Source organism: Hypanus sabinus, chromosome 29, assembly GCF_030144855.1.
Source record: "Hypanus sabinus isolate sHypSab1 chromosome 29, sHypSab1.hap1, whole genome shotgun sequence".
Classification (NCBI taxonomy): Eukaryota; Metazoa; Chordata; class Chondrichthyes; order Myliobatiformes; family Dasyatidae; genus Hypanus; species Hypanus sabinus.
This window is the reverse complement of record NC_082734.1, coordinates 39,141,854-39,286,032: the sequence shown is the minus strand read 5'-3', so window position 1 is coordinate 39,286,032 and position 144,179 is coordinate 39,141,854. Positions and strand designations below refer to the sequence as shown.

Sequence of the window (144,179 nt, the reverse complement as noted above, 5' to 3'; positions counted from 1 at the left end):
ACAGGCATGAATGTCAGAGAGGGGTAGGGAGGGGGAGAAGTTGAGGTGTGGACTTTCAGAGATTAGTGCTTGGTGGTTAAGATCATGGCACCAGCACAATGTACACAAGAGACTGGGGCTAGAAAATTGAAGAATTTATTAAAGTCCCTCTGATATTCCTACTTTTTAAGATTCTAAAACTTGGCTTTCTCTCAAAGTACTTTATGAAGCTAAACTGGCTGAACCCTCTATCAGAATGTCCTTCAAAGGCAAAAAAAAATCTTGGAAATCTAGAAGAAAACAAGATATTCTTAAGTACTCAGCGGATCAGGCAACATCGGTGGAGGGTGAAACAACATTAATTTATCTGATAAGACATAGGAGCAGAATTAGGCCATTCAGCCCCTTGTGCCTGCTCCACCATTCCATCCTTGCTGATCTCCTGCTTCTTCCACAACCTTTGGCACTCTTACTAACTGAGAACCTATCAAACTGTGCTTTAGATATACCCAATGACTTGGCCTTCACAGCCATCTATGGCAATGAATTCCACAGATCTACCACACTCTGGCTAAAGAAATTTCTCTCCATTTCTATTCAAATGGAACATTCTTCTGTTCTGAGGCTGTGTTCTCTGGTCTTTGACTCTCTCACTACTGGAAACAGTCTCTCCATGTTCACTCTATATAGGCCTTTCAATATTCAGTAGGTGCCCTATGACTTTTTGACCTTACTCCAGAAATCTGAGGGAGCTCAGTCCTTGTGCAAATCAATAAGATTTAGGCTATTGAAGAATTTGGAAATGGTTGTGTGTGAGGGAGCGTGTTGGGTCAGACCTCCCCAAATGGCAGAGTGGGCTGAGGGTTTAAATCCTCTGCCTCAAGATCCTGTTTGCCATGTCTTCATGACAAGCACCCAGAGCATGAGCACAACTAAACATTGCAGTCAAACTCTGAGAGGATAATAATTGTACATTTTTAAGGTTAACGCATCAGAATGTAGTACTTCTGGAGAGTGCATTCTGTGTTTGGAACTAATGGTTTCTCCCCTCTCAAGATATCCCTTGGCTCTATGTCACAGAGAAATTCAAAGATATTCTTCCAAAGAGTGAACCATCAATGATCAATACACTGGTTTTACAATTGCTACTTGTGGGAGTGTGCTGCGCACACGTTCACAGTCTTGCTTCCCCTGTACTAGGGAAGATGTGGTTAAACTGGAAAGAATGTAGAGAAGATTGCAAAGATGTTGCCAGAACTAGAAAGTCTGAGTTACTGGGATAGTTTGTCCAAGCGAGGTCTTGATTCCTTGGAACGTAGGAGAATGTGAGCAGTTTTAAAGAAATGTTTAAAATTATGAGGCAAAGATAAGGTGGATGATAAGAGTCTTCCCCCCAGGACACACATGTCTAAAACTAAAAGACATAGATCCAGGGTAACATAGAAAACCTACAGAACAACACAGGCCCTTCGTCCCACAAAGCAGTGCCGAACACGTCCTTACCTTAGAACAACCGAGGCTTACCCAGAGCCCTCTATTTTTCTGAGCTCCATGTACCTATCCTTAAAAGACCCTATCGTTTACACCTCCACCACCGCCACTGGCAGCCCATTCCACGCACTCACCACTCTCTGCCTAAAAACTTATCCCTGACATTTCTTCTGTACTAACTTCCAAGCACTTTAAAACTGTACCCTTCATACTAGCCATTTCAGCCCTGGGAAAAAGCCTCTGACTATCCACATGATCAATGCCTTTTACACCTCTATCAGGTCACTGCTCATCAACCTCCACCAACGTTACCGGCAGCCCATTCCATGCACTCACCACTCTTAAAAAACTTACCTCTGACATCTCCTTTGTACCTACTCCCCAGCACCTTAAACCTGTGTCCTCTTGTGGCAACCTTTCAGCCATGGGAAAAAGCCTCTGACTATCCACACTATTAATGCCTCTCATCATCTTATACACTTCTATCAAGTCGCCTCTCATCCTCCTTTGCTCCAAGGAAAAATGGCTGAGTTCACTCAACATATTCTCATAAGGCATACTCCCCACACCAGGCAACATCCTTGTAAATCTCCTCTGCACCTTTTCTATGGTTTCCACATCCTTCCTGTAGTGAGGCGACCAGAACTGAGCACAGTACTCCAAGTGGGGTCTGACCAGGGTCCTATATAGCAGCAACATTACCTCTCGGCTCCTAAATTCAAATCTACGATTGATGAAGGCCAATACACCATATGCATTCTTAACCAGAGAGTCAGTCTTCACAGCAGCTTTGAGCATCCTATGGACTCGGACCCCAGTGATCCTCCACACTGCCAAGAGTCTTATCATTGATACTATATTCTGCCATCATATTTGACTTACCAAAATGAACCACTTCATACTTATTCCAGTTGAACTCCATCGGCCACTTCTCAGCCTAGTTTTGCATCCTATCAATGTCCCTCTGTAACCTCTGACAGCTCTCCACACGATCCACAAAACCTCTAACCTGTGTGTCATCAGCAAACTTACTAACCCATCCCTCCACTTCCTCATCCAACTCATTTATAAAAATGACGAAGAGTCGGGGTCCCAGAACAGATCCCTGAGGCACACCACTGGTGACCGACCTCCATACAGATTATGACCCGTCTGCAAATACTCTTTGCCTTCTGTGGGCAAGCCCGTTCTGGATCTACAAAGCAAGGTCCCCTTGGATTCCATGCCTCTTTACTTTCTCAGTAAGCCTTGGGGTACCTTATCAAATGCCTTGCTGAAATCCATATTTTCAAAAGGCTTTTGACAAGGCCCCACGCAGGAGATTAGTATGCAAAATTAAAGCACACGGTATTGGGGGTATGGTATTGATGTGGATTGGTTGGCAGGAAGCAAAGAGTGGGAGTAAACGGGACCTTTTCAGAATGGCAGGCAGTGACTAGTGGGGTACTGCAAGGCTCAGTGCTGGGACCCCAGTTGTTTACAATATATATTAATGATTTAGATGAGGGAATTAAATGCAGCATCTCCAAGTTTGCAGATGACATGAAGCTAGGCAGCTGTGTTACCTGTGAGGAGGATGCTAAGAGGATGCAGGGTGACTTGGATAGGTTAGGTGAGTGGGCAAATTCATGGCAGATGCAATTTAATGTGGATAAATGTGAGGTTATCCACTTTGGTTGCAAGAACAGGAAAACAGATTATTATCTGAATGGTGGCCGATTAGGAAAAGGGCAGGTGCGACAAGACCTGGGTGTCATTGTACACCAGTCATTGAAGGTGGGCATGCAGGTACAGCAGGTGGTGAAAAAGGCAAATGGTATGTTGGCATTCATAGCAAAAGGATTTGAGTACAGGAGCAGGGAGGTTCTACTGCAGTTGTACAAGGCCTTGGTGAGACTACACCTAGAGTATTGTGTGCAGTTTTGGTCCCGTAATCTGAGGAAAGACTTTCTTGCCATAGAGGGAATACAGAGAAGGTTCACCAGATTGATTCCTGGGATGGCAGGACTTTCATATGAAGAAAGACTGGATCGACTAGGCTTATACTCACTGGAATTTAAAAGATTGAGGGGGGATCTTATTGAAATGTATAAAATTCTAAAGGGATTGGACAGGCTAGATGCAGGAAGATTGTTTCCAATGTTGGGGAAGTCCAGAACGAGGGGTCACAATTTAAGGATAAAGGGGAAGCCTTTTAGGACCGAGATGAGGAAAAACTTCTTCACACAGAGAGTGGTGAATCTGTGGAATTCTCTGCAACAGGAAACAGTTGAGACCGGTTCATTGGCTATATTTAAGAGGAAGTTAGATATGGCCCTTGTGACTAAATAGATTGGGGGAATGGAGAGAAAGCAGGTACAGGGTTTTGAGTTGGATGATCAGCCATGATCATACTGACTGGCGGTGCAGGCTCAAAGGGCCGAATGGCCTACTCCTGCACCTATTTTCTATGTTTCTATATACACTACATCTACTGCTTTTCCTTCATCAATGTGTTTAGTACCTCCTCAAAAAATTCAATCAGGCTTGTAAGGCACGATCTGCTCTTTACAAGGCTATGCTGACTATTCCAAATCATATTATACCTCTCCAAATGTTCATAAATCCTGCCTCTCAGGATCTTCTCCATCAACTTATCAAACACTGAGGTAAGACTCACTGGTCTATAATTTCCTGGGCTATCTCTACTCTCTTTCTTGAATAAAGGAACAACATCCACAACCCTCCAATCCTCCAGAACCTCTCCCGTCCACATTGAGGATGCAAAGATCATGACCAGAGGCTCAGCAATCTCCTCCCTTGCCTCCCACAGTAGCCTGGGGTACATTTCGTCTGGTCCTGGTGACTTATCCAACTTGGTGCTTTCCAAAAGCTCCAGCACATCCTCTTTCTTAATATCTACATGCTCAAGCTTTTCAGTCTGCGGCAAGTCATCACTACAATCATTAAGATCCTTTTCCACAGTGAATACTGAAGTAAAGTATTCATTAAGTACCTCACACAAAATGCTGGTGGAACGCAGCAGACCAGGCAGCATCTATAGGGAGAAGCAATGTCGACATTTCGGGCTGAGACCCTTCGTCAGGACTAACTGAAAGGGAAGATAGTAAGAGATTTGAAAGTAGGAGGGGGAGGGGAAAACGCAAAATGATAGGAGAAGACCAGAGGGGGTGGGATGAAGCTGAGAGCCAGAAAGCTGATTGGCAAAAGGGAAACTGAGCTAGAGAAGGGAAAGGGTCATGGGATGGGAGGCCTAGTGAGAAAGAAAGGGGGAGGGGAGCACCAGAGGGAGATGGAGTACAGGCAGAGTGATGGGCAGAGAAGAAAAAATGGGAGGGGGGATAAAAACAAAAAAAAACTAAGAAGGGGAGAATGAGCATTAATGGAAGTTAGAGAAGTCAATGTTCATGCCATCTGGTTGGAAGCTACCCAGCTGGTATATAGGATATTGTTCCTCCATCCTGAGTGTGGCTTCATCTTGACAGTAGAGGAGGCCATGGATAGACATATCAGAATGGGAATGGGATGTGGAATTAAAATGTGTGGCCACTGGGAGATCCTGCTTTCTCTGGCGGACAGAGCGTAGGTGTTCAGCAAACTGGTCCCCTAGTCTGCGTCAGGTCTCACCAGTATATAAAAGGCCACACCGGGAGCACCGGACGCAGTATACCACACCAGCCGACTCACAGGTGAAGTGTTGCCTCACCTGGAAGGACTGTCTGGGGCCCTGAATGGTGGTGAGGGAGGAAGTGTAAGGGCAGGTGTAGCACTTGTTCCATTTACAAAGATAAGTGCCAGGAGGGAGATTGGTAGGATGAATGGACAAGGGAGCAATCCCTGCAGAAAGCAGACAGTGGGGGGGGGGGGGGGGGGGGAGGGAAAGATGTGCTTGGTAGTGGGATCCCGTAAGAGGTGGCAGAAGTTACAGAGAATTATACGTTGAATCCGGAGGCTGGGGGGGGTGGTAGGTGAGGACAAGGGGGACCCTATCCTTAAGTACCTCTGCTATTTGCTTTGATTCCATACACACTTAGACTCTTCCCCACTGTCACACTTGATAGGTCCGATTCTTTCACTTCTTATCCTTTCGCTCTTCACATACTTGTAGAATGCCTTGGGGATTTCTTTATTTCTGCCCACTAAGGCTTTCTCATGGCCCCTTCTGGCTCTCCTAACTTCCTTCTTAAGCTCCTTCCTATTAGCCTTATAATCTTCTAGATCTAAGTAGTACTATGAGATACGATCTACAAGTATTTGGTTAGACAGGAACTTGTTAGGGAGAGTCATCATGGCATTGTGCGTGGTAGGTCATGTTTAACCAATCTATTAGAGTTTTTCAAGGATATTACCAGGAAAGTGGATGAAGGGAAGGCAGTGGATGTTGTCTACATGGACTTCAGTACGACCTTTGACAAGGTCCCACATGGGAGGTTAGTTAGGAAGATTCAGTCGCTAGGTATACATGAAGAGGTAGTAAATTGGATTAGACATTGGCTCAATGGAAGAAGCCAGAGAGTGGTAGTGGAGGATTGCTTCTCTGAGTGGAGGCCTGTGACTAGTGGGGTGCCACAGGGATCAGTGCTGGGTCTATTGTTATTTGTCATCTATATCAATCATCTGGATGATAATGTGGTAAATTGGATCAACAAATTTGCTAATGATACAAAGATTGGAGATGTAGTGGACAGTGAGGAAGGTTTTCAAAGCTTGTGGAGAGATTTGGACCAGCTGGAAAGATGGGCTGAAAAATTGCAGATGGAGTTTAATACAGACAAGTGTGAGGTATTGCACTTTGGAAGGACAAACCAAGGCAGAATGTACAAGATAAATGGTAGGGCGCTGAGGAGTGCAGTAGAACAGAGGGATCTGGGAATACAGATACAAAATTCCCTAAAAGTGGCGTCACAGGTAGATAGGGTCGTAAAGAGAGCTTTTGGTACATTGGTCTTTATAAATCAATGTATTGAATATAAAGGTTGGAATGTTATGGTGAGGTTGTATGAGGCATTGGTGAGGCTGAATTTGGAGTATTGTGTGCAGTTTTGGTCACTGAATTACAGGAAGGATATTAATAAGGTTGAAAGAGTGCAGAGAAGGTTTACAAGGATGTTGCCGGGACTTGAGAAACTGAGTTACAGAGAAAGGTTGAATAGGTTAGGGCATTATTCCCTGGAGTGTATAAGAATGAGGGGAGATTTGATAGAGGTGTATAAAATTATGATGGGTATAGATAGAGTGAATGCAAGCAGGCTTTTTACACAGAGGTTAGGGGAGGAAAAAACCAGAGGACATAGGTTGAAGGGGGAAAAGTTTAAAGGGATCATTGGGGGGGGCTTCTTCACACAGAGAGTCATGGGAGTATGGAATGAGCTGCCAGATGAAGTGGTAAATGCGGGCTCACTTTTGACATTTAAGAAAAACTTGGACAGGTACATGGATGAGAGGTGTATGGAGGGATATGGTCCAGGTGCAGGTCAGTGGGTCTAGGCAGAAAAATGGTTTGGCACAGCCAAGAGGGGCCAAAAGGCCTCTTTCTGTGCTGTAATGTTCGATGGTTCTATGGTTCCATCTCTAACACTACCTAGCTCTCTGAACCTTTTGTAAACTTTTCTTTTCTTCGTGACTAGATTTATTGTGGAGTGGAGGGTTATGGGCTGAGTGCGGGTAGGTGGGACTAGGTGAGATTAAGAGTTCGGCACGGACTAGGAGGGCGAGATGGCCTGTTTCCGTGCTGTGATTGTTATATGGTTATATGTTATATGGTTATTACAGCCTTTGTACACCACGGTTCCTGTACCCAACCATAACTTCCTTGTCTCATTGGAACATACCTGTACAAACTCTACACAAATATCCCCTGAATATTTTTCACATTTCCTCCATACTTTTCCCTGCGAATATCTGTTTCCAATTTAAGCCTCTGATTTCCTGCCCAATAGCCTCATAACTCTCTTTTCTCCAATTTAACCATATAACAATTACAGCATGGAAACAGGGCATCTCGGCCCTTCTAGTCCATGCTGAACGCTTACTCTCACCTAGTCCCACTGACCCGCACTCAGCCCATAATCCTCCATTCCTTTCCTGTCCATATACCTATCCAACTTTACTTTAAATGACAATACCGAACCTACCTCTACCACTTCTACTGGAAGCTCAATCCACACAGCTACCACTCTCTGAGGAAAGAAATTCCCCCTCGTGTTACCCTTAAACTTTTGCTCCCTAACTCTCAACACATGTCCTCTTGTTTGACTCTCCCCTACTCTCAATGGAAAAAGCCTATCCACGTCAACTCTATCTATCCCTCTCATAATTTTAAATACCTCTATCAAGTCCCCCCTCAACCTTCTACGCTCCAAAGAATAAAGACCTAACTTGTTCAACCTTTCCCTGTAACTTGGGAGCTGAAATCCAGGTAACATTCTAGTAAATCTTCTCTGTACTCTATTTTGTTGACATCTTTCCTATAATTTGGTGACCAGAACTGTACACAATACTCCAAATTCGGCCTTACCAATGCCTTGTACAATTTTAACATTACATCCGAACTCCTATACTCAATGCTCTGATTTATAAAGGGCAACATACTAAAAGCTTTCTTCACCACCCTATCCACATGAGATTCCACCTTCAGGGAACTATACACCATTATTCCTAGATCACTCTGTTCTACTACATTCTTCAATGCCCTACCATTTACCATGTATGTCCTTTTTGGATTATTCCTACCAAAATGTAGCACCGCATTAAATTCCATCTGCCATCGTTCAGCCCACTCTTCTAACTGGCCTAAATCTCTCTGCAAACTTTGAAAACCTACTTCATTATCCACAATGCCACCTACCTTAGTATCATCTGCATACTTACTAATCCAATTTACCACCCCATCATCCAGATCATTAATGTATATGACAAACAGCATTGGACCCAGTACAGATCCCTGAGGCACACCACTAGTCACTGACCTCCCACCTGACAAACAGTTATCCACCACTACTCTCTGGCATCTCCCATCCAGTCACTGTTGAATCTATTTTACTACTTCAATATTAACACCTAAAGATTGAACCTTCCTAACTAACCTTCTGTGCAGAACTTTGTCAAAGGCCTTAACGCTTTTCTAACTTGTCTGTTCCTATCTCTCTCCAATGTTATTGTAAAGGAGATAGAATTGTGATCACTATCTCCAAAATGCTCTCCCACTGAGAGATCTGACACCTGACCAGGTTAATTTCCCAATATGAAATCAAGTACAGCCTCTCCTCTTGTAGGCTTATCTACATACTGTGTCAAGAAACCTTTCTGAACACACCTTACAAACTCTACCCTATCTAAACCCCTTGATCTCGGGAGATGCCAATAGATATTTGGGAAATTAAAACCTTCCATCACAATAACCCTGTTATTATTACACCTTTCCAGGATCTGTTTCCCTATCTGCCCCTCAATATCCCTGTTACTATTGGGCGGCCTATAAAAAACACACAGTAAAGTTATTGACCCCTTCCTGTTCCTAACCTCCATCCCCAGAGACTCTGTAGACAATCCCTCCATGGCATCCACTTTTTCTGCAGCTGTGACACTATCTCTGATCAACAGTGCCACTCCCCCACCTCTTTTGCCTCCCTCCTGTCCTTTCTGAAATATCTAAAACCTGGCACTTGAAGTAACCATTCCTGCCCCTGAGCCATCCAAGTCTCTGTAATGGCCACCACATCATACTTCCACATATTGATCCATGCTCTAAGCTCATCTGCTTTATTCACAACACTCCTTGCGTTAAAATAGACGCATCTCAAGCCTTTGGTCTGAGCGTATCCCTTCTCTATCACCTGCCTATCCTCCCTCTCGCACTGTCTACAAGCTTTCTCTATTTGTGAGCAAACCACCTCTTCCCCAGTCTCTTCAGTTCGGTTCCCACCCCCCAACAATTCTACTTTAAATTCTCCCCAGTAGCCTTAGCAAACCTCCCCACCAGGATATTGGTCCCCCTGGGATTCAAGTGCATCCTGTCCTTTTTGTACAGGTCACCCCTGCCCCAAAATAGGTCTGAATGATCCAGAAATCTGAATCCCTGCCCCCTGCTCCAATCCCTCAGCCACACATTTATCCTCCACCTCATCCTATTCCTATTCTCACTGTCCAAGATCACTACCTTTGTGGTCTCAACTTCCTTCCTAACTCCCTGTAGTCTTTTTTCAGGACCTCCTCCCTTTTCCTACCTATGTCATTGATGCCAATATGTACCACGACCGCTGGCTATTCTCCCTCCAACTGCAGGATATCTTGGATTTGATCTGAAACGTACTGGACCCTGGCACCTGGGAGGCAAACCGAGCTTCTTTCCTGCGTCCACAGAATTGCCTGTCTGATCCCCTAACTATAGAGTCCCCTATCACTGCTGCCTTCCTCTTCCTTTCCCTACCCTTCTGAGCCACAGGGCCAGACTCTGTGCCAGAGGCACAGTCACTGTTGCTTCCCCCAGGTAGGCTGCCCCCCCCCAACAGTACTCAAACAGGAGTACTTATTGTCAAGGGGTACAGTCACAGGGGTACTCTCTAGTACTTGACTCTTCCCCATCCCCCTCCTGAACGTGACCCACTCGTCTGTCTCCCGTGGTCCTGGTGTGACCAACTTCTCTCTGTCACCTTCTCACTCTCCCTGATTAGGCGAAGATCATCGAGCTGCAACTCCATTTCCCTAACTCGGTCCCTCAGGAGCTGAAGCTCAACACACCTGGTGCAGATATGGTTAGCAGGGAGGCTGGGAGACCCCAGGACCCCCCACATCTGACACCGAGCACAGAAAACTGGCCTCACACACATACTACTTCCTGTCCACAGTTAACACAGGTAAACCTACCTCACCTCATCTCATTACCACATAAGCCCATTGATCATCCACACTGTCAAGAGTCTTGTCATTAATGCTATATTCTGCCATCATACTTGACCTACCAAAATGAACCACCTCACACTTATCTGGGTTGAACTCCATCTGCCACTTCTCAGCCCAGATTTGCATCCTATCAATGTCCCGCTGTAACCTCTGACACTATCCACAACACCTCCAACCTTAGTGTCATCAGCAAATTTACTAACCCATCCCTCCACTTCCTCATCCAGGTCATTTATAAAAATCACAAAGATCCCTGAGGCACACCACTGGTCACTGGCCTCCATTCAGAATATGACCCATCTACAACCACACTTTGCCTTCTGTGGGCAAACCAGTTCTGGATCCACAAAGCAATGTCCCCTTGGATCCCATACCTCCTTACTTCCTCAGTAAGCCTTGCATGGGGTATCTTATCAAATGCCTTGTTGAAATACATATACACTACATATATGGCTCTACCTTCATCAATGTCTTTAGTCACATCCTCAAAAAATTCAATCAGGCTCGTAAGGCATGACCTGCTTTTCACAAAGCCAAGCTGACTATTCCTAATCATATTACGCCTCTCCAAATGTTCATAAATCCTGCCTCACAGGATCTTCTCTATCACCTTACCAACTACTGAAGTAAGACTCACTGGTCTGTAATTTCCTGAGCCATCTGTACTCCCTTTCTTGAATAAGGGAACAACACCCACAACCCTCCAATCCTCTGTAACCTCTCCCATCCTCATTGATGATGCAAAGATCAAGTCCCGGGGTTCAGGTGTTTTAAAAGGAATAGGATGGGAGGGTAGAAAAGAGTGGCATTGCTGGTCAGGGATAGTATCACGGCTATAGAAAGGGAGGACGCTGCAGAAGGAGTGTCCACGGAGTCAGTCTGGGTGGAAGTCAGAAATAGGAAGGGATCAATCACAGTGCTGGGAGTAGTCTATAGGCTCCCAAATAGCCCTCAGGACACCGAGGAGCAGATAAGCAGGCAGATTTTAGAATGGTGCAGGAAATACAGGGTAGTAGTTATGGGTGATTTCAACTACCTTCATATTGACTGACGCCTCCTGAGTGCAAGGGGGATAGATGGGGCTGAATTTGTCAGGTGTGTTCAGAAAGGATTCCTGACACAGTATGTGGACCGGCCGACAAGAGGAGAGGCTATACTGGATCTAGTTCAGGGTAGTGAACCTGGTCAGGTGACAGACCTCTTGGTGGGGGAGCATTTTGGTGAGAGTGACCACAACTCCCTTAGCTTCAGCATAGCTATGGAAAGGGATAAAATCAGACAAAATGGTAAAGTGCTTAACTGGGGAAGGGTGAACTTTGAAGGGATGAGGCAAGAGCTAGCAAGAGTAAATTGGAAACAGATGTTCAAAGGGGAAAGCACAGAAGTAATGTGAGAGAAGTTTAGGGACCACTTGAGCTGGGTTCAGGATAGGTTTGTCCCATTGACACAAGGAAAAAATGGTAGGAAAAGGGAACCGTGGCTGATGAAACATGTGAGGCAACTCGTCAAGAGGAAAAGGGAAGCATATGTTAGATATAAGAAGAAGGAAGTAGGAGGGGCTTATGAGAAATATAGGGTAGCCAGGAAGGAGCTAAAGAAAGGACGTAGGAGAGCTCGAAGGGGGCATGAGAAGGCCTTGGCCTGCAGAATTAAGGAGAACCTCAAGGCATTCTATGCATATGTGAAGAATAGGAGGATGACGAGAACGAAGGTGGGACCGCTAAAGGATAAAGAGGGCAACATGTGCCTGGAGGCGGAGGCAGTTGGGGAGGTCCTAAATTAATACTTTGTTTCAGTATTCACAAGTGAAAAGGATCTTGATCAGGATGAGGTCGAAGTAGAGCGGGCCTGTGTGCTGGACAATGTGGAGATTAAGGAAGAAGTAGTGTTGGATCTTCTTAAAAACATTAAGATTGATAAATCCCCAGGGCCAGATATAATATACCCCAGGTTGTTGTGGGAATTGAGAGAAGAGATCGCAGGAGCATTAGCTATGATCTTTGAATCCTCTTTGGCTGCAGGGGAAGTGCTGGAGGACTGGAGAATGGCAAATGTAGTTCCCTTGTTTAAAAAAGGTAATAGGAAGAAACTTGGGAACTATAGACCGGTGAGTCCTACGTCAGTGGTCTGCAAACTACTGGAAAGGATTCTTAAGGGTAGGATCTATGAGCATTTGGAGAAGTACAGTCTACTCATGGATAGTCAACATGGCTTTGTGAAGGGAAGATCATGCCTCACAAGCCTGATTGGGTTTTTTGAAGAGTTAACAAAAGAAATTGATGAGGGTAGGGCAGTGGATGCAGTCTACATGGACTTTAGCAAAGCATTTGACAAGGTCCCTCATGAGAGACTCATCCAGAAAGTCATGAGGCATGGAATAAGTGGAACCTTGGCTGTTTGGATAAAAAATTGGCTTACAGGAAGAAAGCAGAGGGTAGTTGTGGAAGGAAAGTATTCTGCCTGGAGGTCAGTGACTAGTGGAGTGCCGTAGGGATCTGTCCTGGGACCCCAGCTCTTTGTGATATTTATAAAGAGGTACCTAGATGAAGAGGCGGTAGGATAGGTGAGTATGTTTGCGGATGACATGAAGATTGGAGGAGTTGTGGATGGAGCTGTAGGTGGTCGAAGGTTACAAGAAGATATAGACAGGCTGCAGAGTTGGGCAGAAAAATGGCAGATGGAGTTCAATCTGGACAAGTGTGAGGTGATGCATTTTGGAAGGACAGACCAGAAGACTGAGTACAGGATTAATGGTCAGTTACTTAAGAGTGTGGATGAACAAAGGGACCTTGGGGTTCAAATCCATACATCCCTCAATGTCGCTGCACAGGTTGATAGGGTAGTTAAGAAGGCCTATGGGATGCTAGGCTTCATTAACAGGGGGATTGAGTTCAAGAGTAGAGAGGTCACGTTGCAACTCTACAAATTTCTGGTGAGACTGCACTTAGAGTATTGTGTTCAGTTCTGGTCACCTCATTATAGGAAGGATGTGGAAGCAATGGAGAGGGTCCAGAGGAGATTTACCAGGATGTTGCCTGGTTTGGAGAACAAGTCATATGAAGCAAGGTTAACAGAGCTGGGACTTTTCTCTTTGGAGCGTAGAAAAATGAGAGGGGACTTGATAGAGATCTACAAGATTATGAGAGGCATAGATAGGGTGGATAGTCAGTACCTGTTTCCCAGGGCACCAATAGCAAACACCAGAGGGCATATGTACAAAATTAAGCGAGGGAAGTTTAGGGGAGACATCGGGGGTAAGTTTTTTTACACAGAGGGTTGTGAGTGCCTGGAATGACTTGCCAGGGATGGTGGTGGAGGCTAAAACATTAGGGGTAGTTAAGAGCCTCTTGGACAGGCAAATGGATTTTTTGAAGATGTAGCTAGTAGAGTGGATAGGGGAGAGCCAGTGGATGTGGTATATTTAGATTTTCAAAAGGCTTTTGACAAGGTACCACACAGGAGATTAGTGTGCAAACTTAAAGCACACGGTATTGATGTGGATAGAGAATTGGTTGGCAGACAGGAAGCAAAGAGTGAGAGTAAACGGGACCTTTTCAGAATGGCAGGCAGTGACTAATGGGGTACCGCAAGGCTCAGTGCTGGGACCCCAGTTGTTTACAATATATATTAATGATTTAGATGAGGGAATTAAATGCAGCATCTCCAAGTTTGCAGATGACACGAAGCTAGGCAGCTGTGTTAGCTGTGAGGAGGATGCTAAGAGGATGCAGGGTGACTTGGATAGGTTAGGTGAGTGGGCAAATTCATGGCAGATGCAATTTAATATGGATAAATATGAGGTTATCCACTTTGGTTGCAAGAACAGGAAAACAGATTATTATCTGAACGGTGGCCGATTAGGAAAAGGGGAGGTGGAATGAGACCTGGGTGTCATTGTACACCAGTCATTGAAGGTGGGCATGCAGGTACAGCAGGCGGTGAAAAAGGCAAATGGTATGTTGGCATTCATAGCAAAAGGACTTGAGTACAGGAGCAGGGAGGTTCTACTGCAGTTGTACAAGGTCTTAGTGAGACCGCACCTAGAGTATTGTGTGCAGTTTTGGTCCCCTAATCTGAAGAAAGATATTCTTGTCATAGAGGGAGTACAAAGAAGGTTCACCAGATTGATTCCTGGGATGGCAGGACTTTCATATGAAGAAAGACTGGATCGACTAGGCTTATACTCACTGGAATTTAGAAGATTGAGGGGGGATCTTATTGAAATGTATAAAATTCTAAAGGAACAGACTAGATGCAGGAAGATTGTTTCCGATGTTGGGGAAGTCCAAAACAAGGGGTCACAGTTTAAGGATAAAGGGGAAGCCTTTTAGGACCGAGATGAGGAAAAACTTCTTCAAACAGGGAGTGGTGAATCTGTGGAATTCTTTGCCACAGGAAACAGTTGAGACCGGTTCATTGGCTATATTTAAGAGGATGTTAGATATGGCCCTTGTGGCTAAAGGGATCAGGGGGTATGGAGAGAAAGCAGGTACAGGGTTCTGAATTGGATGATCAGCCATGATCATACTGAATGGCAGTGCAGTCTCGAAGGGCCAAATGGCCTACTCCTGAACCTATTTCTATGTTTCTATGGATGGAAGAAAAATGGAGGGTTATGGGTTAGTGTGGGTTTAGTACCTTTTTTAAGGATTATATGGGTCAGCACAACATGGAGGGCTGAAGGGCCTGTACTGTGCTGTAGTGTTCTATGGTTCTATCATGACCAGAGGCTCCACAACCTCCTCCCTTCCTTTGCACAGTAGCCTGGGGTACATCCCCTCCGGTCCCAGTGACTTACCCAACTTGACGCTTTCCAAAAGTGGCAGCACAATAGGTAAGAAGGAAAGGTTTGAAAAGGTCCTGAGGGTGAACTTTTTCATGTAGATGGTGGCGAGTACTACAGAGGAAATAGTTAGAGCAGGGACAATAGTATCATTTAAGAAGCATGAAGGGATGTGGCATGGAGATTCTGAACCAAATGGAGGAAATTGGGATTGACTAGGGTGGACTGGTTGGGCCAAAGGTATTATGTCTGTGCTGTATTGTTCTATGACCCTATGAACCTACACTCAATGACCCGGATAACAGGTACACCTGTACACCTGCTCATCAACAAACAAAAGCATGCAGACATGGTGAAGAGATTCAGTTGTTGTTCCGACAAAACATCAGAATGAGGAAGAAGTGCGATCTAAGTGACTTTGAGCGTGGAAGAGGAAGGCTTTAAATTGAGGCCGCGAAGTTTGAATAAACCTCTTGTGCAACTGCAGCTCACCGACTACGTGTCATTATTTCAGCGCTACGTGTAGCACACCACTACAATTGGTGACCTCGACGGCCCAAACGATATTTGGACCGGAGATGAACGACGCCGCATCTGTTCATGCAGTTTCGTTAAAACTGCCAAGCTTCTGGACACTGCGACCTCACCTATGGTTCCAGCAAGCAGAAGCCCAATTCCACATTCGGCAGATAACCTTGGATGCCACACGTTACTACTACGTGGTGAGCTCCCTCGACCAGGAGACAGCCGCCCAGGCTGAGGAGTTCATACAGTCACCCCCAGAGGACGGCAAATACACGGAATTCAAAGCCTTGCTCATAAGGACTTTCGGACTCTCACGGCGCGAGCGAGCTGCCCGCTTACTGCACCTGGATGGTTTGGGAGACAAGCCGCCATCAGCTTTGATGAACGAGATGCTGTCCCTGGCCAGAGGTCACAAGCCCTGCCTCATGTTTGAGCAGGCGTTCCTGGAGCAGCTGCCCGAGGACATACGCCTGCTGCTGTCCGACGCGGATTTCAGCGACCCCCAGAAGGTGGCAGCCCGGGTGGATGTGCTGTGGAACGCCAAAAAGGAGAGTGGGGCGTCCATTGCACAGATCACCAGGCCACGCTCCCAGCAGCAAACCTGACCAGGCCCGGCCGCAGAGCCTGCTGACCCCAGAGGCAGGGGTGAGGAGACCAATGAACAGTGGTGCTTCTACCACCAGCGGTGGGCGCAAAAGCCCGCCGCTGTAGCCCGCCCTGCAAGTTCCCGGGAAACGTCAGGGCCAGCCGCCGCTGATGGCTACAGCAGCTGGCCATTGGGATAGCCTCCTGTATGTGTGGGACAGAAGGTCAGGACGCCGCTTTTTGGTCGACACTGGAGCCAAGATCAGCATCTTACCTCAGACAAGTTACGACACCTGCAACAGAGAACCGGGTCCCACGCTGAGGGCTGCGAACGGCAGCACAGTAAGGACCTATGGCACCTGTATGGTGCAGCTACAGTTCGGCTCCAGCCGGTTCACGTGGGACTTCACACTGGCCGCTGTAGCCCAACCGCTCCTGGGAGTGGATTTTTTGCGAGCTCACAGCCTACTGGTCGACCTGCCCAGGAAGAGACTGGTACACGCCGAGACCTTTCAGACGTTCTCCCTGGGTACAGCCCAGTTGCTGGCCCCACACCTAGACTCCATCACGCTGTCCGACAACGACTTCACCAGGGTCCTGGCGGATTTCCCATCGGTTCTGGCACCGCAGTTCACAGCGGCCATGCCCAGGCACGGCGTACAGCACCACATCCCGACACAGGGACCACCCCTCCACGCCCGTGCTCGAAGGCTTCCCCTGGACAAGCTCCAACTGGCGAAGGAGGAGTTCAAGAGGATGGAGGAATTGGGGATCATACAGCAGTCCGACAGCCCATGGGCCTCCCCCCTGCACATGGTGCCCAAAGCAACAGGGGGCTGGAGACCGTGCGGCGACTACCGCAGGCTGAATGAGGCTACAACACCGGACTGCTACCCTGTGCCGCACATTCAGGACTTTGCAGCAAACCTGCACGGCGCACGGATCTTCTCCAAGGTAGATCTCGTCCGGGGATACCATCAAATCCCGATGCATCCTGAGGACGTCCCCAAAACGGCTCTCATCACCCCATTCGGCCTTTTCGAGTTCCTCCGCATGCCGTTCGGCCTGAAGAATGCCGCACAGACGTTTCAGCGGTTAATGGACGCGGTGGGACGGGACCTGGACTTCGCTCTCATCTATTTGGACGACATCCTCATAGCCAGCAGCAGTCATCAGGAGCATCTGTCCCACCTTCGTCAACTCTGCGCATGACTGAGTGAGTACGGTCTAACGATCAACCCGGCCAAATGCCAGTTCCGGCTCGATGCCATCGACTTCCTGGGCCACAGGATTACTAAAGACGGGGCAACCCCTTTGCCCGCTGAGGTAGATGCAGTTCGCCATTTCCCCCGACCCACCACAATCAAAGGCCTTCAGGAATTCGTGGGTATGGTGAATTTCTACCTCTGCTTCCTCCCTTCAGCTGCCCAAATCATGCGTCCCCCGTTCGCCCTGATATTGGGTAAGGGAAAGTACATTACCTGGGACGAGGAGTCTGCCGCCGCTTTCATTAAAACCAAGAAAGCCTTGGCAAATGCCGCAATGCTAGTGCACCCCAGAACGGATGTCCCTACCGCCCTCACAGTGGACACATCTAACACGGCAGTCGGTGGGGTACTGGAGCAACTCATCGCAGGTCGCTGGCAACCCCTGGTGTTTTTCAGCAAACACCTATGACCACCCAAGCTCAAGTACAGTGCTTTCGACCGGGAACTGTTGGCGCTCTACCTGGCAATCCGGCATTTCAGGTACTTCCTAGAAGGTCGGCCCTTCACCGCGTTCACGGACCACAAACCTCTTACCTTTGCGTTCACGAAAGCATCCGACCCCTGGTCGTCCCGCCAGCAGCGACATCTGTCCTACATCTCCAAATACACAACAGATGTCCGGCATGTCTTGGGAAAGGACAATGTCATGGCGGACGCCCTCTCCCCCCCCCAACATCCAAGCCCTGTCCCGGGGGTAGACTAAGAAGCACTGGCAGGGGCGCAGCAGGCAGACGAGAGATCCCGAGTAACAGAACCGCAGTCTCCGGTTTGCAACTCCAGGACTTCCCCGTAGGCCCAGGTGAGAGGACCCTACTCTGTGACGTCACCACCAGACAACCCCGCCCCATCGTCCCATTTTCAACTCCATTCACAACTTAGCGCACCCCTCCATCAGGACAACCGTCCGGATGGTAACCAACAGGTTCGTTTGGCACGGGCTCCGCAAGCAGGTCAGTGAATGGGCCAAAACGTGCATGCACTGCCAAACAGCCAAGGTGCAACGGCACACCAAAGCCCTGCCGCAGCAGTTCCATCCCGCCCACCGGCGTTTCGACCACATTCATGTGGATATCGTGAGCCCCCTGCCAGTGTCGCGCGGAGCGCGGCACCTCCTGACTATCGTGGACCGGTTCACAAGATGGCCAGAGGCGGTCCCGCTCACCGACACCACCTCCAAATCCTGCGCCCGGGCATTGATTGCAACCTGGGTATCTCGCTTTGGTGTACCGGCCCATGTTACCTCCGACAGAGGCGCCCAGTCTCCAGCCTGTATGGTCAGCTATGGCCAGCCTTTTGGGGACACAGCTGCACCACACAACTGTCTACCACCCATAGTCGAACAGACTAGTGGAGCGTTTCCACCGTCACCTGAAGTCGGCCCTCATGGCTCACCTCAAAGGGCCTAACTGGGTGGACGAGCTTCCCTGGGTCCTGCCCGGAATCCGCACGGCACCCAAAGAGGATCTGCACACTTCGTCGGCCGAGTTGGTGTATGGCGCACCCCTGGTCGTCCCCGGGGAGTTCCTACCAGCCCCAAGGGGGCAAGAGGAAGAACCCGCAGCAGTCCTGGACAGTCTACGCAAGAGGCTCGGTGACCTGGCCCCCATACCCACTTCACAGCATGGGCAGAACCCGACCTGCAAAACTGTAAGTTCGGTTTTGTACGACGGGGTGGACATCGGCACCGCTACACCGGCCCTACGAGGCCCGTTTATGGTGATCAGAAACAACAGGTCCACATTCGTGCTGGACATTGGGGGGAAAGAGGAGGTTTTCACAGTGGACTGACTCAAACCGGCCCATGTGGACTTGGCGCAGCCGGTCGAAATTCAGGCACTGCGGCGCAGAGGCAGACCTCCCAAACAGAGTCCGACACCAGACTGAGGACATTGGGGGGGTGTATCGCCGGTTCTGGGGGGCGGGTTATGTGGAGACCCACTTCCCAGCGCACTCGAACCAGCTCACAAAATGGCACGTGCCGGCATTGAGGCCGGTCCCAAAGAGGGCGCCAAGCCTGCTTCACCAGCAAGGGGAAAAGCCCGCGCGCGGGACGGGACTGTGAATAGGTACCCCCTACAGCATTCCCGCCCGGGGAGGGCAGGAACAGGAAGGCTTTAAAGCAAGGCCGCGAAGTTTGAATAAAATTCCTGTGCAATTGCAGCTCACTGACTACGTGTCATTATTTCAGCGCTGCGTGTAGCACACCGCTACAGTACCTAATAAAGTGGCTACTGAGTGTATTTCCATGAGCTGCTTTTGATTTGCTTTCCACCAGTTGGGAAAGGGTTTAATATTTGGCAGCCAATGTGTGGTGCAGTTTAATTATTCTGGGAATTGTAAGCTGAAGCCACATGGACACATTCTGGGTCTTGGGAAAGTGAACACAAATTAATGTTAGCTTCCAAAGCAACAATTTGTTAGAAACCAGTTCTGAAGAACAAAGTGACCAGAATAACTCAGGACTCACACATGAGTACCCAGGGCATTTCAGCTCTGATACCTGATTGAGGAAATCAAGTGGGAATAAATTTGGAAAGCAGGGAGCTTTGAAATAATTCAAAACATAGAACAGTACAGCATTGGAATAAGCTCTTCAGCCCATAGTGTTGTGCCTAATTAAACCAATAATTAAATGCCTACATAACTAGTCCCTTCTGTCTCCACAATGTCCATATTCCTCTATTTCCTGCACATTCAAAGTTCAAAGTAAATTTATTATCAAAGTATGTATATGTCACCAAATACTACTCTGAGATTCATTTTCATGCGGGCATTCACAGTAGAACAAAGATATACCATAGAATCAACGAAAAACTACACACAAAGTCTGACAAAGAATGTGTGAAAAAGAATGACAAACTTGCAAATACAAAATAAAATCATCCATGAATATGTAAGTTAATAATACCAAGTGACACAAGCAATTTTCTCTGCAAAATACATGACCCTCTGCACAGCCCCCCTCTCTTTGAACATATGCCGTCTAATTTTAGATATTTCAAAACTGGGAAGAAAGACACTTAGTCCATAGCCATGAAACCTGTCACTGCTGATCCAGGAGCTCATTAGCTGCAGGCCACAGCCTCAGTTCAGCACAGAGATGAGTAAGTCCTGTGGAGCAGTGAACTGAACGTCCAGCCCTGAAAACCTTGACCTTTTCAATCTGACCCAGTGTTTAAATCAGCCAAACAGCAGGTCATTCCTCGTTTCAGACCCGGGCCCTGCAGCTTTGATACTCTCTTGGGCCTGGGACCTGCCACCTTGCACCACTCTTCACTCTTTGCAGCTTCAGGACATCTTCAAGAGATATTCTGAAGGAAGAGAACATCTTCAAAAGGTGATTCATCAAAAAGGCGACACCCATCATTAAGAATCCTACCATCCATGGCATGCCTTTCTCTCATTAGCTATATCTGGGAATAGATACAGGAGCCTGAAAACACACACCCAACATTTTAGGAACAGCTTCTTCCCCTCTGTCATCAAATATCTAAATGGACAATGAACTCATGAACACTGCCTCACTATTTATTTTATTTTTTGTACAGTCTATATATTTTTAAATAATTTATAGCATATTTTATCTATTGCTCCACAAAACAACACATTTCATGACATTTGTCAGTGATATTAGAATCAGGCTTCTAATTCAGCCTCTTATGTTCGAGAACATTTGAATTGCTGTACCAGACCACGATGCCACACATGCTCACAGGGTACCACACTCCAGAACATAGAACAAGACAAGCCAAGTTACTCCAAATCTGGATGAGTGTGTTTTGGAGGGGAGCCTCCATCTCCTGATGCGTCTGCTGTCCTCATCCTTGTAGAGGTCACTGGATTGGGATGTCATAGAACCATAGAACATTACAACACAGAAACAGGCCTTTTGGCCCTTCTTGGCTGTGCAGAACCATTTTTCTGCCTAGTCCCACTGACCTGCACCTGGCCCATATCCCTCCAAACCCCTCTCATCCATATACCTGTCCAAGTTTTTCTTAAATGTCAAAAGTGAGCCCGCATACACCATTTCATCTGGCAGCTCATTCCACACTCCCACCACTCTCTGTGTGAAGAAGCCCCCCCCCCCAATGTTCCCTTTAAACTTTTCCCCCCTTCACCCTTAACCCATGACCTCTGTTTTTTTTCTCCCCTAGTCTCAGTGGAAAAAGTCTGCTTGCATTCACTCTATCTATACCCATCATAATTTTATACACCTCTATCAAATCACCCCTCATTCTCCTATGCTCCAGAGAATAAAGTCCTAACCTATTCAACCTTTCTCTGTAACTGAGTTTCTCAAGTCCCGGCAACAGCCTTGTAAACCTTCTCTGCACTCTTTCAACCTTATTAATATCCTTCCTGTAATTAGGTGACCAAAACTGCACACAATACTCCAAATTCAGTCTCACCAATGTCTTATACAACCTCACTATTACATTCCAACTCTTATACTCAATACTTTGATTTATAAAGGCCAATGTACCAAAAGCTCTCTTTACAACCCTATCTACCTGTGATGCCACTTTTAGGGAATTTTGTATCTGTATTCCCAGATCCCTCTGTTCTACTGCACTCCTCAGTGCCCTACCATTTATCTTGTACGTTCTGCCTTGGTTTGTCCTTCCAAAGTGCAATACCTCACATTTGTCCACATTAAACTCCAACGGCCATTTTTCAGCCCATTCCTCCAGCTGGTCCAAATCCCGCTGCAGGCTTTGAAAACCTTCCTCACTGTCCACTACACCTCCAATCTTTGTATCATCAGCAAATTTGCTAATCCAATTTGCCACATTTCAGAATCAGAATCATTGACATTTGGTGGGAAATGTATTATTTTGTGAGATCAGTACTGTGCAATACATAAAAAAACAAGATTTTGTTAAAAGATTATCTTTATTTATCACACAGCAAAACATATCACATAAAACATATCAAAACATACAGTGAAATGTGTCCTTTGGCTTCCTGACCAACACAGTCCAAGGATGGGCTTGGGAGGCAGCCTGCATTTCCAGTGCCAACATAGCATGGCCACAACGTACTAATCCTAACCTATCCTGTTTGGAAAATAGGAGGAAACGCAGAGCACTTGGAACATAATATACAGGGAAAATGTACCAACTGCTTACAGACAGCAGCAAGAATTGAATCTCAATTGGTGATCGCTGGTACCATAAAGCAATCAAATTTACCATGCTCTCCTATGGTAATACTATAAATTATAATAAGAATATATATTTGAAAAATAAAAAAACTAGTCCAAAAAGAGAACAAAATAGCATTCATGAATTCATGGACCTTTCAGAAATCTGATGCCAGAGGGGGAAAAGCTGCTCCTAAAACAAGGGTCTTTAGGTTTCTGCGGCCCCTCATTAGTGGTAGTAAAGGGCATGTGCTGGATAGTGAAGGTCCTTAATGCTGGATGTTGCCTTTTAAAGAACCTTGATGGTGGGGTGGCTACTGCCCATGATGGAGCTGGCTGAGTCAAAAACCTTCTGCCACTCTTCCCAACCCTGTGAACTGGAGCCGCCCCTCCAGATGGTGATGCAACCAGTAAGAATGCTATTCATGGTGATCAATTGTACTACAGTAAGGGAGCTGGATTCTCTTAGATTTGGACATGGAGTAGAAATATAAATGGTAGCAGCTAAATTGAAGAGTTCAGATAGCTGTAATCCAAGAACAAGACCCGGACTGTGTTGGGCGTTTGCCAGTTCCCCATCAGTGGATCCAATGTTGAGTGTAATCACAACAAACTGAACCTTCTAAGGGAGCTCAGGTAGGAAAACACTGCCTGGGGACTGGTGAATAGAGAGATGGGTTTATCACACTGGATGGAAATTCAGCACTGAGCCCAGAGGAGATCTACAAGCTAAATGCAGGAACAATCTGTACAACCAAAGCAATACAGGTACACAAAATGGTGTTGGAACTCAGCAGGTCGTGCAGTGTCTATGGAGGGTCTCTGTTTTAGCTTGAGAACTTCATCAGGACACATCAGGTTTCTTGATGAAGGGTCTTGGCCTGAAACACTGGCAGTTCATTTGGAACTTAAAAAGACTCAGAGCCCAGGCCCTTTGGCCCACGATGCTGTGCTGATGGTTTCACAATTAATCTGACTCTTTCTTCCCACATAACCCTCTATTGTCCATGTGCCTGTCTAAGAATATCTTAAATGTTCCTCAAGTGTCAACCTCTACCACCACCCGAGAGCACGTTCCACACACCCACCACTCGTGTAAAAAATTACCTCCGACATTGCCCCTAATGTTTTCCTCCAATCACCCTAAAATTATTGATTGATGCATCTATTTACAGATGCAGGCCCATCGAGCCTAACCACCCCAGCAGTCCCTGTCAAACACGATTAATCACAGGACAATTAACCTGCCCGGGACCTGGAGAAAACCCAGCATTTCATGAGGAAGAGGAGCAGAACGGTGCTGGAATTGAACTCCAACCTCCAGAATGACCGGAGCTAACAGCTACACTGCTGCGGTGCCCACTCATTTGTCATTAAATCCCCTCTCATTCCACTCCTCGCATCAACCTTTCCACCCTGGCTATCTACTTGATCTATGCCTCTTATCATCTTATCCACCTCTATCAAGTCACCTCTCATCCTCCTTCACTTCAAAGAGAAAAGCCTTAGCTTGCTCAAACTATCCTCATAAACTGTGCTCATTAATCTAGGCAGCATCCTGGTAAATCTCCTCTGCACCCTCTCTAAAGCTTCCACATCTTTCCTACGAGATTCAGTGAAGATTGTCCATGTGCTTGTGAACAAACATGAATTAAGACCATAAAAGGAACAGAATCAGGTCAGTCAGCCCACCAGGAAATGTCTGATTTAATTTCATGCTCAACCCCATTCTCCTGCATTACCTTGTTTAGCAAGAACCTATCAACTTGCTTTATGACTTGGCCTCCACAGCTGCCTGGGGCAGTGAATTCCACAGATGCCTCACCCTCTGAATTAGACTCCCACAGTGTAGGAGACAGCCTTTCAATATTCTGTAGTTTTCAATGAGAAATCCACTCATTCTTCTAAAATCCAGTGAGTGGCCCAAAGCCACCAAACACTCATCATATTATTTGTTCATTCTTGTGACCCTCCTCTGAACCTCTCCTAAGCTGGCACATTCTTTCTTCGATAAGAGGCCCCAAACTGCTCACAATACTCCAAGAGTGGTCCAGTCAATGCTTGGCAAAGCTTCTTTTATATTCTAGCCCTTTCAAAGTGTATGCTAGCAACTCAAGTTTGTATCTTAAACAGCAAAATGTTATCAACAGGAGGGTGAATTAATAAACAGATTATTTTAATTTCTGGTATTTACCTTTCCCAGTTAACACGGTGGGTTTCGAGTAGCTTCAGCCTTCCAGATACAGCCCACAATACTGCGATAACCTCGGACAGCAAGAGCAAGTCGTGCCCTTCTACGTTTCAGGGAATGACCTTGGTAATAGATGGAACTGGGTCATGAGATAAGGTGAGTCTTGAGCAACACACACAGAATGCTGGAGGAACTCAGCAGGTTTGGCAGCATCGATAGAAAGGAATAAAAAGAAGGTGTTTTGGGCTGAGACCCTTCATCGGGATTGGAAAGGAAAGGAACAGAAGCCAGAATGAGTAGGTGGGAGAGAGGGAAAGGAGTACAGCTGGAAGGTGATAGGTGAAGCCAGGTGAGGGCTAGTTAGGTAGGTGGGGGGAGGATGGGATGAAGTGAGAATGTGAGAGTTGGTAGGTAGAAAATGTAAAGGGCTGAAGAAGAAGGAATCTAATTGGAGACTAGAAGAAAAGGTAGGTGGAAGGTGTCCAGAGAGAGGTGATAGGCAGGTGTGGAGAAGATAAGGGGGTAAGAGGACACTCTGAATGGGAATGGAAAAAGACAGGAGGGAGGAGGTGAAATTCAAGCCATCAGATTGGAGACTGCCCAGGAGGAGCACGAGATGCTGCTGCTCCAACCTGAGAGTGGCCTCATTGTGGCAGCAGAGGAGACCATGAGCTGACAGGTCAGAATATGTGTAATCCTGGAGAATCATTCCAATTACATTGTCTCATTGTTCCATCATTTTCAATTAGTATCAAATTATTCCACAATCACAGTTCTCATAAAAAGAACCCTGCCAGATATCCCTCACATTTACATTTTCCTACTCCAGGTGAAGGTACTCTCACAGGCTTCTTCATTAGGCACACCTTTACACCTGCCCTTTAAGGCAAATCAGCCAATCACGTGGCAGCAGCACAATGCATAAAAGCATGCAAGTATGGTCAAGAAGTTCAGCTGGAGTTCAGACAAAACATCAGAATTGAGAAGAAATGTGATCTAACTGACACAAAACAGTCTCTAGAGTTTAGAGAGAATGAAACAACCAAAACAAAAAAAAGTCCAGTGATTGGCAGTTCTGTGGGATCACCTTGATAATGAGAGGGGTCGGAGGAGAATGGCCAGACTGGTTCAAGCTGACAGGAAGGTGACAGTAACTCAATAACACAGCAGGTTCCACTCAATAAAAATAAAGTGGCCACTGAGTGCAAGTTGCTGCCTCTTTATTACCTCAAGATTCTCTATGTAGTGTGGATACTAAAACTTGTCTGCAATTTAATTAAACTCACTGTTATCCTTTCACTTTTAAGCTTTGTTTTCCTTGAGCTGTATAGTTCTTGGCAAAAGTCTTAGGAACATGTAAAAAAATTGTGTAAAGCGAAGAAGCTTTCAAAAATAATGAAATTAAAAGTTTCTAAATATCATAAAATTAATATAAAGAGCAGTAAACAGTAAAAACCTAAATTAGATCAATATTTGGTGCGAGCATCACTTCCCTTTAAAACTGCATCAGTTCCCTTCGGTACACTGTCATGATGCTGTTTTATAAGAAAATCAGTTGGTGGGTTGTTCCAAGTATCTTGGAAATCTTGCCACAGTTCTTCTGCAGACGTTGGCTGTTTCACTTGTTTCCGTCTCCCCAGATAATCCTCGACGATATTGAGATTAGGGCTGTGTGGAGAGCGTGCCAGCTGAAGCCATATAAAAAGCCCAGGTTGCCTAAGGCTTTTGCATGGCACTGTAAATATAAGCATAACCTGATTGGTTGCTTTAATATGCCTTCAACTGAAGAGAAAATGGGTGGGAGTGTAAACAAAGCATTAATTCAGCAGTGTTTCCGGCACACTGCGATCTGGTCAAATATCTAGCCGAAGTCCCACTCCCATTTTTAATAGCTTCATCCACAACAGAGGAATCATTATCCATATTTCCTGTCCAGGGAGGAAAGGTCTTGTTTTGTTGCTGCTGTTGCCTATGTTGTTCTGCTGAGCATCATGGGTATGCTATGTGTGGCGACACTTGAGGGCTGCCACCCGCCAATCCTTAGGTGGTGTTGGTTGATAATGCAAACGATGCATTTCACTTCAATGTACATTTGATAAATCAATGAACCTGAACCTGAACGTACAGAGAACTTGGACTGATTCTCATACTCTGAAGTTTAGACGAATATGGGGGATCTCATTGAAACCTATTGAAAATTGAAAGGCCTAGATGGAGAGGATGTTTCCTATAGTGGGGGAGTCTCAGAAGGCACAACCTTAAAGTAGAGGGGCATCCCTTTAGAGCAATGATGAGGAGGAACTTGTTTAGCCAGAAGGAGGTGAATCTGCGGAAGCCGTGGCTGTGGAAGTGCAGTCACTAGATAAGTTTAAAGTGGAGGGCGATAAATTCTTCATTAGTTAGGGTGTGAAAGTTACGCAGAGAAAGCAGGAGAATGGGGTTGAGAGGCAGAGCGGGCTCGATGGGCAAAATGGCCTAATTCTGTTCCTATAGTTTATGGATTTATGGGAGTGTTAAGAATTAATGATGAAATAAACAGTCGAAACTCTTTTCCTGAGATAGAAATGTCAAGAACTAGAGGACTTGTGTTTAAGGCGAGAAAGTTTAAAAGAGACATGCAAGAGAGGTTTTTTACAGAGAATGGTGGGAGCCTGGAATGTTCTACGTGGCAGTGGTGGAAGCAGATACAATAGTGGTGCTTATGAGATTGTTAGACAGACACATAAACATTCAGTGAATGGAGGGATAGGCGCCATGTGTAGGCAGAGGAGAATTCGTTTAATTTGCCATCCAGTTTGGCACAGACATTGTGGGCTGAATGGCCTTTGCCTGTGCTGTACAATGCTCCACGCTCAATCCACTGAGGGCGAATTTCACCTTGCACTGTTTTGGCATGTTCCAACATTATTAATGCTGGCCTTCTCTGGTCTTTTCTATTCTTTACTCTGGGATCCATGCCCAGCTGCACCAACCACAGGATGGCACAACATCCTCCATTTACGGAATTCACTTACCACTGCTCAATATTGCCCGTGTGGAGTTTGCACGCTCTTCCTGTGACTGCATGGGCTTCTTCTGAGTCTCCACCCTCAGGGTGGAGGAGTAACATCTTATATTCCATCTGGATAGCCTCCAACCTCATGCCATGAATATTGATTTCACTTTCCAGTCAAAAAATTCCCTCCTGCCTTCTTCTATCTCCCACTCTGGCCTCTTACCTCTTCTCACCTTTCTGTCATATGTCCCTGAGCCCCTCCTGCTTCCCTTTCTCCTCTGGTCCAGTCTCCTCTCCCCTAGATTCCTTCCTCTCCAGCCCTTTATCTTTTCTACCCACCTGGCTTCAGCTATCACCTTCTAGCTATCTTCCTTCTCCTCCCCCACCTGTTTATTCTGCCAACTTCCCCCTTCCTTTCCAGTCCCGAAGAAGGGTCTCAGCCCAGCAATTATTAAACACTGCCTGACCTATTGACTTCCTCCAGCATTTTGTGTGTGTGTGTTACTTTAGATGTCTAACATCTGCAGAATTTCTAGTGTTTATATCTTCGTTCCAATGAGACAGGGAAAGGACAGTAGGGTACAGGAATTGTGGTGTATAAAGGCTGTTGTAAATCTAGTCAAGAAGAAAAGAAAATAGAACATAGAATAATACAGCACATTACAGGCCCTTCGGCCCACAATGTTGTACCGACCCACAAACCCTGCCTCCCATATAACCCCCCCCCCCCACCTTAAATTCCTCCATATACCTGTCTGGTGGTCTCTGAAACTTCACTAGTGTATCTGCCTCCACCACTGACTCAGGCAGTGCATTCCACGCACTAACCACTCTCTGAGTAAAACACCTTCCTCTAATATCCCCCTTGAACTTCCCTCCCCTTACTTTAAAGCCATGTCCTCTTGTACTGAGCAGTGGTGCCCTGGGGAAGAGACACTGGCTGTCCACTCTATTTATTCCTCTTAATATCTTGTACACCTCTATTATGTCTCTTCTCATCCTCCTTCTCTCCAAAGAGTAAAGCCCTAGCTCCCTTAATCTCTGATCATAATCCATACTTTCTAAACAAGGCAGCATCCTGGTAAATCTCCTCTGCACCCTTTCCAATGCTTCCACATCCTTCCTATAGTGAGGCGACCAGAACCGGACACAGTATTCCAAGTGTGGCCTAACCAGAGTTTTATAGAGCTGCATCATTACATTGCATCTCTTAAACTCTATCCCTCAACTTATGAAAGCTAACACCCCATAAGCTTTCTTAACTACCCTATCTACCTGTGAGGCAAGTTTCAGGGATCTGTGGACATGTACCCCCAGATCCCTCTGCTCCTCCACACTACCAAGTATCCTGCCAGAGAAGAGCTTATAAAAGGTTCAAAAAACTAGGTAACGACCTAGTAGACCTAGAAGATTATAAGGTTAGCAGAAAGGAGTTTTAAGAAAGAAGATAGGAGAGCCAGAAGGGGCCATGAGAAGGCCCTGGCGGACAGGATTAAGGAAAACCACAAGGCATTCTGCAAGTATGTGAAGAGCAAGACAATAAGACATGAGAGAATAGGACAAATCGAGTGTGACAGTGGGAAATTATGTATGGAACCAGAGGAGAGAGCAGAGATACTTAATGAATACTTTGCTTCAGTATTCACTATGGAAAAGGATCATGGCAATTGTAGAGATGACTTACAGTGGACTGAAAAGCTTGAGCATGTAGATATTAAGAAAGAGGATGTGCTGGAGCTTTTGGAAAGCATCGAGTTGGATAAGTCACCAGGACTGGACGAGATGTATCCCAGGCTGTTGTGGGAGGTAAGGGAAGAGATTGCTGAGCCTCTGGTCATGATCTTTGCATCATCAATATGGATGGGAGAGGCTCCGGAGGATTGAAGGGTTGTGAATGTTGTTCCATTATTCAAGAAAAGGAGTAGAGATAACCCAGGAAATTACAGACCAGTGAGTCTTACTTCAGTGGTTGGTAAATTGATGGAGAAGATCCTGAGAGGCAGGATTAATGAACATTTGGAGAGGCATAACATGATAAGGAATAGTCAGCATGGCTTTGTGAAAGGCAGGTTATGCCTTACGAGCTTGGTTGAATTTTTTGAGGGTGTGACTAAACACATTGATGAAGGTAGAGCAGTAAATGTAGTGTATATGGATTTCAGCAAGGCATTTGACACGGTACCCCGTGTAAGGCTTATTGAAAAAGTAAGGAGGCATGGGATCCATTGCTTTGTAGATCCAAAACTGGTTTGCCCACAGAAGATTGTAGATGGGTCATATTTTTCATGGAAGTCAGTCACTAGTGGAGTTCCTAAGGGATCTGTTATGGGACCCCTACTCTTTGTGATTTTTATAAATGACTTGGATGAGGAAGTGGAGGGATGGGTTAATAAATCTGCTGATGAAACAAAGGTCGGAGGTGTTGTGGATAGTGAGGAGGGCTGTCAGAGGTTACAGTGGAACATCGATAGAACCATAGAGCATTACAGCACAGAAATAGGCCTTTTGGCCCCTCTTGGCTGTGCCAAACCATTTTTCTGCCTAGTCCCACTGACCTGCAGCTGGCCAATATCCCTCCATACACCTCTCATCCATGTAGCTGTCCAAGTTAAATGTTAAAAGCATTTACAACTTCATCTGGCAGCTCATTCCGCACTCCCACCACTCTCTGTGTGAAGAAGCCACCCCTAATGTTCCCTTTAAACTTTTCCCTCTTCACCTTTAACCTATGGATTTTTTTCTCCCCTGGCCTCAGTGGAAAAAGCCTGCTTGCATTCACTCTATCTATACTCATCATAATTTTATATACCTCTATCAAATCTCCCCTCATTCTTTGAGAATGTAAATGGGCTGAGAAGTGGCAGATGGAGTTCAACCCAGATATGTGTGAGGTGGTTCATTTTGGTGGTCAAATATGATGACAGAATATAGCATTAATGGTAAGATTCTTGGCGGTGTGGATGATCAGAGGGATCTTGGGGTCTGAGTCCATAGGACACTCTAAGCTGCTGTGCAGGTTGACTCTGTGGTTAAGAAGGCATACGTTGCATTGGCCTTCATCAATCAGAGGTAATGTTCCAGCTATATAGAATCCTGATCAGACCCCACTTGGAGTACTGTGTTCAGGTCTGGAAGCCTCACTACAGGAAACCATAGAAACAGTGCAGAGGAGATTTACAAGGATGTTGCCTGGATTGGGGAGCATGCCTTACGCGAATAGGCTGAGTGAACTCGGCCTTTATTCCTCGGAGCGATGGAGGATGAGAGGTGACCTGATAGAGGTGTATAAGATGATGAGAGGCATTGATCGTGTGGATAGTCAGAGGCTTTTTCCCAGGGCTGAAATGGCTAGCATGAGAGGGCACAGGTTTAAGGTGCTTGGAAGTAGATACAGAGGAGATGTCAAGGGTAAGCTTTTTTACGCAGAGGGTGGTGAGTGCATGGAATGGGCTGCCGGTGATGGTGGTGGAGGCGGATATAGTAGGGTCCTTTAAGAGACTCCTGGACAGATACATGGAACTCAGTAAAATAGAGGGGTGTGGGTAACTGTAGGTAATTTCTAAAGTACGGACATGTTGGGCACAGCTTAGTGGGCCGAAGGGCCTGTATTGTGCTGTAGGTTTTCTATGTTTCTATAGGAGGAGCAATAGACCATTTGGTTCCTCAGTTCTGCTCTGCCATTCAATCACGGCTGTTCCATTTTTTGCCTCCTCAGCCCAACTCCCCAGCGTTCTCCCTGTAACCTTTGATGCCATGTCGAATCAAGAACCTTAATTGCTTTAAATACACCCTATAACCTGGCCTCCACATCTGTCTGTGGTAACAAATTCACCACCCTCTGGCTGAAGAAATTTGTCTGCATCTCTGTTTTAAATGGATGCCCCTCTATCTTGGGGCTGTGCCCTGTTGTCCTGGACTCCCCCACCATGGGTAACATCCTTTCCACATCTACTCTGTCTAGGCCTTTGAAAGGTTTCAATGAAATTCCAGCGAGTACAGACCCAGAGCCATTAAACATTCCTTATATAATAACCCTTTCATTCCTGGAATCAGCCTTATGAAGCTCCTCTGGGCCCTCTCCAAAGCCAGCACATCCTTTCTTAGATGAGGATCCCAAAACGGCTCACAATACTCAAGGCGAGGCCTTACCAGTGCTTTTACAAAGTTCCGAGTTCAATTCCAGCACCATCTGTAAGAAGTTTGTCCATTCTCCCTGTGACTGCGTAGATTTGCTCCAGGTGCTCCAGTTTCCTCCCACAGTACAAAGACACATGGATTAGTAGGTTAATTGGTCATTGTAAATTGTCCTGTGATTAGGTTGATGTTAAATAGGTGGGTAGACAGGTGGGCTGGAAGGGCACTGTGATCTATAAGTAAAGTTAAATAAAATATATAAAAACAACAGGGACATCCAAATGCAGGTGAAAAACATCTGAATTCTTCTTTAATAAAAGGTCCTGATAATATTTTTTCTCTATATTGTGGTTCTGCAAAATAACTGACCCTTTAACACAGTGGTAAGTGGGAACATATTCACAGGTGGGTGTTGTACACAGACAGGTCGTCCTTCCTTGTTACATGCAGTTGCCATGGGGCAAAGTCTGGTTTAGTGACCCTGGGTTTCTCTTCTGCCTCCAGTGCCATCAGTTCCACATCCATGTTGTCTGTGATGCGGACCAGATCCCCTTCTGGGTCACGGTAGTTCAGGGCGATGGCCTCGTTTGCAAACTTGGTCCTGAGATGTAAGAAAACACAAATAATAATGCTGGAAATAGCAAGTTACAAGTGAGGGAAATAGGATACTGATGAAGGGTCTCAGGCTAAACTCCTGACCTGCTAAATTCCTCTGGATATCCAGTATCTGATGAATTTCTTGTGGTTATGCGGTAAAATGGCAAAGTGTGCGGGCCACTAGCATGAACCTGACATGTTGAATGGCCCTCCCTGTCGTAATGAGTCAGTGAGCAACACAAGTATCTGGGAGTGCAGTTAGACGAGAAGCTAGACTGGACTGCCAACACAGATGCCCTGTGCAGGAAAGCACAGAGTCGACTGTACTTCCTCAGAAGGCTGGCGTCATTCAATGTTTGTAGTGAGATGCTGAAGATGTTCTATCGGTTAGTTGTGGAGAGCGCCCTCTTCTTTGTGGTGGCGTGCTGGGGAGGCAGCATTAAGAAGAGGGACGCCTCACATCTTAATAAGCTGGTAAGGAAGGCGGGTTCTATCGTGGGCACAGAACTGGAGAGTATGACATCGGTGGCAGAGCGGAGGGTGCTGAGTAGGCTATGGTCAATCATGGAAAACCCTGAACATCCTCTGCACAGCACCATCCAGAGACAGAGAAGCAGCTTCAGCGGCAGGTTGCTGTCAATGCAATGCTCCTCAGACAGGATGAAGAGAACATTACTCCCCAACGCCATTCGGCTCTACAATTCAACCACCAGGGGCAAGACATGTTAAAGTGCCGGGGTTAGGACTGAGTTTAAGTTACCACTCAATGCACTTTAGTAACTATTTAAGAACTTTTTAAAAGCTATTTATTAAAGCTTTTCGGGAGGGTGATTTTAGATGCATATCATATTTATATTGAGTTAAATACTTATGTAATTAGTTTTGCTACAATAAGCGTATGGGACACTGGAAAAATGTTGAATTTCCCCTTGGGGATGAATAAAGTATCTATCTATCTATCTATCTTACTTCATGAATCCATGAGTCTTGGTCTTCTGTACTCTTTAAGCACAGTTTGGGAGGCCAGCATTTATCGATCTTCTCTGGTTGCATTTTCAACTCAATGGTTTGTCAGGATGTTTCAGAAGGCAGTTTAGAACTGACCATCAGTGCTGAGGCCCTGCAGTCATTGTAGGACACAGTAGGTGCCAGGGAAAAATATGCTGAGGAGTTTCAATTAAAGTTGGTCACAAGTAAATTGGACAGGGACTTCGAAGAGGCTAGAAAATACCTTTGTATAAGGGAAGATGTGACTTGCTAACAGTGCAATCGCCAGTCTTCCAAAGAGCAATAGTCACAGCCTTGTTCTGTACATTAATCCTGTGTAATTTATCACATTCTACAAAATGTGAGAGACATCAGTCAAGAGACAGTCTGACTTGCCACAGCTTTTAGAATTTCCACAATTCACAGAAATAGGATCTAGCTTATGCAGCTGTGTTATGCCCTACAGCTGAAAAGGCTAACACTAGATAGCTGGTTTGTTAATTAAAGGGTGTTAACACTCAGATAGTTTAACCCTTTAAACAGAATTTTCTTCTACAGTGGGCAAAATGAGGCACCAGTGAGCAGGACAAAAGAGACTGAGGATACTGGACTCTGAAATGTAAACAAAATTAGAACTCAGAATAAGCAGTAGAGGAGGTAAAGGGATAGATGACATTTCAGGTTGAGACCCTGCTTCAGGTCTGAAACTGTAGAGGAGAGAGAACCAGGGTAAGGAGGTAAGAGAGAGGGGTGAAGCAAAGGCTGACACATGGTAGGTGGATCCAGGTAAGGAGAAGATGATAGGCGGATGCAGGGTGTATGGGACAACACTGGCTTCATGCTTTTATTCCAAACTTCTTTCTTATTGATCATAATTTTTTACCTGCACTGCACTTTCTCTGTAGCTGTTACACTTTATTCTGAATTTATTGTTTTACATTGTTCTGTCTCAATGCATCTGTATTAAGACAAGTTTGTCACCATGCTTTATGAGACCATAATATTTAGGAGCAGAATAGGCCATTCAGCCCATCGAGTCTGCTCCACCATTCCATCATCTATTTTGGTACATGTGAGAAAAATAAACCAACACCAATATATTAGCACAAGTTCAAAGTTCAAAGTAAATTTATTACCAAAGTACCAAATACTACCCTGAGATTAAATTTCTTGCTGGCATTCACAATGGAACAGGAAATACAACAGATCAATGACAAACTACACACATACACAGACTGACAAACAACCAATGCGCAAAAGACAAATTGTATAAATAAAAAATGCTTAAATAAACAAACAAATAAATAAATAGATAGATAGATAAATAATACTGAGGACGGGCCGGCTGGTGATGAAGTGGCATCAGCAATGAAATTCAAATCAGATGGTCCTGAGTTCAAACCCAGCCGGGTCCTGGTATCTGTGTGCAAGAAAGGCAGGGCAATCTACTTCTGCATCATGCCATGAAAACCCTTTGGACCCTATGGTTCATGGGGTCATGAACAGCTGGGCTCAACTAAACAACTGAAGAACAAACTGGGGACCTGAGTTGTAGCGTTCTTGAAAGAGTAGTGTTCAGTGATCAGTTTAGTGTTGTGGTGAATGAAGTTATCCATGCTCATTCAAGAGCCTGATTGATAGTTGAGGGGTAATAACTGTCCTTGAGCTTGGTGGTGTGGGACATGATGCTCCTGTACCTCCTTCCTGATGGTTAAAGGGCAATAACTGTCCATGAACCTGGTGGTGTGAGACCTGATGCTCCTGTACCTCCTCTTGATCCTGCAGATTCTTAGCATCTGGACAGACTCATAGTCTGTAACTTCCTTTTGGACTTGGAGGCCATTGATGTGGCAGAACCAAGGCAGGGCGAGGTGGTGGGTCCATTGCTGAATCGGAGAAGTCAGTATCAGGCCAAATCGAGATGGAGGTTGTTACGATCCAGCAACAATGAATATATAATTGAGACAGGTTTTTTATAACAAATAAAACATTTATTAAACACTGCTAAAAAAAACCCAAAAGTAAACAAACGACTAACTTAACCGGAAGTCGACTGCTATACGGTAGCTCGAACAGTTCTTAAAGCGAGAAACGTGGACTCACTTCTTTATAGTAGTATTGCAAAAAGTCCAAAATGATTTACACCGTCAGTTAAGAGAGACTTTCCTTGAAATAATAAATTCTCTTCTGTGACATTACTGCTGATTCCAGCCAAAGTATGCCTTGCCCGAAGGATTTACAATGAAGGAAAATAAAACGGCTTAAAGGCACTGACCTTTCCGTGGTGAAACGCTGCATCCAACTCCTTCTGCTTTCAGAATGCAGGACCTATCTTGGACACAGGTTACTAACTCCTTGTACGAAGATTAAATAAGGTCGAACCTGCTTTACCACCGACATCAACTGTCCTTGATTCTTCGATAAGTCTTCACTCTCTGACTAGACTTTAACTGGCAGCGTTTTCCAGAACTGCCGGCACAACAGTTCTTACGGTAGAAATGAAAACTCCACTTTTAAAATGAAACTGCGTCATAAAATCAAATACGCAGCAGAACGGAGTCACTGATGACTTAAGCTACGAACTGATCTGCGTCACAGGGAGGGGTTCTCCTTTTATACCCTGTTGAAAAATACCATCACTTGAACTCTCACTGGCGGGAAAAGTACATCACTCCACCATCACAAGACCATTACGTCATGCCCAGCAGAGCCTCAATTACATCATGATCATGTGACAGTCACAAGATACCCACGGGTATGTAACAAGGTGTCTAGGCCACAGATCATATCGAGGTAAGCAAACTTCACGTTTGGATGGAGACTTAGGTGCCATGCTGAATCGGAAAGATCGGTTACAGGCCGAGTCAAAGCAGTGGAGTCTTGACCCCAAAGTGTATCCAATGTTGGGACAGAGATTAAGGCGCCAGTTCTGATTGGAAAGGTCACGGTGTCTGGGTGTCAGGATGAGGGACGGGCCAGTTCTGATTGGAAAGGTCACGGTCTCAGGGCTCAGCGCAAGGGACGGGCCAGTTCTGATTGGAAAGGTCACGGTGTCAGGGTTCAGGGCAAGGGACGGGCCAGTTCTGATTGGAAAGGTCACGGTGTCAGGGTTCAGGGTGAGGAACGGGCCAGTTCTGATTGGAAAGGTCACGGTGTCAGGGTGTCAGGGTGAGGGACAGGCCAGTTCTGATTGGAAAGGTCATGGTGTCAGGGTGAGGAACAGGCCAGTTCTGATTGGGAAGGTCACGGTGTCAGGGTGAGGGACGGGCCAGTTCTGATTGGAAAGGTCACGGTGTCAGGGTTCAGGGTGAGGAACGGGCTAGTTCTGATTGGAAAGGTCACGGTGTCAGGGTTCAGGGTGAGGAACGGGCCAGTTCTGATTGGAAAGGTCACGGTGTCAGGGTTCAGGGTGAGGAACGGGCCAGTTCTGATTGGAAAGGTCACGGTGTCAGGGTGAGGGACAGGCCAGTTCTGATTGGAAAGGTCACGGTGTCAGGGTGAGGGACGGGCTAGTTCTGATTGGAAAGGTCACGGTGTCAGGGTGTCAGGGTGAGGGACGGGCTAGTTCTGATTGGAAAGGTCATGGTGTCAGGGTGAGGGACAGGCCAGTTCTGATTGGGAAGGTCACGGTGTCAGGGTGTCAGGGTGAGGAACGGGCCAGTTCTAATTGGAAAGGTCACGGTCTCAGGGCTCAGGGCAAGGGACAGGCCAGTTCTGTTTGGAAAGGTCACGGTGTCAGGGTTCAGGGTGAGGGACGGGCCAGTTCTGATTGGAAAGGTCACGGTGTCAGGGTGAGGGACGGGCTAGTTCTGATTGGAAAGGTCACGGTGTCAGGGTGTCAGGGTGAGGAACGGGCCAGTTCTAATTGGAAAGGTCACGGTGTCAGGGTGAGGGACAGGCCAGTTCTTATTGGAAAGGTCACGGTGTCAGGGTGAGGGACGGGCCAGTTCTGATTGGAAAGGGGGAAAAATGAAAGTAGCAAACAATCTGCTGGAGGTACTCACAAGAGATCCTGAAGAAAAGCTTGCAAAACTGGCACAAAATGTTGGAGGAACATAGCAGGACAGGCTGTTCCAATGAAGGGTCTCAGCCTGAAACATTGACTATTCATTTCCCTCCATTGATGCTGCCTGACCTTCAGAATTCCTCCAGCATTTTGTGTTTGCTGCATTTAACCTCCTATGGACTCAGTTCTTGAATGCCCATCCAGTGGGATAACCCCATCAATTCGTTCACCGGGCCTCAGGCAGCGTTTGCTTTACCAGAGCTCCTTGAAAAGATTAAGTTTGTGACTCCCACACACTTTTCAAAGTGATTTCATTTGACAGTGATCTCTCATGGGTAACTGGCAAGGACCCAACTGAGTCCTGGTCTTGTTCTCAAGTTACAGCCATTTTAACTCATTTCAAGTTAACTTTCCATTCCATGTCCAAATCGAAGAACATTCCGCTCACTTACTGTATTACAGCACACTGAACAGTTGCATCATAGCCTGGTATGGAAGCAGCAATACTCAGGATTGGAAAAAGCTGGTGAAGGTTGTAAACTCAGCCAGTTCTATCATGGGCACTAGCCTCCCCAGCATGGAAGCACCTTCAAAGGGCAGCATCCTTCATGAAAGGCCCTCACCATCAATGAGGCTGTACAGAAGTCTGAATTCACACACTCAATGTTTTAGGAACAGCTTCTTCCCCTCCACCATCAGATTTCTGAACGGTCCATGACCCATGAACACTGCCTCACTATCTGCTCTCTTTTTGCACTACTGATTTAATTTATTCTTCTTATATTTCTTATTATAACATTGTTTTTAATGTATTTCACTGTACTGCTGCAAAGCAACAATATGCCAGTGTTCTGATTCTAAAAACATTAAAATTTCTGACACATCCCCACATTTGGAATAAAACCTATGCCTGCTGAGTACACGGTGGAGGCCGCAAAAACATTTCCTTATTCAAGTCTAGAATTCCATTAGGGAAAATTAATTTCTTATTCAAAACATTAGATATTATGGTTCTTGTCCAAGTATAACATGGTACTGATTGTTGTAACGGTAATTCATGGCACATTTATTCGCCTCCACCCTGGCCTCAAAGTTTCATCGTCCTGAAGCAGACAGCACCGTAACTGACTGCCATTCTGTAATACTTCAACCTTACAATGCTGGATTCAACACTCTGCTCCTCTAGTTGTTTTGGCACCGTGGACACCTCCTTCACACACATTGTACTATGAGCTGTCCATGTCACCATTTCGGTAAGGGCATTACTATGTGCTGACTCCACTATTGTAAGGAAGATAACTTGTGCCAAGGTGGGTGCTGGCTGCCATACTGGTGAGGGCAAAACTATGTGCAAACCTGAGGCACGCCAACAGTCATGTTGATCAAGGTGTCATCATGTACGAAAGTGAACTGTTTCTACAGCCATTACTGTAAGGGCATAATCATGTATGAAAGCGAGCTGTGTTAGCAGCCATTACTGTAAGGGCATAATCATGTATGAAAGCGAGCTGTGTTAGCAGCCATTACTGTAAGGGCATAATCATGTATGAAAGCGAGCTGTGTTAGCAGCCATTACTGTAAGGGCATAATCATGTATGAAAGCGAGCTGTGTCAGCAGCCATTACTGTAAGGGCATAATCATGTATGAAAGCGAGCTGTGTCAGCAGCCATTACTGTAAGGGCATAATCATGTGAGCTGCAAAACCATTACAATGCTATAGGCACTCGCATTTGCTGAAGTGGATCATGTTAGTAACAGCATAAGTATAGTAATAGATCAAGATGTTCGTGAAGGGATGGAGCCATTTTAATGTCAGCATCACCCAACCACACCACTGTCCACAGGGCACAGCCTCAGAATAGAAGGACATTCCTTTAGAAGAGAGATGAGGAGGAATTTCTTTAGCCAGAGGATGGTGAATATGTGGAATTCCATTGCCACAGATTGCTATGAAGTCCACAAGTTCAACATCTTCAACATCTTCTTGATTAGGAAGGGAGTCAAAGGTTATGGTGTGAAGGCAGGAGAATGGGGTTGAGAGTGAAACTAAACCAGTCATAGCAGAGAAGATTCAATAGGCCAAATTCTCCTCCTATGTCTTACGGTCTCTGCTCCCCTGAAAATGGCATATACTTTCACCCACTTCAAAGCATCCAAAAGCAAAGTGGAGTCATAGAGACATAGAAAAGTAAAACACATAAACAGGCCCTTCAGCCCATCTAGTCCATACCAAACTATTAAACTGTCTAGACGCATTGGCCAACACCCAGACCATTGTCCTTTGTAACCTTCCCATCCAAACATCTTAAACTTTGAAAACAAGCTTGCATGCACCACTTGCACGGACAGTTTTTCCACAATCTCAAGATCCTCTGAGTGAAGAAGATTCCCCTCATGTTCCCCTTAAACATTTCACCCTTCACCCTTAACCCATGACCTTGAGTCATCTGGTCTGCTGCAGAGCCAACAACCTGTCTCTTAATGTGAACAAAACAAGAGATGGTTGTTGACTTCAGGAGGGCACGGAGCGACCACTCCCTGCTGAACGTCAATGGCTCCTCGGTAGAGTTCGTAAAAAGCACCAAATTTCTTGGTGTTCACCTGACAGAGAATCTCACCTGGTCCCTCAACACCAGCTCCATAGCAAAGAAAGCCCAGCAGCATCTCTACTTTTTGCGAAGGCTGAGGAAAGTCCATCTCCCACCCCCCCACCCTCATCACATTCTACGGGGGTTGTATTGAGAGTATCCTGAGCAGCTGCATCACTGCCTGGTTCGGAAATTGCACCATCTCGGATCGCAAGACCCTGCAGCGGATAGTGAGGTCTGCTGAGAAGATCATCAGGGTCTCTCTTCCCGCCATCATGGACATTTACACTACACGCTGCATCCGCAAAGGAAACAGCATTATGAAGGACCCCATGCACCCCTCATACAATCTCTTCTCCCTCCTGCCATCTGGGAAAAGGCTCCGAGGCATTCGGGCTCTCACGACCAGACTATGTAACAGTTTCTTCCCCCAAGCTATCAGACTCCTCAATAGCCGAAGCCTGGACTGACACCTTGCCCTACTGTCCTGTTTATTATTTATTGTAATGACTGCACTGTTTTTGTGCACTTTATGCAGTCCAGGGTAGGTCTGTAGTCTAGTGTAGCTCTCTCAGTGTTTTTTTTATTATGTAGTTCAGTCCAGTTTTTTGTACTGTCATGTAACACCATGGTCCTGAAAAACATTGTCTCATTTTTACTATGCACTGTACCAGCAGTTATGGTGGAAATTACTATAAAAGTTGACTTGATTTGATCTTTCCTGTAGGTAGGTGATCAAAACTGCACACAATACTCCAAATTAGACCTCACCAATGTCTTATACAACTCTAACATAACTTCCTATCTGCTGTACTCAGTATTTTGATTCATGAAGGCCAACATGCCAAAACCTTTCTGTACCATATAGCCTACTGTATAATATGGGACAACTTTATGTTGTAGTAACACATCGTTGCATACACTACTAAGCACGTATTGATCTGTACGCGTGTGTTCAATTCGATTTCAGTCAGTAAAAAACCCTGTTAACTTAGCTCCCATCTCCAGCAATTTTATTAATAGCTTTGTTGTGTAACCTGGCCACATGCACAACAAATTGGCAACGAGGTTAATGAATCTACATCATTCTGGAAAGCCGTGTTCGTATCGGAACGAGCCAAGGAGCGGGCGAAGGAGGCAGAGTGAGGCCGCGAGTCTGAGAGGAAGCGGGAGGACAGTCGGAGTCGGGAACGTCGGGAGACCAAGAGACACAGTCGGAGCTGCAGCAGGTTCAGCTGAGACCACAGCTGGCGCTGACCTTAGGGACTGAGAGTCTGCTTGCCTCAGAAGGGAGATAAAAAGAAGTGACACACACACACATCTAGACAGAGTGTGCTCGTGGCGTTAGCAAAAAGGTCATGTGAGTCAAAAAAAAAGGGAGACCAGGGCTAAACTAACATAACAAAGATGACGATGATTGGAACCATTACAGCATTTGATAGTAGCATTGAAGACTGGGCAATTTGCATTGAAAGAGTGGAGTTATATTGTGTTAATGATGAAAAGAAAGCCAGTGTCTTACTTAGGCTATGTCCACACTAGACTGGATAAATTTGAAAACACCAGTTTTGCGTAAAAACGATAGGTGTCCACACCAGGCATTTATGAAAATACGTCCGTCCATATTAAAACGGGTATTTGGGTGAATCTCCTCCTACTGGGCATGTGCAGGATACATCTACAGAAAACAAGTGATATGTTTGGTGTCGATTCTCGCCGTGAAAGACTTGGAGCACATTTGTCCAGTTACAGACTGGAAAAACTCAAAAGGAAATTGTCAAACGACGGACAGCTATTGGCTCTCGCACAGGAGGACTTAAAACTGAAAAAACAAATACTGGAGCATATGGAGGCGACCAACAGGGAGTTCACGGACAGTATTGGAACAATTTCCTATAGCCATAGTCTCTTCACTGATGAAAGGGACGACAGCTACAACTAAATGCAATCAGGCTTGTTACTGGGCAAAAGTGAAATCAGCTGTTACCTCATTTGTTTGCCTTTACTTTTGTCACGTCTCTCTGTATTATTTGGCTGTATTTAACATGTGCAATAAAACGAGTTACTGGGCAAAAGTGATCTTATTTTTACCTGAGTAAAAGTGAAACTTATAATTTTCCTTTTTTGGCCTCAACATTTTCGCGTCTATGCCAAACATAAGCTACTACTTAAAAATGACATTTTGGAAGTAGTGACAATTGCATCTATTGAATGTTTGCACAAGCAATACATTAATAAAACACTTTGTTAAATGTATAAAACATGTCTGCATCAGTGTTATCTTGTATTTCCATACAATGTTACATTAGGCTGTAACACATCTATTGTCAGAGAAGTACTTGCATAAATAGGTAAACCACCTTCATACCAGCAAGGACAGAAAACAGGGCAAAGTGAGTATACTCACCTATTCAGTAAGTTATGGGTCAAAGTATTTGGTGAGTACATTTCTAACTCTTCTGGTTTCATTGCCGTCTGTTCTGAAATTGTTAGGTTGTGTGGGGGGTTGGAATTCTCTGTCATACTGCAAAGCTTCAGTAACATTCTGCTCAGGGACAGTCTCCTGAAGCCGTCCGCCATTGTTGTTGTGGTGTTGGAGGTTGCGTTCCAGAAACAATGAAATGCCGCTCTGCCGCTACCATCTGTCCGGCATATCATGACAGCTTTTTTAAAAAGCTTCAGTTACCCCGTAGACACTACACCGGCCAATCAGCATTTTCAGATTTAAACACTCTGGAGAGCATTTTAGAAAAGTTCAGTTTTCAGGGGAGAAAAACGCCGTTTCAGTGTGGACAGAGGGTCAAAGCAAAGAGAAAAAGCTTCAGGTATGGATTTATCTGGTCTAGAATCAACATAGCCTTAGTATTATGGGAGCAAAAACATACAGGCTGCTATGGAGCTTGTTAACCTCTGAAAAACCAGCTGACAAAACGTTCAAGCAAATAGTAGACACTCTCCAATAGCATTTAAATCCCAAACCACTGGTCATTGCTGAGCAAAAATGAAAGCATTTCTGAATATTGTGCTGAATTGCGCAAATTATCAGAACATTGTCAATTTAGAGCTGGTCTATCGGATGCATTTAAGGGACAGGTTAGTGTGCGGCATGCACTGTGAAACCACACAGAAGAAGCTCCTGTGTGAAAAATACCTTACCTTAGAGAAGGCGCTGAACATTGCAATATCATTAGAAATAGCCGCACGAGGCGCTTCAGAGATAGAACAAAAATCTCTGGAATTTACTACGAATAAAATGTCACTGAGCAGAAATGAAGGAAAGAAATGATACTGTTGTGGGAACATGTCACATGACCCTGATGACTGTTGGTTTAAAGACAAAGAATGAAGAAACAGGGCTACATTGGCAGAGTATGCAAAGCTAGTAAACAGCAGAAAAGGGACAGAATACAGAGAAAAAAGAAACCCAAGAAAGGAAAATACAACAATGTACACAAAATTAAAGAAGGCATTTCAGACGAAAGTGGATTGTCTTGTCTGCAACTTCACAGCGTGAAAGAGACAGATGATTGAACAGTAATAAGGATCACTCCACAAGTGGCAGACATGAGACTGAAAATGGAGTTGGACACAGGCTCAGCTTTAACAGTGATCTCTGTACACAACTACGAACGATTGTTTTTGCACATACCTCTGAAACAAACTAAGCTACTGCTAAAGACTTACACAGGACAGAAAGTGCATCCCGAAGGCAAAATTAAAGTGACAGTGACCCATGGAGGTAAACACAGCAACTGATCCTCTATGTACTGAAAAAGGGAGGACCACTGTTGCTGGGACATGAATGGCTCAGAAAAATCCAGTTGGATTGGCACACGATCACGGACTAGATATGTCAACAAAGGAGAGCAGCTCGGAGGGGAAGATGTCTGCAGCTCTCCTCTCTCCAATTGTCAACTATTACAACAACGAGGAGGAGCTAGACAGCGTCGATAATGAGGACGAACACAACATCCATGGCTGCAACTCGGATGAAGATACAGAGATTGCAAGGGAAACAGATATTGCTAATAAACAGGATGATGAAGACTACCTGGAAGTCAAAGAGCAGATGTACCAGGAGAAATTGTTATCTCCCAAAAGACAGCTACAGCAGTTACAGGAAGGCACTTTGCAGGAGTATCAGAAAAGGATGAAGAAACTAGATCAACAACACAAGGAAAGAATACGAAATGCAGAGCTTTGTCTGCAACTGGAGACAGAACAAGTGGAAAGGAATTATTTTAAAGTGAAGAAAGCAGCAGTGAAGGAATTTGAAGATGAAAAGATTGAGTTAGAAGAAAAGAAAAAGCTGATTGAGAATGAGAGGGTAACAATGGAACTCACAGGAGATTGTATGGAGGTAAAGCCAATAATGACTAGGAAACTAAGGAGGAGACCTAATGACCCTGTTCCAATTACAGACAAAAGATGAAAATCTGCACCTGCGCAGTTAAATTACTTGTTAACAGATGAACAGATAATGGAAGATCTGCAAACTCTCAATAAGCTTAAATCTCCAAAAAGGCCAGCCTCTCCATCTTCTCCTGAACAATTTCCTTGGGAAAGATCCATGAAAATTGGTCATCCCTTAAAAGCTCTTGGACAAAATCAATTCCATTCAAACAGAACAGCTTTCGCACAAGGTAAATCTTGAAACAACCATTTGCTCCATTGAGAATCTTACACTTAATCCTTTGCAGGGAAGTTTCTTTTGCACGTACATATTTTGAATCCTCAGCCTATGTGTCTTGTTTTTCACAATGAAGTTGGGAAACAGCATCAAAACAGAGGTGAATTCTGGCAACAAACTGTGAGGTTTCTATTGTTGTATTTTCACACTTGTGCTGAATGTGCATCTGAAGGAATTCTCCCTCTTGAAGCCAGACAGAGCACTGCAGGTAATCCTTAATATCAGCAAAACTGTACTTTAACAGCAGCTTAAGAGCAATGGAATGAACAAAAGGATTTTGATCAACTGCTTCATTGAACAGTGAAAGATTACTGGCAAAGTACTGATCTTTCTGTGAGTCATTGGATTGCCCTGACTTTTGAATAACTAGCCAGATCACCAACCATTTCTTTTGTTGTTGGCAAGTCATCTCTGAAGCAGACTATGGAAACTCCCTATGACTTTTATATGGAAATCTGTATTAAAACAAACAAGTTTATTGACAGACGTTACCTAAAGTGGCAGAGAAGATCCCCCCCCAAGACTTGAGTTATAATTATTATAATTTTTATTATTACGTTACTTTGTTATAATTTGATATTATTATGTTACTAAGTAAACAATTGGTTGGCGTTTGTATGTTAAAGGTACACATATTTGTTTAGCGTAGTGCCCCCAGTGAAAAAAAAAGTTGATACACTATTAAAATAAAAGGGAGGATTGTCCATGGATTGTCACCTTGTGGAGAAGCTTGTATGGTCCTGAGATCCTGAGAAAGATGGCATCTGGAGCTATGCTCCAGTAGGGTTACCCATGGCGGTAAGGTTGAGGGTGAGGTCTCTGACAAAGGACAATCCAACCTTGACCTCAACGGTGGAACAGGCGGACAAAGTTACTTCGAACTCAACAGCTGTGAAGGCGAATGAAGGCTGCAACAAATCCATCAGCTCCATCATCGTGGTTTCCATGCCATTGGAATCAGTTGGTTGATTTGTGAAGTATTCTGTGCTTCTTGGAGTGCAACATCAAGTACACGTTAAACAAATACACGCACAGGCGTCTTCGCTCTGTGATAGATCAATGGAACGAAGACCACCATCCTCGACCTTGAGGGATAGCCACGACGACGACGAAAAGGGAGGAGTATACCATATAGCCTACTGTATAATACTGGACTAATTTAAGTTGTAGTAACACATCATTGCGTGCACTATTAGGCGCATATTGATCTGTACGTGTGTGTTCAGTTCAGTTTCGGTCAATAAAGAACTCTGTTAACTTAACTCCTGTCTCCAGCGTTTTTATTTATAGCTTTGTTGTGTAACCCGTCCACATACACAACACTAATTACGATCCTGCTGTATTTACCTGTGTCACCACATTAAATGAATAATGCACCTGTATTCGCAGATCCCTTTGTTCTACCGCACTCCTCAGTGCCCTGCTGTTCACTGTGTGAGACCCACTCTGGTCAGTCCCACTGCAGTGCAACATTTTGAACTTGTCTGCATTAAATTCCACCTGCCAATTTTCAGCCCATTTTTCCATCTGGTCCAGATCCCACTGTAAGCTCTGATTGCCTTCCTCGCTGTCTACTACATCCTCAATCCACCTTTCATCCACGTTACCTCCAACTTCCATACTGCCCTCAAATTTACCTTGTTCATTTCTGACACCTCCCTACACTTTCTTGATCTCACTGTCTCTGTCTCTGGAGACAGCTTATCCACTGATGTCCATTACAAACCCACAGACTCTCACAGCTACCTGAACTAGCACATCCACCCTGCTACTTGTATAAACGCCATCCCCTTCCCTCAATTCCTCCAACTCCACCGCATCTGCTCTCAGGATGAGGTTTTTCATTCTAGAATGAGGAAATGTCCTCCTTCTTCAAAGAAATTTACTTCCTCAGCTTGAATGCTGAGTGAACGAACCTTCCTGTCCAATATACCGTGTGGGACCTTGTCAAAGGCCTTGCTAAAATCCGTGTAGACAACATCTACTGCCTTGCCTTCATCAGCTTTCCTCGAAAAGCTGATACGGATTGGTGGATGGGCAGGTAGTGTTGAGGAAACAGGCAGGTTGCAGAAGGATAGACAGATTAGGAGAATGGGGAAGAGTGGCAAATTAAATATAATGTTGGAAAATGCATGGTCATGCACTTTGGTGGTAGGAATAAAGTACTATTTTCTAAACAAGGAGAAAAATCAAAAATCTGAGATGCAAAAGGACTGGGAAGTCCTTGTGCAGAACACCCTGAAAGTTAACTTGTAGGTAGAGTCAGTGGTGAGGAAGACAAATTCAGTCACGAGGAAATCTGCAGATGCTGGAAATTCGAACAACACACACAAAACGCAGCAGGCCAGGCAGCATCTATAGGAAGAAGCACTGTCGATGTTTTGGGCAGTATTAGCATTCATTTCAAGAGGTTAGAATACAAGAGCAGGGATGTGATACTGAGTCTTCATAAATCACTGGTGAGGCCTCACTTTGAGTATTGTGAATAGTTTTGGGCTCCTTATCTGAGAAAAGATATGCTGGCTTTGGAGAGGATTCAGAGGAGGTTCACGGGATGATTCTGGGAATGAAAGGCTCATCATATGAGGAACATTTGGTAGGTCTGGGTCTGTACTCACAGGAATTTAGCAGGATGAGGGAGGACCTCATTGGAACATTTCAAATTTTGAAAAGCCTAGCAGAGTGGATGTGGACAGGATGTTTCCCATGTTGTGGGAGTCCAGGATAAGAGGAACCAGCCTCAGGATAGAGGGGCATCCATTCGAAACAGAGACGCAGAAAATTTTCTTTAGTCAGAGGTGGTGAATTTGTGGAATTTATTACCACAGGCAGCTGTGGAGGCCAGGTCATAAGGAGTATTTAAGGCAGAGTTTGACAGGTTCTTGATTGGACACAATATCTAAGGTTATGGGGATAAGGCTGGGGAATGGGACTAAAGAGGGGGAGAAAAGATCAGCCATGATTGAACGGCAGAGCAGACTTGATGGGCCAAATGGCCTAATCCTGCTCCTATGTCTGATGGTCTTATGGTCTTAAAGCTCTATAGGATTGGTTAGACATGACCTACCACGTGAAAAGCCATGCTGACTATCCTTAATCAGTCCCTGTCTATCCAAATCCAAATATTCATATATCTGGTCCCTTAGAAAACCTTCCAAAAACTTTCCCGCCACTGACGTCAGGCTCGCTGATCTGTAACTTCCTGGTTTATTTTTAGAGCCTTCTTAAGCAACGGAACAACATCAGCAATCTGCCACATTATGCTCTACAGCAGACTTTGTTTTATTTGCTCTCATTGCATTCTTTCTTGTATAATTTTGTATAATTTATGTTTTTGTCAGGAATGTTGTACCTTTGTTGTTGTTGCAAGTTTTCATTGGAACACACAAACTGCCAGAGGAACTCAGCAGATCAGGCAGCATTTATGGAGAGGAATAACAGTTGATGTTTCAGGCCAAGACCCTTCATCAAGGCAGCGCTTGTGCATATGACAATAAACTCAACTTTGACCTTGGTAGCTAGAAGTCACTTGGCTCGTAGCCAGAGTTCTGGGCCATTGATCCAAAAAGCTGTTCAAATCCCTCCTCAGCAGCTGGGCAATTTAAATACAAGTCATCAAATAATTCTGATTTTAAAGAAATCTATCCTCAGTAACAGATACAGTAAATGTTAGATTTTTATCCTGTAGCACTAGTTTATTAATTTCCTGCAGGGAAGGGAACCTTCCTCCTCTGAACATGCCAATGTGGTTAACCTTTAACAGACTCCCCCAATTCAGTGGCATTCAATGTCAGTGATCTATAATTATCATAGACTCAATATTATCAGTAGCATTCAATATTAGTCATCATTGACATAGAACTCTTCAGTGCAGCCCAGCACCGTTGGTCCACAAGGTCGTGCCAACCTTTTAACCTACTCTATATCAGTCTAACCCCATAGCCCCCCATTTTTCTGTCATCCTATCTAAGTGTTCCTTGAATGTTCCTGATGTATTTGCCTCTACCACGACTCCAGACAGGGTGTTCCATACACCCACCACTCTTACATCTTACTTTTCTCCAAACACCTTAAAATTATGCCCCCTCTTATTAACTACTTCCACCCCAGAAAAAAGTCTCTGGCTATCCACTCATTTTGTATACATCTAGCAAGTCACTTCTCATCCCCCTTTGCTCCAGAGAAAAGCCTAGTTTGCTCAAGCTGTCCTCATAAGTCATGCTCTCTAATCCAGCAGCAACCTGGTAAGTATCCAATAACGCCTCTCTGAAGTTTCCACGTCCCTCCTGTGACCAGAACTGAACACCATATTCAGAATCAGGTTTAATATCACCAGCATATGTCATGAAATTTGTTAACTTTCCGGCAGCAGTACAATGAAGAACGTGATAACTAACAAATGTAGAGGAAAAAACTGAGCTACATTAAGTATTTACATATCTATAAAAGAGTTAAGTTCAAATAAGCAGAGCAAAATAAATAAAATAAAAAGCAGTGGGGTAGTGTTCATGGGTTCAATATCCATTTAGAAATGAGGTGGCAGAGGGGAAGAAACTATTCCTTAGTCACTGAGTGTGTGACTTCAGGCTTCTGTACTTCCTTCCTAATGGTAACAATAAGAAGAGGGCATGTCCTGGGTGGTGGGGGTCCTTAATGATGGACTCTTCCATCCTCTTTGAAGCTATCTTGGATACTACAGAGGCCTGTACCCATTATGGAGATAAATAATTTTACCTGTTTCTGCAACTTTCTTCAGTCTTGTGCAGTAGCCCCTCCTGTACCAGACGGTGATGCAGCCAGTCAGAATACTCTCCATGGTACATTTGTAGAAGTTTTTGGGTCTCCTCAAACTCCTAATGAAATGTAGTTGCTGTCTTTCCTTTTTTTTTGAATTTGTATATATATGTTGCATCCGGGTTAGATCTTCAGAGATATAGACACCGAGGAACTTGAAATTGCTCACTCTCTCTACTTTCTGAAGATTGGCTTGTGTTCCCTCATCTTACCCTTTCTGAAGCCCACAATCAGTCTTTGGTCTTGCTGACACTAAATGCCAGGTTGTTGCTGCAACACCACTCTCACCAGTATCTCACTCCTGTATGTCCTTCCATCACCATCTGAAATTCTAACAACAATGGATGCATCATCAGCAAATTTAAAGTTGGCATTTGAGCTATGCCTAACCACACCGTCATGGCTATAGATAGAGTAGAGCAGTGGGCTCAGCACACATCCCCAAGATGCACCAGCGTTGATTGTCAGCCAGGTGGAGATGTTATTTCCAATCCACACAGATTATGGTTTCTGCTGAGGAAGTTGAGGATCCAGTTGCAGAGGGAGGTTCTGGAGCTTTTTAATCTGGACTGCAGAAATCATAGTGTTAAATGCTGAGCTATAGTTAATAAACAGCATCCTGAAATAGGTGCATTGTCCAGGTGATCCGAGGCTGTGTGGAGAGCCACTGAGATTGGGTCTGCTGTAGGCCTACTGTGGCCTTGGGTGAATTGAAGTGGGTCCAGGTCCTTCCTGAGACAGGTGTTGATTCCAGCCATGACCAACTTCCCAAAGCATTTCACCATAGTAGAAGTGTGTGCTACCAGACGATAGTCATTGAGGCAGCTCACGCTACTCTTCTTGGGTTCCAAGTGTGGTCCGACCAGAGTTTTATAGAGTTGCAAACTCACGGCTATTGAAGTCACTGAAAATAAGAACATTGCAGAAGCTGGAAGTCTGAAACTAAAAATGCTTCAGGCTGATGACCCCCCCCCCCCCCATCAGAAAGTTTCTTTTAAGTTGCATTGGCCACAGATGGTAACTCCATTCCTCTCCCCAGATGCTGGACGACCTGCTGAGTGTTTTCAGCATTTTCTGGTTTGGAGACACAAATGACTGCAGATGCTGGGAACTGGACTGCTTCCCTTTCAATAGACGCTGCCTGACCTGATGAGTTCCTCCAGCATTTTAGGTGTGTGTTGTTCCAGATTCCCAGAATTTGCAGAATTTCTTGAGCTTATAATAAGTTCTGGAGGAACTCAGGCGTCATCAGTAGAGGCAGAGAGATGGACAGTGTTTTGGGTCAAGATCCTGCATCTGGACAGGATTCTCTGCTTTGGCTGAAGTGATAAAGAATGGTAACATGGTCAACGTGGTTCCTGTTGTAGGAAAGATTTCACTAGCTGGAATGAGTGCAGGGGAGATTTTTGAGGAAATTGTTAGAATTCAGATGACTGAGTTATGGAGAGAAGTTGAGCAGTTTATAACAGTTTTCACTGGAGCCTAGGAGAATGAGAGCAATCTTATAGAGCTGTATAAAATCACAAGGGGGTAGATAGGGTGAACATACAAAGCCTTTCATCTCAGGGTTGGAGAATGAAAAACTACAGATTTTGGCTTCTTCCCTCTTCCTTTTCTGTCCTGATGAAAGGTCTCGGCCCAAGATATTGACTGTTTATTTCCTCCATGGATGCTGCCCGACCCTGCTGAGTTCCTCCAGCATTTTGTGTGTTGCTTTGAAGAACTAGAGAGCATAGGTTTAAGGTGACAGTTGAAGCAACAGCCTTTTCACTTAGAGGGTGGTCAGTATATGTAATGAGCTGCCAGGGGAAGAGGTTGTGGCAGGTACATTAACAACATTTAAAGTGTACTTGGATGGTGAAGGCTCGGGGAAACAAGGCAACTGGGACTAGCTCAGATGGGACTTTTGATCAGCATGGATGAACTGGGCTGAAATGCCTGTTTTCATGTTCTATGATTCCATGACTCTGATGGTGAAAGATGAAGGAGATGGAGAGAGAAGCTTGTGGGGGGTGTTACCATCCCTCATAGAACTACAAGATGTAGGTACAGAATTAGACCATTCAGCCCATTGAATCTACTCTGCCATTCAATCATTTCTAACATCTTTTTAATCTCAACCCCATTTTCCTGCCTTCTCCCTATAACCCTTATACCTCCTTACCAATCAAGAGCCTATCAATCTCTGTCTTAACGACTTGATGTGATTTCCATGGTAATAGAATGGATCCCTTGAGCTGTCAACCAATGGGAGCAGCTGTTAGAGAAACGTCCACCAACCTTGAGCACTCCACCGTCAGCAAATGAGTGCAGAGAAAAATAAAGCAGTAACCCAAAGAAATCTTATTAAAAGGAGGCTGTTGAGTCACGGCTGTTTGCCTATGCATACTATACCTCATCAAGGAGAGAAGAAATGTATATTCCGGCTGTAGAGAGATGCCACTTCTCAAATAGATATCCCTGCAATAGTAAATATGTAGTCAGTACAATGTTTCATCGACAGTACAATGTCTACAGTGATGTGGGTTCTTTCTGATCCCTAACACCAGAGTCATGGAGAGAGGCAGAGACTCGGCACAGGTAACCAACTCGGCTCACAGTAGTGAAGCGGTTAATGCAAAGCCTTCCAGCATGCCAGCTGTAACTGTTGCCTGTAAGGAGTTTGTACATTCTCCCTGCAGCCAGGTGGGTTTCCTCACACATTGCAAAGATGTAGGAGTTAGAGTTAGAAAGTCATGCCATGTTTACACTGGAAGTGTGGTCCTACTTGTGGGCTGCCTCCAGCACATCCCTCACACAAGCAGCACATTTCACTCAATGTTTTAATGTTCATGTATATATGACAAATAAAACTAATCTTTAACTGGTCTCAGTGATGTAGGTCAAGATTAACCATTAAAAGACATTTCTATCTTTCCCTTCACTGCATCCTGAAGCAGTTTACAGGCAATTAAATTTTTCTGAGCTCCCCCTCAAACAGTAATGTATAATCATGTGCTCACTTGTGTTAATTTAGTTCAAAGTTCAAAGTAAATTCCAGTTTAAGATGGCACTACAGAAGGTGGGCTACATCTTACTGGTGGTTCCCAGAGCAAGAAATATAACTAACTACTTTATTAACAACACTTTTTCTGTAAAATAAATTATGGCAAACAATCAGCACAAACAATGAAGAGGCTAATGAATGTGAGGCTTTCTCAAGGGTCGAGGCATGTGGGTGTGATGCAAAGCGGAAGTGAGATTGAGGCATGTTCGAGAGGGTTTCTACAGTTATATTAATAGCAAAAGGTTAGTGAGGGATAAAATTGGTTCCTTAGAGAATCAGAGTGGACAGCTGTGTGTGGAGCCGAAAGAGATGGGGAAGATTTTGAATAATTTCTTTTCTTCAGTATTCACTAAGGAGAAGGATATTGAATTGTGTAAGGTAAGGGAAACAAGTAGGGTAGTTATGGAAACTATGATGATTAAAGAAGAGTAAGTACTGGCGCTTTTAAAGAATATAAAAGTGGATAAGTCTCCAGATCCTGACAGGATATTCCCTAGGACCTTGAGGGAGGTTAGTGTAGAAGTAGCAGGGGCTCTGACAGAAATATTTCAATTGTCATTAGAAATGGGGATGGTGCTGGAGGATTGGCATATTGCTCATGTTATGCCATTGTTTAAAAAGGGTTCTAAGAGTAAACCCAGCAATTATCGACCTGTAAGTTTGATGTCTGTGGTGGATAAATTAATGGAAAGTATTCTTAGAGATGGTGTATATAATTATCTGGATAGACAGGGTCTGATTAGGAACAGTCAACATGGATTTGTGCGTGGAAGGTCATGTTTGACAAATCTTATTGAATTTTTTGAAGAGCTTACTAGGAAAGTTGACGAGGATAAAGCAGTGGATGTTGTCTATATGAACTTCAGTAAGGCCTTTGACAAGGTTCCACATGGAAGGTTAGTTAGGAAGGTTCAATTGTTAGGTATTAATATTGAAGTCGTAAAATGGATTCAACAGTGGCTGGATGGGAGATGCCAGAGAGTAGTGGTGGACAACTGTTAGTCAGGTTGGAGGCCGGTGACTAGTGGTGTGCCTCAGGGATCTGTACTGGGTCCAATGTTGTTTGTCATATACATTAATGATCTGGATGATTGGGTGGTAAATTGGATTATTAAGTATGCAGATGATACTAAGATAGGTGGCATTGTGGATAATGAAGTAGGTTTTCAAAGTTTGCAGAGAGATTTAGGCCTGTTAGAAGAGTGGGCTGAAAGATGGCAGATGGAGTTTAATGCTGATAAGTGTGAGGTGCTACATTTTTGTAGGAATAATCAAAATAGGAATTTACATGGTAAATGGTAGGGCATTAAGGAATGCAGTAGAACAGAGTGATCTAGGAATAATGGTGCATAGTTCCCTGAAGGTGGAATCTCATGTGGATAGGGTGGTGAAGAAAGCTTTTGGTATACTGGCCTTTATAAATCAGAGCATTGAGTATAGGAGTTGGGATGTAATGTTAAAATTGTACAAAGCATTGGTGAGGCCAAATTTGGAGTATTGTGTACAGTTCTGGTCACTGAATTATAGGAAAGATATCAACAAAATAGAGAGAGTACAAAAAAGGTTTACTAGAATGTTACCTGGGTTTCAGCACCTAAGTTACAGAGAAAGGTTGAACAAGTTAGGTCTTTATTCTTTGGAATGTGGAAGGTTGGGTGGGGACTTGATAGAGGTATTTAAAATTATGAGGGGGGATAGACAGTGTTGACGTGGATAGACTTTTTCCATTGAGAGAAGGGGAGATTCAAACAAGAGGACATGAGTTGAGAGTTAGGGGGCAAAAGTTTAAGGGTAACACAAGGGGGAATTTCTTTACTCAGAGAGTGGTAGCTCTGTGGAACGAGCTTCCAGTAGAAGTGGTAGAGGCAAGTTCGGTTCTGTCATTTAAAAAAAATTGGATAGGTATATGGACAGGAAAGGAATGGAGGGTTATGGGCTGAGTGCAGGTCGATGGGACTAGGTGAGAGTAAGTGTTCAGCACGGACTAGAAGGGCCGAGATGGCCTGTTTCCATGCTGTAATTGTTATATAGTTATATGGTTATAAGTGGTCGGAAAAAGATGGAGGCATGTTCGGGAAATGGTTGGAGCGAGATCGAGGCATGTTCGAGAAGTAGTCACAGCGAGATCAAGACATTTTTGAGAAGAGGTCAGAGCAAGGTCGAGGCATGTTTGAGAAGAGGTCGGAGCAAGGTCGAGGCAAGTTCGAGAAGAGGTCGGAGCAAGGTCGAGGCATGTTCGAGAAGAGGTCGGAGCAAGGTCGAGGCAAGTTCGAGAAGAGGTCGGAGCAAGGTCAAGGCATGTTCGAGAAGGGGTTGGAGCAAGGTCGAGGCATATTCGAGAAGGGGTTGGAGCAACATCAAGGCATTGTAGAGAGATGGTCACAGCGAGATCGATTCATGGTTGAGACAGAGCTTGGACGTGTGAAGTGGAGAGAAGTCAGGTCAAAGGAGTTTCAGAACCCAACCACCTAAACTGAGACAACCCTTCAGGACAAAGGGTCTCGGCCTGAAACATCGACAGTGCTTCTCCTTATAGATGCTGTCTGGCCTGCTGTGTTCCACCAGCATTTTGTGTGTGTTGTTTGAATTTCCAGCATCTGCAGATTTCCTCGTGTTTGCACCTAAACTGAGAGTGAGGTTTGATCGATCAAAGGCCAGGATGAATTGCAAAAATCTGGAACAAGATGGTGGGGTCCATTCCTTGCTTTAATAAGGAGCGGTTTCCAGGCTGGGTTGAACCAGGGTAGTTCTGGTGAAGCTCAGTATCTTTAAACCGTGGACTATCAGGAGAGACAAAGAACAGGTGGTGCCAAGTGCAGAGGAGACCAGAGACAAGGATGGAGTTGAATGAAGAACGTTCACTAGAGGATTGGCCAGTAGTGAACTCAAGAACACGCATGGAGTAAACACAAGACTGGGCAAAGGCAACTAAACTAGAGAAACAAAATAACACTGTAACTAAAACAAGGCTCAGGTGGAAATAATCAACTAGGAATCATGGAAGGAGGACGTTTGGAACCTGAAGGACTCAGACATCCCCCCCACCTTCCCAATGACCAGTCCAAAGTACGACACCCCCTTCGCCATCAGATTGGTGAACAGGCAATGAACCTGCGAACACTGCCGCACTATGTTTGCCCTCAATTTGCACTCTGCATGTTTATGTGTGTAATTATTCACATTTCTTATGGTCATTTACATTAAATTTTATGCATTGCATTGCACTGCTATGCAAACAACAGATTTCATGACATATGATAAGAACCTCAATTCTGATTCTGATAGCCTGATTGGTAAATGATCTATGATTGCCTCTTGTACCGAGAAGCAATGTAAGCAGCCATATTCCTTTGTTTTACCCCTTCAAATGAATGAGCTTGTTCACACTCACCTAATTTCACAACAGTAGTCATCATGGTAGACACATCGCAATTGGTGGACCGCAGAACTCTCTTCTTTATATGTAGCGGGGACTTCTTCCAATAAATCGTTAATGATTCTCACAAAGGATTTTGGGAAGATGCCTGTGTTGCCACAGTGAATGCCCTATTGCAGGAGGACAACAGTGAGAAAGAGAGAAAAGTCAGTGAGGACACATAAAGAAGGATGGACTGCTGCAGAGCTGGGTGGTATTTATCTAGAGATACTGATAGAACAGGTCCTTCCAGCCCTTTGAGCTGCACCACCGAGCAATGCCCAGCTTAATCCGAGCCTAATCACAGGACAATTTACAATAACCAATTAACCTACTAACATACAAACAAGAGAAAATCTGCAGGTGCTGGAAATCCAAGCAACACACACAAAATGCTGGAAGAACTCAGCAGGCCAGGCAGCATCAATGGGAAAAGTACAGTCGATGTTTCAGGCTGAGACACTTCAGCAGGACCTACTAACCTATACATCTTTGGACTGTGGGAGGAAACCTGAGGATGTGGAGGAATTCCATGTATAGGACGTACAGATTCCTTACAGATGACACCAGAATTAGTATAATAAATTCATAGATTCATAGAAAATGACAACACAGAATCAGGACCTATGGCCCATCCAGTCCTTGCTAAACCATTTAAGCTGCCTAGACCCATCCACCTGTACCGGGACCATAGCCCTCCATAGCCCTAACATCCATGTACCTATGCAAACTTCTCCTAAACATTGAAATCAAAATCACATCCACCATTGTTTTGGCAGCTGGCTCCACACTCTCACCACCCTCTGAGTGAAGAAGATTTCCTTCATGTTCCCCTAAAACATTTCACCTTTCACCTTTAACCCATGACCTTTAGTTGAAATCTCAGCCAACCTCAGTAGAAAGAGCCTGCTTGCATTTACCCTATATATCCCTTATAATTTTGTATACCTCCATCAAATTTCCCTCGAACGTTCCAGGGAATGAAGTTCTAAACTATTCCATCTTTCCTTATAATTGGGTCCTTCTCAACACTCTTGTAAACTTTCTCTTTCAAGATCATTGACATCTTTCCTGTAGGTAGGTGACCAAAACTGCACACAATACTTCAAATTAGGCCTCAACATCATCGTATATAACTTCAACATAACATCCCATCTCCTGTTCTCAATACTTTAATCTTTGAAAGCCGAAGTCCCAAAAGCTTTCTTAACAACCCTATGTACCTGTGATACCACTTTCAATGAATTATGGACCTGTATTGCGAGATACTTTTGTTCTACCACACTCCTCATTGCCCTACCGTTCATTGTGTGAGACCTACCCCGATTGGTCCTCCCAAAGTGCAACACCTCACACTTGTCTGCATTAAATTCCATCTGCCATTTTTCAGCCCATTTTTCCAGCTGGTCCAGATCCCTTTGCAAGCTCTGATAGTCTTCCTCACTGTCCACTATATCTCAAATTTCAGTGTTATCTACAAATTTGCTGATCCAGTTAAACACATTATCCTCCAAATTATTGATATAGATGACAAACAACAATAGACATAGCGTCAATCCCTGTGGCACTCCACTAGTCACAGGCCTTCAGTCAGAGGGGCAACCAACTACTACCACTCTCTGGCTTCTCCCAGAAAGCCAATGTCTAATCTAATTTACCACCTTATCTTGAATGCCAAGTGACTGAACCTTCTTGACTATCCTCCCATGAGGGACCTTGTCAAATGTCTTGCTAAAGTCCATGTAGACAACATCAACCGTCTTGTCTTCATCAATGTTCTTGGTAGCATCCTTGAAAAACTCTATAAGGTTGGTTAGAAACCACCTACCACACACAAAGCCATGTTGACTATTCCTAATCAATCCCTATCTATTGAGATACCCATATATCCGGTCTCTTTGAATACCTTTCCCACTACTGATATCCTGCTCACTGTCCTAGCTTATTTTTAGAGCCTCTCTTAAACAGCAAAATAACTTTCCTCCAATCCTCTGGTACCTCACCTGTAGCTAAGGATGATTTAAATATCTCTGCTAAGACCTCCGCAATTTCAGCACTTGATTTCCACAGGGTCTAAGGGAACACCTTGTCAGGCCCTGGGGATTTGTCCACGCTGATTGGCTTCAAGACAGATAACACCTCCTCCTCTGCGGTCTCTATAGGGTCCACAGCCTCAGTGCCGCTTTACCTCATTTCTATAGACTCTGTCCATCTGCTGAGTAAATATAGGTGCAAAATACCCATTTGAGATCTCCCCCATCTCATTTGGCTCCACGCATAGATGGCTATTCAGATCTTCCAGAGGAACAGTTTTGTTCCTTTTGCTCTTAACATATCTGTAGAATCCCTTAGGATTCTCCTTCACCATGTCTGCTAGAGCAAATTCATGCCTTCTATTAGCCCTCCTGGCTTCCTTCTTTGAACTCTGAACCCTGACACCTTGAGCCTGTATTAGCTCTGCACTAATCACGATGATACCATGACAGAGCTGCTGCGTCATTGATCTGGTGACCTGGGTTCAATCCTGACCTCAGGTCTCGTCAGAATTTGCACTGGTGCTACACTTAAAATAGTGGATTAATACAGCATGGAAAAAGGCCCTCAGGCCCAGCTCACCCAGGCCAACCAGGGAGTCCACAAACTTCTTCCATTTGCCTGTGTTTGGCCTATGTTCCTTGAAATCCCTCCTATCCAACTGTCTATTATTGTACCTTCCTCAGCCACTCCTCTGGTAGCTCATTGCATATACTGACTGCCCTTTGCATGAAGAGTTGCCCCTCAGGTTCCTTTAAATCTTTTACCCCTCACCTTAAACCTAGTACATGTCTGGATTGCTAAGGTTCAGCTGAAATAATAGTTAGGTATGGACACGATGGGCCTGAAAGCCTGTTTCTGTGCTGCAGTGCACTGGGTTCAATGACTGTACATTCTTTCCAGTTTAAAGAGGTTTAATTTAATGAATCATTTCACAAAGGCATGTGGATTGACCAGTTAATTGGCCAGGGAGGGGTAGCACCTCTGATGAAGCAGCTGTCGTGTCCATTCTGGGGCAGTTTCTTCACCTTTGCTCCCCACCGGACACTCACTTCTCACCTGTGGCTCCAAGTAGCCGTTTGCAGCGGTAAAACCCCAGTACGCTGCTTTGACTGGCAGGCTAAACCAGCTGAACCATACGTACCCCAGTGAGATAAGGACATGCCTGCCCCAGCTTGGGAAGTCAGCTCTGGATGAGATCTACAGTGACACCTAATGGCCAGGAGGTGGTTCTGAAATGCTCTGAAGACATCACAGTTATCCACTGCAACCAAGGAAGACCCCAGTCTGTGACACTTATTTGCACTACTGGGCAAGGACTTCTGAAGTCCAGAGAGTGAAACTGCCCCAGTGCAATAGCTTTTCCACTTTAAAGCTCCCCCGCACAGGCTTCCTGTCATTGTTGGACATGATGGACTACCAATAGCGTAGGGGAGTGGTGGGAGAATGACGGGGGAGTTGATGGGCTTGTGAGGGTAAATAAGTTACAGGGATGTAAGTGGGGAATGGAGCTGAGGTTATCTCTCTCACAGAATAGACTGAATGAGTTGAATGCCCTCATTCTATGAACTATTGTAATTTGTAATCAAACATTGTAATTTGGAAGAAAAAAGAAATGAATGTGCAACAGGAAGGTCAGGAAGAAAGAGGATTCAAAAATTGAGATTATTGTAATGTGCACACATACAGTGAGGTGTGGTTGCAATGAAAGATTTATTTACAACAGACACAGGCCCCTATACAGATTACAGCAGACACAGGCCCCTATACAGATTACAGCAGACACAGGCCCCTATACAGATTACAGCAGACACAGGCCCCTATACAGATTACAACAGACACAGGCCCCTATACAGATTACAGCAGACACAGGCCCCTATACAGATTACAACAGACACAGGCCCCTATACAGATTACAGCAGACACAGGCCCCTATACAGATTACAACAGACACAGGCCCCTATACAGATTACAGCAGACACACTCCCCTATACAGATTACAACAGACACAGGCCCCTATACAGATTACAGCAGACACGGGCCCCTATACAGATTACAACAGACACAGGCCCCTATACAGATTACAGCAGACACGGGCCCCTATACAGATTACAACAGACACAGGCCCCTATACAGATTACAGCAGACACAGGCCCCTATACAGATTACAACAGACACAGGCCCCTATACAGATTACAGCAGACACACTCCCCTATACAGATTACAACAGACACAGGCCCCTATACAGATTACAGCAGACATGGGCCCCTATACAGATTACAGCAGACATGGGCCCTTATACAGATTCTAGCAGACACAGGCCCCTATACAGATTACAAAGGAGGAAGTGTTTGCTGCCTTAAGGCAAATTAGGGTGGATAAATCCCCAGGGCCAGACAAGGTTCTCCCTCAGATCCTGAGGGAGGCAAGAGCAGAAATTGCAGGGGCTCTTTAGAGATATTTAAAAACACGAGAAAATCTGCAAATGCTGGAAGTCCAAACCAAATCACACAAAATGCTAGAGGAACTCAACAGGCCAGCCAGCATCGAAGGAAAAGGGTAAATAGCTGACGTTTCGGGCTGAGACCATTCTTCAGGACTGAGAGGGAAGGGACGAGATGTCTGAATTAGAAGGTGGTGGGAGGGAAAAAGAGGTCAACTGGAAGGTGATAGGTGAAGCCAGGTGGGTGGGGAAGGTCAAGGACTGGAGAAGAAAGAATCTGATAGGATTGGAAAATGGACAGTAGGAGAAAGGGAAGGGGGGACCCAGGGAGAAGTAATAGGTGGGTGAGAAGATGTAAAAGGTCAGAGTGGGGAATGGCGGGGTGGGGAACTGAAATACATGCCGTCAGGTACCCAGATGAAATCTAAGGTAACACACACAAAATGCTGGTGGAATGCAGCAGGCCAGGCAGCATCTATAGGGAGAAGCACTGTCGACGTTTCGGGCCGAGACCCTTCGTCAGGACTAACTGAAAGAAAAGATAGTAAGAGATTTGAAAGTAGGAGCGGGAGGGGGAAATCCAAAATGATTTATCCGAATGATGATTTTGGATAAATGATAAATTGGCCTGCTATGTTCCACCAGCATCTTGTGTGTGTTGCTTGAATTTCCAGCATCTGCAGATTTCCTCGTTTTTGCAAAATCTAAGGTGTTGCTCCTCCACCCTGAGGGTGGCCTCATTTTGACACATTGGAAAGGGAATTGAAATACATGCCATCAGGTTGGATGGGTACCCAGCTGAAATCTCAGGTGTTGCTCCTCCACCATGGTGAAAATTAGGCAGTTAGGGCAGAGAATTGGAAGCTACTGAAGAGATCGAGAGTCGCAGATGTAGGTGGGAAGGCAGAGACAATAGCCCTACCCATACCGTAGGAGGTAGAATCAAGCAGTGTGGTGTAAGAGAACTATGAGTTTGGTGGCAATGACAGGGAGTTCTCCAGAGTGGATAAGGTCAGTGACAGTGTCAGAGACAGGTTTTTGGTGGTGGGGAGTGGGGTTCTCCTCAAGGGATAGGTATGAGGTAGAGTCTGAGAGTTGCCACCGGGCCTCAACATGTAAAGATATTTACACCAAACCATCACGATGCCCCCTCTGTCTCCGGGTTTGATGGTAAGTTTGGGATTGGTGCAGAGTGTTCAGGTTGGAGGAAGAGAGAGGAGTGTTGTATTCAAGATGGTTGATGTCTTGTCAACAATTAGAGATGAAAAGATCCAGAGCAGGCAGAGAACAGGAACAAGATATCGAAATCATTCTCAGCGACAGGTGAGGTACAGCGGACTGGAGGATGCCTAATGTTGTTCTGTTGTTTAAGAAATGCTCTAAAATTAAACCAGGAAATTATAGGCCAGTGAGCCTGACATCAGTAGTGGGATAGTTATCAGAAACAATCTGATATGTATTTGGATAGACATGCACTGATTAGGGATAGTAAGCATGGTCTTGTGCATGGTCGGTCATGGCTAACCAATCTTATAGTTTTTTTAGACTAACTTATCAGGAATGTTGATGAAGATAAGTCAGTGGATGTTGTCTACTTGGATTTTTGCAAGGCTTTTGAGAAGGCCTCCATGGGAAGCTCATCAAGAAGGCTCAGGCGCTTGGCATTCAAGATTAGGAGGTAAATTGAATTAGACATTGGCTTTGCAGGAGAAACTAGAGAGTGGTAGTACAACTTTACCTCTCTGACTGGAGGCCTTTGACTAGTGTTGGGTCTGTTGTTGTTTGTCATCTACATCAGTGAACTGGATGATAGCATGGTTTACTGGATAAGCAAATTTGTAGATGACACCAAGACTGGGGTTATTGTGGACAGTGAGGAAGACTACCAGAGATTGCAGTGGGATCTTGACCATCTGGAAAAACACAGCTGAAAAATGGCAGAGAGAATTTAATGCAGAAAAGTGTGAAGTGTAGCACTTCAGTAGAACCAACCTGGACAGGTCTTACACAGTGAATCGTAGGGAACTGAGGAGTGCGGTAAATCAGAAGGATCTGGGAATACGGGTCCATAATTCACTTAAAGTGGCATTACAGGTAGATAAGATCGAAAAGAGAGCCTTTAGCTCATTGGCTTTCATAAATTGAAGTATTGAGTTCAGAAGATGGGATGCTATTTTGAAGTTGTATAAGATGTTGCTGAGGCCTAATTTGAAGGGTTATGTGCAGTTCTGAACACCTACCAACAGAAGATGTAAATAAGGTTGAAAGAGTACAGAGAAAATCTGCAAGGATGTTGCTGGGACTGGGTTAGGGTTAGGGGTTATAAGTAAACTGAGTTATAAGTAAAGATTGAATACATTAGGATTTTATTCCTAGGAATATAGAGGTTTTAGGGCAGATTTGATAGTAGTATACAAAATTATGAGGGATAAATGCAAGCAGGCTTTTTCCATTGAAGTTTGGTGGGACTCCAACTAGAGGTAATAGGAAAAGGGTGAAAGGTGAAAAATTTAAGAGAAGTTTGGATAGGATGTCACAGGTATGGAGAGCTATGGTCCTGGTGCAGGTCAATTGGACTAGTCAGTTTAAATGGTTCTGTATGAACCGGATGAGCCAAAGGGCTTGGTTCTGTGCTTTACTTTTTTATGACTCTGTGACTCCATAAAATGACTCCATAGTGAAAAGGACTGCAAAAAGTCCATGGTGGCACAAGAGGTGGTCTGTAGTGTTCTGTTGATGTGGTAGGATTAAGGTTGAATAGACTGTGTAAGACAGGGAAGAAACAAAAGGTTCTTGAGCGTCAGCATCTCAAGGGATTTATCCTGGGCCCAGCTTACTGATGCAGTTACAAACTTGGAGGAGTGCCGGAGGGTATGGATGAGTGGGTGGGAAGGCGGAATGGTGCTTGTTTCAATGCTTTTGTGTTATTGCTTCTTGTGCTCTGTGCTGTTCTACCAGGCAAGGAGGGCCCGTTGTGTTGGTGTGTTTGCCAACACTTGCCAGCTGCACCCAGCTTATTCTTAGGTGTGTTGCTGGTTAATACAAATGATGCATTTGATTTGTACATTTCCATGTGATAAATCTAAATTCTGAGAATCTGAAGCCATGGCAGTATCATTAGGAGTCTTTGATATGTCACCAAAGACTCTAGCAAATTTGTACAGATGTACAGTGACAGGTTGTATCACCATCTGGTACGGAGAGGCTACAATGCACAGATCTAAAGAGACTGCAGAGAGTTGTAGAGTCAGCCAGCTCCAAGCCTCCCTACCACTGAGGGCAACTTCAAAAGGGGGTGTCTCAAGAAGGCAACATCTGTTGATAAAGATCTTTGCTACCTGGGACATGTGCTCCCCTCATTACCACTATTGGCGAGGAGGTACAGGAGCTTGAACACAATTGCTCAATGTTCTAGTCATGGCTTCTTCTCCTCCGCCATCAGATTCCTCTTTTGCACTATTTGTTTTTTTTTGTAACTTATTGGAAGTTTTTCATCTTGCACTGCACTGCCGCTGCAAAATAACAAATTTCATGACATGTGTCAGTGGTATTAAATCTGACTTTGATTCTGATTCTGAAGTGTCTGCAAAATGCAGGGTGAAAGGCCTAACTTTACCCTTTCTCCAGCATGCAGATTGGTGGCCCTCAGCATGGTTCACCAAGTCCAAAGGTACAGGCCCCACTCCAGAGCTTTTGGTAGATTTTCGTAAATAAAAGAGTGGAGGCATTTTACGTTTCAGAAAAGCCATAGCAACTAATTTATTGAACACCAAAAAACTGAACTCAAAGCCTGCTAAAAACTCTTTATGTAATTATGTCATCATGTCAGAACGGCCTCTTAAAATGAAACCTCAGATCAGTGTCGGTGGCTGTGAGTTATGTACATTTCCACCAATTACGTTACCCTGCACTTGAGCCCAAGAAGCTCGGTTAATTCCCCAAGTGCAGAAGTTGTCACCTCCACTCTGGCTTGCTATGTCATTATCATGATATGCAGCATGTCAAATATTTACACTGTTAATCAGCAGAACCCTCATGTATCTGAATATGACACTTGATGGTTTGAAAGTCTGCATGTTATTTTTGTGACACAAGATACTTCAGGTTCTGTTGTGTATCTGCCACAGCTGTCGACTACCTTCTTAATGGAAATAGCTCATGCTCTTTCCTCATGGAACGTACAGAATGTACATACAGCATAAGACAGAATGTATTGTCTTGAGCTTTCTGAAGCTGGCTGCTGTCCACAGCACTCAACTAAAGGAGTTTCAAATGCATTCCAAACTATGACCCTGTTAGCTCTCAAAACACATAAAACTTGGGAACAAGGACAAGATTTGGAAGTAGAGAAGCAAATGAAAATAAAGGGCCCTCACTGTAGAGAAACTATAAAGATTGAACTGTTGGAAAGTTTCATCGTCAAATGGTTTAATATTAAATGGAGGAAAGGGGCTCATTTTGCTGTTGTTGTTTTGTTGCCTGTTGTGTTCTATGTTGTTCTGGCAAGAATCATGGGCTTTTCTGTTGGTGCTAGAATGTGTGGTGACACTTGAGGGCTGCCCACAGCACACCTTAGGGAATTGGTTATTAACACAAAGCATTTCACTTTATGCTTTGATGTACATGTAAAAAATAAATCTGAATAAGGTGATGGTGATACCATTGATGGTTAGATTCCTTTGGAGGAGATGGTCATTACACATACCTGTGATGACTTTCCTCTTACCAGCCAGTTTATACACAGGGTGGTAAATGGTGTGCTCTTTATTCTCATTTGGCACAATCTTCATTAGTTGAGCCGCTGAATTCAAGAGTCACAAATCTCTGATGAGGCCAGATCTGGAGTATTGTATTCATTTCTGGTTGCCTCATTGCAATTAGGATGTGGAAGCAGTGACACTGCCTGGATTAGGGGACAGGTCATGAGTAAACTGAGGCTGTTTTCTCTGGAGTGGTGGAGACTGAACGGAGATTTGATAAAAGTTTATAAAATTATGCGAGGCATAGGTAGATAACCAGTATAATTTTTTACCCCCTGGATTTGAATCTCTAATACTAGAAGGCATGGATTTAAGGTGAGAGGGTACAATGCACCTTGACCCAGTATCACCTTGACCCTGTGGCACCATTACTCAGTTATTATTTGACCCAGGCAAGAGGGGTAAGTGCAATAGGGCATATGCAAGACAATTTTATTTTTACAGAGTGGCGAGTGTCTGGAATACATTGCTAAGGGTGGTGGTGGAAGCAGACAGTATTGGAGCATTTAAGAGATGCTTAGATAGGCGCATTAATATGCAGAGAAAGGAGGGATATGGTCAAGTTGCAGGGAAAAAGGATGAGATTAATAAGGAGTCATTGGTTTAAACAGTGAGGCACAACTTCATGGACCAAAGGGCCTGTTCTGTGCTGGACTGTTTAACGTTCTACATATCTAGGTCTTTTTGAACAAAGGCACGTGCTAGGGAGCTGCAAAGGAAACTAAATCACTGACAAGCATCCCAACCTCTGACCTTATGACAGAAGGAAGGTAATTGGTGAGGTAGTTAAAGATGATTAGGCCTAAGACTCTGCTGTTCTGAGAAGATCTTGGAGATTCAATGCCATCACCAGAAAATGGTTCACTTTTCCAGCAGTAGGAAAACATTAAAAATTTATCATCTGCAACAAAATGATTTACTCAAACACCAATAATTGTGAATGGTCCCCAAGGAAGTCACATTGATTGATAGGCCAGTTTGGGAAATGGAATTACGTCTTCAAAAATTTTTTTTGCTTTAATGAGAGCTGAATTTTCTCACAAAAATTAATAACTGGGCAGCTACAACAGTATCATTCAAAAAGCATTTGGATAGGAGCATGGAGGGGCAGGGCTTGGAGTGATATGAGCCAAATACAGGACATTGGGAATAGCTGGGAGGACAGCATGGATGAGTTGAGCCAAAGGGTCTGTATCAGTGCTGTATTGCTCTATATCTCAATGTCTGCACATGCATAGGAAGGAAAAAAAATTCCTCTTCTTTCCCTCACATTGAGCAGAAGATACAAGACCTTTAATGCATGTCGCATCAGGCTTAAGGACAGCTTCTATTCCGCTGTTATAAAATTATTGAATGGACCCCCTGGAGCAACCTCACTATGACCTTGCACTGCACTTTCTCTGTAATTGTAACACCTTCGTCTGCATTCTGCCATTGTTTTCAATTGCATTACTGATGTGATCCAATGATCTGTACAGATGGCAAGTAAAACAAAGATTTTCACTGTACCTCAGTCCATGTGAAAATAGTAAACCAATTTACCCTTTCAACTTATCATGTTCAAAAGTATCATTCCTGCCACATTTCAGCAAATACATAAGCAGTTCAGGACAGGTAACCAGATTCAACCTCTAATACATCTATCCATCAGCAGGCTCTACAATAGCTTCTGCTCTGCTTTTACACAAAGTACAAAGTACATTTACTATCAAAGTACAGATACGTCACCATGTGCAGCCCTGAGATTCATTTTCTTGTGGGCATAATAAATCCATAATAGAATCAATGAAAGACCACGCCAACTTGGGCACTCAACCAATGTGCAAAAAACAACAAACTGCATATACAAAAATAAGTAATAATAATCAAATAAATGATAAAGATTGAGAACATGAGATGAAGAGTCAGATCATTCAATAAGACGATTGACTGGACTCCTGATCTCATTATGATCGTGCACTTTACTGTCCACCTGCACTGCACTTTCTCAGTAGCTGCTGTACTTCATTCTGCATTCTGATTGTTTACCTTGTTCCAGCTCAGTGCACTGTGCAATTCATTGATTTGTATGCAAACCAAGCTTTTCACTGCCCCTTGGTACGCGTGACATACTAGACCAGTTCCGGTGGGGAGATATTAATCTCTGTGGTGATACAAATGATTACACAGTGCTGCTGCTAATTTCTCCCAATAGTCCCCAGACCAGTCCACCTTCTGTTCAACACATACAAAATGCTCGAGGAAGTTTAGCAAGTCAAGCAGCACCTATGGAGTGGAATAAATAGTCAACATATCATGCTGAAGCCCATCACTAGAACTCATCTCATCCCAAAACATCAACTGTTTCTTCCCCTCCACAGATGACTTGCTGAGTGTTGTTTAAAAGTTTCAGCATCTGCAGAATGTATTGTATTTATGACCTTCTGTTCAGAGATGTTTAAGTTTATTGTCATTGAACCTACACATGTATACAGCTAAAGGAAACAACATTTCTCTGGGACCATGGTGGAAAACACAGTACATATATCACACACAGCACACAAAATAATATTAACAGATATTAACAAAATATTCTATAGATGTACTGTACAAGTTGACATAAAGTGCATATATGACATATAGTTAAATATCAACAATGCAATGCCACTGGCACAATCAGAAATAATATGGACTGGATGGTAATGGCTAGAGTTTCTGGGGGAAATTTGGAAGGCGCAGGGCAGACACATCCCAAAGGGGAGATAAAAACAGCATAAAGGGCACTCAACATAGCAAAGGTTAGTGGGAAGTCAGAGGATTGGGAAGATCTTAAAAATCAACAGAGGCAGCTAAAAACCATAAGAGAAGATAAGATGAAATATGAAGTTAAGCTGGCCAAATATAAAAGAGGATACCAAATGTTTTTTTCAGGAATATAAAAAGTAAAAGAGAGGCAAGAGTGGATATTGGACTGCTGGAAAATGATGATGGAAAGGTAGTAACAGGGAACAAAGAAATAGTGGATAAAATTGATAGGTACTTTGCATCAGTCTGAGGAAGACACAAGCATTATGCCAGAAATTCCAAAGCATTAGGGGGCAGAAGTGGGTGTAGATACTATTACTAAGGAAAAGGTACTTGGGCAGCTGAAAGGTCTGGAGATAAATAAGTCACCTGGAACAGATGGACTATACCCCAAGATTCTGAAAGAGTTGGCTGAAGAGATTGTGGAGGCAGTAGAAATGATCTTCCAAGAATCACTAGATTCTGTAATGATTCCGGACGTTCAGTCACTCGGCATCCAAGATGAGGTTTTTCGAGGAAGTTACCAGGAAAGTGGATGAAGGGAAGGCAGTGGATGTTGTATACATGGACTTCAGTAAGGCCTTTGACAAGGTCCCACATGGGAGGTTAGTTAGGAAGATTCAGTCACTAGGTATACATGGAGGGGTAGTAAACTGGATTAGACATTGGCTCAATGGAAGAAGCCAGAGAGTGGTAGTGGAGGATTGCTTCTCTGAGTGGAGGCCTGTGACTAGTAGTGTGCCACAGGGATCAGTGCTGGGTCCATTGTTATTTGTCATCTATATCAATGATCTGGATGATAATGTGGTAAATTGGATCAGCAAATTTGCTGATGATACAATGATTGGAGGTGTAGTGGACGGTGAGGAAGGTTTTCAAAGCTTGCAGAGGGATCTGGACCAGCTGGAAAAATGGGCTGAAAAATGGTAGATGGAGTTTAATACAGACAAATGTGAGGTATTGCACTTTGGAAGGACAAACCAAGATAAATGGTAGGGCACTGAGGAGTTCAGTAGAACAGAGAGATCTGGGAATACAGATACAAAATTCCCTAAAAGTGGCATCATAGGGTTGTAAAGAGAGCTTTTCGTACATTGGCCTTTATAAATCAAAGTATTGAGTATAAGAGTTGGAATGTTTATGTTGAGGTTGTTAAGGCATTGATGAGGTTGAATTTGGAGTATTGTGTACAGTTTTGGTCACCAAATTACAGGAAGGATATTAATAAGGTTGAAAGAGTGCAGAGAAGGTTTACAAGGATGTTGCCGGGACTTGAGAAACTGAGTTACAGAGAAAGATTGAATAGGTTAGGACTTTATTCCCTGGAGTGTATAAGAATGAGGGGTGATCTGATAGAGGTATATAAAATTATGATGGGTTAGATAGACTGAATGCAAGCAGGCTTTTTCCACTGAGGCCAGGGGAGAAAAAAAAAGAGAACATGGATTAAGAGTGAAGGGGGAAAAGTTTAAAGGGAACATTAGGGGTGGCTTCTTCACACAGAGAGTGGTGGGAGTGTGGAATGAGCTGCCAAATAAAGTGGTAAATGCAGGCTCACTTTTAAAATTTAAAAAAACCTGGACAGGTATATGGATGAGAGATGTATGGAGGGATATGGTCCAGGTGCAGGTCAGTGGGACTAGGCAGAAAAATGGTTCAGCACAGCCAAGAAGGGCCAAAAGGCCTGTTTCTGTGCTGTAATGTTCTATGGTTCTATGAGGTATCAATTGGATTGGACATTGGTTTTGTGGGAGGAGCCAGAGAGTCCTTGTAGATGGTTGCCTCTTTGACTGGAGGCCTGTGACTAGTGGTGTGCCACAGGGCTCAATGCTGGGTCTAATGTCGTTTGTCATCTGTATGAAAATGTGGATAACTAGATCAGCAAATTTGTGGATGAAACCAAGACTGGGGGTATAGTGGATAGCAAGGATGTGAACCAGCTGGAAAAATGGGCTGATGGAATTTAATGTAGACAAGTGTGAGGTGCTGCACTTTGGTAGGACTAACCAGGGTCACCATGAACAGGAGGGTACTGAGGAGTGTGGTAGAATAAAGGCATCTGGAAACACAGGTCCATAATTCATGGAAAGTGGTGTCACAGAGAAAGCTGTTGGCACATTGGCCTTCATAAATCAATGTATTGAGTACAGGAGAAGGATGTTATGTAGAAGTTGTATAAGAAATTGGTGAGGCCTAATTTGGAGTATAGTGTGCAGTTTTGGTCACCTACCTACAGGAAAGGTTGAAAGAGTACAAAGAAAATTTACAAAGATGTTACTGCATCTGGAAGTCCTGAGTTATAAGGAAAGATTGAAAAGGTTAGGACTTTACTCTTTGGAATGTAAAAGACTGAGGAGATTTGATAGAGGCATACAAAATGATGAGGGGGGTAGTTAGGTTTAAATGCAAACAGGCTTTTTCCACTAAGGTTGGGTGGGACTACAACCAGAAGTCATGGGTTAAGGGTGAAAGGTGAAAAGTTTAAGGAGAACATGAGGGGGATATTCTTTACTCAGCGAGTCATGAAGTGTGGACTGAGCTACCAGCAAAAGTGGTGCTTGCGAGCTCCATTTCAATGTTCAAAAGAAATTTTGATAGGTACTTGGACAGTAAGTATATGGAGGGCTATGGTCACAGAGCATGTCAATGGGAGTAGCCAGTTTAAATGGTTTTGAAATGGACTAGATGGGCTGAAGGGCCTGTTTCTCTGCTGTACTTTTCTATGACTGGAAATTTGTAAATGTCACCTTTCTTAAAGATGGGAGGGAGGCAGGAGAAAGGAAATTATAGGCCAGTTAGCCTGAGTTCAGTGGCTGAGAGGATGTTGGAATTTATTATTAAGGATGAAGTTTCAGGGTACTTGGAAGTGCATGATAAGCAGGCCAAAGTCAGCATGCTTTCCTTAAGGGGAATTGTTTGGAACTGTCTGAGGAAATAACAGGCGAGATAGATGAAGGCGAGTCAGTGGATGATATTTACTTGTGTTTTCATAAGAATTTTGACAAGGTGCCAGCAATGAGGCTGTGTAACAAGATATGAGCCCATGTTATGAAAGGACAGACTCCAGTATGGATAGAAGATTGGCTGATAGGCAGGAGGAATAAAGGGAGCCTATTCTAGTGACATGGTGTTCTACAGGGATCGCAAAGGATCACTTATACTACAGGGATCACTTATATATCAATGATTTCAATGATGGAATTTATGGCTTTGTGGCCAAGTTTGAAGACTTGAAACTAAAGATCTAAAGATCTCCACCAAAGATAGGTGGAGGGGCAAGTAGTGTTGAAAAAGAAGGAATTCTGCAGAAGTACTTGAAGATTGAGAGAATGGGAAGAATGTCATGGATTATTTTCTAACTGGGGATCAAAATCCAAAAACTAAAGGTGCAAAGGGACTCGGAAGTCCTCTTGCAGGTTAAGAAGGTGGTGACGAAGACAATGTTAGCATTCATTTTGTGAGAACTAGAATACAAAAGCAAGGATGTAATGTTGAGGCTTTATAGGGCATTGGTCAGACTGCATTTGGCACATTGTGGAGTTTTGGGCCCTTTATCTAAGAAAAGATGTGCTGACATTGGTGAGGGTTCTATTGGAGAATGATCCCAGGAATGAAATGGATAACTAATGAGGAGTGTTTGACGGCTCTGGGCCTGTACTTCTTGGAGTTTAGAAGAATCAGGGGAATCTCAGTGAGACCTATGAATATTGAAAAGCCTAGATAGAGTGGATGTGGAGAGGATGATTCCTCTGGGACCAGAGAGCACAGCCTCCGAATAGAGGGATGTCCACTTAGATCAGAGTTTAGAAAGACTTTATTTAGCCTGATAGTAGTGAATCTGTGGAATTCATTGCTGTGGTCAGCCGTGGAGGCCAAGTCATTGAGTACATTTAAAGCAGAGGTGGTAGGTTCTTGGTTAGTCAGGGTGCCAAAGTTTACAGGGATAAGGCAGGAGAATGGGGTTGAGAGGAATAATAAATCAGCCAAAACGGAATGGTAGAGCAGACTTGATGGGCTGAATGGCCTAATTCTGCTCCAATGTTTTATGATTGTATGATAACAGGAAGTCTAACAGTCTGGGGAAACAAGCTGTTACCCATCTTAACAGTCCATGTTCTTATACTCTGGCACCTTCTGCCTGATGGTAGGAGGTCAAATAAATTGTGTGCCAGTTGGGAGGGGTCCTTGACAGTGTCAAGGTCAATATGAATGTAGCACTTCCATAATGCGAATTTTTGAGTGTTGATAATGACTCCACTATCAGCAAAGATCTGAACATCACCCAGTTCTGGCTACACACATTCACCATACAGAAATTTCCACAGTACAATGTCCTGCTGCCAACATATCCTGGTAAATGAACACTGTCTGCGTTAGCATCACACTTACCTCCAACCATTGTTCATTTACTTTGTTTAGTAGATAGATAATGTCGCCAGCCTTGAACGTCAATTCCAGGTCATTTTCCCCAGTAAAATTATACAGAGCCTGAGGGAATAAAGAGAGAGAGAGGCCAGTGCTTCAGCATGGAAAAACATCCCTGTAAAGCACTCCATATGGGAAAAAATATAAACCACGCTCACGTTGCCGTGGCAGGCTCGGATTAGACTCAGATTCATTTACCACACCCAGTAAAATGTGCCATTTGCGTTAACAGACAATACAACCTGAAGCAAGGGTCACCACACAGTCTGGCACCAACAGAGCATGCCCACAGGAATGGGATCACTGAAGTATGCCCCGTGACCTTTTACCACGTGAAATGTTCTCCTGACTGTGCATCCAGCACACCTTCCCTTCCCCACACCGCCTTCAGCCACATGAATACCATCCACTGAAAAGTCATCCCTCCTCGATCTCCCTCTATCGTCTATCTCTGGAGACTTATTTACTTCATTTACTGTGAACAGCACAGCCCCTGACTCCACACTGTTCTGAAGTCTGATAAGAGGAATGCCATTTTATACAGAATTGACCAGCAGTTATGGAGACGGAGTATTTGCTAAACCGAGTATATTCAAATTCTTTATTTGCATAGTCAATCACCATTCAGAATACAGGTGCTAAAGTCAGTAGAGTCTGTCAGCTGACAACAGACAATTCTTTCAAGTGTGTAAGTCCCCTCCTTAGTGTCTGTGCCTTCCACTGTTCTGTTACATGCTCCGGTCCCCCCTGCTGTACGAAGGGAAGCAATGCTTTCTTACCTGCATTGACTGCATCCTACTGTAAACTATACTTCGCTGGACATTATCTTAACCCTTACTTTGCTCCAGCTTCCACACCTCTTCTTTGTTAAGAAATTTGCAGTATCTCTTTGTCCAATATTTTGATCACCGTTCATTGCTCACTACCACATTTTCCCTGCTTTAGCTTCCACAGGTGGTCTGAGGTTGTTCTGTCTCTATCCCATGTGGTCCATGGCCTCTTCTTTTGCCATGATGAGGACACTCTTGGGGTGGAGGAGCAAAGCTTCATATTCCCTCTAGGTAGCCTCCAACCTGATGGCATGAATACATTTCTCCTTCTGCTAATTTTTTTCCTCTTTTTTTTCTTTTCCCTCCCCCTTGCATCTTCCATTCCCCACTCCTGTCTCTTACCTCTTTTCCTCACCTGTTACCACCTCCCCCTGTTGCCCCTCCTTCCCTTTCTCCCATGGTCCAGTCTCCTCTCCTGTCAGATTTCTTCGTCTCCAACCTTTCCCACCCACTTGGCTTCACATTCCGGCTATCCTCCTTCCCCTCTCCCCCCACCATTTTATTCTGGCAACTTTTCCCCTCCCCTCCAGTCCTGATGAAGGGGCTCAGTTTGAAACATCAACTGTTTATTCACTTTCATAGATGTTACCTGACTTGTAGAGTTTCTCCAGCATTTTGTATGAGAGTGAGTGAGTGTGAAAGTGAGAGTGAGAGTGAGAGTAAGAGAGAGAGAGAGAGAGAGAGAGAGAGAGAAAATGAGAGATGTGCTATCTGTACCTAATTCTGAAATTACTGTCTGTAGCCAAAACCTTGTCAGCTGATGAGTTAGAGACACAGAGTATGGTCAGGGTCAGGTCAAATATTCTATTGTATTAAACATAATTAATTTGAAGAGTGCAGAAACTACAATTTATTCAAAACCACAGCAAATCCTCCCAACAAAAGCAGACTAATTTCTGGAAAATAAAAGCAGTGTTGAGGGTAGTATTATAAAAATGAGAAATATAAAGTGTGTTGGGCAAATGAACAGAATGTATAACACTGTTTGGAAACCTTTGTTAAATTTGGCAATGCTTGAGGTGGAATCCACAATTCACTGAATGTTACATTAATCACTACACTACCATGCCACCCTACAGCCCATTCTTACAATAGATTCTCAAGATGCACCAAATGGCTGCTCGATTAACAGGGTGAATCTATAGCCTCTTATTTTCTGATTAGATTCCACTTTGGCTGAGAGAGTCTATCAATTCATTTCTGCCTAAGAACACAGCAACTGCAAAGGACTACTGATCACAGTCCAAAAAAGACTGCTGAATTTTCCATCGTATACAAAGGAATACTGTGCATGGTCTGGCTAGCATTGTAATTTATTCCCATTGAAACGTGTTATTGCCTGGAGATGATCTAAACTCATTTACAGCGTATGTTATATATTTGCTTCATTGCAAATCTGTCAGAATTATAGTGACATAAAAGGCTCTACTACTCACCCTGCCCATCATATCCTCTATACCAGAGGTTCCCAGACTTTTTTGGGTTACTAACCCCTTGGCTCCCAGACCCCATTTCTCCCTTTCTGGCCTTTATATAAAAACTACGAGGAATTTTTACTAACATTGAAAAAAAATAGCACCTTCAAATTCAAAATAGTGACAAAGAAATGACAAAAATATTCAAATCCATTTAAGATACAAATAAAATTATTTCTATTTAATTACAGTAAAATCTATGTTCATCAACAATTTTAGACCATTCTGCAGTAGTCTAACTATTCACCACTTTTCACCTTTCAGTGAGATGCATGGGCTTGGTGCAGTGATATCAGCTTCTCAACGTCAGGCTGAATGTCACTGAGAAGGAGTTTCAGATCCCCACATTCAGTAACTTGCAGTGTGTTTCTTTGCTGCAAAAGTTGGACGACACTACACTCCACTAAATATGATGTTGAAATGGCAATAAAGACCATCTTGAGCTTTTTTCACAGTGCAGGATAGCATTCAGAGATGTTTTTCTGCAACCAAGCTCTTGATATGAACCTATTAAATGGTGAAAGGCCTTGATAGAATGGATGTGGAGAAGATGTTTCCTATGATGGGAGAGTCCAAGACCAGTGGACACAGCCTCAAACTAGAGGGGTGTCTTTTATAACTGAGATGAGGAAGTATTTCTTTAGCCAGAGAGTGGTGAGTCTGTAGAATTCTTTGCCACAGGCAGCTGCGGAGGCCAAGTCTTTATGTACATTTAAGGCAGAGGTTGATTGATTCTTGATTGGTCAGGGCATGAGGGGATTTGGGGGAAAGGCAGGAGATTGGGGCTGAGAGAAAAAATGAATCTGCCATGATGAAATGGTGGAGCAGACTTGATGGACCAAATGGCCTCATTCTGCTCCTATATCTTATGGTCTTTTGGTCTAACTCGGGTTATCTTGGACAGAAATGTGGAGCAGCATGATAGCCTAGTGGCCAGCACAACACTTTATAGTCCCAGCAACCAGCGGTTCAATTCCTGTCGCTGTCTGTAAGGGGTTTATACGTTCTCCCCTTGACCATGTGGCTTCCTGTGAGTGCTCCAGTTTCCTCCCACATTCCAAACACATACCAGTTACTAGGTTAACTGGTCATTGTAAACTGTCCCGTGATTAGGCCAGGATTAAATCTGCGGTTACTGGATGATACAGTTCGAGGGGCTTGAACCATACTGTATCTCAATAAATAAAAAAAGGGGAGGTGACTGACTTGTCTTGGATAAGATTCACATAACTTCCTTGCAGTTGAAGATTGATTTCATTAAACTTTGCAAATAATTCTGACAAATAAGCAATGTCATCCCTAATATTCTTAAGTACATTACTGAATGAAGCATTCAAGACATCAAAGAATTTTAACACAGTTTCAAAAAGTGCAAACGAGCATCTCAGGCAGTTTCGTTTTGAGAGCCATCTGATTCTGTGCTCAGCAGCAAGCATTCAAACTGTCCATCATTGCCTCATTTGAAAGAACCTTTTCACATAACAGATACATTGGCTGCTGTTGGTTGCTTGGTGCTGGTATAAATCCATATTTCAGATACTCCACACTATACTGTCTACTCTTCTTTCTCATTTGATCTGTTGTTGATATTTTTGTGATTGATTAACGACAACAATCTCCTATTGCTTAAGTCCAACCTCAAGCAAAGTTATGACTTCATCATAGCTCAACAAACACTGACTTCCTATCTGATGGTACATAAAGTTTTAGGAACATTTTCTCACATGCTCAGTGTTTTAGGAGCAGTTTTAGTAAGAGCTTTTTCCACTCTGCCATCAGATTTCTGAACAGACCATAAACCCATGAACACTGTCACATTCACAATGAAACGTACAGTGAAACGTGTGATTTGGGTCAACAAACAGCAGGTCCGAGGATGTGCTGGGGACAGCCCGCAAGTGTCACCATGCTTCCAGTGTCAATGGAGCATCCCTACAATGTACTAACCCCAACCCTAACCTGTACATCTTTATTTTTGGAAAGTGGGAGGAAAGCGGAATTCTGCAAAGACACCCACAAGGTCATGGGGAGAATGTCTAAACTCCCAATGGACAGCCATGGGGATTGAACCCTGATCTAATCACTATACTACGAGTTGCCCTTGATGATTTATGTGGTTCTCTGGAAACGTAATAAATCTTGTGAGGATCTCTGCCCCCACAACTATCTCAGGTGCGTACTTTCAGATTCCTCTAGATGAAAAAAGTTTTTACTCAGATCCCTCCTAAACCTCTTGCCCCTTACCCTGAACTTAGTCTAGACTTTATCTGCATCTTATTGCTACAAATATTCTCAGGTATGACATCAATGATAAAGATGGGTGATGAGCAGCAAATTAAATCATTGTGCATAAAAGCAAACTGCTAGAGCAGCTCAGTGGGTCAGGCAGCATCTGTGGAGGGAGATGGAGTCCTGGGGAAGAGTCCAAACCCAAAGAATCAATGATCGATTTTGCTCCACAGAGGCTACGATATTTCTTCAGCATATTTTTTTAATCAAAATATACTTTATTCAAAAATAAAATTATATACAATAAACCATTCAATGACTCTCAGTCCTTTACAAATGTTTCCATTACAATCTTTACATTTCTACACTTTAGCCACCCCTTCAGCACACTGTCTTTCTTTTTGTACCAGCAGGTTTCAGCATCTGCAGACTCTGCCTCCAAATCACACTCCTAAGAGTGGAGAAAAAACTTATCAAGATAGTGGTGAATAACGGTAGCTCAGACTGAGGCATTTGATGTTATGGCAATTCGTTTCATCACCAGTCGAGCTGACATCCTCAGTGCGCAGTTGTGGAGTTTCTCTCTGGGAGTGCTCATGTTTTTCTAGGCCCCCATTTGCTTACCTCAGTCCTGGTTGGTTACTCCTTCAGCTGACCTTTGAATTCTATTGGCTCCATTCTTTTGGGTCTTAGGGGTTCATCGATGGCGTCTATGTCGATATGTTTGTTTATGGAGATATCAGTTATTCATGCCTGCTTTGTGTTTGCCTGCACCACAACCTCCGCAGTGTCCCAGTTAAAATGATGTCCTTCATGTACCAAGATCAGTGACAGTGGATCATGTCTCTGTACCGCCAGTTTGTGTCCCCGTAAATGAGTTGAGTCTGGCCGACGTAGATATTGTTGCAGACTCCACAGTTGTACACTCCATTGTTCTCGTCAGTTGACTTTAATGGTAACAAGTACATCCAGGAATGTGAGTTGGTCGCTGTTTTCTCTTTCCATTGTTCACGTTTATTGTGGAATATGTTGCAGATTAAGGAATTCTCTATTTCATTGTGTTTGAGTATGAGAAAGCCATCACCTACTTATCACGCCCAGAGTTTGAGTTTAAGGACCGCAAAAGAACTCTGGAGTTATTGTAATGCCTGCACTGTTTTGGGCACTTTTTGCAGTCCTGGGTAGGTCTGTAGTCTAGTGTAGTTTTTCTTTCTGTGTTAATTTTTGTACTGTTTCATTTGGCACCATGGTCCAGAAAGACATTGTCTCGTTTTTACTATGTACCGTACCAGCAGTTATGGTCGAAATGGCAATGAAAGGGACTTGACTTGAAAACACACACCAGCCTTACGACAGGATATCTCCAGGCCTCCAGTCTTTGGTCACAGACTCCTAAGTGCTTTTAAGAGAGATAATATGCTTTTTCTATGTATCTTCCTCCAGTTAGGCAAACTAACAATGTAATATAAACAGTTTCTTAAGAGGGTATGCACCAATGAAAACGTAAAACATTACAAATTCTAAAACTACCTGATCTTATCTGATCATCAAAGCTAAGTAAATGTAGCTCTGGTTAGTGATTGGATGGGAGACTGTTGTGGGCATGGTAATTGGTCACAATTTGTTTAGAATTCGTGTTCGTACTCCAGAAACTATTTACTTAAGTTTGTGAATAAATGATAGCCTAATGTTAAGCCATGGGAATAACTACTTTTTAAGAAACATTTTAGTTTGAACCTTTTGCAATTATATAGTTTGGAACTTTTTAAAGAATAAATTACGTTTTGAAATGCAGAAATAGAAGCTGCAAACATGCACTCAGTGGCCACTTTACTAGATATCTTCTGTAAGTATTAAAATGCCACTGAGTGCATGTTTGTGGTTGTCCACTTCAAGTTCTGACATGCTGGGTGTCCAGAGATCCTCTTCTGCTCATCTCTGTAATTTAAATTGGGGAAGAAACGTGATCTAAGTGGCTTTGATCATGGAATGATTGGTGGTGCCAGACGGTCTGGTTTTAGTATCTCAGAAACTGCTGATCTCCTGGGATTTACAGGCACAGCTGTCTCTAGAGTTTACAGACAATGGTGCAAAAAGCAAAAAAAAATCTAGGGATCAACAGTTGTGTGGGCGACCTTGTTAATGAGAGGTCAGAGGAGAATGGCCATTCTGGTTCAAGCTGACAGGAAGATGACCAATCTAGTGTGACAGAGGAAAAGGGTGTATGGAACCGCAGGTACTTAATGAATACTTTGCTTTGTTATTCACTATGGAAAAGTATCTTGGCGATTGGAGGGATGACTTGCACTGGACTAAAAAGCTTGAGAATGTAAATATTAAGGAAGAGGATGTGCTGGAGCTTTTGGAAAGCATCAAGTTGGATAAGTCACCGAGGTCGGATGGGATATACCCTAGGATATTGCGGGAGGCGAGGGAGGAGATTGCTGAGCCTCTGGTGATGATCTTTGCATCATCAATGACGACGGGAGAGGTTCCGGAGGATTGGAGGGTTGTGGATGTTGTTTCTTTATTTAAGAAAGGGAGTAGGGATAGCCCAGGAAATTATAGGCCAGTGAGTCTTACTTCAGTGGTTGGTAGGTTGATGGAGAAGATCCTGAGGGCAGGACTTATAAACATTTGGAGAGGCATAATATGAATAGGAAGTAGCATGGCTTTGTCAAAGGCAGGTCCTGCCTTACGAGCCTGATTGAATTTTTTGATGATGTGACTAAACACATTGATGAAGGAAGAGCAGTAGATGTAGTGTATATGGATTTCAGCAAGGCATTTGACAAGGTACCCCATGCGAGGCTTATTGAGAAAGTAAGGAGGCATGGGATCCAAGGGTCTTTGCTCTGTGGATCCAGAACTAGCTTGCCCACAGAGGGCAAAGAGTGGCCGTAGAAGGGTCATATTCTGCATGCAGGCTGTTGACAAGTGGTGTGCCTCAGGGATCTGTTCTGGGACCCCTACTCTTCATGATTTTTATAAATGACCTGGATGAGGAAGTGGAGGGATGGATTAGTAAACAAAGGTTGGGGGTGTTGCGGATAGTGTGGAGGGCTGTTAGAGGTTATAACAGGACATTGATAGGATGCAAAACTGGGCTGAGAAGTGACAGATGGATTTCAACCGAGGTAATGTGAGGTGATTCATTTTGGTAGGTCAAATATGATGGCAGAATGTAGCATTAATCAGAATCAGAATCAGAATCAGACTTTAATCGCCAAGTACCTGTGCACATACAAGGAATTTACTTCCGGCAGATGTTGTCTCTCTGCTCATAACAATAATAATGATAAATATAAATGATGCTAAAAAATAAATATAATGCTAAGACTCTTGGCAGTGTGGAGGATCAGAGGGATCTTGGGGTCCGAGTCCATGGGACACTCAAAGCTGCTACGCAGGTTGACTCTGTGGTTAAGAAGGCACATGGTGCATTGGACATCATCAATCGTGGGATTGAGTTTAACATCCAAGAGATAATGCTGAGGCTATATAAGACCCTGGTCAGACTCCACTTGGAATACTGTGCTCAATGCTGGTCACCTCACTACAGGAAGGATGTGGAAACTATAGAAAGGGTGCAGAGGAGGGTTACAAGGATGCTTTCTGGATTGGGGAGAATGCCTATGAGAATAGGTTGAGTGAACTCGGCCTTTTCTCCTTGGAGCAATGGAGGATGAGAGGTGATCTGACAGAGGAGTTCAAGATAATGAGGAGGCATTGATTATGTCAGAGGCTTTTCTCCAGGGCTGAAATGGCTAGCATGAGTTTTAAGGTGCTTGGAAGTAGGTATAGAGGAGATGTCAGGGGTAAGTTTTTTATGCAAAGAGTGGTGAGTACATCGAATGGGCTGCCTGCAGGCGGTGGAGGCAAAAATGATAGGGTCTTTCAAGAGACTCCTGGATGGCTACGTGGAGCTTAGAGGGCTATTGTTAAAGCCTAGGTAGTTCTAAGGTAGGGACATATTCAGCACAGCTTTGTGGGCTGAAGGGCCTGTATTGTGCTGTAGGTTTTCTATGTTTCTACGACAGTAACTCAAATAACCACGTTATAACAGTGGTGTTGCAGTAAATCATCTCTGAAATGCACAACACGTCAAACCTTTAAGTGGATGATCTACAGCAACAATAGATGACAAACATTCACTCACTGGCCACTTTATTAGGTACAGGAGATAACTAATAAAGTGTGCGGACCAAAACGTTGACTGTTCATTTCCACGGATGCTGCCCAATCTGCTGAGTTCCTCCAGCGGGCTGTGCATGTAACTAAGAAAGTTTCCACTGAGCGAGTGCTTTACAGCCTTTTGGCCTTACACAGATTGCAGCCGAGGGCAGGATCGAAGCCAGGACTCTAGAGTAATGAGCAATGGCCTCCACCCACTGAACCACCTTACCAGCAGATTCACAGATCTCAGCAACTGTGAAACTAAATACCAGCAAAGCTTGGGAAGGTTTGTAGGGTTAAATTGGAAGGAGGAACTGAATAGTCAGCGACCATTGAGCCTGGTGTAACTAACAGCTCCCGCTGTACGTGCAGATTCAGCACTGCCAGCAGTACCCACCTCTGCCCTCGGGACCTCTGGTTCTGTGCTCTGTGTGCCCTTTGTTGTTTTGGATTGGCTAAGGAACAAATGAAGAGCACTTAGTGTTGTAATAACAAATTTAAAATTATTGCAACAGATTAAACTAACAACATGTCAATAAACAACTGACAAAGATGTTACTTGTACATTTTTATTGGAAGAGAATGGGTCTGATTATTGTACATTTCAAGAAACAACACAATCTCTGCTTTCTCATAATGATTTGGCAGTATATTTGATTTCAGATTGGCTTTAATCAGAAAAGGCTACAGAATGTGGTGGACACTGGCCAGTCTATTCAGCACATTTACAGGGAGCACTGCCATAAGAAAGCAGCAACCATCATCAAAGACCCCCACCATCCAGCACATGCTACCATCAGGCAGGAGTTACAGGAGCCTCACGTCCCACACCACCAGCTGCAGGAACAGTTATTACCCCTCGACCATCAGGCTCTTGAACCAGCAAGGATAACTTCACTCACCTCAACTCCAAACTGATTCTATCATCTACAGACTCACTCTCAAGTGCTCAGCATTCATGTTCTCTGTATTATCTTTACCTGCACAATTTGTCTTCTTTTGCACATTTGTTGCTTGTCAGTCTTTACCTGCTTGTGTATAATTTTTTGTAAAATTCTATTGTATTTTTCTCAGAAAATGTCTGAAAGAAAGGGTTTATGAAGGAGGATCATTTGATGGCTCTGAACTTGCTGAAGCTTGAGGGGGATCTCATTGAATGTTGAAAGGCCTAGATAGAGTGTTTATGGAGAGCATGTTTCAGATTGTGGGGCAGTCTAGGACCAGAGGGCACAGCCTCAGAACACAGTTTAGAACAGAGATGAGGAGGAATTTCTTTAGCTAGGGGGTGGTGAATCTCGAATTCATTGCCACAGATGTCAGTGGAGGCAAAGTCATTGGGTATACTTAAAGCAGAGTTAGAAAGGGTCCTGCAACACACACAAAACGCTGGAGGAACTCAGCAGGCCAGACAGCTTCTAAGGACATGGGCCGAGATCCTTCATCTGGACTGGAGAAAAATAGATGAGGAGTCAATGTTAGGAGGAGGGGGATGGGAGGAAGAAACGTAAAGTGATAGGTGAAACCAGGGACAGGGGTGGGGGTGAAGTAAAGAGCTTTGGAGTTGATTGGTGAAAGAGATACAGGGCTGGAGAAGGGGGAATCTGATAGGTGAGGACAGAGGCCATGGAAGAAAGAAGGGGAGGAGCACCAGAGGGAGGAGATAAAGTGAGAGAGGGAAATGGGAATGGGGAATGGTGAAGGAGGGATGTTCTTGATTATGAAGGATGTCTAAGGCAGGAGAATAGGATTGAGAGGGAAAATAAATCAGCTCTGATCAAGTGATGGAGCAGACTTGGTGGGTCGAATGCATAATTCTGCTCCACTGTCTCATGGTCTAATAACGAGGGTTGCGTTGGATAGTACAAGAACACGATGGTTGTAGGAAAAGAGAACAATCCCTGAACCTGATGGTGTGAGACCTCCCTACCTCTTAGCCCACGGGAGCAGCAAGAAGAGGCCACGACCCAGACGGTGCGGATCCTGGATGGCAGATGCCGCCTTATTGAGACAGTGCCTCATGTAGGGAATGGCACAGATAAAGGGAGACGATCAGATGGATGTAAACACAAGGATTGCAGATGCCAAATATGGAGAAAAAGACAAACTTCTGTCAGGTAGGATCTGAGGGGAGGGGATAGTGGATGCCTTGAGTTGAGACTCTGCAACTGGAATTGTAGTAATGAAGCTGCAACCAAAGGCAGCTTGCCTCTGTAGTTGCAACAGAGAGAAAATTCAGCACCTATAGGTATTGCTAGAACTTCCGATTCAAAGTGCAAAATAAATTGATTCGCACAGTTACTCACACTTTCCGAGTGGGTGGCCTCAGTCTCCGGAGAGAGTTTGGAACCTGCTTGCAATCTTCTGTGGTCTGATGGAAGAAAATCCGGAGATCTTCATTAAGGAGGAACCAGGCCGGAAGGGCAAGTACTTTCTGGAATTTTTGTGAAAATTAGGAAAAATCAGTCAAAAGATATCAGCCTATTTTATAAGATTATTCAATAAGATCAGCTTTATTTGTCACGTTGAAACAGTGAAACTTGTCAACAACAAACACGACCCAAGGATGTGGCGGGGCAGCCCACAAAGGTCGCCACACTACAGGCTCCAACAGAGCATGTCCATGATCTACTGACACTGACCCGTTTGTCTTTGAATGTGGGGGAAACGTACAAACTCCTGATAGACAGCGGCAAGAATTGAACCCCAATTGGTGATCACAGTGTTGTGCTAACCACTACACTACTGTGTCGCTCTACTTTATGCATCAGTGTTAAGCCAAATCTCAAAACGAGGGATCAACCATTCAGAATGACAGAGACGGCCTGCCTCGTGCCTGCCTTCACCGGTTGGGGCTCTGAGCTTAATAGTTCTGAAGCGGTGCTGCGGCTGCAGAAACTATTGGTTGGGCCACACCTGGGCACCCAGTTACAGGAAGGATGTGGAGGCTTCGGAGAGGCTGCAGAGAAGGAGCACCAGGCTGCTGCCTGGATTCGAGGTTATAAAGCAGTTGGAAAGATTTGGTTTGTTTTCTCTGGAGTATCAGAATCTAAGGGGAGACCTGACAGAACAAGAGGCATGGATAGTTGGAGTCCTTTTCTCAAAGTACAAATGTCAAATACTAAGGAAATAGCTTTATGGTGAGTGGGGAATGTTTAAAGATGTGTAGGGCAAGCTTTTCCCATGGAGATAGTAGATACATGACATAAATTGGGAGACCAGATAACCAAGCACCTATATTCCATCACTTGACACAGATTGTGAGCGCAGTTCACCGGGCACCTACACTCCATCATCCGACATAGATTGGGAGGTGGCTTTGTCAAGCACCCAGGCTCCATTACCTGATCTAGATTGGGAACCAGTTCGATGAGCACCTACTCTCCATCACCCGACTTGATTGGGAGACAGATTCAATGAGCACCTACGCTCCGTCACTGCTCCATTATCTGATCTAGATTGGGAGACCGGTTCGACGAGCACCTATGCTCAATCACCTGACACAGATTGTGAGCACGGTTCACCGAGTGCCTAATCTCAGTCAGCCGACACAATTTGGGACTGAAATACAAGGAAATCTGCAGATGCTGGAAATTCAAACAACACACACAAAATGCTGGTGGAACGCAGCAGGCCAGGCAGCATCTACAGGAAGAAGCACTGTTGACGTTTTGGGCCGAGACCCTTCGTCAGGACTAACTGAAAGGAGAGATAGTAAGAGATTTGAAAGTAGTGGGGGGGGGGGAAGATGAGAAATGATAGGAGAAGACTGGAGGCGGAGGGGTGAAGCTGAGAGCCGGAAAGGTGATTGGCAAAAGGGATATAGAGCTGGAGAAGGGAAAGGATCATGGGATGGGAGGCCTAGGGAGAAAGAAGGGAGGGGAACACCAGAGGGAGATGGAGAACAGGCAGAGTGATGGGCAGAAAGAGAGAAAAAATAAGGAGGGGGGAAAAACTAAATATATCAGGGATGGGGAAAGAAGGGGAGGAGTGGCATTAACGGAAGTTAGAGTAATCCATATTCATGCCATCAGGTTGGAGGCTACCCAGCCAGTATATAAGGTGTTGTTCCTGAGTGTGGCCTCATCTTGACAGTAGAGGAGGCCATGGATAGACATATCAGAATGGGAATGAGACGTGGAATTAAAATGTGTGGTCACTGGGAGATCCTGCTTTCTCTGGCGGACAAAGCGTAGGTGTTCAGCGAAATGGTCTCTCAGTCTGCATCAAGTCTCACCAATATATAAAAGGCCACACCGGGAGCACCGTACGCAGTATACCACACCAGCCGACTCACAGGTGAAGTGTCGCCTCACCTGGAAGGACTGTCTGGGGTCCTGAATGGTGGTGAGGGAGGAAGTGTAAGGGCAGGTGTAGCACTTGTTCTGCTTATAAGGATAAGTGCCAAGAGGGAGATCAGTGGGAAGGGATGGGGGGGGGGGGGGAACGAATGGACAAGGGATCCCTGCGGAAAGCAGAAAGAAGGGGGGAAGGAAAGATATGCTTGGTAGAGGGATCCCATTGGAGGTGGCGGAAGTTACGGAGAATTATACGTTGGACCCGGAGGCTGGTGGGGAGGTAGGAGAGGACAAGGGGAACCCTATCCCGAAATGGGTGGTGGGCGGATGGGGTGAGGACAGGTGTGCGGGAAATGGGAGAGGTGTGTTTGAGAGCAGAGTTGATGGTGGAAGAAGGGAAGCCCCTTTGTTTAAAAAAGGAAGACATCTCCTTCGTCCTGGAATGAAAAGCCTCATCCTGAGAGCAAATGCGGCAGAGACGGAGGAATTGTGAGAAGGGGATAGCATTTGTGCAAGAGACAGGGTGGGAAGAGGAATAGTCCAGGTAGCTGTGAGAGTCTGTAGGCTTATAGTAGATATCAGTAGATAGGCCGTCTCCAGAGATGGAGACAGAGAGATCAGGAAAGGGGAGGGAGGTGTCGGAAATGGACCAGGTAAATTTGAGGGCAGGGTGAAAGTTGGAGGCAAAGTTAATGAAGTCGACGAGCTCAGCATGTGTGCAGGAGGCAGCACCAATGCAGTCGTCGATGTAGCGAAGGAAAAGAGGGGGACGGATACCAGTATAGACTTGGAACATGGACTGTTCCACAAGGCCAACAAAAAGGCAGGCATAACTGAGACCCAAGCAGGTGCCCATGGCTACACCCTTGGTTTGGAGGAAGTGGGAGGAGCCAAAAGTGAAATTATTGAGAGTAAGAACTAATTCCGCTAGACGGAGGAGAGTGGTGATAGAGGGGAACTGGTTAGGTCTGGAATCCAAAAAGAAGCGGAGAGCTTTGAGACCTTCCTGGTGGGGGATGGGGGTATATAGGTACTGGACATCCATGGTGAAAATAAGGCTGTGGGGGCCAGGGAACGGAAAATCATTGAAAAAATTCAAAAAGTGAGAAGTGTCATGAACATAGGTGGGAAGGGATTGAACAAGGGGAGATAAAATAGTGTCAATATATGCTGAAATGAGTTCGGTGGGGCAGGAGCAAGCTGAGACAATGGGTCTACCTGGACAGGCAGGTTTGTGGATCTTGGGCAGGAGGTAGAAACAGGAAGTGCGGGGTGTGGGAACTATGAGGTTGGTGGCAGTGGATGGGAGATCCCCAGAACTGATAAGGTTGGTGATGGTATAGGAGACGTGGCCTGGTACTCCTTAGTGGGGTCATGATCAAGGGGTAAATAAGAGGAGGTATCAGAGAGTTGTATCGGTTTGCTGACATAGTCCATCACCTGACATAGTTTGGGAGACTGCTTTGCCAAGCATCTATGCTCCATCCTCCAGAAAAGGTAGAATCCCCCTGTCGCCACTCATTTTAATTCCACTTCCCTTTTAACCCAGCTGGTAAATCTTTGGATATGTTGACTGTTTACTCTTTTCCATAGATGCTGCCTGACCTGCTGAGTTCCTCCAGCATTTTATGTATGTTGCTTTGGATTTCCAGCATCTGCAGATTTTCTGGTGTTCCTGAATACCATCCATGTATCTCGGTCTACCTGTTGAAGCGTGTCTACGCCCACCTGGACAAGCTGGCGAGCACTGTGAGGGTCATGTTTTTTAACTTCTCCAGTGTGTTCAACACCATCCGCCCTGCTCTGTTGGGTGAGAAGCTGACAGTGATGCAGGTGGATGCTTCCCTGGTGTCATGGATTATTGATTACCTGACTGGCAGACCACAGTACGTGCGCTTGCAACACTGTGTGTCAGACAGAGTGGTCAGCAGCACTGAGGCTCCACAGGGGACTGTCCTGTCTCCCTTTCTCTTCACCATCTACACCTCGGACTTCAACTACAACATAGAGTCTTGCCATCTTCAGAAGTTTTCTGATGACTCTGCCATAGTTGGATGCATCAGCAAGGGAGATGAGGCTGAGTACAGGGCTACGGTGGGAAACTTTGTCACATGGTGCAAGCAGAATCATCTGCAGCTTAATGTGAAAAAGACTAAGGAGCTGGTGGTGGACCTGAGGAGGGCTAAGGCACCTGTGACCCCTGTTTCCATCCAAGGGGTCAGTGTGGACATGGTGGAGGATTACAGATACCTGGGGATACGAATTGACAATAAACTGGACTGGTCAAAGAACATTGAGGCTGTCTACAAGAAGGGTCAGAGCCGTCTCTATTTCCTGAGGAGACTGAGGTCCTTTAACATCTGCCGGACGATGCTGAGGATGTTCTACGAGTCTGTGGTGGCCAGTGCTATCATGTTTGCTGTTGTGTACTGGGGCAGCAGGCTGAGGGTAGCAGACACCAACAGAATCAACAAACCCATTCGTAAGGCCAGTGATGTTGTGGGGGTGGAACTGGACTCTCTGACGGTGGTGTCTGAAAAGAGGATGCTGTCCAAGTTGCATGCCATCTTGGACAACGTCTCATATCCACTCCATAATGTACTGGTTAGGCACAGGAGTACATTCAGAGACTCATTCCACCGAGATGCAACACTGAGCGTCATAGGAAGTCATTCCTACCTGTGGCCATCAAACTTTACAACTCCTCCCTCAAAGTGTCAGACACCCTGAGCCAATAGGCTGGTCCTGGACTTATTTCCACTTGGCATGATTAACATTATTATTTAATTATTTATGGCTTTATACTGCTATATTTCTGCACTATTCTTCGTTGGTGCGTCTGTAACAAAACCCGATTTCCCTCGGGATTAATAAAGTATGTCTGTCTGTCTGTCTGTCTGTCTGTTAACCAATCACAAATATTCCATTTGTTCTCTCCCAGTGTACATGTGAAATGTTGCCTGTCCACTGCCTCCCTAGACATTGCCTCAGTGCTAAGTTCCTCCAGTGTTCCAGACTCCTCTTTGTAAACTAACTTGATTGCTTTCCCTCTCTGTTCCAATGAAGGATCTTAGACCTAAACCATCAATCTTGTTTCTCCCTCCATGGATACTGCCTGACCTGCTGAATTTTTCCAATGTATCCCTGCTTTTCATGAATATGCTCTCAGCCAGTTCCTGCCTTAGTGTTTCCCTGAGCTCTCTTGTGCCCATTTGATTACAGTACTGTCCTTTCAACTCTGTTAATCTTTCTGATTAACATTCCTTATGACTGTGCCATTGTTCTGAAACCGGTCTGTCTGTTCATTACCAGTAAGAGAACAATACCACAATATCACATAGCTCAGTCCAAAGAGACCAGGGCAATTTTTAAGTCCTCAATTAACATTTTTAAACGCTATGTTTGTGGGAACTTTGTATATACAAGTAGACTCCAGCACTTTATACATTTCCACAGCATTAGCCTTCAAAGAGTACGTCGGCTGTTATAAAGTTCACGGAGGCCTCGTGAAGTTGCAAAAAACAGGCTCTTTCAAGATATTATATGACTCTTACATTCTGGAATGAAAATGACTAGGGTTAAACTTGCAAGTATTAATGGATGTTGTTAATGTTCCTTTGATGAAAATACTGCTGACAGCAGAAATATCAGTAATTAACAACACACTCAACCTCCTGGTATTCAGTGGGGCCCAGGCCAGACCAGTGTCATTAGACGATAAAGGTTCTTTGAAAGATTTAAAGCAATTAACAACTCCTCCCAGGATGAAGAAGAATTGACATCGACAACCAGCCTCCCCTCCACGGACTCTTGTCTATACTTCTCACTGCCTCGGTCATCAAAGACCCACCCACCCCAGATATAAATTCATCCCCCAGCTATCGAACAGCACCACAGGAGCACAACATTATTACAGCTCGAGGGTGTGGAAGTTCAGAGTTCAATTCCTCTGTAACACACTCCTCATGGAATGCATGGGTTTTCCCTGGGTGATCCGGTTTCCCCCTATTCTCCAAAGACGTACCGATTTGGTTAAATAGTCATTGTAAATTGGCCCATGATTAGGTTAGGGTTCCAGGATTGGCATGACTCAAAGGCCTGGAAGGACCTACTCCGCACAGTATCAAGTCAAGTCAAGTCACTTTTATTGTCACTTTGACCATAACTGCTGGTACAGTACATAGTAAAAATGAGACTTCTTCAGGACCATGGTGTTACATGACACAGTACAAAAACTAGACTGAAATACATTAAAAAAACAACACAGAGAAAGCTACACTAGACTACAGACCTACACAGGACCGCATAGAGTGCGCAAAAACAGTGCAGGCATTACAATAAATAATAAACAGGACAATAGGGCAAGGTGTCAGACCAGGCTTCGGCTATTGAGGAGTCTGATAGCTTGGGGGAAGAAACTGTTACATAGTCTGGTCGTGAGAGCCCAAATACTTTGGAGACTTCTCCCAGATGGCAGGAGGGAGAAGAGATTGTATGAGGGGTGCATGGGGTCCTTCATAATGCTGTTTTCTTTGCAGATGCAGCGTGTAGTGTAAATGTCTGTGATGGCAGGAAGAGAGACCCTGATGATCTTCTCAGCTGACCTCACTATCCGCTTGCGATCTTGCAATCCGAGATAGTGCAATTTCCGAACCAGGCAGTGATGCAGCTGCTCAGGATGCTCTCAATACGACCTCTGTAGAATGTGATGAGGATGGGGGGGCTGGGAGATGGACTTTCCTCAGCCTTCACAGAAAGTAGAGACACTGCTGGGCTTTCTTTGCTATGGAGCTGGTGTTGAGGGACCAGGTGAGATTCTCAGTCAGGTGAACACCAAGAAATTTGGTTCTCTTTACGATCTTTACTGAGGAGCCGTCGATGTTCAGTGAGGAGTGGTCACTCTGTGCCCTCCTGAAGTAAACAACCATCTTTTTTGTTTTGTTCACATTAAGAGACAGGTTGTTGGCTCTGCACCAGTCCGTTAGCTGCTGCACCTCCTCTCTGTAAGCTGACTCGTTCTTGCTGATGAAACCCACCACAGTCATGTCATCGGCGAACTTGTTGATATGGTTCGAGCTGTGTGTTGCAGCACAGTCGTGGGTCAGCAGAGTGAACAGCAGTGGACTGAGCACGCAGCCCTGGGGAGCCCCCGTGCTCAGTGTGGTGGTGTTGGAGATGCTGCTCCCGATCCGGACTGACTGAGGTCTCCCAGTCAGGAAGTCTAGGATCCAGTTGCAGAGGGAGGTGTTCAAGCCCAGTAGGCTCAGCTTTCCAATCAGTTTCTGAGGGATGATTGTGTTGAATGCTGAACTGAAGTCTATGAACAGCATCGTGACAATATGTGTCTTTTTTGTCCGGGTGGGTTAGGGCCAGATGGAGGGTGGTGGCAATGTCGCCATCTGCTGAGCGGTTGGGACGGTACGCAAACTGCAGGGGGTCCAGTGAGGGGGGCAGCAGGGTCTTGATATGCCTCATGACGAGCCTCTCGAAACACTTCATGATGATGGGTGTAAGTGCAAGGGGACGGTGGTCATTCAGGCAGGACACTGAAGACTTCTTTGGCACGGGGACGATGGACGTTGGAATGGTGGCGCTGCTCAGGGAGATGTTGAAGATGTCAGTGAGAACCTCTGCTAGCTGGTCTGCACATCCTCTGAGCACTCTACCAGGAATGTTGTCTGGTCCAGCAGTCTTCTGTGGGTTGACACTGCACAGGGTTCTTCTCACATCGGCCATGGTGAGACACAGCACCTGGTCATTTGTCAGAGGGGTGAACTTCCTTCCCATGGATCATATCATAAAATAAATAAACAGACAGTAGGTAACAAAAGCCTGAAAGCACATCCCCCCAGGTTCAATGGCATCAAAAGGATTCAATGATTGAATAAAATGGGTTCTTGACTTCACCATCAACTTTGGTATGGCCTTACACCTTATTATCTGTCTGCATTGTACTTTCTTTGTAACAATAACACGTTACTCTCCAGTATGTTATCGCTTTCCCTTATAGATTAAAGATTAGCTTTTATTTATCAGTTATACATCAAAACACACAGTGAAATGTGTCCTTTATTTCAACAGAGGATGTGCTTGGGTCAGCCGTCAGGTGTAGCCATGCTTCTGGCACCAACGTAACCTAACTCGTACGTCTTTGGAATGCGGAACGAAACCTGAGTGGTCATGGGGAGAATGCACAAATTTTTTACAGATGGTAGCGGGAGTTGAACCCTGATCACTGATCACCGGCGCTGTGAAGCAAGGCTACCGGGCCTCCTACCAAATACCTCAATACACTGATATACTGAATTTTCAGGTGGTGGGGTGGAGATATATCTCTACCAAAGCAGGAGTAAGGTGCTCTTTCTCTCCGCTAACCTACAGGTCACCCTTGGGCAAGGTGTAGCACCTGCTTAGCCTCCCAATCGGGGTCACCTGAAGCCATGGGAGCAGGTGGTGGATGGCCGTATGAGCAGCTGGTGCACATCACAAGTCCTGGTTATGTGACCACCGACATCAGGCAGGCAATCTCTGAAGAGTATTGATAATGGCTGGTGTAGCCTGTCTTGTAAAGACACTGCCCAGTAAAAAGCAATGGCAAACCACTTCTGCAGAAAGTTTTGCCAGGACCAAACAATGGTCATGGGACCATGCTTGCCCATGTCACACAGCACGGCACATGATAATGAATGAAATGATCCATCTGGTGACATGCAAAACAAAACAGCTCAGTAAATGTGACAAGAATAGACTAATTTACCAAAGAGTTTCAGTGGAAAATGATTCATTCAAAAACCTAAGAATCTGCCAAGCCCACGTTTAACTTTTGTTAGGCAATTAGTCCCAGCCCTTGCTTCTTTCCCATATCACTCTTTGTGATATTGTTCAGTATGGATTCATTTCCACTTGGAACATTTCCAATCAATCTGTTTCCATCGCCTTTGCAGGTGCTATAGCTCACTGAGATAAAATAGTTATCCTGATCTCCTCCAGGTCTTCTCAAGTTCAAGTTCCCATTTATTATCATTCAACCAAATACATGCATATTGCCAAATGAGACAATGTTCCTCTGGACAAAGGTGCACCACGTAGTACATATAACTCACCCACAACACATAAAGTAACATTATCACAAATACTAAAATATAACCCAGAAGATTGACATTTAGCATAAGGTGCATATATGACACAAGTTAAAAAGTGAACAGTATAACACTACTGGCTCTTTACATGTGATGAGAGCTGGGTGGAGGCAGGTAGTTCAGTGGTCTCACAGCCTGGGGGAAGAAGCTGTTTTCCATTCCAACAGTCCTTGTCCTAATACTACGGTACCTCCTGACTAATGGTAGGGGATCAAAGAGATTGTGGGATGGATGGGAGGGATCTTTGACAATGCTAAGGGTCCCATATACACAGCACTCCTGATAACTATCTCGGATGGGTGGAGAGAGACCCCGATGATCCTCTCAGCAGTCCTCACGATCCTCTGTAGGGTCTTGTGGTCAGATGGCTTGCAATTCCCCTACCAGACAGAGATGAAGCTGGTCAGGACACTCTCGATGGTGCTCCTGTATAAATTGGTCAGAATGGTGGTGGTGGTGGTGGGGAGGGGGAGGTGGTGTTAACCCTTGCTTGTCTCAATCTGTCAAAGATCTTCAATCTGACGACCTTGTTTGTCTCATCGTGATGTCCTTATTTATTCTTTCCCAAAACATTTCCTGACTTTGAATACCATTGTCAAATCCATTAAATTGCAACAGAAGAATAGAGACACTCTTGGAGAAAGGAAGAATCATGCAAAGAAGTACAGTAGCTGGACAAGGGGCAGAAAGGGAAGCATCTGCTGTTTAAGGAGCTTCCTACCTTCATGTACATATTGAGTTCAGGTATTCGTTTCTCTGCAATCTCTTGCTTGTTGCCGAGGTAAACTTTCCCTAATTTGGAACAAGGAGATCTTGTTACAAGCAGAATAAACATAGGCATCACAGGGCAAGTCAAGCGAGCACAGAACACCAACCTTACCCCTGATGCCAGGGTAGTAACATTCCACAACAAAACCCCCGTGATCCGGTCAGCATCTCAATTTGAGACCCTTCACCCAGTTTGCTCTGGAATCCAGCACCCGTCATCTCTTGTGTCTCCATTTTACTATTCTACAGCAAAGGTAGAGCAGGGTGAATCTGTGGAATTCACTGTCACAGGCGACAGTGGAGGCCAACTCATTGGGTAGATTTAAAGCAGAGGTTAATAGGTTCTTGATTATAAGGACATTAAAGGTTCTGGGGAGCAGGCCGGAGAATGGGGCTCAGAGGGATATGACGGTATGGCGGAGCAGATTGGAGAGACTGAATGGTCTAATTCTGCTCCAACGCCTTATGACTCAAGGTCTCTTTAAGGTATTCTGCTTTTGATAAAGATTTCCTCTGCTCTTTGGCAGGAGTTCCATGAGTCCACCACATCTCCCCCTCCACTCTCTGTGACTTCCACTGTCATCTTATGAGGAAAGATTGGGCTTTTCTCTTTGAAGAGAAGGGAAATGAGAAACGACTTGATAGAGGTGTACAAGACGGCAGGAGGCATAGATGGAGTGAAGAGCCAGAGGCACTTTCCTAGGGTGGAAATGGCTAATATAAAGGAGAATAACTTTAAGGTATCTTGTAACCCCCTGGGTCGCCTCAGGCTCGCTCAGCTCGTTCTCGTCTAGGGGGAGCAGCCTTCGGCCCCGCCAAACTGGGTAACCAGCTGGTTGGATGCTGTGTGATGTCTCTGCCTCACCCAAAAACAGACAGTACACCATAAGCGATGAAATGAGTACAATTTATAAAGGTTACTATAACTAAGTGATTAATAACGATACAGTATATATGAAGAAAAAAAATAAAGAAAAGGCGCCAAACTTATCAAAGTCCAAACCACTTTGTGCACAACCGTTGGAGCTCAATTACTGAAGTCTTCTGGCCACCATTCGATCCCCTCCGAACTCCTCGAGTCGCAGCTCAGGACCACCCGAAGTGGTCAACCAAGCATATATATCGTCGTCTCCTCTCCTCAGGGTACCTCCTGGCCTTGGACCTCCCCCTTGGGGTCTGTTTCTCGCCCAGTTTACAGCATCACATCCTCTCTCTCTCACCCCCTCGCGCCAATCTCCCCAAAAGCCCGCCAACAATAGCTTACAGACTCAGAAGAAAGAACAACATTAATCCCAATTATAACCATATAACCATATAACAATCACAGCACGGAAACAGGCCATCTCGGCCCTCCTAGTCCATGCCGAACTCTTAATCTCACCTAGTCCCACCTACTCAGCCCATAACCCTCCACTCCTTTCCTATCCATATACCTATCCAATTTTACCTTAAATGACACAACTGAACTGGCCTCTACTACTTCTACAGGAAGCTCATTCCACACAGCTATCACTCTCTGAGTAAAGAAATACCCCCTCGTGTTTCCCTTAAACTTCTGCTCCCTAACTCTCAAATCATGTCCTCTCATTTGAATCTCCCCTACTCTCAATGGAAACAGCCTATTCACGTCAACTCTATCTATCCCTCTCAAAATTTTAAATACCTCGATCAAATCCCCCCTCAACCTTCTACGCTCCAATGAATAGAGACCTAACTTGTTCAACCTTTCTCTGTAACTTAAGTGCTGAAACCCAGGTAACATCCTAGTAAATCGTCTCTGCGCTCTCTCTAATTTATTGATATCTTTCCTATAACTCGGTGACCAGAACTGCACACAATATTCTAAATTTGGCCTTACCAATGCCTTGTACAATTTTAACATCACATTCCAACTTCTGTACTCAAATGCTTTGATTTATAAAGGCCAGCGTTCCAAAAGCCTTCTTCACCACCCTATCTACATGAGAATCCACCTTCAGGGAACTATGCACTGTTATTCCTAGATCTCTCTGTTCCTCTGCATTCCTCAATGCCCTACCATTTACCCTGTATGTTCTATTTGGATTATTCCTGCCAAAATGTAGAACCTCACACTTCTCAGCATTAAACTCCATCTGCCAACGTTCAGCCCATTCTTCTAACCGGCATAAATCTCCCTGCAAGCTTTGAAAACCCACCTCATTATCCACAACACCTCCTACCTTAGTATCATCGGCATACTTACTAATCCAATTTACCACCCCATCATCCAGATCATTTATGTATATTACAAACAACATTGGGCCCAAAACAGATCCCTGAGGCACCCCGCTAGTCACCGGCCTCCATCCCGATAAACAATTATCCACCACTACTCTCTGGCATCTCCCATCTAGCCACTGTTGAATCCATTTTATTACTCCAGCATTAATACCTAACGACTGAACCTTCTTAACTAACCTTCCATGTGGAACTTTGTCAAAGGCTTTGCTGAAGTCCATATAGACTACATCCACTGCCTTTCCCTCGTCAACATTCCTCGTAACTTCTTCAAAAAATTCAATAAGGTTTGTCAAACATGACCTTCCACGCACAAATCCATGCTGGCTACTCCTAATCAGATCCTGTCTATCCAGGTAATTATAAATACTATCTCTAAGAATACTTTCCATTAATTTACCCACCACTGATGTCAAACTGACAGGTCTATAATTGCTAGGCTTACTTCTAGAACCCTTTTTAAACAATGGAACCACATGAGCAATACGCCAATCCTCCGGCACAATCCCCGTTTCTAATGACATCTTAAAGATCTCCGTCAGAGCTCCTGCTATTTCTACACAAACTTCCCTCAAGGTCCTGGGGAATATCCTGTCAGGACTCGGAGTTTTATCCACTTTTAAATTTCTTAAAAGTGCCAGTACTTCCACCTCTTTAATTGTCGTAGGTTCCATAACTTCCTTACTTGTTTCCCACACCTTACACAATTCAATATCCTTCTCCTTAGTGAATACCGAAGAGAAGAAATCGTTCAAAATCTCTCCCATCTCCCTCGGCTCCACACATAGCTGACCATCCTGATTCTCTAAGGGGCCAACTTTATCCCTCACTATCCTCTTGCTTTTAATATAACTGTAGAAACCTTTCGGATTTACTTTCACCTTATTTGCCAAACCAACCTCGTATCTTCTTTTAGCTTTTCTAATCTCTTTCTTAAGATTCCTTTTACGTTCTTTATATTCCTCGAGCAATTCCTTTACTCCATGCTGCCTATATCTATTGTAGACATCCCTCTTTTTCCGAACCAAATTTCTAATATCCCTTGAAAACCATGATACTTAACAGGAACATAAAGATTCTGTACCCTCATAATTTCACCCTTAAATGACCTCCATTTCTCTATTACATCCTTCCCATAAAACAACTTGACCCAATCCACTCTCTCTAAATCCCTTCGCATCTCCTCAAAGTTAGCCTTTCTCCAATCAAAAATCTCAACTCTAGGTCCTGTCCTGTCCTTCTCCTTAATTATATTGAAGCTAATGCTATTGTGATCACTGGACCCGAAGTGCTCCCCAACACATACATCTGTCAGCTGACCTATCGCATTCCCTAACACTGCCCCATCTCTAGTCGGTACTTCTATGTATTGTTGCAAAAAACTATCCTGCACATATTTCACAAACTCTAAACCATCCAGCCCTTTTACAGAATGAGCTTCCCAGTCTATGTGTGGAAAATTAAAATCTCCCACAATCACCACCTTGTGTTTACTACAAATATCTGCTATCTCCTTACACATTTGCTCTTCCAACTCACACTCCCCATTAGGTGGCCTATAATACACTCCTATCAGTGTTACTACACCTTTCCCATTCCTCAATTCCACCCAAATAGCCTCCCTGGAGGAGCTCTCTAATCTATCCTTCCAAAGCACCGCCATAAGATTTTCTCGGACAAGCAATGCAACACCTTTGCAACATTTGTAAATTGGTTTACAAAGGAATACAATTCTCGTTATCAGTAAATTTTAACCCAAACAAGCTTCCAGCACTCTCTCGCAACAAAGAAGCATTCCTGCTTTTAACAAAACAATGAAGCCATTTTGATTACATACACAGTAACAAAGAAAAAGAAGAACTCCCCTTTACAATCTGAAGGAGGAAGGGTGAGTATCTGGGGTGTGTGTGCTGGGTATGTGGTGATTAGGCAGGTACATTAAGGACTTTTAAGAGGCTCTTAGATAGACACATGGATTAAGGAAAAATGGAGGGCTTTGTGGGAGGGAGTGGTTAGATTGATGGTAGGGGAGGTGATAGTGTTGGTACAATGTCGAGGGTCAAATGTCCTGCACTGTGCTATTCTTTCCTGTATTTCAACCACAGGCTCACCACTACAGTCACATGAACTTGTCTGTTATTTTCTCCACTCTTTCCTCCACCATCTCCCCATCACTCCTCTTCAATTGGATCTACCCCTCTCCTCATCCCCTTACAGTGACTACCTTTCCTCTACCCGTTCAGTCCCAGATGAAGGGTAAATGCCTGCAGAGAATGAATCTCAAGGTAGTATATGGTGACAATCGTCAGTGGCCAGTTCACTCAGTACACCTGTACACCTGCTCATTAATGCTAATATCTAATCAGCCAATCAGGTGGCAGCAACTCAATGCATAAAAGCATGCAGACATGGTCACGAGGTTCATTTGTTGTTCAGACCGAACATCAGAATGGGGAAGAAAAGTGATCTGAGTTACTTTGACCATGGAGTGGTAGTTGGTGCCAGACAGTGTGGTTTTAGTATTTCAGAAACTGCTGATCTCCTGGGAGTTTCACACAAAGTAGTCTCTAGAGTTTACAGAGAATGGTATGAAAAACAAAATAAGACATATAGTGAGCAGCTGTTCTGTGGTTAATGAGAGAGGTCAGAGGAAAATGGACAAACTGGTTCAGACAGACACGAAGATGACAGTAACTCGGATAACCACATGTTACAACAGTGGTGTGCAGGACAGCATCTTTGAACACACAACACATCAAATCTTGAAGTGGATCGGCTACAGCAGCAGAAAATCTCATACGCTGAGTGGCCACTTTATTAGGTACAGGAGGTACCTAATAAAGTGGCCACTTAGTGTATGCACTTTGATAATAAATTTACTGTGAACTTTGAACTTGTTCATTTCTCTCCACAGAATGTGACATCCTCTGTGCCTTGTCATGTCCTTCACTCTCCAAGGAGCATTACAAAACCACCTTCCTGGCCGTTGTATCTCAATGTCCACTGGAACTGACCCTACATGCTGGGAAAGGCAGGTCCCTGTCTCACGGGGTCAGGAGCCACACTGGCTACCCTCACCTGCTTTAGCTTGCCTGTTGAATCAATGTATCGGGATGCACTGCTGTCACATGCAAACAGCTACTTGGAGCTACAGGTGAGAGATGAGTGACTGGTGAGGACCAAAGATTACATTCTTCGTAGTACCTAACTCATTGAAATAGTGAAATAGTTTCATACTCACTTCCGGCTGCTTCTGGCACTTCCAAACCCGAATGCTTGTAACCGCAGTGAGCAGAACAGTTCTGAATTGTCTTACTGCTTATTTCTCTCCAATTATCAGTGACAAAAATCACTGCTTTTTGAATCCTAACACTTGGCTGACACCATTTAAGAATTGTTCGCTCTATGCACAGTGTAGTCTCTAATGGCCACACAAGGACACCCAACTGATGCTAGTTAGAAACTGTTTGGCCAATCTCCTGTCCCAAATAAGGGGCATAATGTCCCAAATAAATGAAGGGAAATGAACATATATATTGTATATACAGCATATATAAATATAAGTAAGGCAAAAGTAGTGAGGTTGTAAGAATGGTTTCACAGCTCATTCTGAAATCTGATGGCAGAGGGGAAGAAACTGCTCCTAAAGCATCTTCAGTCCTCTCTGATGGTAGCAATGTGGACAGGGCATGTCCTGGCTGGTGGGATCCTTAATAATGGATGCCGCCTCTCAGAGACGTTGCTTCCTAGAGGCATAGACTCTTGACTCTCTGTCTCTAGGTGCCAAGAAGTGAAAGGAAGAGCTTTAATCAAAGTTCCATCTTTCTTGGCTCCTCTTTTCCAAGGAGAAACTGGGAAGTTAATGATGGGTTGAATCAACCACACGGTACAGCAGCCACAGGCAACCTCCTCATTACTAACACAAAGGTAATCATTATTTTGCTTTAGCTTGAATTGTCAGGATCTATTAACTTACTGATCACTGGTTTGTGGGTAATTCTGCTTAACCCACTCTGCTGCTGAAAGACTTCAGCAGAAATCTCAACCTCTTTCTCTTGTCCAATGTCTAACATCGTAGATCAGTCCTCTGTCAACTTCATGAGACAAGTATATCCTCGAGACTGCTCTGCTATTCATTAGAATTTTGGCTGAACTAAACTTCCTGTTCTTTCCTCATTACCCTCGATCGCTGTGGCAGCCTTGAATAGAAGAAGGAACTCTGCCCCCTCACTCTCTCTGGCAAAAAATTCCAAAGACTGAATTCTCTAAGGCAAGAATTTTCCCTCTTTTAATTAAAGTTCAAAGTTTAAATTAAAGGAAAATAAAGAAATACAATAGAGTTTATAAAAAAAACTGTAAATAAACAAATACTGACCAATAACCAATGGGGCAAAGAAGACAATACAGGGTATGGGCAAATAATAAAAAAATAATAAATAAAATCGAGAACGTGAGCTGTCGAGTCCTTGAAAGTGAGTCCACAGGTTGTGGAGTCAGTTTGGAGTTGAGGTGAATGAAATTCCCTGAAGGTGGAATCTCATGTGGATAGGGTGGTGAAGAAAGCTTTTGGTATGCTGGCCTTTATAAATCAGAGCACGGAGTATAGGAGTTGGGATGTAATTTTAAAATTGTACAAGGCATTGTTAATAGACAATAGACAATAGGTGCAGAAGTAGACCATTCGGCCCTTTGAGCCTGCACCACCATTCTGAGATCATGGCTGATCATCTACTATCAATACCCGGTTCCTGCCTTGTCCCCATATCCCTTGATTTCCCTATCCATAAGATACCTATCTAGCTCCTTCTTGAAAGCAATTAAGGCTGAATTTGGAGTATTGTGTACAGTTCTGGTCACCGAATTATAGGAAAGATGTCAACAAAATAGAGAGAGTACAGAGGAGATTTACTAGAATGTTACCTGGGTTTCAGCACCTAAGTTACAGAGTAAGGTTGAACAAGCTAGGTCTTTATTCTTTGGAGTGTAAAAGGTTGAGGGGGGACTTGATAGAGGTATTTAAAATTGTGAGGGGGATAGATAGAGTTGACGTGGATAGGCTTTTTCCATTGAGAGTAGGGAAGATTCAAACAAGAGGACATGAGTTGAGAGTTAGGGGGCAAAAGTTTAGGGGTAACACGAGGAATTTCTATACTCAGAGAGTGGTAGCCATGTGGAATGAGCTTCCAGTAGAAGTGGTAGAGGCAGGTTTGGTATTGTCATTTAAAATAAAATTGGATAGGCATATGGACAGGAAAGGAATGGAGGGTTATGGGCTGAGTGCAGGTCAGTGGGACTAGGTGAGAGTAAGTGTTCAGCATGGACTAGAAGGGCTGAGATGGCCTGTTTCCATGCTGTAATTGTTATATGGTTATATATGGTTAAGTTATCCACGCTAGTTCAGAAGACCAATGGTTGTAGGTTAATAACTATTCCTGAAGCTGGTGGTGAAGGACTTAAAGCTTCTCTTTCTCCTGCCAAATGGTAGAAGCAAGAAGAAATCATGGTCTGGGTGATTAGGGTCCTTGATGATGGTTGCTGCTTTCTTGTGGCAGCACTCCTTGTAAATGAGGAGGAGGGCTTTGCCTGTGACGGACTGGGCTGCTTCCAACACTCCTTGTGAGCATTGGTGTTTCCTGGGCATTCCTGGGCATTGATGTTTCCACACTGGGTTGTAGTACATCCGGTCAGGATATTCTCCACTCTGCGTTTAACAAGTAAAGGTCTTGTCGTACCATCTTTGTGATGGCACTTATGTGCCCATCCCAAGAGAGATCCTCTGCCACGATAACACCAAGGAAGTTAAAGCTACTGACCCCCTCTACTGTTGGATTTATGCTCACTACCTCTGTACTGATATTTGGGTCGATACGAGAGCACAAATGCCTTTCGAGGGTGAGGCCTGGTTTGAACCGGTGTCTGGCACCAGGAGACATCATGATTGTCAATACAAGAGACTGCAGATGCTGTAATCTGTCGTTTTCTCTCATAACACACGGAAACAGGCCCTTTGACTCAACCGTCATTGCCAACCAAGGTAATCCCATTTGCCCATGTTTGGTCCATATCCATCAAAGCCTTTCCTATCCAAGGAGCTGTTGTAGAGCCCTTTAAACTTTGTTAATGGGCAATGCCTCAACCATGTCTTCTAGTAGCTCATTCCATATACGGACCACCCTCTGCGTGAAAAACGTTGCCCCTCAGATTCTGTTTAAATCTTTCTCCTCTTAATTACCCTAGACCCGCTGTTTGTCCTCCACTTATTGATTCCCCAACATTGGGAAAAAAGACTATGGCCCTTATGATTTTATACCCCTCTCTAAGGTCACGCCTCATTCTTCCTTGCTCCAATGAATAAAGTCTTATCCTGCCCAAACTCTCCCTATAACTCAGTCTCTAGAACCAGCTCGTAAATCTTTTCAGCACTCTTAGAGACATAGAGTCATCTAGGAAACAGGCCCTTGGTCCAACTAATCCTTGCCAACCAAATTGGCCCTTTCTCATTTGCCAGTGTTTGGGCCACAACCTTTTCTATCCATGAGGCTGTTCAACTGTCCTTCAGGAGCTGTTATGGTACTTGATTTGCTAGGCACTGAGGAGACCAGGAGTGAGAGCTGGTCAGCAAGACCCAGATTAGGTGTCTGTACAGTTGGGAGTTAGAAGACTGGTAACCCCCTTCCTCAAGTCAAGTCCCAAAACTCAATCCTGTTATTGGTGCGAGGACAAGGTTTGAAAGTCAAACCTGTGATCGGAGAGTCCTGCAGTTGGTAGTCCTGGTGAAGTCCAGAGCACAAAGTCAAAGGTTGAAGTCGAAAGCTCGCCAGTTACGCAGGTTACGCTGAGGCACAAAAGCCTGGTCTGTGCAACAACCGAGACTATGTAGCTCCCCCAGTTCGGTCTCACCATGAAACAATGGACCAGACCTACCGTATTCAACATTATCAATATTCAACAGGGTCTTGTGTGCACAATAAAAATGTCCAAGACTATTAAATGAGTTATCAAATGGCCAACTAAGCCAAAACCTTCTGCCTGGATAATGTCTACATCCCTCCATTGCCTGCACATTCATATAAGAGCTTTTAAAATGTTCTGTCTATATTTCCACCACCACCCTTCTGTGATTCTGTAATGACAACTCAGCATTTCAAAACAGCCATAAAACTTGGAAGCATCTGGAAGCAGTTTAGACAGCTGAAGGGAAACTCCTTGCTATAATTGATTACATTGCTATTATTATTGTACAGTCGGCCCTCCGTATCTGCAGGTTTCGCATCCGCTGATCAAAAATATTCGAAAAAAAATTCCAGAAAGTTCCAAAAAACAAAAGTTAAATTTGCCGCATGCTGAGCACTACGCTGAATCCATGCGAATGAAGTGATGTGTTGGCATACCCTGCTGTAGCCTCCCGCCATTTCACAGATCCTCAGTCTCCCTCCAGCACTCATTGTTTGAGCATTGTTCGCCTCGCGTCTCATTTGTTCGCTTCTTGTGTTGTGAGCGAGAGGAAGGAGTTTAAGGCTAGTAAGGGATGGCTGGCTAGCTATGTAAAGTGCTACAGCCTCAAGAACTTAAAAGATCACGGGAGAATCGACATCGGCTGTTGCCGAGGCGGCATTGGCATTCCCAGAAGAGCTACGATGGTTACATTGGTACTGAACATGTACAGACTTTTTTTTCTTGTCATTATTCCCTAAACAATATGGTATAACAACCATTTACACAGCATTTACATTGTATTAGGTATTATAAGTAATCTAGAGATGATTTAAAGTACACAGGAGGATGTGTGTAGGTTATATGCAAATACTACGCCATTTTATATAAGGGACTTGAACATACACAGATTTTGGTATCTGCGGGGGGCTTGGAACCAATCCCCCATGATTACCCAGGGATGACTGCATTTGCTTTATTCAATAGTCTCTGAGCACATGTGGCCACTTTATTAGGTACATCTGAAGACCTGCTCATTAGTCAAGTCAAGTCAAGTCACTTTTATTGTCATTTTGACCATAACTGCTGGTACAGTACGTAGTAAAAATGAGACGTTTTTCAGGACCATGATGTTACACGACACAGTACAAAAACTAGACTGAACTATGTAAAGAACAACACAGAGAAAGCTACACTAGACTACAGACCTACACAGGACTGCAGAAAGTGCACAAAAACTGTACAGGCACCACAATAAATAATAAACTGGACAGTAGGGCAAGGTGTCAGTCCAGGCTCTGGGTATTGAGGAGTCTGATAGCTTGGGGGAAGGAACTGTTATATAGTCTGGTTGTGAGAGCCCAAGTGCTTCAGAGCCTTTTCCCAGATGGCAGGAGGGAGAAGAGATTGTATGAGGGGTGCATGGGGTCCTTCATAACGCTGTTTCCTTTGAGGATGCAGCATGTAGTGTAAATGTCCGTGATGGTGGGAAGAGAGACCCCAATGATCTTCTCAGCTGACCTCAATATCTGCTGCAGGGTCTTGCGATCCAAGATGGTGCAATTTCCGAACCAGGCAGTGATGCAGCTGCTCAGGATGCTCTCAATACAACCCCTGTAGAGTCTGATGAGGATGGGGGGTGGGGGTGGGACTTTGCTCAGCCTTTGCAGAAAGTAGAGACGCTGCTGGGCTTTCTTTGCTATGGAGCTGGTGTTGAGGGACCAGGTGAGATTCTCTGTCAGGTGAACACCAAGAAATTTGGTTCTCTTTACGATCTCTACCGAGGAGCCGTCGATGTTCAGTGGGGAGTGGTCACTCTGTGCCCTCCTGAAGTCAACAACCATCTCTTTTGGTTTGTTCACATTAAGAGACAGGTTGTTGGCTCTGCACCAGTCTGTTAGCTGCTGCACCTCCTCTCTGTAAGCTGACTCCTTGTTCTTGCTGATGAGACCCACCAATATACACAAATATCTAATCAGCCAATCATGTTGCAGCAACTCAATGCACAAAAACATGCAGATATGGTCACGAGATTCAGTTTTTCAGCTCACACATCAGAATGGAGAAGAATAATTGACCTAAATGACGTTGACTCTGGAATAACTGCTTGGGCCAGACGTGGTGTTTTGAGTATCTCAGGAACTCCTAGGATTTTGATTTTCATGCATAAGAGTCTCTAGAGTTTACAGAGAATGGTGTGAAAATTTAAAAAAAAACATCCGATGAGCAGTAGTTTTGTGGGTGAAAATGCAGAGGTCTGACGAGAATGACCAGACTATTTCAGAGGACCTGCCCTGGGCCCAGCGTGTAAATGCAATTTCAAAGAAAGCATGACAGTGCCTCTAATTCCTTAGGAGTCTGTGAAAATTTAGTATGATATCTACATTTGTAAAACATGGACAAACTTCTACAGATGTGTGGTGGAGAGTATATTGACTGGCTGCATCACAGCCTGGTGTGGAAACACCAATGCCCTTGAATAGAAAATCCTAGAAAATGTAGTGGATATGGCCCAGTCCATCACGGATGAAGCCCTCTCCACCACTGAGCACATATACATGGAGTGTTGTTGCAAAAAGCAGCATCCATCATCAGGGACCCCTGCCACACAGGCCATACTCTCTTCTTGGGGCTGCAATCAGGAAGAAAGTACAGGACTCATAGCACCGGGTTTAGGAACAGTTCTTACTCCTCAACCTTCGGGCTCTTGAACCATAACTTCAACCCCATAACTGAACTGTTCCCACAACCAAAGGACTCACTTTCAAGGACTTTTGAACTCATGTTCTCGATACTTACTTTTTCTTTTCTTTTGTGTGCACAGTTTGTTGTCTTTTGCACACTGATTGAATGCCTAGTAGGTGCAATCTTTCATTGATTTTATTCTGGTATTTGGACTTATAGAGTATGCATGCAAGCAGACGAATCTCAGGATTGTATATGGTGACATAGTTATAATTTGATAATACACTAAAACAAAGCATATAGGCTTTGTTGAACATTTTGTCTCTGTCTGTCACAAAAGGCAGAAATTCCCAACGGCTCCCATTTAAATTTTACTTCCCGTTCTCATTCCAACTCGTCCATGGCCCCTCCTCCTCTACATTTCATGATGAGGCCACTCTCAGCATGGGGGAACAACACATCATGTTCCACCTGGGTAGCTTCAAACTTGATGGCACGAACATTGATTTGTCCAACTTCTGGTAAATTTTTTTCCCCCCATTTCCCCTTCTGACTCCCCTCTGACCCCTCTTCTCATCCTTACTTGCTCATCATATATTCTGGTTCCTTCTACTCCTTCCATTGTCCATCGTCCTCTCCTATCAGATTCCTTCTTCATCAGCCCTTTAACTTTTCCACCTATCACCTTCCATCTCCTCACTTCATCCCTCCTCCCTCACCCATCACTACCTCCACCTATCACCTCCCATCTTGTACTCCTCCCCTCCCCCCCACTTCTTACACTGTCTTCTTCCTCCTTCCTTTCCCGTCTGTGATGAAGTGTCTGATTCACCATCAATTACTCTAGGAGACTGGAAGTGAAAGATAGGCTTATTAACAGTGAAAAAGGGACCACGACCATGTTGAGACTAAGGGAGGAGCAGTGCCCCCAATCGTCTTTATACAGGGGTCTGTGGGAGGAGCCACAGGAGCAGTCAGCGGGGGGGGGGGGGGTGTCAAGACAGGTATAAATAATTTACCACAGCGTCTCAGCCCAAAACATCAACTGTTTATTCCTCTCCATAGGGGTTGCCTGACCTGCTGAGTTCCTCCAGCATTGTGTGTGTAGCAGACTTGATGGTTCTAAATGGCCTAATTCTTATGGTCTTATTGCACAGGTTGCTTTTTTCCTTTAACTTTATGGGAGCTTCCAGTGCCCCAGAAGTAGTGTTGGGCTTCCCACAGAAGTGCTTCATCGCACAGCATTTTGATTCACCCAGAAAGCATCATGGAAGGCACTATAGTACCATAGATCTGATATCCTACTTTGCTCAAACTGATCTTCATTTACTGACTGCACTGCCACCTAGTGTTGGAAGTATTTACTGCTCTACAAAGTGGGATTGAGTCCAACACAAGAGGGTCAGTCGGCATCTATGGAGGAAAATGGACTATCAACACATCAGGCCAAGGCCCTTCGTTAAGTAACTGCAATCTCAGATTCCTGGGAACCCCTGGACCATGACTACATTAAGAGCAGCCTGCAAGTGTTGCCAGGCTTGCCGAGAATACGGCATGCCCACAACTCACTAATCCCAACCCGTAAATCTTGGCAGGAAACTGGAGCACCTGGAGGAAACCCACATGGTCACAGGAAGAACATACAAACTCCTTACAGACAGTGACAGGAATTGATCTCTGATCTTACAGCTGGTGCTGGAAAGTGTTATGCTAACCAATACACTTCATTAAAAATCACTATATTATTGCAAGAAATAATAGGGATGTATATCACTATTCATCAGCATCTCGGAGGACCTCTCCTGGGCCCAGAACATAGATTGAACCATGAAGAAGGCGCAATAGCTCGTATACTTTCTTCAATACTCATCAGACTTATCCAACTTTGATACTGAAGGAGATTCAAAATTAAAAGTTTGAAGTAAATTTATTATCAAAGGAATTTTGTTTTACCACAGATAGCTGTGGAGGCCAAGTCTTTATGTATATTTAAGGGAGAGGCTGATAGATCCTTGAATAATCAAGGCTTGAAGGGATACCGGAAGAACAAGGAGATTGGGGCTGAGGAAAATTGAATCAGCCATGGCAGAGTAGACTTGATGGGCCAAATGGCCTAATTCTGCCCCTATATCTTATGGTCTTATGTATATGTCATCATATACTACCTTGAGATTCATTTCCTTGTGGGCATTCGCAGTAAAATAAAGTAATACAATATAAGCAATGAAAAACTTCACACAAACAAAAGTTGTCAAATAACAAATAGCTAAGTAATGTTACGAATGTGCCACAACTCTGAGGGGCTGAAGGGTACAAAGTCGCCCCCCTCCTTTTTGAGAATCGCAAGATCGCTATTAATTCAGGTCTGGGACCCAGGAAATGAGAGACAATCCACAAGGTTTGGAATGTGTCCTGGCCTCAGCGAAACAAAACCATTGATAATGGCTATTGTCTCTTGGAGACAGAATTGTGTATTGAGTATGTACTATTCATTGAAGCCCCTCAGGGGATGACCAGAGTGGTCTGGTTGAGGGATTGCATCATCCTAACCTGGTTGACATCTGAGACCCCGTGAGTAAGGATAAAAGAGGGTCTGGGGAACAACCCCTTTAGACGCACCAGGAGAAACGCTAGAAATCCCGTGACAGCGTTTAATAGCAACAGCCGTTGGGGGTTCGTGTGCGTCCTTTTCCCTTGCCTGGGATTGGCGAGCTCGCCACGTAAGAACGGCTTAGCTAAAGGAGAGGCCACAAGTGAACGGCCACACCAACGAGACTCTGACGGATCAAAATCATAAAAGGAAAGCCGGCAAGTTTCTCAAAATCTCTCTCTCTCTCCAACCATTGCCACACAATGGTCCCCAAAGGCTGCAGCCTGCGTGAACTGAGTGACTTTTATATTTTCATCGGACAATACATTATTCCCTAGACAACGATAGAGCTTATTTCTTATTGATTATTATTATACCCGCACTTTTAGATTTAGTATTGACGATGTATATTATCTGTATATTTGCATTGATATTACTTTTGTGTATTTTTACTAATAAATACTGTTAAAAATAGTACCATCAGACTTCAACGGACCTCTCTATCTTTGCTGGTAAGTGACCCAGTTACGGGGTTCGTAACAGTAAATAAATAATACTGAGAAAACGAGTTGTAGAGTCTTTGAAAATAAGTAGTGCATAGGTTGTGGAATCAGTTCAGAGTTGGGGAGAGAGAAGTTATCTGGTTCATGCTGGTTCAGGAGCCTGATAGTTGAAGGGTAATAACTGTTCCTGAACCTGCTGGTGTGGAAGCTAGACCTTCTGTACCTCCTTTCTGATGGCAGTAGTGAGAAATGGCCTGGATGGTGAGGGCCCTCAATGATAGAGGGTGCTTTCTTGTGGCAGTGCTTCTTATAGGTGTGCTCAGTGGTGGGGAGAGCTTTGCCTGTGACGTCCACTACTTCTTATAGGCTTTTCTGCTTTTGCAAGCTTTTCAAGTTTGTCTGCCTCCCGTGACCACCTCATTGATGTCCTTAACTCTGGTGTCTTGTTATTCAGCTTCTGCCTGTTTGCAAGCAGGAGGAGGACAACCACATGATCAGATTTCTCAAAATGCTGTCCAGGGATGGAATGTTGGGCATCCTTGATGATGGTGTAGTAAAGGTCATGCCTGGGTCCTGTGATGCTGCAAGTGATGTGTTGATGGTAATTGGGCAAGCAGAGATTTTTTTCAAGCTAGCCTGACTGAAATCCCCAACAAGGATTGGAAAGGTGTCAGGGTAGGCTGTTTCTCCTTTGTTAATCAATGCATTCAATACATCGAGTGCTTGACATCTGTCTTTGATGGTGTGTAAACTGCAGTCAGGATCAAGGAGAACTCAGAAAGTAGAAAGATCATTAGATGGTCCACGTCAGGAGAACAAGAGTGAAACCAGGCCATTAGACATTTCATAGCTTGTCACCCCAGACAGTCAGCCATTCTTGTCTGGCGCGTGGAGTCAGGATTGGTCTCCTTTCAGATTAACCGGGTCACAGTATGAACGTTCCTGATTCGACCCTTGTTTTTCCTCTATGAGGCTGTGGCTGGCTCAGCGCACAACCCGGCACGGATGGAAAGTGTGCCCGGGGGGCCCGGGGGGGGGGAGGTTCGAACTTGGGAGCCTTTGCTTCCGAAGTCCGGCGCTGATGCCACTGCGCCACCGGTTGGCACCACCATTAGACAGCAGCACCATGATGTTTATCAGGAAGCTTACCCAATATGGCTTCTCCTTTTTCCCGATGCAGCAGCTTGTTCCATCCAGTGGATTGGAGTGTCAGAGGTGCACCAAATCTCAGTGAAATAGAGAAAGCAGCAATCCCTCATTTCTCTCCAATATTGCAACTTTCCCTTAGGCCTTCAATCATGTCTCCAGAGAGCATACGTCAGCCAGCAATTTTCTAAAGAGAGGTGGTCACGTGCCCCATTGCTTTATCCTAGCTTGAAATCCTTCCTTCCGGTGATGGCCATACCTGCATTCCTGACAGTCAAATTTGCCGAGTCCTTCAGGAGATTATTAAATTGCTAGTCCGTCGCTAGTTCAAAAGTACGCTTCTAAAAGGAAAATTACAGGGTGGAGTTGCAGCACTATAGCAGTTCAGAAGAATACATCTGGTAGTTCTGTGAGCTGTTGTCTAAACGTCACTGTATACCACCAGCACCATCATGTATTCTGCATGTTGTCGAAGACTGAAGCACCTCCACAGTGGAAAGCAGTCTGACTGGTTGCATCACAGATTCCCATAGACAGGAACAAAAGAGTGATGGACTCAGCCAGTTCCATTATAGGTAGAGCTCTCCCCACCACTGAGGACATCTGCAAAGACATCTTCCTGTCTCAGGAAGGCAGCATCCATCAACAGCGAGCCCCATGCCCTTTTCTCAACGCTGCCATCGGGCGGTAGGTTGAGGAGTCTGAGGACCCACTACCATGAGGTTCTTGAATCAACCTGAAAAGCCCTAATGTTATAGCTCATTTCCCCTCTCAATCTTGCTGTTGTCATGTTTGTTATTTATCTGCACATGTAGTTCTGTATAATTACATTAACTTTAAGTTAATGTAGACTTGTAACTAATGTATTGTGCTGCTGCTAATTTTCATGCCATTTATAACCTGGTTCTGTATTATGGTCAGCGTTAGGGTTACACACACGTAATACATTGGTCTGGGTACAAACCCTGATTAAGAAAGTGAACTTGGGCCTTTGGAGTTCAGAGTTCAATTCTAACATCATCTGTTATGAGGCTGTACATCCTCCCTGTGGAACATATGGATTTTCTCCGTGTCCTCCCTGTCCAAAGATGTTCTGGTCAGTAGGTTAATTGGTCATTGTAAATTGTCCCATGGTTAGGCTAGGGTTAAATCAGGGTTTGCTGGGCACTACGGCTCCAAGGGCCAGAAGGGCCTTTTCCACTTTGAATCTCTAAATAAATAAAATTCCCTTTCCAATATCCATAGGACACTCAAAGCTGCTGCGCAGGTTGACTCTGTGGTTAAGACGCCATACGGTGTATTGGCCTTCATCAACCATGGGATTGAATTTAGGAGCTGAGAGATAATGTTGCAGCTGTATAGAACCCTGGTCAGACCCCACTTGGAGTACTGTGCTCAGTTCTGGTCACCTCACTACAGGAAGGATGTGGAAGCCATAGAAAGGGAGCAGAGGAGAATTTACAAGGATGTGGCCTGGATTGGGGAGCTTGCCTTATGAGAATAGGTTGAGTGAACTCGGCATTTTCTCCTTGGAGTGACAGAGGATGAGAGGTGACCTGATAGAGGTGTATAAGATGATGCGTTGTGTCGATAGTCAGAGGCTTTTTCCCAGGGCTGAAATGGCTAGCACGAGAGGACACAGGTTTAAGGTGCTGGGGAGTAGGTACAGAGGAGATGTCAGGGGGTAAGTTTTTTTATGCAAAGAGTGGTGAGTGCGTGGAATGGGCTGCCAGTGACTGTGGAGGCGGAAACGATAGGGTCTTTTAATAGACTCCTGGACAAGTACATGGAGCTCAGAAAAATAGAGGGCTATGGGTGTAATTTCTAGGTAATTTCTAAGGTAAGGACATGTTGGGCACAGCTTTGTCGGCTGAAGGGCCTGTATTGTGCTGTAAGTTTTCTATGTTTCTATGAATGAAGATTAGGAGCGTTTGGATTGGGTGTCACTGGCAGAGACTCCTCCCTTACCATGCTGTGAAAAGTCAGGGCCAGAACAGTTACAGTCAAACTATGAATAGGTCACCCTGTCCTACCCAAGATGCATTTTCTTGCAGGCATTCACAGTAGAACAAAGGAATATAGTAGAATAAATGACACAATGTCAAGTCAAGTAAATTTATTATCAAAGTATGTAATTGTTACCATATACTCCCTTGAGGTTCATTTTCATGAAAGTAATGAAATACGGTAGAATTTATAAAAATTATCATAAGAAAAAACTGTCAAACAACCTATGTGTGTAAAGGAAGATGATTATGCAAATAAAAAGAAAAATAAAAAATATTGAGTTGTTGAGTCACAGAGTTTGTATGTAGGCTGTGGACTCAGCTGTGAAATTTGGGAACTTATATCTCCTTCTCCTTCCAATTGATTGAGCTACTGATTATTTACGGCATTTTATTGTTTAAAGCTACAGGAGGAGTGGACTTTGCCTTGGGAGGGGTTGGGTGTGCTGGGGGTTTCCCGGCAGGTACACAGCCAAAAATGTTGCCTTGCCTGAAAATTGCTAATCCACCTGTACGCTCCTCTAACCTCTGCCCCAACCAGACAGCTGAGAAAAACCAACAGAGGAAAAAAATCCCCTGGAAACTCCCCTTGATTCCTCCAAGAAACCAGACAGGCTTACACTGGCTGAACAGTTTATCTGAAAACAACGGTTTAATAAGCCACCCTTCACATGAGCTCTGGTTCCTCCCACCTCCATCCTTGTCACGTAGACTCAGGGAACAACTGTGGAAGGAATTATTTCTGGGCCTCTTAACTGCTTATTATAGGCATGGTTTCCTGTCTGAAAATACCCTCTGAGAAGACCCCATTGATCAATGAAAGGAAAATATAAAACTCTCTCATCAGAGCAAATGTCCCCAAGATTTGAGGCCTAATTTTAACTCTCCAGTCCCTTCAATCTCGGTGGGGATTCTTTTCATGTAAAAGATACTTATCCTTTATTGAGAATGTGAAGTCAACGTGGTTGGTACATGTCTCACTACATGCATTATACCATCAGTTCAATCCATTCTCTGACAAGGCATCAACACCACTTTGGTTTCCTTCAGAGGCTGTTACACTGGACCCATCCTCTATGGCCCTATACCATGATCCTTCCCCACACAGCAACAAACATCACAAATATGTCAGTGGCAAAAATTATGATTCTGATTCGGATCACGGACTCAGCAGGTTAGACAGCATCCATGGAGGGGGAATATGCAGTCGACATTTCCGGTTGAGACTGATCATTAACAACTCACAAGGATTCAAAGGTTCAAAGTTCAAAGTACATTTATTATCAAAGTATGTATACTATTACAACCTCATGACTTATCTCCTTACAGGCAGCCACAAAACAAGAAAACCCAATTAAAAAAGACCGTCAAACACCTGATGTGCGGGAAAAAATACAAAAATCAAATCATGCAAACAATACCGTTCAGAACTGAAGGTGACAAAAGTGAGTCCACAGTCATGAAACCAGTCACAACCGATCCGGGAGTCTGTTAGCTGCAGGCCACAGCCTTGGTTCAGCACAGAGACGAGTAAACCTCAAGGAGCAGCAAACTGAACATCAGCCCAGCCCCAACACCCTGACCAAGCTGTGCACAAGAAGGGCCAGAGTCACCTCTACTTCCTGAGGAGACTGCAGACGTTTGGAGTACACAGGCCTCTTCTTCACATACTCTACCAGTCTGTATGTACAGTGTGTGACTATGTGCTGCATGCAACTGGATGTGCTGCGTGTGACTATACATAGTGTTTTACATCTTAGTTCCAGAGAAATGTCATGTTTAGTTTAGTGATTCCCAACGGCAGCAGTTACATGTACCAAGGGGGCATTAGGGGAAATCAAATACGTGGGTGGGGTGTGGTCATTCAAGATCCTTGGTGGGGGCAGTAAGTGGCACCCTAACTTGAAGCATGAGACCTGACTAACTGTTAGTGGAGCAGGCACTTCCCAAATAATAGGATGAGGCACTGGACCCAGGAAGAACAGTGGTTCACCGCACTGAACACTCATCGTCACAATGCATCTGAATCTCGGCAATCCCATCTGACCTTACCATCCAACTAGACATTGTTGGGGATGCATAAATTTGTAGCCAGGGGTCCCAACAGTTTTCCTTGACTCACGGCAAGGAACGAGTTTGTGCAACTTTGCAGCTGGTAAGTCAGTACACCCTGCCAGCTTTCTCTATAGATCTACAGAAAACAGGTTGTGCAATGATACAGCGCTAGCCAGAACCAAACTGTGAAATTGAGCCAATCAGTGAACTGTCCAACCCCGAAGGTTACTCTTGAGGTGTTCAAAGCAACCTTGGCTTCATACGTGCAGCCAAGAACCACCTATGGGGATTATAATACATCACATGTTTAGTCAATTGTGCTAACTGGAATAGTATACAGGTAGTTCGATGAACACTAGGTCTATCCCAACTAACTGTTGTGAACATCTTCATCGTCGCCTCGTTGTTCCTTTGCATGCCACTACCATCGTTCCATCCATGTCAACTCACTGCTGTCTTCCACATCTCAGTTTGTGTTAGTTTTTTATTTTAATTTAGCCCCATTAATGATAGATAAACATGTACAGTGTGCTTTCTCTGAATCTGAAGGCAGTGAAGCCTTAAATTCTAATCCTGCTAGGAAACAGAAACTACAGAAAGTGTGTCAGTACCATGTTACATAGCTAAAGCATGGTTTTACTCCATTCCCATCAGATCAGCGACACTGTACTATAATACTGTGCTGTCTAATGAAGCCATGAAACCATCAACATTACAGGAACACTTCCATAAAAGACACCCTGTAAAGGCTACTTACGGTATTATTCAGTTCCAGAAGTTGAAAAAAAATTTGAAAAGTGTTGCACAGTTGAGTCATTTGCCAAGAAAGCTAAAAATGACTTTGATAGTGATCTCATTGTTTCCTATAACATTTCCAAAATGGTAGCAAAGTGTGGAAAATCTCATACAATTGGTGAAAGATGGAGAACACCACTGTCCTCAAAATGGTAACCAGTATTTTAAAATCAATTCCTCTGAGTAATAACTGTCACTCGCTGTATTGATGGAATGAATGAAGACATTGAGTATCAACTATGCACATTTTACTGGGTTAAAATCCTAGAAACCACCCCCCCCCATAACAGCACAGTGGGTATAGCCACACCTCAAGGGCTGCAACTCACCGATTTTTCAAGGGCAACTAGATATGGGGAATAAAATTTTGTCACAGTCTGTAAAGCCAAAGTCCCTTGAACAAATTTAACAAAAGGCTGCCGGAAGCAGGTCGTTGGGTGACAGTACGAGGGGGGAAAGCGAAGGAGAGTAGACAGGTAGTGCAGAGCACCCCTGTAGCCATTCCCCTGAATAATAAGTTTACCGTCCTGGATGCTGTTGGCGAGGACGACCGACCAGGTGTGAGCCACGGTGGCAGGGCCTCTGGCACTGAGTCTGACCCTGTGGTGCAGAAGGATGGGACGGAGAAGAGGAGAGCTGTCATCATTGGGGACTCTATAGTCAGGGGAGCAGACAGGAGATTTCCTGGACGTGAGAAGGAAACCCGCATGGTTTGTTGCCTCCCGGGTGCCAGGGTCCGGGATGTCTCTGACTGGGTGCATGACATCCTGGTATGAGAGGGAAAGCAACCAGGAGTTGTGATACATGTTGCTACCAACGACATAGGCAGGAAGAGGGATGAGGTCCTGAAGTGTGAGTTTTGGGAACTAGGCAGAAGGCTGAAGAACGGGACCTCAAGGGTGGTGTTCTCAGGATTGCTGCCAGTACTACGTGATAGTGACGGTAAGAATTGGAGGAGATGGCAGTTGAATGCGTGGCTGAGGAGTTGGTGCAGAGGGCAGGGTTTTAGATTTTTGGATCATTGGGATCTCTTCTGGGGAAGGTGGGACCTGTACAGATTGGATGGGTTGCACCTGAACTCGAGGGTAGTGCAGTGGATGTGATCTACATGGATTTTAGTAAGGCATTTGACAAGGTTCCACACAGTAGGCTTATTCAGAAAGTCAGAAGGCATGGGATTCAGGGAAGTTTGGCCAGGTGGATTCAGAATTGGCTTGCCTGCAGAAGGCAGAGGGTCATGGTGGAGGGAATACATTCAGATTGGAGGGTTGTGACTAGTTTTATCCCACAAGGATCTGTTCTGGGACCTCTACTTTTCGTGATTTTTATTAATGACCTGGATGTGGGGATAGAAGGTTGGGTTGGCAAGTTTGCAGATAACACAAAGGTTGGTGGTGTTGTAGATAGTGTAGAGGATTATTGAAGATTGCAGAGAGACATTGATAGAATGCAGAAGTGGGCTGAGAAGTGGCAGATGGAGTTCAACCCGGAGAAGTGTGAGGTGGTACACTTTGGAAGGACAAACTCCAAGGCAGAGTACAAAGTAAATGGCAGGATACTTGGTAGTGTGGAGGAGCAGAGGGATCTGGGGGTACATGTCCACAGATCCCTGAAAGTTATTTCACAGGTAGATAGGGTAGTTAAGAAAGCTTATGGGGTGTTAGCTTTCATAAGTCGAGGGATAAGAGATGCTTAAGAGACACGATGTAATGATGCAGCTCTATAAAACTCTAGTTAGGCCACACTTGGAGTGCTGTGTCCAGTTCTGGTCGCCTCACTATAGGAAGGATGTGGAAGCATTGGAAAGGGTACAGAAGAGATGTACCAGGATGCTGCCTGGTTTAGAGAGTATGGATTATGATCAGAGATTAAGGGAGCTAGGGCTTTACTCTTTGGAGAGAAGGAGGATGAGAGGAGACGTGATAGAGTTGTACAAGATATTAAGAGGAATAGACAGAGTGAACAGCCAGTGCCTCTTCCCCAGGGCACCACTGCTCAATACAAGAGGACATGGCTTTAAGGTAAGGAGAGGGGAGTTCAAGGGGATATTAGAGGAAGGTTTTTCACTCAGAGAGTGGTTGGTTGGTGGAATGCACTGCCTGAGTCAGTGGTGGAGGCAGATACACTAGTGAAGTTTAAGAGACTACTAGACAGGTATATGGAGGAATTTAAGGTGAGGGGTTATATGTGAGACAGGGTTTGAGGGTCGGCACAACATTGTGGGCTGAAGGGCCTGTAATGTGCTGTACTATTCTAATATGAAAAAAAAGCCTTGTAAGAGGGTTGAGATTGCATATTGTGCAGGAAGTATCTGATGGGGAAAGCCCCTCTCACTGCCAGCCAAGCGAGGTCTTGCTGTTTGTGAGAATCTGGGTGAGCAGTCCCACCCACCTCCGACTGCAGCCTTCACAGAACGTCCCGCATTCTCCCGCCACCTCGATGGGCACTGAAACCCAGCTGGTAGATCCACCAACAGAAAACCTGAACTTTCACCATCATCTTTATAAATGTCTAAAAATAATCTACAACCACAAGAATATTTTTCAGTTGTTGCTAAACCAAGCAGTAAGTATGAACACCGAAACCTCCCACAATATGATCATTACTTGGCATCAGTAGCCACTTTGTAAGGTAGACCTACACACCTGCTCAGTAATGCAAATATCTAATCAACCAATCACGAGGCAGCAATTTAATGCATACAGACATGGTCAAGAGGTCCAGTTGTTGTTCAGACCAAACATCAAAGTGCTGAAGAAAAGCAATCTAAGTGACCTTGATCTTGGAATCATCGGTGATGCCAAACGGGGTGGTTTGAGTATCCCAAAAACTACCAATCTGTGATTTTCACGCAAAATAGTCTAGAGTTTACAGAGAATGATGTGAAAAACAAAAAAAAAATCTGATGTGGCAGTTCCGTAGGAGAAAACGACTTATTAATGAGAGAGGTTGGAGAACAATGGCCAGACTGATTCAAACTGACAATAACTCTAAAACCAACAGTGATGTGTAGAAGAGCACCTCTGAATGCAGAACACAGCGAACCTTCAAGTAGATGGGCTGCAGCAACAGAAGACAGCAAACATATACTCAGTAACCACTTCCGTGGGTATAGGAGGTACCAAATAAAGTGGCACTGAGTATTTTTCAGGAAATTAATTGGAAATAAATATTGTCCAGAATAACTCCCTTCCCCTTGTGTGATCATGTCCTATCTGTACTGAAGAGCCTTGGTTGAAGGATTTAATCATATTATTTTATATTCATAAACACAAAGGCTTCTGAAAATGCTGGAAACCCAGAATAATGTACAGCAAATGCTGAAAGAACTCAGCAGATCAGGCAGCATCTTCTTTGCAGTGAAGGCTTCTCCCAGTCCATCAAGTCTATATTAATCTCAGAGCAATCTCAGTTCTCCATTTATTTCCATTTATTTGAAAGTTTTCTTTCACACATATCCATGCAAACTTCTCTACATTCATATTCTACACTCATTATAATTTTATTCCACACTCGCTATTAATTTAATGATTAATCTGATTAATACTGCTGATATTTATTGCTTATTTCATTTATTTTATTTCTTTTACACCATAAGACAGGAGCAGAATTAGACAACTTGACTCATCGAGTCTGCTCTGCCATTCAATTATGGCTGATCCTTTTAATCCCCTCCTCAGCCCCGCTCCATGTCCTTCTCCCCATAACCTTTGATGTCGTGACCTATCAAGAACCTATCAATCTCTGCCTTAAGTACAACAAACAACTTGGCCTCCACAGTTGCCTGCAGTAACAAATCCCTCAAATTCACCACCCTCTGGCTAAAGAAATTTCTCCGCCTCTGTTTTAAATGGATGCTCCTCTATCCTGAGGCTGTGTGCTTTTGTCACCATGGGAAATATCCTTTCACATCTACTCTAAGCCTTTCAATGTTTGAAAGGTTTCAGTGAGATCCCCCTCATCCTTCTAAATTCAAGTGAGTACAAGCCCAGAGCCATCAAATATTCCTTATATGACAAGCCTTTCATTTCCAGAATCATCCTTGTGAAGCTCCTCTGTGCCCCCTCCAATGCCAGCACATCCTTTCTCAGACGAGGATCCCAAAACGGTTCACAATACTCAGGGTGAGGCCTCACAAGTGCCTCAGCATCACATTCCTACTCTTATATTCCTGAAAAGAATGCCAACATTACATTGGCATTTCTCACCACTGACCCTATCTGCAAGTTAACTGTTAGGGTGTTCTGCACAAGAACTCCCACGTCTCTTTGTATCTTAGATTTTTAGATTTTTCTCCCCATTTGGAAAATAATCTGCACATTTATTCCTTCTACTAAAATACATGACCATGCATTTTTCAACGTTGTATTTCATTTGCCACTTTCTTCCTCATTCTAATCTAAGTCCTTCTGTAGCCTTCCTGTTTCCTCAACACTACCAATCTTCATATCTGTAAACTTGGCAACAAAGCATCTATTCCATCATCTAAATCATTGATATACAGCATAAAAAGAAGTGTTCCTAACACCACTAGTTGCTGGTGGCCAACCAGAAAAGGATCCTTTTATTTCCACTCGCAGCCTCTTACTAATCAGCCAATGCCCTAACCATGCCAGTAACTTTCCTGTAATACCATGGGCTCTTACCTAGGTAAGCAACCTCATGTGTGGAACCTTGTCAATGGCCTTCCGAAAGTCCAAATATACAACATCCACTACACCCCCTTTATCTATCCTGGTTGTAATCTCCTCAAAGCATTTCAATCAGGTTGTCAGGCAAACTTTTCCCTTAAGGAAACCATGCTGACTTTCTCCTACCTTGCCCCTTGTCAACTTCATAACCTCATCCTTAACAATTGACTCCAACATCTTCCCAACCACTGAGATCAGACTAACTGGTCTATAACTTCTTTTCTGCTGCTTTTCTCCTTTCTTTAAAAGTGGAGTGACATTTGCAATTACCTAGCCCTCTGCAACCATGGCAGAGTCCAATGATCTTACAACCATCATTACTAATGCCTCCACAATCTTTACTGCTATCTCTTTCAGAACCCTAAGGTGCTGTTCATCTGGCCCAGGTGACTTATGTACCTTTAGGTCTTTCAGCTTTTTCAGCACCTTCTACCTTGTAATAGCAACTGCACTCACTTCTCTTCCCTTGCATCCTTCAACATCTAGCACATGCTAGTGTCTTCCACAGTGAAGGCTGATACAAAATACTCATTTAAATCATTTGCCATCTTCTTATCCCTCATTATTATTTCTCCAGCCTCATTTTCTAGCTGTCCTATATCCACTTTCATCTCTCTTATTTTTTATATTCTTGAAAAATCTTTTTCTATCCACTTTGATATTGTTTGCTAGCTTGCTTTCATGTTTAATCCTCTCCCTCCTAATGATTCTTTTAATTGTTTTCTGTAGGTTTTTAAAAGTGTCCCAATCCTCTACCTTCCTGCTAGTTTTTGCTTTATGCATGCCCCCTCTTTTGTATTTACATTAGCTATAACTTCTCTTGTCAGCCATGGTTTTACAATTTTCCCATTTGAGTATTTCTTTGTTTTTGGAATACATCTGTCCTGCACCTTCCTTATTTTTCCCAGAAGCTCATGCCATTGCTGTTTTGCTGTCATCCCTGCAGCAGATCCTTCCAGTTTACTTTGGCCAACTCCTCTCTCATACCACTTTAATTTCCTTTACTCCACTGAAATACTGCTACATCAGACTTTCTTCCTATCAAATTTCAAGTTGAATTCAATCACATTGTGATTACTGACACCTCAGGGTTCTTTCACTTTAATCTCCCTGATCACCTCCAGGTCATTATATAACATCCAATCCATTAGAGCTGATCCCCTACTAGGCTCAATGACAAATTGAGCTGAAAAGGCATCTCATAGGCATTCAACAAATTTACTCTCTTGAGACCTAATTTTCCCAATCTACCTGCTTGTTAAAGTCTCCCATGACTATCATAACATTGCCCTTTTGACACGCCTTTTCTATTTCCCGTTGTTATCAGTAGTTCACATCGCAGCCACTGTATATAACTGCAGTCAGGGTCTTTTTACCCTTGCAGTTTCTTAACTCAACCCAGAAAGATTCAACATTTTCCAATCCTTTGTCACATCTTTTTAATGATTTGATGCTATTCTTTACCAGCAGAGACATGTCACCCCCTCTGCCTACCTTCCCATCCCTCTGATACACAGTGTATCCTTGGACATTCAGCTCCCAACTACAACTATTTTTCAGCCATGATTCAGTGATTGCCACAACATCACATGCAACAATCTCTAATAATGCAACAAGATCATCCACCTTATTTCTTACACTGTGTATGGAGATATAATATTTTGAGTACTGTATTTGCTACTCTTTGATTCTGCATCACCTTTTCCTTTTGGATTTGCACAGCTTGTCGTGTTTTACACATTGGTTGCTCCATTAGGTGTGGTCTTTTGTTTACTCTTTCTGTTTCTTGGATTTACTGGGAATGCTCACAAGAAATTAACTCTCAGGGTTGTATATGGTGATATATATATGTACTTTGATAATAAATTTACTTTATACTTTGTACTTAGAACACGGATCACTGGATCTATGAGGCAGCATCTCTGTGCCCCTGAGAATGCCATCAATAACCATTTATTTATTGATTAATTTATTTAGAGATACAGCATGGTACCAGGCCCTTCCAGCCAAACTGCCTATTAATGTATACTAACTCTGACATCTTTGGTATGTGGAGGAAATTGGAGCAATTTCCAATTGGAAATTGGAAGGAAACCAATGTGGTCACGGGGAGCGCATACAAACTCCTCATGGACAGTGGTGGAAATTGAACCTCACCCTTGTTTTATAAAGGTCAAAGTTATGTATTGCATTATGCCAGATGTCAAAAAGCAAAGTCATTCCTTTCCTGATACACTTTACATTTCCTCAAACATGTGGTTTCCGGTCAACTCTGACTCATCTGGTCTTGTGATTTCTGGGTTGTGAGAATGAGCTGGTGGGTCAGCTCAGTGAGATGGACTCTCTAACAACAGAGGGGCAGGGGGTCACAAGGAGAACCATGAGAATGAACACACAAGTTGCTGGGCTTGTCCAGAGTCTCAGTACTAAAGAGGGTAGACTGCACCCCACCAGCATACAGCTGTCGGGAACATCTGGCTGATATGAGTCATTAACCACTTATGCAATTTACACGCAGGCATGGCGCATCATTAAATTTGGACAGGATTTAGGGTTCAACACACTTCTTACACAAGCATTATCAAAGCAAATCAACAGAACGTAGTACAGGACCTTCAGCCCTTGGTATTTTGCTGACCTTTTAACCTCTCTAAGATCAATTTAAACCGTCCTTCCTAAGTAGCCCTCCATTTTTCATTCATCCATGTGCCTATCTAAGAGTCTCTTAAATGATCCTAAATTATCTGCCTCGACATCCACTCATGGCAGCAACAATCAAGTGGAGACAAAAAATCGTGAGCCCTGAAATCTTTAAGGAAATCTAAGTAACTTACTGCATAGTAAGTTGTGTGCTTATTTGTGCTTTCTGTTTATGATATTAAATTAAGATGAAGTTACTTTGTTGTGCTTGTATGCTTATTCCCATGTCTCCTGGCTGGACAGTCGATCTGGTTTCGGGTATTTTGGATTTGATCAACCCAGCCCATTACGTGTGCCTAAGACTCTTGCAGCAGACTGTAACTTGCAGGCTAATGAAGATTAAGTTGTACTACACTGAGGCGGAAAACCTTATTACCACTTAAGGAACCCACAGGCAGACCTGCTGCAAGATTTTGATTCAAAATATTGGCAGTTCCTTTTCCCACACAGATACAGCTCAACCAATTGGATTTCTCCAGCAGAGATACAAGAGATTCAGCTGCAGGAGCTCACCAGGTCAAGTAGCATCTATGAAAGGAAATAAAGAGTTGATGTTGACATGCTCCTGATTGTTAATCCCTTATTTTGCCCCTAATATCCTTTGATTATGCCTTGATTCCAATCATTAATTTCCCATTTACTGCTAATTCACTTGATGACAGCATACCTGGTCTCCATCAAGAACTGCAGTACAAGAACCCTGGCAACACAACCACTGGTTGCCAGTTTGTTGGTCTATTCCTGTGTGATAACTTGATTCCTGACTGCCTAGAACTGTTTGTTCAGCTCCAGTTTCAAGATACTCCATGAAAAGCCCATCTCTGTGTCAAGACTCCATATCAGAGCTCTGTGTCAAGATTCCTCCTGTTTGCTGTTCAACATTCAAGTCTACGCCAGCATCCCCAACTCGGTCTCCATCCCTGTGTCCTGCCCTTGGGTTCTCCTTAGTCACTCCACGCAACAGATGTTTTGGGATGAGGCCTTTTAGAAGTTAAGTTTAAAAAATAGATTATGTTGTACTGTGGAAGTTGCAATGTAGCAATGCAAGGGTTAAGATAATGTCTAGACAAGAATGTTTTTACAGATGAGTGCAGTCAACCTAGACAAGAAAGAGCCTTAAAGAGCATGGCTTCCCTTCGCACAGCAGGGGACCGGAGTTGTTTGGCATGTGGAGACAAGATAAGGATTAACAGAACAATGTGAGGCACACACACACACACACACACACACACACACACACACACACACACACACACACACGAACAAGGACACAATGACATTATTAACGTCAAAGTATTGTCAGTTGTCAGCTGGCAGACTCCATTGACTGTTATTACCTGTATTGTGAATGATGGTTGAACATGCAATTAAGGAATTTGATTATACTCAGTTTACCAAATGCTTGATCTCCTTATTGGATAATCAATTCTGTATAAAAATGGCTTCGTTCTGTTCAAACCAGAACAAGATTTATTTGATTATGAAGGGTATGACATGGGTCATGACCATCATTGTTCTTGGCAACTTTTTCCTCAGAAGTGGTTTGCCCTTGTCTTCTTCCGGTCAAGACAGGTGACTCCAGCCATTGTCAATACTCTTCAGAAATTGTCAGTGGTCACATAAGCAGGACTTATGATATGTACTAGTTTCTCATACGATCTTCCACCACCTGTTCCCATGGCTTCACATGACCCTGATCGAGGGGGTCTAAACAGGTGTTACATCTTATCTAAAAGTGACCTGCAGGATAGTGGAGGGAAGGAACACCTTACACCTCCTTTGGTAGAGACATACCTCCACCTCACCCCGCAGTGAAGGGTAGGGATATGGTAAATGCAAGCAGGCTTTTTCTACTGAGGCTAAGTGAGGCTATAACTTGAAGGGGAACAGGAGGAGGAATTTCCTCCAAAAAGGAACACAGCCTTGTCGTGATTTGGAAGTTTATGTTGACCCTCAGGAAGATCACCCAAATCAAACAGGTGAAATGGTAGAGGCCAGACTATAAGTGGTCCACCAGTCCTCCAGGCCAGTCAAGCAAAACTGTTACAAAAATACCAATGACAAATCCTTATACATCTGTGTGTGGTGGTATTCTTGAGAGTCCGCCTGGGACTTGCGTGGCTGACGGCAGTGAAAGCTACGAGGAAGCTACTGGCATGATGAAGGAAGCCCTGAACAGCACCAAGTATGCCAAGGACAGACAGAGATGGAGGACTTGCATTGGTGCCCTAAGCATCAGTAAAAAAGGGGATTCCTCCACTCCGCACAGAGGGCAATGAGAGTGTGAAGCAAGCTTCCTGTAGAAGTGGTGGATATGGGCTCAACTTCAACATTTATGAGAAATTCAAATAGATACATGGATGGGAGTGGAATGGAGGGCTTCTCTAAGCAAGGCTATATTCTCACCACCCACACTTTTTGACATCTTCATTACCCTTTTCCTGAAGCACATATCTGGCACTGAAACTGAGGGGATCTACCTCCACACTAGGTTTGATGGCAGGCTTTTTAACCTCGCCAGCCAAGAGTCAAAACCAAAGTGTGCAAGGCTGTGATGAGAGAATTGCTGTTTGCTGTTAATGCAGCAGTCACAAACCACACTCCGCAACACCTCCAGAGCCTGATGGATTATTTCTCCCAGGCCTGCAAGGAACCTGGTCTGACCATCAGCCTGAAATGATAAACGTCTTGGGACAGAGTGTGGAGGTACCACCAGTCATTGCCATTGATAACCACAAACTGGATATTATTCACATTCCTGGGGTCCACCATCAGTGGCAACTTCCTCTTGGATGCATCAAGAAGGCCTCAACCACTCTGGCCCACCTCACCAGACGAGTCTGGGAGAGCTCCAAGCTCACCAGTAGAAGCAAGATGGCAGTGTACAACATTAGTGTTACCAGTATACTGCTACACTGAGGCGAGACCGGGACAACATACTCTAAGCAGGAGAGAAGGCTCAACACTTTCCACTGAAGGTGTCTTCATTACATCTTGAACATCTCCTGGACAGACAGAGTGCTTAATGCTGAGATTCTCTCTCAATGTGGCCTGCTTGGGCCATGTCTGCCACAGGTAGGATGTCTCCACCCCAAAATACACCCCCTACGGTGTACTGAGAACCGCTGGCTGCCCACAACTCTGCATCAAGGATGTCTGCAAGTGGGACGTGAAGGCACAGGACATCAACATTGAGACCTGGGGGGAACTTGCAGCTGACCGCACCAGATGGAAAAGGACCTTGAAACATTACTTTAAGTCAGGTGAGGGAATATTCCTGAAAGCAGCAGAAGACAAATAGGCCCATAGGAAGGAATGCAAAGCATCTCCAGCAGAGCTGAGACTGCTTATATATGAGACCATTGCAACAGAGTCTGCCACACTCGTCAGCTACAGACAGCGCTGCACAACAACATAGATGGCGAGGACACAACATCCATGGTGAAACGGGTCCAGTGCAGATTGATGAGTCTGGGCAGAATGATAGTGCCACATCGACTCAATAACCATATAACAATCACAGCACGGAAACAGGCCATCTCGGCCCTCCTAGTCCGTGCCGAACTCTTAATCTCACCTAGTCCCACCCACCCGCACTCAGCTCATAACCCTCCACTCCTTTCCTATCCATATACCTATCCAATTTTACCTTAAATGACACAACTGAACTGGCCTTTACTACTTCTACAGGAAGCTCATTCCACACAGCTATCACTCTCTGAGTAAAGAAATACCCCCTCGTGTTTCCCTTAAACTTCTGCCCCCTAACTCTCAAATCATGTCCTCTCATTTGAATCTCCCCTACTCTCAATGGAAACAGCCTATTCACGTCAACTCTATCTATCCCTCTCAAAATTTTAAATACCTCGATCAAATCCCCCCTCAACCTTCTATGTTCCAATGAATAGAGACCAGAGGGCATGTCTCTGTTCGATGACTATGATTCTGTAACAGCGTGGAGAGAAGGGCTAGATTGTTCTCCTTGTAAATAAAGTGTATGAAGAATAAATGAGTTTTCAAAGCCCAGTGATTCAACAACTACAGTGCTAAATCATGGGTCTTTTCTTCGACACAGCCATTGATACCACATAGAATTAAGGAGGTAATAAAGAGTAACCCACCAACAGACAGGACAGGTACTTTGCCCTACCTGGGAGCTCAGGCAAGACGCATGTGTTGTAGCTCTTGTTATTCTCTGGGCTGAACTTCATCTTAAGCTTGGACTGGAGGTTGTGAAATTGCCGGTAACGACGGAATATGAAGTATCTACCCCCGCCTTTCATCTTCACCTGGATGACAAACAGCTGCAAGGGAGACAGACATGACTTCAGTATGGAGCACGCAGTGAATCCAGGAGAGAACTGCGGCGACCGGTTCTCTGGCACTGTGTCTGGTGCTGTGGCTCTGAAGGGATGTGGGGAGGACTGCAGTAGTGATAGGGGGTGCACAGCTAGAGGAATAGATATGAGATTCTGTAGACGTGGGAGGCACCTCAGGTGCCAGGGTCAAGGTCATCTCAAATCAGGCCCACAGCATTCTAGGGGGGTGGGGGGAAGCAGCCAGAAGTCTTGATCCATATTGGCACCAATGACAATGAAAATGGGAGGAGGTCCTGAAGATAGAATTTATTGAGCTAGGTAGGAAGCTGAAAAACAGGAGCTCAAGGGTAGTAATCTTTGGATTGCTGTCTGTGCTATGTGCCAGTGAGGGTAAGAATAGGGTAATATGGCAGGTGAATTCATGGTTGAGGAACTTGTGCAGAGGGCAGGGGTTCAGATTTCTAGTTCACCGAGATCTCTTCTGGGGAAGTTCCACCTGTACAAAAAGGAAAGTTTAGACTTGAACCTAAGAGGGACCAATATCCTTGCAGGCAAGTTTGCTAGAGCTGTTGGGACAAAATTAATCTGGCAGCGGGATGGGAACCAGAGTCACAGGGCGGAGGATGGGCCAGTTTGTATAAAAGCAGTGGCCGTGTGTAGTGAGACCGTGAGGAAAAACAGGCAGATGATAGGGCACAATGGCAGTCACTGGGATAAGTTGCAGTGTAATAGGGGGACAAAATTGAAAGGGATGACGCATACAAGGCTGAAGTTGTTATATTTGAATGCGCTCAATACATGGAATAATGCAGATTATCTTGTAGCGGATTAGAGGTGGGCAAGTATGACATGGAGGGTATCACTGGGTTGTGGCTGAACAAAGTTTGGGGATAACATTCAAGGATACACATTGTATCGAAAGTACAGGCAGGCAGGCAGAGGCCTAGTTGGTAAAAAATGAATTCAAATCCTTAGTAAGAAGTGACAGAATATTGGAAAATGGAGAATCGTTGTGGGTAGAGTTAAGGAACTGCAAGTGTAAAAAGATCCTGATGGGAGTTATAGCCAGGCCTCTGAACAGTAGCTAGGATGTGGGCTACAAATTATAATGGGAGATAGAGACCACAAGTTAAAAGGGTAAAGTTACAATAGTCATGGGGGATTTTGATATTCAGGTAGATTAGGAAAATCAGGTTGATGCTGATTTTAGATCCCGAAAGAAACAACTTGTAGAAAGCATATGAAATGGCTTTTTAGAGCAGCTTGTGGTTGAGCCCACTAGGGGATCAGCTGTTCTAGATTCAATGTTGTGTAATGAGCCAGATTTGATAAGGCAAGGGAACCCTTGGGAAACAGTGAACATCGTATGATAGAATTCACCCTGCAATCTGAGAGGGAGAAGCTAAAATAGAAGTATCAATATTACAGTATGGGAAGGAAAGGGAATTAGAGGCCAGAGAGAGGAGCTAGCTGAAGTTGATTGGAAGGGAACATTAGCAAAGGTGACAGCAGAGCAGCAATGGCTGGAGATTCCGGCAGCAATTAGGAAGGCACAGGATAGATACTGTACGTCCCCTGTCAGAGGTATTCTAAAGGTAGGATGTCTTCAACATAAACCTGTACCCGATATTGTGATCTAGGGAAGCCAAATGTGCCAAAAGCTCTCTTTATGTGACGCCACATTCAAGGGAATATGAAACTGTATTCTAAGTTTTTGTTTCTTCACACTCCTCAGTGCCTTTCCTACCTTTCCTACCCTGGTTTTCAGTCTCAAAGCGCAACACCTCACACGTATCTGCATTATATTCCATCTGCCAATCTTCAGATCATTTTTCTGGCTGGTCCAGATCCTACTGCAAGCTCTGATAGTCTTCAGCAAGGAAACCCCCAATCTTGATGTAATCTGTAAATTTGCTGATCCAACTGACTACATTATCATCTAGATTGTTGATATTGATGACAAACAACAACAGATTCAGCACCAATCCCTGTGGCACTTCATTAGCCACAGCTAACCAGTCAGAGAGGCAACCACCTACTATGATCCTCTGGCTTCTCCCTCTAAGCCACTGTTGAATCCAACTTACTACCTCATCTTGAATGCCAAGTGACAATCTTCTTGATCAGCCTCCTATGTCAAAGGCCTTGCTAAAGTCCATGTAGACAATATCCACTGCCAACTTTCCTGGTAACCTCCTTAAAAAACTCTGAATCTTGGTGTAAAAAGCTAATCGTGTAACTAGAGTGAGAAACAAAACACCAGAGTAAATCACTGGGTCAGGCAGCATTTGCTGGGGTCAGGGGTGCAGTTGGTGGTGTAGTTGACATTTTGGATCGAGACCCTAAGTTTAGATGGAGAATGAGGCCAATGTGAAGAGGAGGGTGGAAACAGGTGAAGGGGAGCAGGTAGAGACAGAGGTGGGAAGATATGTGTGGATACAAGAGGCTGCAGATTTCAGAATGTGGTAAATAAAACCAGAAAGCATAGGAGCAGAATTAGGCCATTCGCCCCACCATGCGACCATATTTATTTACCTCTGGAACCCCATTCTCCTGTCTTAACCCCATAACCCTTAACACTGTTACTAATCAAGAATCTATCAACTTCTACTTTAAATATACCCAGTAACTTGGCCTCTACAGTCACAGAGTCATAGCGAAGTCCAGCACAGAAACCGGCCCCTTTTGCAGAACCATTTAAACTGCCTACTTCCATCAACCTGCACTGGGACCACAGCCCTCCATATGCCTGTCATTTGTGGCAATGAATTCCACCCACAGATTCACCACCCTCTGGCTAAAGAAATTCCTCATCTCTGTTCTAAAGGAGTGTCCTTGTATTCTGAGGCTATGCCTTCTGTTCCTAGATGTTGCATGCTAGGTAACATTCTCTTTACATCTATGCTATCTAATCCTTTCACTGTAAGTCCAATCACTAACAGGAGAAAATCTGCAGAAGCTGGAAATCCAAGCAACACACACGAAATGCTGGAGGAACACAGCAGGTCAGGCAGCCTCCATGGAAAAGTGTACAGATCCATCCTGATGAAGGATCTCAGGCCAAAACATTCCCTGTACTCATTTCTATAGATGCAGCCCAGCCTGCTGAGTTCCTCTGGCATTTTATGTGTGTTGCTTTCAATATTAGGTAGGTTCCAACAAAATCCTGTCTCATTCTTCTAAATTCTAGCAAGTATGGCCCGGAGACATCAAATGCTTTGTGGGAAGATTTGTGGGTGCTGCACGGTGCAGTTTAAACTAGAGTTGCAAGGAGATGGGAACCAGAGTGCCAGAACAGTTAATGGAAAGGTTGTAGAGCCTCAGAAAAAGTCAGGATCAAAAGGTTAAACATGGTGTGACTAGTGTCCTGAGCTACGTATATTTCAATGCCAGAAGTATCGTAGTAAAAGTGGATGAGCTCAGGGAATGGATCAACACCTGGAATTATGGCATTGTAGCCATTAGTGAGACTTGGATGCAGGAGGGGCAGGACTGGCAGCTCAATATTCCAGGGTTTCATTGTTTTAGATGTGACAGAGTGGGAGGGATTAGAGGAAGAGGAGTAGTTTTACTAGCCAGAGAAAATGTGCTCCATCAGCACAAACTGGAAAACTTGTCTAGTGACATAAAATGGGTGGAAGTGAGGAATAAGAAAGGTATGACCACATTAACAGCATTACAGACCACCCACCAGTCCTAGAGAGTTAGAGGTAAATTTGTAAAGAGATCACAGACTGCTGTGAGAAACAAAAGGTTGTTATAGTTGGTGATTCTAACTTTCCACATATTGACTGGGAACTCCATACTGTTAAAGGACTCGATGGGATAGAGCTTGTCAAGTGTGCTCAGGAAAGTTTCCTTCATTGGTACGCAGAAGTTCCCAACAAGAAAGTGTGTGTACTGGATCTGCTATTAGGGAATGAGAAAGGGCAGGTGACAGAACACTTTGCATCCAGTGACCACAATACCATTAGTTTTAAAGTAAATATGGAAAAAGATAGATCTGGTCTGAAGGTTCAGATTCTAAATTGGAGAAAGGCCAAGTTTGATGGAATCAGAAACGATCTGGCAAGTGTGGATTGGGACAGGCTGTTTTCTGGCACAGGTGTACTTGGTAAGTGGGAGGCCTTCAAAAGTGAGATGTTGAGAGTACAAAACTTGTATGTGGCTGTCAGAATAAAAAGCAAAAATATAAACTGTAGGGAACCTTGGTTTTCAAGAGATATTGAGGACATGGATAAGTCAAAAAAAAAGAGGTGCTTAGCAGATATAGGCAAGTAGGAACAAATGAGGTTCTTGTGGAGTATAAGAAATGTAAGAAAGAAACCAGGAGGGCTAAAAGGAGGCTTGAAGTTGCTCTAGTGGACAAGATGAAGGGGAGTCCTAAGGGATTCTACAGAAACATTAAGATCAAAAGGATTGAAAGGGACAAAATTGGTCCTCTTGAAGACCAGAATGGTAACCCATGTGTGGAGCCAAAAGGGATGGGGGAAATTTTAACTAAATTTTTTGAATTTTTATTTACTCAGGAAACAAACACAAAGACTATAGAAGTGAGGCAAAGCGGCATCAACTTCACGGGCCCTGTACAGATTACAGAGGAAGAGGTGTTTGCTAACCTAATGCAAATCAGGGTGGATAACTCCCCAGGGCCTGACAAAGTGTTCCCTTGGACCCTACTGACAGAAACTGCTTGGGCCCTAGGAGAGATTTATTTCATCCTTAGTGACAGGAGAGGTAGCAGAGAACTGGAAGATATTCAATGTTGTTCCACTGTTTAAAAAGGCTCTAAGCAGAAACCAGGAAATTATAGGCTGGTGTTTCTGACATCAGTTGTGGAGAAGTTATTGGAAGGTATTCTAAGCAACTAGATATAGATGTATTTGGATAGACATGGACTGATAAGGATAGGCAGCATGGCTTCTTACGTGGTAGGAGATCATGTCTAACCAATGGTGCTTTGAGGAAGTTACCAGGAAAATGGATGAAGGCAAGGCAGTGGATGTTGTCTATATGGACTTTAGAAAGGCATTTGACAAAGTCTGGCATGGGAGGTTGCTCAAGAAGGCTCAATCGGTCAGCATTCAAGATGAGGTTGTAAATTTGATTAGATGCTGGCTTTGTGGGAGAAGCCAGAGTGGTAATGGATGGTTGCCTCTGACTGGAGGCCTGTGACCAGTGGAGTGCCACAGGTTTCAGTGTTGGGTCCATATCAATGATCTGGATGGTAATGTGATGAACTGGATCAGCAATACAGGTACATAATTTATTGAAAATGGTGTCACAAATAGATAGGGCATAAAGAAAGCTTTTGGCATATCAGTCTTCATAAATCAATGTATTGAGTATAGGAGATGGGTTGTTACATTGAAATTGTACAAGATGTGGTGAGGCCTAATTTGGAGTATTTTGTGTCGTTTTGGTCACCTACCTACTGGAAACAATTAAGGGGGAACATGAGTAGAAACCTCTTCATTCAGAGGGTCGTGTGATGGTGGAATGAGCTGCCACCCAAGTGGTGCATGCTAGCTCAATTTCAACCTTTAAGAGGAGTTTGGATAGCTACATGGATGGTAGGGGTATGAAGAGCTATGATCCCTGGAGCAGGTCAATGAGAGTAGACAGTTTAAATAGTTTTGACATGGACTAGATGGGCTAAAGGGCCTGTTTTTGTGCTGTATTTCTCTACTACTCTAAATGCTCCTCATTCATTAACCCTTTCATTTTTGGGATCATTCTTCTGAACATCCTCTGGACTCTGTCCAATGCCAGCACATCCTTCCTTACATTTGGATTGCAAAACTGCTCACAATATTCCAACTGCAGTCTTACCAATGGCTCAGCTTTATATCCTTGCTTTTATATTCTAGCCTTCTCGAAATGTGGTTTGATCAACATTTAAACAAAGTGACAAGTGTGATGAGGTAAAATTCAAGATGCTTTATTGTCATTCTCCAGTACAAAGGGATCTGGAGCATAATAAAACCAGACAAAAATCATAAAACCAGACAAAAATCATAAAACCAGACAAAAATCATAAAACCAGACAAAAATCATAAAACCAGATAAAAATCATAAAACCAGACAAAAATCATAAAACACAGTAAGTATAAATATATTGAACTTTTTGAGGATGTGACTAAACACATTGAAGAAGGAAGAGCAGTAGATGTAGTGTATATGGATTTCAGCAAGGCATTTGATAAGGTACCCCATGCAAGGCTTACTGAGAAAATAAAGAGGCACGGGATCCAAGGAGACATTGCTTTGTGGATCCAGAACTAGCTTGCCCAAAAAAGGCAAAGAGTGGTTGCAGACAGGTCACATTCTGCATAGAGGTCAGTCACCAGTGGTATGCCTCAGGGATCTGTTCTGGGACCCTTACCTTTCGTGATTTTTATAAATGATCTGGATGAGGAAGTGGAGGGATGGGTTAGTAAGTTTGCTGATGACAAAAAGGTTGGAGGTGTTGTGGATAGTGTGGAGGGGTGTCAGCGGGAATTGATAGGATGTAAAACTGGGCTGAGAGGTGGCAGATGGAATTCAACCCAGATAAGTGTGAAGTGGTTCATTTTGGTAGGTCAAATAGGATGGCAGAATATAGTATTAATGGTAAAACTCTTGGCAGTGTGGAGGATTAAAGGGATCTTGGTGTCCAAGTCCATACTCAAAGCAACTACGCAGGTTGACTCTGTGGTTAAAAAGGTGTACGGTGTATTGGCCTTCATCAATCATGGAATTGAATTTAGGAGCCAAGAGGTAATGTTGCAGCTATATAGGACCCTGGTCAGACCCCACTTGGAGTACTGTGCTCAGTTCTGGTCACCTCACTATAGGAAGGATGTGGAAGCCATAGAAAGGGTTCAGAGAGATTTACAAGGATGTGGCCTGGATTGGGGAGCATGCCTTATGAGAATAGGTTGAGAGAACTCGGCCTTTTTTCCTTGGAGCGACGGAGGCTGAGAGGGGACCTGATGGAGGTGTATAAGATGATGAGAGGCATTGATCATGTGGATAGTCAGAGGCTTTATCCCAGAGCTGAAATGGTTGCCATTAGAGGACACAGGTTTCAGGTGCTGGGGAGTAGGCACAGAGGAGATGTCAGGGGTAAGTTTTTTTTATACACAGAGTGGTGAGTCCATGGAATGGGCTGCCAGCAACGGTGGTGGAGGGAGATACGATTGCGTCTTTTAAGAGACTTTTGGATAGGTACATGGAGGTTTTCTGTTTCTATATGGGAGGGGATACAGATGGGGTTGGTTTCCCCTGTAAAAAGCATCTGAGTTACTGACGTTTTGGAGGAAACCTGCTGTCGGGACTATGCATGACTCTGGGCACATCCCATGCAGGTGAGCCAAGAGTTGCCCCAGATCAAGACAAATAAATGCATCCTCCATTTGCCCACCCCACTCGGGAGTGGACTCTGCCCATTTAAGAAACAGATACTCACAAAGTAGCCAGAGATTCCTTTGCCCGGTTGCACATCAGCGACGTGGGCCGAAACCGGTACGTCGTCAGGAAGCTGCTCGTAATCGCTGCCAAAATAAAATAAACCTGAAACTTCCGCGGCATGGTCCGGTCAGCGCCCCGTGTACCCCGCTCACTCCCGTCCGCCCCACCGCCCGCACCGGGAGCCCTCAGGGACAGAGAGGCTCCAAACCGGTACCTATGCCTCCTCACCTCTCTCCTCTCAGTTGTCGGTGCATTGTTACAAACTTCAGCACTCTGGACGAGTACAATAAACGCAAAGGGTAAAGGCAGGCCGTTAATAAATCTGCTGACGTTTTTTCAGCGCAGAAAGCAGTCAAGTAACTGCCTCCTGCTCCTGTGAAACTGGTTTGAGGAAGTGGGAGTAGATGGTGACAGGGTGCTGTGCGCCTGTAGATTTATTGACCTTAATGCATTTGTAATAAAAAGATGACAATTAATCGGTTTCCAAAGAACTTTTGACATTATTGTGGGGGACGATCGCAGCTGGTCCCGCACTTTCGGACTGAAAGATCAATTTTTTTTCAGTCTAGGAACTGCAGCGCTGGATTATAACAATTACATCTCCTGGTGACCATGTCCGACATGGAATCTGAAGTAATCTGTTTTCATTTCTCTTTTAATATAGAAATTAACACATAGGGTACTTCAGAAAATCGTTTAATTATAGAGAGGACACGAGGAAATCTGCAGATGCTGGAAATTCAAACAACGCACACAAAATGCTGGTGGAACACAGCAGGCCAGGCAGCATCTATAGGGAGAAGCCCTGTCGACGTTTCGGGCCGAGACCCTTCGTCCTGACGAAATGTCGACAACGTTTCTCCCTGTAGATGCTGCCTGGCACGCTGTGTTCTACCAGCATTTTGTGTGTGTTGTTGTTAATTATAGAGTGGTGTAGATTTGGTGAAGAAAGAGAAATCGATTTGTATTGTTCCCTTCACCCAGTTCATGCCCTCTTCTTATTGCTACCATCAGGGAGGAGGTACAGGAGCCTCAACCTTTAGGAATAGTTCTACCCCTAGGCCATCAGATTTCTGAATGAGCCTATGAAGCCCACCAGGGATAGAGTACCCCTGGTCCTCACCTATCACCCTACCAGCCTACAGATCCAACGTAACTTCCACCACCTCCTACGGGATCCCACCACCAGACACATCTTCCCCTCCCCCCACTCGGCTTTCCGCAGGGATCGCTCCCTACGCGACTCCCTTGTCCATTCATCCCACCCCATCCCTTCCCACCGACCTCCCTCCGGGCACTCATCCCTGCAAATGGAAGAAGTGCTGCACCTGCCCCCACACTTCTTCCCTCACCACCATCCCAAGCTCCAGACAGTCCTTTCAGGTGAGGCACCACTTCACCTGCAAGTCAACTGGGGTGATATACTGTATCCGGTGCTCCCGATGTGGCCATTTATACATTGGGGAGACCCGCAGCAGACTGGGAGACCGTTTCGCCGAACACCGGCGCTCAGTCCTCCAGCAGTGGCGGGATCTCCCTGTGGCCACACACTTCAGTTCCACAGACCACTCTCACTCCGACATGTCTGTCCATGGCCTCCTCTACCGTCAAGATGAGGCCACACTCAGGTCGATGGAGAAATACCTTATTTCCCACCTAGGTAGCCTCCTACCTGCCGGCATGAACATCCGACTCACTGACCTCCGTTGATACCCCTGCCCCCCCCCTTACCCCATCCCTATCTATAATTTTAGTCTGGTTCTCTTTCTCTTTTTCCCCCTTCACTATAATCTCCTCCCAGCCCTACCTTTCTTTCTCTTTCATTTCCCATAATTCTCCAACTTTCCCCAGCCCATTTCCCTCCAACCTATCACTTCCCAGCTCCCTACTTCATCCCTCCCCCCACTTCTTATCCCCCATTGACCATCCCATGATACTTCACTCCTGATGAAGGGTTTCGGCTCGAAACGTCGTCACTCCCTCCTCCCAAAGATGCTGTCTGGCCTGCTGAGTTCTGCCAGCATTTTGTGTGTTTATTTATTTCCAGCATCTGCAGATTCACTCGTGTTGACTTCCACCTCACTAGTTTTTTTTCTTTTTTTCCTCACTTTTTTGTCCTGTGCCTTATCACATGACATTGGCGATCACAGTCCTTTCCATGACTGTGATGGTTCTTGGCACAATTTTCTACAGAAGTAGTTTGCCATTGCCTTCTTCTGTGCAGTGTCTTTACAAGATGAGTGACCCTAGCCATTAACAACACTTCCCAGAGGTTGCCTGCCTGGCGTTAGTAGTCACATAACCAGGACTTGTGATAAGAGCAGAATTCAGGAACAGTTTCTTCCCCTCTGCCATCCAATTCCTATAATATACGTTATTTCTGTTTTTGCATGATTTTTAATATATTCAATATGCTGTAATTGATCTATGCTGTAATTGATTTACTTATTTATATATTTTTACTTTTTTTCTCTGCTAGATTATGTATTGTATTGAACTGCTGCTGCTAAATTAACAAATTTCACAACACATGCCAGTGATAATGAACCTGATTCTGATTCTCATTCTGAGATTTAGGCCATTTAGTCCATCGAGTCTGCTCTGCCAATTCATCATGGTTGATCCAATTTTCCCCTCAGGCCCGATCTCCTGCCTTTTCGCATATCCCTTCATGCCCTAATCAATCATGAATCTATCAACTTTTCCCTTAAATATACTTAAAGCTGCATATGGCAAATAATTCCACAGATTCACCACTCTCTGGCTAAAAAAATTCCTCCTCATCTCCGTTCTAAAAAGGAAGCCACTCTATAGTGAGGCTGCGTCCTCTGGCCTTAGATTCTCCATCCATAGGAAACATCCTCTCCACGTCTACTCTATCAAAGCCTTTCACCATCCAGTTGGTTTCATTCCTCTGAATTCTAGATTGTCCAGAGCCATCAAACCCTCTTTATATGACAAGCCATTCAATCATGGAATCATTTTTGTAAACCTCCTTTGAACCCTCTCTCGTTTAACCACGTCCTTTCTAAGATACTACTGCTACATCGACTCAGGCCTAGGGGGCCGGCGTCGGGCACGATGATGGACTTTCCACTCATCAGTGTGTTCAGTTCATCTACATTAGCTGCGCCGCTATCTTCTAGGAGCGTGTTGACCATTGTCTTGGGAGGGCGCCCAGGGTTCATCCTCCCATGCTTGAGCTCCCATGTGATGACTAGGCTGGCAGGTAGCTCAGGGTGGCGGAGACAGTGTCCCACTAGTTCCAGTCTTCTCACCTTGATTTTAGTAGTGAGCAGCGTTAGTTCATCATAGAGCTCAACGTTCATCATGTGCTGTTGCTAACAAGAGCCATCTGGAGCATTTGTGTATAGCAACCGTCTAGTGACTTTCTCATGGTCTTGGTGAGTGTCCATCTTTCACATCCGTAGTGACAATGGACTCTATGACTGCTTTGAAAATCCTCTTTTTCATCCCTCTGGTCAAGTTCGACCTCCAGATTTCCTTCATGTCATTCACGCTATTACCTTCTGTATAACCATATAACATATAACCATATAACAATCACAGCACGGAAACAGGCCATCTCGGCCCTCCTAGTCCGTGCCGAACTCTTAATCTCACCTAGTCCATGCCGAACTCTTAATCTCACCTAGTCCTACCTACCCGCACTCAGCCCATAACCCTCCACTCCTTTCCTGTACATATACCTATCCAATTTTACCTTAAATGACACAACTGAACTGGCCTCTACTACTTCTACAGGAAGCTCATTCCACACAGCTATCACTCTCTGAGTAAAGAAATACCCCCTCGTGTTTCCCTTAAACTTTTGCCCCCTAACTCTCAAATCATGTCCCCTTGTTTGAATCTCCCCTACTCTCAATGGAAACAGCCTATTCATGTCAACTCTATCTATCCCTCTCAAAATTTTAAATACCTCGATCAAATCCCCCCTCAATCTTCTACGCTCCAATGAATAGAGATCTAACTTGTTCAACCTTTCTCTGTAACTTAAGTGCTGAAACCCAGGTAACATCCTAGTGAATCGTCTCTGCACTTTCTCTAATTTATCGATATCTTTCCTATAATTCTGTGACCAGAACTGTACACAATATTCCAAATTTGGCCTTACCAATGCCTTGTACAATTTTAACTTTATCTTTATCTTTTTTATCAATTTTATCTTTATGTCCTTCTCCGAACTCATCTTTCTTGATCCGAGGTACTTGAAGTCCAAGACTTTCTTAATGGTATCATTCTTTACAGTCTTGAGAGTACCTTCATCACGGTTGAACACCATGTACTCTGTCTTTTTAGCATTCAGGTGCAGTCCAACTTTATTGCAGTCAATTTCCACTTTTGTTAGTAACTGCTGTGCTTCCTCAATCTAGTCAGAGAGCAGGACTATGCCATCTGCAAAATCGAGATCTAAGATAAGGGGCCCAAAACTGCTCATATTACTCCAAGCGAGGCCTCACCAGTGCTTTATAAAGTCTCAACAAAATGTCCTGGCTTTAATATTCTAGTCCTTTTGAAATGACTGATAACATTGCATTTGCCTTCCTCACCACAAACTCAGCCTACAAACTAACCTTTAGGGAATCCTGCATAAGGACTCCCTAGTCCCTTTGCACCTCAGTTTCCTTTTGTATTTCCTCTGCCTTTAGAAAATAGACAACCATTTAATTTCTTCTACCAAAGTGCATAACCATACATTTCCCAGCACTGCATTCCATCTGCCATTTCTTTGCCCTGTCTCCTAATCTAAATCCTTCTGTAGCCTCTCTACTTCCTCAAAACTACCTGCCCCTTCACCCTTCTTCATATTGTCTGCAAATATTTCAACAAAGCCATCAATTCTATCATCCCAATCATTGACATAACATGTAAAAAAAAACCATGCTGACTACAGGCTCTTTCATCATGCGTCTCCCAGTACCCTGAGACCTCATCCTTAATCGACTCCAACATCTTCTAAACTTCTGAGCTCAGACTAATTGGCTGATAGTTTCCTTTCTCCCTTCTTGAAGCGTGGAGTGACATTTGCAATTGTCCAGCTTTCCAGAACCATTCCTGAATCTCGTGATTTTAGAAAGATTATTACAAATGCCTCCACAATCTCTTCAGCCACCTCTTTCAGAAACCTGGTGTGTTCCCCATCTGGTTCAGGTGACTTATCTACCTTCAGAACCTTCAGAACTTCAGTTTCCCAAGAACTTTCTCTCTAGTTACAGTAACTTCACACACTTCATACCCCCTGACACCTGGAACTTCAACCATACTGTTACTGTCTTCCACAGTGAAGATGATACAAAATACTTAGTCAGCTCATCTCCATTTTGTTGTCCTCCTTTACTACCTCTGCAGCATCATTTTCCAATGGTCCGATAACCACTTTCACCTCTCCTTCATACTTTATATGCACCAGCTGCTCATATGACCATCCATCACCTGCTCCCATGGCATCACATGACCCTGATCAGGGGCTAAGCAGGTTCTACATCTGTCAGAATCCGGAGGGACTAGGGTGCTAGAGGATGACCTAAATGCAGGACGCAAACACATTTTGTAAGGTTAACTAAAAGGAGTTTATTACCATTTACAAGGAGAGCAGTGACACAAGGATAGAACAGAGAGTAATCAAGGAAAGCAAAGAGGAAGCAGGAAAAGGCGTAATAGGCAAGAAATCAGGCCTGGGACTAGACTGAGACTCAGGGTCTGGGGGCCAGGAATTGATACTTGGAACACCAGAGTCAGGACCCCTCCTTGGGGACAGGACATAGGGCCAGGGGTTTACAGAGCCAGGACCCCTCCTTGGGGACAGGACATAGGGCCAGGGGTTTACAGAATCAGGACCCCTCCTTGGGGACAGGACATAGGGCCAAGGGTTTACAGAGCCAGGACCCCTCCTTGGGGACAGGACATAGGGCCAGGGGTTTACAGAGCCAGGACCCCTCCTTGGGGAAAGGACGTAGGGCCAGGGGTTTACAGAGCCAGGACCCCTCCTTGGGGACAGGAAGTAGGGCCAGGGGTTTACAGAGCCAGGACCCCTACTTGGGGACAGGACGTAGGGCCAGGGGTTTACAAAGCCAGGACCCCTCCTTGGGGACAGGACATAGGGCCAGGGATTTACAGAGTCAGGACCCCTCCTTGGGGACAGGACATAGGGCCAGGGGTTTACAGAGCCAGGACCCCTCCTTGGGGACAGGACATAGGGCCAGGGGTTTACAGAGCCAGGACCCCTCCTTGGGGACAGGACGTAGGGCCAGGGGTTTACAGAGCCAGGACCCCTCCTTGGGGACAGGACGTAGGGCCAGGGGTTTACAGAGTCAGGACCCCTCCTTGGGGACAGGAAGTAGGGCCAGGGGTTTACAGAGTCAGGACCCCTCCTTGGGGACAGGACGTAGGGCCAGGGGTTTACAGAGTCAGGACCCCTCCTTGGGGACAGGACGTAGGGCCAGGGGTTTACAGAGTCAGGACCCCTCCTTGGGGACAGGACGTAGGGCCAAGGGCTTACAGAGTCAGGTCCCCTCCTTGGGGACAGGACGTAGGGCCAGAGGTTTACAGAGTCAGGACTCCTCCTTAGGGAATGGACGTAGGGCCAGGGGTTTACAGAGCTAGGACCCCTCCTTGGGGACAGGACGTAAGGCCAGAGGTTTACGGAGTCAGGACCCCTCCTTGGGGACTGGACGTAGGGCCAGGGGTTTACAGAATCAGGACCCCTCCTTGGGGACAGGACGTAGGGCCAGGGGTTTACAGAATAAGGACACCTCCTTGGGGACAGGACATAGGGCCAGGGGTTAACAGAGTCAGGACCCCTCCTTGGGGACAGGACGTAGGGCCAGGTGTTTACAGAGTCAGGACCCCTCCTTGGGGACAGGACGTAGGGCCAGAGGTTTACAGAGTCAGGAGACCTCCTTGGGGACAGGACGTAGGGCCAGGTGTTTACAGAGTCAGGACACCTCCTTGGGGACAGGACGTAGGGCCAGAGGTTTACAGAGTCAGGACCACTCCTTGGGGACAGGACGTAGGGCCAGGTGTTTACAGAGTCAGGACCCCACCTTGGGGACAGGACGTAGGGCCAGGTGTTTACAGAGTCAGGACCCCTCCTTGGGGAAAGGACATAGGGCCAGGGGTTTACAGAGCCAGGACCCCTCCTTGGGGACAGGACATAGGGCCAGGGGTTTACAGAGTCAGGACCCCTCCTTGGGGACAGGATGCAGGGCCAGGGGTTTACAGAATCAGGACCCCTCCTTGGGGACAGGACGTAGGGCCAGGGGTTTACAGAGTCAGGACCCCTCCTTGGGGACAGGACGTAGGGCCAGGGGTTTACAGAGTCAGGACCCCTCCTTGGGGACAGGACGTAGGGCCAGGGGTTAACAGAGTCAGGACCCCTCCTTGGGGACAGGACGTAGGGCCAGGTGTTTACAGAGTCAGGACCCCTCCTTGGGGACAGGACGTAGGGCCAGAGGTTTACAGAGTCAGGTCCCCTCCTTGGGGACAGGACGTAGGGCCAGAGGTTTACAGAGTCAGGACTCCTCCTTAGGGAATGGACGTAGGGCCAGGGGTTTACAGAGCTAGGACCCCTCCTTGGGGACAGGACGTAAGGCCAGAGGTTTACGGAGTCAGGACCCCTCCTTGGGGACTGGACGTAGGGCCAGGGGTTTACAGAATCAGGACCCCTCCTTGGGGACAGGACGTAGGGCCAGGGGTTTACAGAATAAGGACACCTCCTTGGGGACAGGACATAGGGCCAGGGGTTAACAGAGTCAGGACCCCTCCTTGGGGACAGGACGTAGGGCCAGGTGTTTACAGAGTCAGGACCCCTCCTTGGGGACAGGACGTAGGGCCAGAGGTTTACAGAGTCAGGAGACCTCCTTGGGGACAGGACGTAGGGCCAGGTGTTTACAGAGTCAGGACCCCTCCTTGGGGACAGGACGTAGGGCCAGAGGTTTACAGAGTCAGGACCACTCCTTGGGGACAGGACGTAGGGCCAGGTGTTTACAGAGTCAGGACCCCACCTTGGGGACAGGACGTAGGGCCAGGTGTTTACAGAGTCAGGACCCCTCCTTGGGGACAGGACATAGGGCCAGGGGTTTACAGAGCCAGGACCCCTCCTTGGGGACAGGACATAGGGCCAGGGGTTTACAGAGTCAGGACCCCTCCTTGGGGACAGGATGCAGGGCCAGGGGTTTACAGAATCAGGACCCCTCCTTGGGGACAGGACGTAGGGCCAGGGGTTTACAGAGTCAGGACCCCTCCTTGGGGACAGGACGTAGAGCCAGGGGTTTACAGAATCAGGACCTCTCCTTGGGGACAGGACATAGGGCCAAGGGTTTACAGAGCCAGGACCCCTCCTTGGGGACAGGACAAAGGGCCAGGGGTTTACAGAGCCAGGACCCCTCCTTGGGGACAGGACGTAGGGCCAGGGGTTTACAGAGCCAGGACCCCTCCTTGGGGACAGGACGTAGGGCCAGGGGTTTACAGAGCCAGGACCCCTCCTTGGGGACAGGACGTAGGGCCAGGGGTTTGCAGAATCAGGACCCCTCCTTGGGGACAGGACGTAGGGCCAGAGGTTTAGAGTCAGGACCCCTCCTTAGGGAATGGACGTAGGGCCAGGGGTTTACAGAGCCAGGACCCCTCCTTGGGGACAGGACGCAATGCCAGAGGTTTACGGAGTCAAGACCCCTCCTTGGGGACTGGACGTAGGGCCAGGGGTTTACAGAATCAGGACCCCTCCTAGGGGACAGGACGTAGGGCCAATGGTTTACAGAATCAGGACCCCTCCTTGGGGACAGGACGTAGGGCCAGGGGTTAACAGAGTCAGGACCCCTCCTTGGGGACAGGACGTAGGGCCAGGGGTTAACAGAGTCAGGAGCCCTCCTTGGGGACAGGACGTAGGGCCAGGTGTTTACAGAGTCAGGACCCCTCCTTGCGGACAGGACGTAGGGCCAGAGCTTTACAGAGTCAGGAGACCTCCTTGGGGACAGGACGTAGGGCCAGGTGTTTACAGAGTCAGGACCCCTCCTTGGGGACAGGACGTAGGGCCAGAGGTTTACAGAGTCAGGACCCCTCCTTGGGGACAGGACGTAGGGCCAGGGGTTTACAGAGTCAGGACCCCTCCTTGGGGACAGGACGTAGGGCCAGGGGTTTACAGAGTCAGGACCCCTCCTTGGGGACAGGACGTAGGGCCAGGGGTTAACAGAGTCAGGAGCCCTCCTTGGGGACAGGACGTAGGGCCAGGTGTTTACAGAGTCAGGACCCCTCCTTGCGGACAGGACGTAGGGCCAGAGCTTTACAGAGTCAGGAGACCTCCTTGGGGACAGGACGTAGGGCCAGGTGTTTACAGAGTCAGGACCCCTCCTTGGGGACAGGACGTAGGGCCAGAGGTTTACAGAGCCAGGACCCCTCCTTGGGGACAGGAAATAGGGCCAGGGGTTTACAGAGCCAGGACCCCTACTTGGGGACAGGACGTAGGGCCAGGGGTTTACAAAGCCAGGACCCCTCCTTGGGGACAGGACATAGGGCCAGGGATTTACAGAGTCAGGACCCCTCCTTGGGGACAGGACATAGGGCCAGGGGTTTACAGAGCCAGGACCCCTCCTTGGGGACAGGACATAGGGCCAGGGGTTTACAGAGCCAGGACCCCTCCTTGGGGACAGGACGTAGGGCCAGGGGTTTACAGAGCCAGGACCCCTCCTTGGGGACAGGACGTAGGGCCAGGGGTTTACAGAGTCAGGACCCCTCCTTGGGGACAGGATGCAGGGCCAGGGGTTTACAGAATCAGGACCCCTCCTTGGGGACAGGACGTAGGGCCAGGGGTTTACAGAGTCAGGACCCCTCCTTGGGGACAGGACGTAGAGCCAGGGGTTTACAGAATCAGGACCTCTCCTTGGGGACAGGACATAGGGCCAAGGGTTTACAGAGCCAGGACCCCTCCTTGGGGACAGGACAAAGGGCCAGGGGTTTACAGAGCCAGGACCCCTCCTTGGGGACAGGACGTAGGGCCAGGGGTTTACAGAGACAGGACCCCTCCTTGGGGACAGGACGTAGGGCCAGGGGTTTACAGAGCCAGGACCCCTCCTTGGGGACAGGACGTAGGGCCAGGGGTTTGCAGAATCAGGACCCCTCCTTGGGGACAGGACGTAGGGCCAGAGGTTTAGAGTCAGGACCACTCCTTAGGGAATGGACGTAGGGCCAGGGGTTTACAGAGCCAGGACCCCTCCTTGGGGACAGGACGCAATGCCAGAGGTTTACGGAGTCAAGACCCCTCCTTGGGGACTGGACGTAGGGCCAGGGGTTTACAGAATCAGGACCCCTCCTAGGGGACAGGACGTAGGGCCAATGGTTTACAGAATCAGGACCCCTCCTTGGGGACAGGACGTAGGGCCAGGGGTTAACAGAGTCAGGACCCCTCCTTGGGGACAGGACGTAGGGCCAGGGGTTAACAGAGTCAGGAGCCCTCCTTGGGGACAGGACGTAGGGCCAGGTGTTTACAGAGTCAGGACCCCTCCTTGCGGACAGGACGTAGGGCCAGAGCTTTACAGAGTCAGGAGACCTCC

At 44.8% G+C, this 144,179-nt stretch overlaps 1 protein-coding gene across 3 annotated transcripts; it reads right to left on the bottom strand.

Annotated features, from left to right (window-relative positions):
* Positions 1–32,286: 32,286 nt before the first annotated feature.
* ncf4 (neutrophil cytosolic factor 4) lies at positions 32,287–133,979 on the bottom strand. 3 transcript variants are annotated; one of them, XM_059954194.1, is made up of 10 exons: positions 133,843–133,979; positions 133,613–133,697; positions 125,994–126,147; positions 93,434–93,504; positions 83,582–83,709; positions 81,676–81,733; positions 72,533–72,631; positions 56,099–56,253; positions 52,056–52,121; positions 32,287–32,599 (listed from the first exon to the last, which is right to left on the bottom strand). In XM_059954194.1, the coding sequence occupies exons 1-10, from the start codon at positions 133,866–133,868 to the stop codon at positions 32,398–32,400; spliced, it is 1,044 nt and encodes a 347-aa protein (XP_059810177.1). In that variant the 5' UTR covers positions 133,869–133,979; the 3' UTR covers positions 32,287–32,397. The 3 variants fall into 3 exon arrangements, with proteins under 3 accessions (XP_059810177.1, XP_059810178.1, XP_059810179.1); XM_059954195.1 differs by having other exon boundaries at positions 83,582–83,646; positions 133,843–133,963; XM_059954196.1 differs by lacking the exons at positions 81,676–81,733; positions 83,582–83,709 and having other exon boundaries at positions 133,843–133,962.
* Between the last annotated feature and the right edge of the window lie 10,200 nt (positions 133,980–144,179).

Excerpts from the sequence above, each read along its gene's own strand:
- ncf4 (XM_059954194.1), bottom strand. The coding sequence starts at position 133,868 with ATGCACCGACAACTGAGAGGAGAGAG. Across the intron at positions 126,148-133,612 it reads AAGGAATCTCTGGCTACTTT|CTGTTTGTCATCCAGGTGAA; the intron begins GTGAGTATCTGT and ends TCTCCCTTGCAG. Across the intron at positions 56,254-72,532 it reads TAAATGAACAATGGTTGGAG|GGCATTCACTGTGGCAACAC; the intron begins GTAAGTGTGATG and ends CTCCTGCAATAG.